Source organism: Oratosquilla oratoria, chromosome 8 (genome assembly GCF_046742065.1).
Source record: "Oratosquilla oratoria isolate Oo_2021 chromosome 8, ASM4674206v1, whole genome shotgun sequence".
Classification (NCBI taxonomy): domain Eukaryota; kingdom Metazoa; phylum Arthropoda; class Malacostraca; order Stomatopoda; family Squillidae; genus Oratosquilla; species Oratosquilla oratoria.
The window spans coordinates 64,195,674-64,325,673 of NC_134784.1; the positions used below are offsets into that span (position 1 = coordinate 64,195,674).

Sequence of the window (130,000 nt, forward strand, 5' to 3'; positions counted from 1 at the left end):
CATGAGGAGCAAGTGGATTCGCGACGCATATCGGTGTCTTGATTATATTTATTGTAGTCGCCCCTGTGTTTTTACATTCTCTCTGATCTGCTCTTAATTCCATTCTCTGTGGTTTTCAAAATTCACGGGTGAAAGAGAGAACGATCGATATAAGCCATGACTATATTTTATGATGCGAGTATTATTACGACACGTCGTATGGCTGGCATTGGCTGCTGCCCGCGAGATTTAAGTCCCGTAGTGAAGTGGTTAAAGATTCTTTCAACTTCCAGGACAAAGCCCGCGTTGGCTTTTAGCCGGTTTCATGATGACGACGATGTTTCTGTCTATGTGGATTAGCAACACAGCAACGACTACCATGATGACACCCATAGTCGCTGCCGTTCTCCTTGAACTTAACAAGGTTTGAAGAATCTTTGATTTCCATTGTAGAAAGAAAGCATGCAGAAAGAGTTGTGTGTGGAAGATGAAAAAGAACTTTTACTTTCGGAAAATTCCAAAGTCACAGAAACATGAAACTTATGTTGTCTAATTATTCCTAACCTAACCTAACCAGACCATTTCATAGAAAGAAAAAATAGGTCTTTCAAATACCACAAAGAAAGAAATGAAAAATGGGTTTGCGTGATACTGTAATAGAACCTTGTTTTCCGTTGAGGAAATGTGTTCTTCAACTCTGAACTTTGTGGTGATATCTGGCAATAATAGAAGTAGGAGAGACTCCTTAGGATAAAAGAACAAAGTAATTTCATCACATTTGTAACTGATACTGCTATTTATTTAACCTTTTCCAGTAACTGATCATTTAAGAGTCGATTTGAATGCGATACTTGTGAGCATTACCGAGAAACCTATTTACTTAACTTTACAAGAATCTTGTAATTACCTGTCTACATTCCGTCCTCCTACACACAAAATGAGGTCTATGTAATATTTATCTGATAACAAATACCACAGTCGGAGCAGAAGGAAAGGCTAGAAACGGAGAGTCTATATATTTCGAATACTAACTGCAGTCCAAATCAGTAGTTACCAGTCAAAATATATAGACTCCCAATCTCCAATCTTTTATCATGCTCTGTGGTGTTAGTTGTGATTTATCTTATTAGTTTTTTGTAAAGTGCGTGCCATTTATCTGAAAGAACAAAATACACCTTTATTCTCATAACTCCTCCCGTGGAAAGCGTACGTTGGTGGATGTCTTTTTATGTTCAGGATAACAAAAGGCAAGGTCTAAAAATACAGGTCAGACCGTTTACATTCTTCTGCGCAGCTTCTGACGTCATTTGGCTGAGTCCATTTTCTCTTTGTGATACACTGAAGAAAACTGTGAAACGCCAAGGAAGACAGGAACTATAATATTTTATATAATATATATATTATATATCATATATATTATATATTCATATATATAGACAGGAACTATAATATTTTATATATATTTATATAATATTTGTCAGAATTTAACTAATTGCGTGGAGCTGTGCGAGCGAAGGCGACGTCATTTTCGAACGACGGACCAGCTTCAACTGACAGCTATAGGACCCGCTAACCCCACTTTGAACAGCCAGGTGACGTTCACGGGCCCGCTGCGCCAACTCCCTCGAAATTCGGTCGGAAGTGGTTAGACCTTATATTCTTAGATCTTGACAAAAGGAATACTGTCCCGTTTGTATTTCACTATTGAGGTTCTCGCAATACAGTTAGTTAGTTAGAGGACAGGATAGATAAGATGGGGGAGAGGGAGGGAGGGAGGGGGGATTGGGGGTTAAGTGGTAGGAAAGAATGAAATGGAAGGAAGTAAGAGTTATGATAGATGTGGGGCAGACACACTTGCTCGGTTTATTAGTGTGTTCAGGCGTGTTTTTATTTGTTTAATTTGTTTCTATTTATTTATTTATTTATTTACTTATTCATTTATTTATTTATTTATTTATTTATTTATTTGTTTGTTTGTTTATTCATTTATTTATTTATTTATTTATTTATTTACTTATTTATCTATTTATTTAGTTATTTATTTATTTATTTATTTATTCATTTATTTATTCATTTTATTTGTTTATCTATTTATCTATTTATTTATTTATTTATCTATTTGTTTATTTTTCAAGGTGGTAGCAGGGAAGTGTAAGCGTCGGGCACTGAGGAGAAGGGGACGAAGAAAACGTGATTATTACGTGCATCGAAGGGGAATGGAGACGAAACACGCTTTGTACGAGACGCCACCCTGAAGTGTCCATACGTTCGCTCATTATTCACTGACATCCCAGACAAATATTTATCATGAATAATGAATACAAAAATTATGGCATTACATGACAAATGGAAGTGGAAAATACAGATACAAGTTATGGTCAGTAATGTACCGTCCCACGCGTATGACCATTTGGGTATACAAACACCAACTAAATTGCGTAAAAGCCTACATAACGCCTAGGTGCCGCTGTGCCAGATAAACAGCACCCGCGTCCCACAGTAGACGAATTTCTTGTAGAATTAGTATAAAGTACTTTGCTAGCAACACTACTTCCATGTTTAGGGAAAATATTACGCCGATAATGGTAAATAAAAAATTCATGGACGATATTAGAAAGGAGGAAGAATGAAGTTAAAAGTTATGAGCATCCTTTTCTAATGAAGTTTAGTTTTTAATTATGAGAGAGTAATGTGTAATTTTAGTTCGTGGAGAAGACAGTAAAGTCTTTAAAAATATTGAATGATATGAAACTGATGCTTTCATTATTCCATACGGGATTGCAGATTATAAATCGCCCAGATACTATTTATTATATGACCACCTATACTAAAAATATAGTATTTACAGTTATCAATGTTGCACAAGTACAAGAAATACAAGATGTCTGAGGTCTACAAGATGAGGTTGGGGTAGAATACTGTTTTAGTATGTTCTAGTATTGGAATGCCGATATGGGATTTTCTGAGCAATACATCTGTTACTGACTATGAGTATTTACCTTGTACTAGTTAAAGTGCAATCTTTTCTTAATAGGCTTGAGTATTCCGTCGTCGCATATTGGAATGCACCGTTTCGAGGGACAGGTACTGACTACATGTCCTTATTGACAGGGTTATAATACAAGAGACACCACCGATCTGGAAATCGCAAGAAATAGACATCCAGAGGTCGACCAGAATGTAAAGGACCAAGTCCTCACACCTCTGCAGAAAAACAAGACGGATTCGGTTGACAGGTAAGTCATAGTGTTGATTGAGTCTCTCTGATCGAAAGTCATATATTCTAATTCTGTTAGCATTATGCATAGATGTACTATACAACGAAAATTGATGAGTCATTGTCTGTATGTATGTAAGTACATGCGTTAGCGGGCGTGAATCTTCTAGAACAATCAAATTGCCATTCTGTTTACATTAATTACCATTTTATTCTTGTAGGCAAAAGTTGAATGAATGGGAGATAGATTAGTATATTATTAAGATTTGAATCATTATATTATATTTTTAGTATATGCTGATTTCTATGTGTAAGGAATAAATGTAGAAAATCTAATTCAACTGGCAACTATTATGAGACGCTAACGATCGTGAATAAGCGTGGCGGCAGTCACGGGCGAGCAGGCAGCAAATTCAGATCACGTCTGAGAGAGTGAGCCAGTGAGAACTTATGTTGTAAATTCCCTGTGAAATTACACTTTGAAAATACCTTCAGCGTTTTCCTTTCCACCTTATTGGACAATCAATAATAGTCCTCGACCTCAGTAAAAATCATCGGACCCTACCTTAGTTCTCTCCTGAAAGAAAAGTTGGAAATTCGTCGGTGATTCGGTGGTTGGACGTCGCGAACTCTTCTTATCAGAAAGCAACAACGGTGCCCTTCACAGAGGATTCTATAGCGTGGAGTATAACGAACCATGCCCTTGATCCAACTCGCTAGGGGGCAGGGTTCGAACTACCGTCACCTCGACCTCCGCCGCAAGTAGCGACGCTCTAACCAGCGAGCATCTTTCATTGGGATCTTTCACATATGCTCCTGTCCTGAATAGATCCGAAGAAGCAAAGAAAGTTAGATTTACATCATTCTTCAGCCTTTAGGTAAAGCTCAGGGGCAAGTTATCTTTGAAAATCTGGGCAAGGTGGGCAACGTTAGAAAATATGTGATGTCGTTGAAGATGTATGTCGTCAGTGACGCCTAATTTTTTTTTTTTTTTTTTTTTTTTTTTTAAGAGGGAGTCGAGTAAAGCACCAATTGCCACTCCATTTGCAAAGTAAAGAAAGTTAGATTTACATTATTCTTCAGCCTTTAGGTTCAGGGGCGAGTTATCTTTGAAAATCTGGGCAAGGTGGGTAACGTTAGAAAATATGTGATGTCGTTGAAGATGTATGTCGTCGGAGTGACGCCTACAGTTCTTCTCATGGAAGAGGGAGTTGAGTAAAGCACCAATTGTCACTCCCTTTGCCCGGACAGCATCGTCCCATATGCATTACGTACTTGAAGAAGTTCTCTGAAGATATTTCACGGGAGTAATGGAGCGTAGAAGATCAGTTGGCAAATCAAGTTTCTTATTTTGATCTAAAGATAAACAAATTTAAAGTTCATTATATTATGATAATGCCCTTGTGCCCAGTAGAGGAACAGTGAGAACTCAGGTTAAAGCAGTTGTCTGGGAGTGAATGGTGTGCCTTCTGCGTTTAAGCACGGAGCACATGATTTCGCCTGTATTTACTATTTCTGGCGTAACATGAGCTTCATTTTACCCTTTCCAAAAGAGGGCTGGATGATTTCCTTTGACACGTTCTCCTACAGAGACCTGGATATCTCTCAGGACGTGGAGGCCACTGAATCTGCCACTGTGGATGAATACCTCAACGATGACTGTCGCCGCTTGAGGGACATGTGTTTCCTTGGCACTGCTTACGCCGCTAACTTGGGAGGTACAGGGACGCTAACGGGTACAGGTCCCAACATTGTGTTGAAGGGTATTCTTCAGAGGTAAGGCACTTGGTTTATACGTAGAGGAATGTGTGTGTGTTTGTGTACGTGTGTGTGTATTCACCTTGGTCTTTTGGATCACGTGCTGGACTCGTGATCGACAGCTATTTCCCTCCCGGAAGAGAGCTCAGAGCTCGTATTTCCGATCTATGGGTAATGCTATGACCTTACACTCACACACACACACCCAACTCCCCGCCCACGAGAGTTGGAGTAACGACTCGAAGCGCATCGATACTGAAATAATTTCAGCCCTGGGCAGGATTCGAACCAGGTACCGCCGATACCTCCGTACTGATAGTCTGAGTCTCTGCCAACCGCGCCACCGAGTCTGTGTGTGTGTGTGTGTGTGTGTGTGTGTGTGTGTGTGTGTGTGTGTGTGTGTGTGTGTGTGTGTGTGTGTGTGTGTGTGTGTGTAAAACACACACTATAAACATAAATAATTACATTATCCATCTGCATCTGTATAACAGATAATTATGAACCAAATTCCCGCCAATGGAAGGGGGCACGGATGTGAGTGTGGGTGTGGGGAGGGAGGGAGGGTGGTGCTAGTTCCCTTGCGTCCCTTTGGAGGAGGTCGTGACCGTGTACAATTGTGTCTATATCTGTTGAGCATGCGCGCTCAGCAGGGCAGAGATGTGCCTGCACTACCTCAGGCAACGCTTCTCCATTCTCTTGTGTCCAGCGGACAACGAGGGCAGCCCTGGCCTTCCTGTTTACCTTCATCAATAGCTGACTCAGAAAAGAAACGATATAGATTTAATATATCTAGACTTTGCAAAAGATTCTGATACCGTCCCCCATGAAAGACTACTTGCTAAATTAGCTTCACACGGAATAAGTGGTAGCCTATTAAGTTGGACTAGTGATTGATTAAACGATCGAAAATAGAGAGTTGTTTTAAATGGCAAACCTTCTAGATGGAAAAAAATTATGAGTGGAGTTCCTCAGGGTTCCGTTCTTGGGCCACTTCTATTCATACATGCATATACCAAAAACTTTTTTTTGTTTTTCCTTAAAAGTGAGGCAGCCAAAAAACAAAGACATAAAATCCACTCCCACCCACTCCATCCTCCAAGGCATTTACTCGCTTCTCTCAATCAACATTCTACCTCCACCTTCACTCCTCCCTTTCCCACCACATTCCCACCCAAGTACCTCCATTCTTTCTCCCTTAATACTTCCAGTCTGCTACCACTTTCTCCCTTAGAACATTTCATCACCTTACTTTTACCCATATTTATCTTCACCTTCCATCTTTTGCACACCTTCCCAAATTCTACCAGTAACTTTCTCAATCCCTCCTCTGATCCCCCCACAAACGCAGTGTCGTCCACAAATAACAGCTGGTCTATATCCCACTTTTCTCCATTTTCTAAAACCATCTCCAATCCCAGGCCCACTACCCTTGCATTTACCTCTCACACCACCCCATCCATATATAAATTAAACAGCCAGGGTGACATAACACATCCCTGACGAAGTCCCACCTTTACCTCTAATCACTCACTCTCTCCATTTCTAAATACCTAACACACGCTCTACTACTCTCGTAAAAACTCTTGACAGCTCCTAAAAGCTTTCCTCCTATCCCATATATCTGCAATATCTCCCACAGTGCCTTCCTGTCTACCCTGTCATAAGCCTTTTCCAAATCCACAAAAGCCCAAAATACATCCTTACCTTTTCCTATAGCTTTCTCACATATCTGTCTTACCACAAAAATCTGATTTATGCAACCCCTACCAGTCCTAAGCCCACACTGTTCCTCACCAATTACTCCCTCTGTTCTTCTCCTAATCCGCTCAATCAAGACCCTCCCATAAGCCTTCCTAGCTACACTTAACAAGCTGATCCCTCTGAAACTACTACACTCACACTTGTCCCCTTTTCCCTTGTAAAGTGGAACTATACAGCCACGCCCCCAGTCCTTCGGCACTCTACCCTCTCTTAAACAAACATTAAATAACCTCACCAGCCAGTTCACCATCACTGTACCTCCTTTTTCCAGACATTCTGCATGACATCCATCCAACCCAGGTGCTTTACCTGCTCTCATCATCTTAAAAACTGCCTTCACTTTATCTTTCCTTATTTCTCCTCCATTTTCCTCACTCATCTTCGCGCTTCTCACTGTAACTACCTTTCCCTCCCTATCCTCCTTCACATTCAGCAACTCCCTAAAATACGCTGCCCACCTTCCTCTTACTGCCATCTCTTCCATTATCGTTTCTCCATCTGCACCAAACGCAAAACATCATTTGGTGCTATTTTATATGAAAAAAACGCACTAGTTTCCTAGTTCTCAAAAATTATTTGTCTGGCAATTCTTGGATGCTGTCGAAAAACCAACGTAGTTTACTAGTTCAATTGTACTTCTGGAGACTGTGAGCTCTTTTCTCGTAGCTATGTTGATTTTACGACATGCAGCCTTAGCAGACGTTTAACATTCCACCTCCAACAGGGAGCCATTAAAAATAATTTTGAACGGTATCACAAATTTGTGTTGGATAGAGCAATCGTTGTTCATAACACTGAAGTGCTAGCCCAGTGTAACGACATTAAGGAACTAAAAATGTTAGAGGCTGTGTATATAAGAGAATTGGCTCCTGTTATCAATATACAGGCCAATTTGGTTTCTGCTATTTCCCTGTTTAATACTTCCACGCGACATGTAGTACATAACCTCCCTAGGCATGCTAGGCATGCTAGTTTACCTCACCTCACCTTTCCCTCCCCCTTCCCCTCCCCTCCTCAAGCCCTGAGAAGGTCAACTAGTCTGAAGATGTAATATACAAAAGTACTTACTGTCTACAAATTTCCCTTCTCCTGTGGTTATTTTGTGTATATATATATATACATACATACATATATATACATACATATATATACATACATACATATATATACATATATATACATACATATATATATATACATACATATATACATATATACATATATATATATATATATATATATATTATATATTCTTTTCTTTTCTTTTCTTTTCTTTTAAGCTACACAGAACCGACTGGACTCAATTATTCCACGTGGATGGCCTTCAACATACCCGGGATGCTCCTCTGTGTCACGTTAGCTTGGATGTGGCTCCAGTTTCTGTATATAGGCTTTGGGTGAGCAATCAGGTTCCATCCAATTTATAGTTACAAGAGTGAATAAACGAAGAGAATGAATCTCTTCATGATTTGAAGAGCTTTTAGGCAATGTCAAAGCTACAGGAGTGTATTGGTATGGTGTAATATTGTCCAAAAAGAGCTGGTAGTAATATGTTTTGATGTTTCAGCTGGTAGTAATATGTTTTGATGTTTCAGCTGGTAGTAATACGTTTTGATGTTTCGTGTACCCTACTACGCAGGAAAACTGGTAAAGTCAGGGAGACTTCCGCTAAGAGGAAAGAAGCTATCAAGGGCCTTCTTCGCAGAAAGTACGAAGACCTCGGCTCGCTCTCCTTCCATGAATGTGTTGTCATGTTTCTCTTCATCACTCTCGTTCTTCTGTGGCTCTCTCGATCACCCAGCCTCTTACCAGGATGGGGCAAACTACTGGAAGGCGTTTACGGCCATAGTGTGTAAGTTTGTTATAAACACTCACGCGTCCGTATGTGTAGACTCGAATTACCCGATGCTTTAAAACATTCATATCAGTTTCAATACAATATTATCAAAATGAACCACTGTATATTCCTTATTATCTTTTTTATTTTGATATTAATGGCGTTATCATATTAACTATATGTTGCACTGTCCTATTCTAATGGTTCTAGTGAGGTCGACGACGCGTCATCTGTGATGCTGATCGTCTTTCTTTTGTTTGCTATCCCATCCAAACCAAACTTCTGGTGCTTCAGACCTGGTAAATATCGCAACAATAGGATTTGGATATTTTCATTACACATGACATCATAACTGATATAATCATGAGGAAAGAGTAAGTGAAAATATTTGTGATTTTTATATATATATATATATATATATATATATATATATATTTTAGACGAGAACGTGCTGAAGCCTTCGCCAGGTTGTCTCACATGGCAAATGGTTCACGAAAAAGTTCCCTGGAAGTTACTATTTCTATTTGGAGGTGGCTTTGCTATGGCTGAAGGTGCTAGAAAATCTGGTAAGTAGATATATATAGTCACAGAAATACATTACAATTACCAAAATTATCTATCAATGACAGGCCTTACAAAGAAATATCTCAAGCTTTTCTGTCTGATGCATTTTTTTTCTTTTTTTTTACTTCAGAGTAGCTATAGAAACGGATATCAATCTTTTGTGTTTAAATGTTCATCTCAAAATAAAACATTATGCTTTTTATCTTAGTGGAATTAATTTATCTAGATCACCATAGAGCATTAAGATATGATTTATATGAACATAGGAAGAGCTGGAGCAAAACAAAAAAAATATGGTTCTTGACCTAAAAATTTAATATTCGCAATACAGATTTAAACTGGATGTTCTTGTCCTTGTTGCTATCTTCTTATTAACAAATAGATTCAGGGTGTAATTGTTTCATGGATGGCTTTAATCAGAGAAAACCAAAGGTCCTCTCCACCTTATAAAGAGGTAGCCTATTCATACAGAGTTCATTTAACACCCCTTCCATTTTAGCACCTCGTGGATGAAAGGTCATCCCTTAACCCCGTCTCACCACTCGGGGCAAAGGAAATGCACAAATATCAAGCGCATTTTAAAAATCATTAATTTGTACAAAAGTTAATCACCGACTCTTTTTTTTTTTTCTAGCTGCCGCTAGATGAGTTTATTCAGTCAAGAGAAATCGCTAAAGACTAGAAAGGATTAAGTAAAGACTTCTTATTCTATGCTCCTGTCTCGACACGAGTTTCTTACAGTATCGTTCTTTGTATCACAGGGTCAAATATAAAACGTTCCTGTCCTGTGTTTTGACAGGTCTTTCCACTTGGTTAGGGCATCAGCTAGTTTACCTGGACGCCTTGCCCAAAGAAGTTATCGTGTTGGTGGTCTGTATCGCTATCGCTATGGTCACCGAGGTGACTTCCAACACCGCCACTTCTGCTGTCGTTCTCCCCATCCTGAAAGAACTCGTACGTAGAATTGAAGTTCTACAGTAAGACCCTGCCTCGTCCCTATAAACTATTACTCAGTGAGACCTCTCATTAACGGATGTTGATTATCTGTGTTTGCGATGTTTTCGCTGTGTTTCCGCTGTGTTTTTGGTGCTGTTGTTTAGTCCGTTAATGAGAGGTCTCACTGTATAGCAATAACTGTATAGGTTGTCAGGAATTCACAATTCCAAAGTTCAAAGTAAACATATTACCATTCCCAACTTCTCCATGGGAAATTGAGTTATTCTTTGGAAATAAAGTTGCACTTAATGAGTTAGACGCTGCGAATGGCATAGTATAAATTATGTCGATTAATACATTGTTCCGGACCGTGGTATCCCAGTGAATACCGTATCGAACTCATGAGTAGGTGGTCGTGAGTTCGATACCCGGGACCCGCTGCATGTTTCTGGCGTTGGTTCCCGACAGTCCTGGCCAGGCGGAAATGCGACTTGAAACATCGACCTGATAAGAAATATATAAATAATAAACGAATAAACAAATAAATAAACAAATAAATAAATTGATTAATTAATTAATCAATAAATGAAATAAAAAATAAAAAATAAAAAACAGCGGCTTGCCGCAACTGACAGGATCTTGCCCTACCAGGGGTTTCTCACTTCCCACCTCGTTACCTTGTCCTTTTATTCATGCACAGGCAATCGGTATCGACGTCAGCCCTCTTTACCTGATGTTGCCCGCCACCGTATGCTGTTCCTACGCCTTCATGTTGCCCATCGCGACGGCGCCGAACGCCATCGTCTACGCGGCGTCCAATATGAGAAACACGGAAATGGTAAGCGTTAGTCGGGAACTCGTGTATGTCCTCAGCCAATGAATGGAATAAGCTTCCTGGAAAGGTAATGAACTGTAATACACTTCGAAGTTTCAAAATTCACTTTGATAAACGTCTAAGTAATTGGCTGTATTACTGTGTGATTATTTCGTGTTGCCTTTTTAATGTTTTACTTCGTTCGGAAGATGTCACGAGGATATATGGAACAACCTTGTGGTAGTCAGAATGTTATGGAAGATGACATCCGTTATGGTAAGGGTTAATCGAGATAGGTTTCAGTTAAACCGGGTCATCACCCGTTTGTGAATAAAGGGAGTGTGGGTGCCACGTGATTTATGAAGTGCCACAGAACTATCTCTAAGGGTTGACGGGAGTGGTCTAGAAGGTAATAACACAGACTCATTGAAATACTTTATAGATTTTGTTTTGGCAAAGGGTTGGTGTTTTTATTCCTTTGCTAGAAGGATCCTAGGCTGAAGGGATTACATCTCCCTTGTAATGGTAACGGTTGCTGTAGAATTTACTTAGTATTTCTCATAATACTCTTAATGATAATACTGTTCACTCAGCTTTTATTGTACATCAATTACCAGGAAGTTAGGGGAGGATGTAATAGTAACACGGCATGGTTTATCAGTGTGCATTTTTTTCTCTCTTTTTTTAAATATCGATCAGAAAATTGTATGTCAAAATCAATTATAGCAACCCTTTCACATCTTGCATGGCTGCATATAGACTTCCTTTGTTTATTCTTACAATGTTCATCGCACTAACCATTGATCTAATTCCTATTCCCGTGATTACGTTTTCAGATGCGTGCTGGTATAGTGATGAACCTCATATGCGTCCTTGTCATCACCGTGATGATCAACACTCTAGGTGTGGCCATGTTTGACGTCAAGAACCTGCCGGCCTGGGCCAACTCGACCGACATCGTTTCGACCTGAAAGTTCTGTTATCTTGGGTCGTCTCAAATGTGTTCTGTTTCCCATTGATTACGCTTTGAGCTCCTAAAAGAACATCCGAAAGAAAAAAAAAACCCTGTTGTTGTTGTTGTTGTTGTCGTCGTCGTCGTCGCTGTCGTCGTCATTGGCGTTGTTTGTCGTTGTTGTTAGATGTTCATGGTGTCAATGAATCATAACGCCGGAGTCACGAAGTAAACCGATATCTCTAGCGTGCTTCCACTAGATGCTCTCCCATCCCCATCGGTAATTCACTACAGCAGTTGTCATGCGCTAGCCGGGTTCGAGTCCTTGGCAGTACAGCATTTCAATTTCTACATATCAGCCTCCATCGGGTCTCCCGATGTTGACGGCTTAGAATTAAAGTGCATTGGGGTTGTTAAAAGATATATATATATATATATATATATATATATATGTATATATACTATGTTCGTGCATGTGTAATCTATTGATTTGTGTGCGACTGTACTATGTGTGGTAGCCTGGCAGAGTGGGTATGTACTGTCTACTACATTTGGCTAGCCTATGATAATGTTATGAATGTGTGACGTTCTATTTCATTATCCCCTGTTTGTTCATAATAGTGTGGTGGGCAAGGTTGTCAGATTGGTGTTGCGTATTGTGTTGTAGTAATGTTCTGTATGTGGGTAGATGGTCTTTCATTTAGTGCAGTGGTTCTTAACCCCTGGGTCGCGACCCAAATTTGGGTCGCCAAGCCATTTTATTGGGTCGCTAAGGGTTTGCAGGAAATGATTATTTTCCCACTACAAATATATTATAATTACATACTGTAATAATTAAAATACATGATGCCTAGTTTTAGGATTCTAAGCAGACCATGATTAAATAAAAACTCCAAAGCAGAAAATTTATTTGAAGTGTTTTGAAATTTCAATGTAAAACCGACAATATCTATGTAGGCTTGGGTCGCGATGCTTGATTTGTGCAAAATTTTGGGTCGCTGCCAAAAAAGGTTAAGAACCACTGATTTAGTATAATGGATGTAGTGGATCTTGCTTTGTAGATGCTCTGTGAAGCGCGTGTCGAGATGTTCGAGTAATACGTTTGAATCATATCAAGAAAATAGGTCCAAGAAACCGTCCCTTTGTACAGAACAGTCAAGGCACTCCATGAATATACACTTTGATAAGGAGATTTGGATCCCTTGAAACACCGATAGATAATGTGGCAGGTGTCTTTCATGTGGCGGTGAGGAGCATACACCGGAATATACGTAGTAGCTACGGCCGAAGTCGTCAACTTTTGCCTTATGCGATTGGACTATTGAGGGAGATAACAGTTACTGCCGAGAATCACAGAGAACTGCGTAACTCGAAACCACGACTTGGAATACGCAAGACCGGCACACTTCCGATTGCCTCTGTCCTTCAGACAAGATCGTCAGTAACCATGTAGTAAGCGCTGAAACTATCAGTTGTTTTAAAAAACGATTAGACAACTTTATGGATGCGGACGACAGGTGGTGGTGGATTTGGAGCTGCCTAGTGTAGGCCTTATGGTCTCTTGCAGTCTCCTTGTCAGGGAGAAAAGTTACCCCTTTAAAATTTTGGAAATACTTAGAAATTGATTCATCATCCAGCTCTAATATTTTTAATTTACTATTGTAATGATTAGAATTAATTATAAAGAAATCCACAAAAGGAACTGGATTCGTTAACAAACATGTTAAAAAAATGTTACTACGTAAACATTAAGTCCTAATCTCGCTATCGGACACGGAGGGTAAAGAAAGGGCTCATTGTTTTGAACTAGTCTATCTACGTGGCATATTGGAGAAGCCACGAAAACTTCAAGACAGCCGACCCAGGCTGCTAAATCATAATCCGAAATCATCCCTTTTAAAAGGTAACGGTTAACGTCAGAACCATTAATTAACATTTAAAGAAATTTAATTGGGAAGCCCTTGTCCAATAGAAGAGTGAGGGGAATGAGACGATAGAGGGGAATGCAAGTCGAATGCTAGCAATAACTCCCTTGGAGTGTTGCTACGTGTTTGAATAACCCTTTACGTTCTCATAACTAGGTTATATAAGTTTTTTTTTAATAATATGCATCAAAACCAATTCTCATTTATAGTCCATTTTGAGGCCTTAAGGTGTCATGACATAACTACTATATAGGGGGTTAGCCCTAGCCTACCTAGCCTAACCTAAAATAATTTGTAAACTTTAAGTAGGGTAATTTAAAGATTTCTGAAGAGGCGTTTCCTATGTTATATTTCAGGAAGAGGCATATTAACCTCATGTTACCTCACTACAATCTTGTAAGGATTTATTCTGCCTCCTGAATCTTTCAGATACCCTACTCCGTTTTCTTATTGATATAGTATTGTTTCTGAATAAGGTTGTAAAATTACAGGGAACCAGTCCTGGAATAAAATGTACTATTGAAAGGGAACACAAGTTTGCAACCCCCCCCCCTTCCCTGGTGTGGGAAGTTAAGGAAGTTCTGGAAGAATAAATACAGAGAAAAGATCGAGTTTCCTTTCAACCAAGAATGGAAAAGTGGACTAGGACCCACTTACCCAATCCCCATGTCCTACCAGACGACTAATCTGTGGTCCAGTACCAACCGTCATCCTTCGGTTTGTGTGTCATTGACACAAGGAGCAGCGGAAAAATGATCGCTTACCCGGAGGGAGCGTTGCAATCTCTATCAACTGAATCAGTGTTGATCGGAACCTATGGTATTTTGATGTATTGATATGTCTGTCGCGTTTAGCCGCGACATCCTTTATTCTTATGTTCTTATGTTCTTAAATGAATGATAATGAATTCCATCCGATCCTACTCACTCTTTGTCTTCGACTGCATCATGCACAACCAACAACTGCGCCTCCAGCACTGCACAAATATAGTTACATCTAATACTAACTTGAGATCCAGCCCTCATAAACAATAACCACCATAGACCAAATGGAACAGTGACCTTCATGTGGAGAAATTCGTATGATGACGCACAACGCACCGAACATAGTAGAAAACTACAAAGTTTGGCCCTGAATCTCTCAGTGCATGCGCCACTAGCAGGCTATTTAAGCCGAGGTGCAAAGAAAGAGGACACCACTTCTTGATGATTCCCATCACCCTGCGACAATTCTCCTTTTTTTTTTTTTTTTGGGGGGGGGGTATTATTACGGATCTGTTTCCGTGGGTTGCATGGTTATACATATGTCGGACCCCACACCACCTACTGCCTTGTGGGTTTTGTCTTTTTAGACAAAAAGCTAGTAAGTAGAATCGATCAAACCGCAGAAGGGAAAAGGGGGACCTCACTGTGTAATACCCAGGAATAGGTCATGGAGTTAGCCGAGAGGATATAAATACCGGCGTTAATAGAAGTGATGCACATGCAGTTACTGTCACGCCCGGTCAAGATCGTCATCCACCAGGATAGGTAACACTTGACCGTCAGCAAGCGACAGTCCGCACAACTACTAAGTATTTCAGCGGCTTTGACCCATCGTTTTTCGCTCATATTTCCGAAATAATCATTCACATCAGCATGGTATATTAGCAGAGCCTAATTCACACCCTGCGCTAATTTTTGACGCTATAGTGCATTCACAAGTGTATTTAATTACGGTGTTTACTCTTGATATTATGTGTGTCGTAGCCGACACCCGTGAAGTAAATCGAACAAGTGAAGTTGGGATACACGAGGTAGTTTGTGATGACGTCACGACTTCACCTGTTCGATTTACTTCACGGGTGTCGGCTACGACACACTTAATATCAAGAGTAAACGCCGTAATTAAATACACTTGTGAATGCACTATAACGTCAAAAATTAGCGCAGGGTGTGAATTAGGCTGTGCTAATATATCATACTGATGTGAATGGTTATTTCGGAAATATGAGCGAAAAACGATGGGTCAAAGCCGCTGAAATACTTAGTAAACCTTTGAGAATAGCCACGTGGAATCTGAATCCCCTGTACCAGGTGTGAAAATATGATTACCTGAAGAAAGAAATGAAACGACTGAGTTAGTAGACGCCATGGGAGCCGGTGAGTTGGGCAGGGGTGGGTGAAGGTGAGGATGAAGAAGTGAAATTTATGTACACTGGAGGAGAAAATCATGAGAGAGGAGGGAGTGCGATGATAATAAAAGAAATGTCTAAAAGTATAACATGTTGTTATGCAATGGTAGGATTTTATTAGTAAAGATAATTGGTAATCCATTGAAGAGATAGAGAACTTTTATGAGGAAATAGACCAAATAATGAGGCAGACTAAACCACATGAAATGACAATAGTAATGGGGGACTTAAATGTGAAAGTGGGAGCTGGAAGAGAGGGAACTATTGTTGGACGTTTCGGACTAGGCAGAAGGAACGAGAGGGAAGATAGTTTGGTGAAATGGTACATTACACACGATTTAATCACAATGAACACCTGGTTTCAACATCATCCCCGAAACCTGCGAACGTGAAATAGCCCTGGTAGAAGACATAAGAACCAAATAGACTTCATAGCATCAAATAAAAGGTTTAGAAATGCTGTGACACAATATAAGATGCACCCTGGAGTAGGTCTAGGAATGGGGTGTGACCACGTACTACTTGCTGTAATGATTATAATTTATTTTATATTATTTGTTTTTTGTTTTGTTATCGCTTGTCTGTTTGATTTTCATTTATTATTAGTTATATGTCAATTTATCATTATTTACTATTTACCTGTTTGTTTATTATTTAACTATACCCATGTATTTATTTGTGTGTTTTATCTATCATAAAATAAAGAGCAAAGATATTAAACATTCCTGGCTCAGAAATCACACTAAAGTGGCACAATCTGGATTGCTAAACGAACAGTGAAATGAGGAATATAAAGAGGAGGAAAAGTGGCATGAGTATATTTTCTTTAAATTTTAGGGTTCGCTTTTTTCCAGCAAATATTCATAATCTTCGGCACATAAACGCTGAATGTTATAGGATATTGCGTTATCAAACATTTCTTTTAACAGTTTTGCATGTGTTCCCTCTTCATTTCGTCTGGCTGTCCATTTTCTGACCCATATACTTTTCTTTCTTTTTTGTTTTCAAATCCCTCATTATGACTAACGTTGCAACTGCAGCAACTAGGTGATTGGAGCATGACATCTCACCACACACAAGTTTCAAGTGTGCACTAACAGTAACCTCACTGCATTTAATCTACCACTACTTTATCGAAGGTCTAGGGAGACTAAATTTGAGTGTATTGTAAACACAATTTAGATTAGCCTCGATAGACAAGGCCAGATCTAGCCAAATTTGAGTCTCCAGTGTACAGACACCTTAATTGGTAGTAATGACGAGATGCCTGGGTGAGATAGGACAGCTGTGGCGCCTCCTCTGGTATGACGAAGCGGTATAAGTATATATTGTAGATTTCAGGAAGAGGCGTCCACGTGCTTTACACTGCTTCTTGGGAACAGATGCAGTCGTTTGGTACTGCTGGAGAAAGATGAATATATTTACGAGATCCTCGGCAATTCCATTGCATGGTGATGTTCATTGTTTTGGGGTTAATACAAGGTCAATTTGAGTTATGTGTGCAGTGTGTGTGTGTGTATTCACTTGGTCTTTGGTTCACGTGTTGGACTCGTGATCGACAGCTATTTCCCTCCTGGAAGAGAGCTCAGAGCTCGTAGGTCCGATCTATGGGCAATGCTATAACCTTGCACACACACACACACACCCAACTCCCCGCCCACGAGAGTCAGAGTAACGACCCGAAGCGCAGCGGTACCGAAATAATTTCGGCCCTGGGCAGGATTCGAACCATGAGCTGCGGGCCACTATTGTGGCAGCTCAGTGCTCTACCAACTAGGCTACCGTGTGTGTGTGTGTGTGTGTGTGTGTGTGTGTGTGTGTGTGTGTGTGTGTGTGTGTGTGTGTGTGTGTGTGTGTGTGTGTGTGTGTGCGTGTGCGTGTGTGTGTGGTTCTTTATTCTGGTATGTGTGTAAACGAACACAATTATTTTATGTTCACGATATTCACTGTTCGAGATTTCCACGATTTTATGTGTGAAAGAATTCTTCTGTTCTGTCCAGTGATACTCTTAGAAAAGATGAAGATTAATTTCAGGAGCTGCGCTTAGATATCGCCCACAGTTTCGAGAGATTGATAACTTTCTCGGGCCCAATGCGCCTTTCATCTACATTACTTTTGCATGAAATCTCTGACGCCGTGATTAAAGACTCCGTCGCAATTGATCGATCACGACGTTCGGAAGATGAATCTCACGCACACGCACAGACACACACACACACACACACACACACTTTCAACGAACGGACGGCTTGAAGAACGTTCTGAAGAAAAGTGCAGATTGTGGATCCCAACGCAAAGAGAAGTGCCTTTTTGTATTTACAGGGTGGGGGGAAATTGCTCGTGGGGTAGTGGGAAAGTAAGGAAAGAGAAGGGGAGGGATTGCTGGGAAAATGGAAGGTAATGAGGAAGTAGAGGACTTGGTCCAAACAGACCGCCGTAAAGTAAACAAACGACCACAAGACGAGCTGGAGGACGACGGAATGTCTAATAAGAATGTAAAGATTAGAAGTATAGATAGGAACAATACAGTAGAAAGTGATGAGAATATTTTCAAGGGATTTAAAGAGAGTGGGGGGGACACAACCCCCCCCCCCCCCGACTGACAAGACTAGAGAAGAAGGTTGATAAGGTGATCGAGGACTTGGAGAGTAGGTTAGGTCATATGAACACCATTTTACAAAGGGTTAAAAGATTGGAAGAACTGGAAAAGGCGAATAAAAACTTAACTGATGAAATAGAAGACCTAAAAAGACAGTTAAGAGAGGTAAAGGTGGAGAATGAGGAATTGAAGAAGAATAGTAAAGAAAACAGAGAAACGATAGCTAAAGAAAGTAAAAATTGGAAGAAAACCCAAGAAGGAAATAAGGTTTCATTCACTGACATAGTCAAACAGCAATTGAAAGAACATACTGAAGACTCAGTTATTAAAGTGATGAGACAAAAGGAGAATATAGTAAGGGATTTAGCAGACAAGAAGAAATGTATAATTATATTAGGAATGGAAGAGAAACACAACACAGATAGAACCACAAGAATCAAAGAGGAAAATGAAAAAGTAAGCCAATTACTAGAATCAGTTCAGGAAGATGAACCAGAAATTATGAAACAAATCGAAGAGAAATTTAGACTCGGAAAGTATAGCACAGACAAGACCAGACCAATTAAGATTAAATTCAAGTCACAAACAACGGCAGAGAATATCTTATCCAAAACAGGGAAACTAGCAACAAGTGAACAATACAAAAAGATATGGATAAAAAGAGAAATGAATAAAGAGGAAAGAGAGGAAGAAAAGCAGAAAAGACTGGAAGCTAAGGCAAAAAACGAGAACAGAACGGAGTCAGAGAAAGAGAGATTCTATTGGAGAGTAGTGAACATGAAACTAAGGAAGTTCGACATACAAAAGAAAAACATAAGGGAAACAGAGAACACAATGGAAGTGGCAGAAAACTAAGAGTGTCTTACACAAATATAGATGGATTAATAACAGGATTGAATGAGCTGAATGATTATTTGAAAGAAAAAGAACCAGACATAATGGGAATTGTAGAAACAAAATTAAAAGGCCCACTACCACCCAACAGTGTAGGACATGATGCATACAATTATTGGATTAGAAACAGAGAGAAAAAGCAAGGGGGTGGAGTTATGTTCCTGACTAAGAAGGATATAAACGTGAAAGGTGTCATATATGGAAAGAATACAGTAGAGATGATTATGATAGAAGTGGAAGACAGAGATAAGAAGAGCAGAAAATTTGTGATCAATTATGTGCCTCCGAAAACATCCACATGGGAGGAGAGTGAATATAAAAGTATGTTAGAGGACACAAAGATAGCATTAACTAAAATAATGGAAGACGGAGGAAGAATAGTTATGATGGGCGACTTTAATTGCAAAGAAATCTGCTGGGAAGAAATGACAGCAAAGAGTGGTGATGACTCATGGGGAAATGCTCTACTTGAGATGATTACTGACCATTCAATGACACAATGGATACAAGAGAACACTAGGTATAGAAATGAAGAAGAACCATCGAGGCTAGACTTAATAATTACATCTGAACCTAGAATAGTGGACAAGATTGAATATAAAACACCAATAGGTAAAAGTGACCACATATTGATTGAACTGGAACTTAATGAAGAAAAATATATGAAAAGAAATTAACAATATAGAAAAGGAAGAATGATGTATGAAAAAACAAACTTTGATAAAATAAGGGAATTCTTCCAACAAGAAAACTGGGAAGAAATATACAAAGAAGAAACATCAGTGGAAGAGAAATGGAATATTTTGACAAAAATTTACAAAGAAGGAGTGGAAAAGTATGTCCCAAGACAAAAACAAGAAAAAGAATATGTAAAATGCTGGTACAACAAAAGTTGTAGGGAGTTAAAAGACAAAAGAGACAAAGCCTGGACCAGATGGAAAAAAGACAGAAGACCTGAAAAATGGAAAATATATACTGGTTATAGAAATGAATATGTACAAAAGTGCAGAGAGGAAAAAAGAAAATATGAAAAAGATGTTATAGAAAAGTGTAAAGATCAACCAAAACTATTCTACAGATTTGTAAACAATAAACTGAAAAACAAACAAGACTTGGAGAAATTGAGACAAGGAGGAGTTGAATACACTGAGGAAATGGAAATGGCAGAAATTATGAACAAACATTTTAAATCAGTGTTTACAAGGGAAAATATACAACCTGAAGAGATTGAGTGGAAAGAAAAAGTCCCCCCTATGGAAGAAATAGAAGTAACAAAGAATGAAATATTGACACACTTGGGTAATTTTGATGTCAGAAAATCGCATGGGCCAGATGAAATAGCAAACTGGATTCTGAAAGAATGCAGGAATGAACTGGCAGACAAAATACATAGCATAATAAGCAGTTCCTTAAAAGAAGGAAAAGTTCCAGAAGATTGGAAAAAAGCAAATATAGTACCTATATATAAAGGAGGAAATAAAGAAGAACCTACCAACTATAGACCAGTCTCTCTAACAAGTGCAATAGCAAAAATATGTGAAAGAATTATCAAAAGTAGATGGGTAAAATACTTGGAAAAAAACAACGTACTAAATCCAAGGCAATTTGGATTCAGACAAGGACGATCATGCGTCACCAATTTAATATGTTTCTATTCAAGGCTAATAGATATAATACAAGAAAGAGATGGATGGGCTGATTGTGCATTTCTAGACCTAAAAAAAGCTTTTGACAAAGTACCACATAAGAAGTTGCTTAAGAAATTAGAATATGAAGGAGGAATACAAGGCAAATTGCTAAATTGGATGGAAGACTTTTTGCAAGAAAGAAAAATGAGAGTAGTGATAAGAGATCAGCACTCAAAATGGAATGAAGTAATAAGCGGTGTCCCGCAGGGAACAGTTCTGGCCCCAATAATGTTTGCTATATATATTAATGATATGGATGAAGGAATTGAAAGCTATATGAGCTTCTTTGCAGATGATGCAAAATTACTGAAAAGAGTGAAAACTGAAGAAGATTGTGAATCACTACAGAGAGATCTAAATAAAGTACAAGAATGGAGTAGGAAGTGGGAGATGGAGTTCAATACAAAAAAGTGTAGTATAATGGAATTTGGAAAAAGCAAAAACAGAATAACAGGATCATATAATTTGGGAGAAGAAGGAATAAAAAGAGTAGAAAATGAGAAGGACCTGGGAGTCATTGTTATGAATAATATGTCACCTGAGAAACATATAAATAAGATTTTTGGAGAAACTTATAATTTAATAAGAACAATCAAAGTGGCATTTACATACCTGGATGAAGAAATGGTGAGGAAAATCCTAATCACCCTGATAAGACCAAGATTGGAATATGCAGCAACGATATGGTCACCAAGTACAAAAAAATGTATAAAAAAAATTGAAAGAATACAAAGAGCAATTACAAAACTGGCACCAACACTCTCAAAACTATCATATGAAGAGAGACTACAAAAACTTAAACTACAGACACTAGAGCAAAGAAGAGAGAGAGGAGATTTGATAGCTATTTACAGAATCATGAAAGGCATAGAAATTACTGATAGAGAGAATCTGATAAAATGGGAGGACAGAAATACAAGAGGACACGGAAAGAAAATAAAAAAAGACAGCTATAGAAGAGATTTGAAAAAGAACAGCTTTCCTCACAGAGTAATAGACAGTTGGAACAAGTTAGATGAGAAAGTGGTGTGTGCAAAAACAATACATGAATTTAAAAATAGTTTAGATAAAATGAGAAATGAAGACGGGACCCTACGAGCATAGCTCCCCTTCCCGTAAAATACAACTAGGTAAATACAACTAGGTAAATACACAAAGAAGAAGAAGAAGAAGAAGAAGAAGAAGAGGAAGAAGAAGAGGAGGAAGAAGAAGAAGAAGAAGAAGAAGAAGAAGAAGAAGAAGAAAATATACAAAACGAGCATATAAAAACACATAACCGAGATCGATTATCGCTCAGAGCTTGAAAACTTCATGAACAATATCAACCATTATTCTGCCTTTTGAACAAGGGTATAGAGAGTGAGTTTAAAATCACAACATTGCTCATGGATAGTTGTCAGCGGCGGCACCAGGAATTTTTAGTTGGGGAGGCTAAGGGGGGGCTGAGCAAATCTTTGGGGGGGCTAATAGTAATATGATAATACACATATATTATCCTCATTTCAGAAGGGGAGGGGGTTAATGGTAGGGCTAGCACTGATGGCTGACAAATCTTTAGCCCTGGCAATTAAAAATTCGACTTAATAAAATTATTTCAATGAGTGTTTTAAATTTTCAATTTGCTCATTTCAGTTGGGGGGGGCTAATGGGGGGGCTGGCCACTTTTTTTGGCGGGGGCTAAAGCCCCCCCTGGCGCCGCCACTGATAGGTGGATAGACGTGCTCGGAATTCTAATCCCAACTAATAAGAAATGTCGATCACAAGCCAAGAAAGTGACCCAAGACCATGAAACTCACAGCGAAAAAGATTCAGATTCTGTTGATGACAAGGGTATGGTGATAATTCACGACTGATAAGTAATTTCAGAAATATTTTTCCCTGGAAATTCTATCGAAAAATTACTGCCGTTCACAATAAATAAATATAATAAATAAATAAATAAGTAAAAGAGGAAGCTATACCCACAGGTAAATTATTTCTAGTGAAACAAGACATGCAGATAATGTCGGACGACATAGTAGGATACGGCAGGTCATTGAGTTAACATAAGAACACAAGAATGGAAGAGACTGCACATGACCATAAGACCTACACTAGGCAGTTCCATGTCCCTTACCACTTTTCATCCCTATTCATAAAGTTATCTAATCTCTTAAAGTAACCAATTATTTCGTTACATTGTTAGTAAGTCTAATCTATGCATTACCCACAGTATCAGTGAACCAGTTCTTGCCTAGTTCCTTCTTACACCTAAAACTGTCCAGTCTAAATATAGTACAGTGAGTCCTCCTTATACAGTAGTTCTTTATCCGGTAAATTCACACACATACATACATATACCAAGGCTTTTCCCTCCTTACAAGGGAGGTAGCCTTTTTCCTTTTGGCTACCTCCCTTGTAAGGGGGAAAAAGTCTTGGTATATGTATGTATGTATGTGAATCTAACGGATAAAGAATTACTGTATAAGGAGGACTCGAAGTGTTGCAAATCCTTTCCCATTGTCTTCGCATGATAACCTTGCCTGCATCACCCTTGTTAAAGTCATTGATCCATTTGAATACCTCTATCAGATCACCACGCATTCTTCGTCTTTCCAGAGAGTGTAAGTTAAGGTGCCTATGTCTTCGTATAGTAAATTTCTAAGCCCTTGTATCATTTTAGTCATTCTCTTTTGTAATGATTCTAGAGTTAGCATTCCATAGTAATAATGATGCTTATTCTATTGCAAACGCTGTAAGTGTGTCCTATTCTTCATATCAAAAATGCAAAATAAAATCAAAGTGGGGAGTTAGGGAAGATATTCTTGTACCACTAGAAGAAATTACGCGATATTTACATCTAACGCTTACGAGAAGACGTGCTGTCATTGGCTGAAGACTAGTGATAAGTTATGTTCTCATAGGCTGCAACTAATATCAGCTTATGTATTTATCTAATTGGAACCTTATATATACAGGAAAGGGGTCGTTGAATCCCGTCTACTACTCTAAGTTTTCATACCTACCCTGTAAACTCCGCGACTTACAAAATCAAGCATTTTGGTATAGTTTGCAACGGGCTTAAAGCCTATCATTTGAGGTTGTAAACTAGTTACAATCTCCACGACCATGTACGTTACAATAAGTATCCGCTGCCTGTTATAGCGAACTTCGCTGACGTCATGATGAAATTCTAAAGCGGAAATATTCTTATGTTTAATCATGATGATTAAGTTTCATGGATTAATCTGTATAACTGTCAAGTGCATTTTAAAGTGCAAGAATATTTTGTGAGGAACTATCGCATTTCCTGTCGGCAACGTTTAAAAACTGCTCTTGGCGTCAGAATTCTCACAGCTCGCGATCTGAGATCAGAAGGGTAAACATTCCACACCTATGGGTAACCCAGGTGTGGTAGAAATTGAATCATGGCGACACTCACACTAAACAACCCGGGAGTCTCGGCAGGGTTGGTAAGTGTGTCGGTCTGCAGGGTAAATCAGATATAACTTTATTACCCAAACAAACGTTTTACCGTGCTATTCAACAGATCAAATTGTTCGACTAAGGCTTCACCTGTGTTTCATAAAGCGTTACTTTGCCAGCTCAATTTCGACTGCTTCTTTTACGAGGACCGCTCACTTGATTCAGGCAAGGGAAGCCTCAACAAACATGCACGAAGGGATATCAACACGAGTAGCCTGCATCAATAGACTCGTCTTTGGTGTCAGTTTGTATCGTAATGGGTGAGTAACGATATATGTACTACATACATAATTATACCAAAGGCTTTTTCCCCCTTACACGGGGAGGGTAGCCAAAAAGAAAGAGGCATAGAAACCGCTCCCACCCATTCCATCCCCTACATATTCCACTCCCCTCCACCCTCCTCCCTCCCTCTCATCTTGGCACCTCCTAGATGACTGGTCATCCCTGCATCCTGTCCACTGCCCTGGGTCAGAAGCAGTGTCGCAAGACACAGCACATCCACAGCAAGGCCGCTTCATTAAATCGGCGACCCCCCCTCTCCGTCCCCCCATGCATAAAAGGAGAAGATGGGGAGAAATCCCTTCGGGCTGCGTCAAAATTTTGCTCACATATACTACCTCACCCCCCATCCCCCTGCTCATTCCACCTCATGCATCACAGCATCATCCATACACAACCCTTCTCCATTCACCCTTATCTTCTGTCCTCTCCTGTCCTTCCTCAACAGATATTCCTCTCTTTTGTAATGCCCCTTTTACCCATCCATCCATCTCATCCGAGGACGCCCCCTCATATTCACTCCTTCCATCTCTGCCTTCCACACTTCTTTTACTAATCTTTTTTCACTCATTATTTCCATGTGTCCAAACCATCCTAATACTCTTTCATCAACCCTATCTCCCAACTCCCTTTCCACCCCTGTTCTCCTCCTCACCTCCTCATTTTTCACTCTATCTAGCCTAGTAACCCCTATCGTACTTCTCAGACATTTCATCTCAAACACATTCAAACTCATTCTCTCTTCCTCTCTTTTGTTCCATGTTTCTGCCCTGTATAGTGCTGTCGGCACAATCACTCCTTCATATAACCTCCTCTTAGCATCCATTCCCAGATGTTTATTTCTCATTACACTTTTTAATCCACCAAGGCATTTACTCGCTTCTCTCAATCTACATTCCACCTCCACCCCCACTCCTCCCTCTCCTGCCACATTCGCATACCAAGTATCTAAAACTATCCACTTCCTCCCGTCTCTCTCCTTTAATGCTCACTTCCAGTCTGCTGTCACTCTCTCCCCTTGTACATCTCATCACCTTACTTTTGCCCACATTTATCTTCAGCTTCCTTCTTTCACACACCTTCTCGAACTCTGTCACTAACTTCCTCAATCCCTCCTCTGATCCTGCTACAGTGTCGTCAGCAAACAACAACTGGCTTATTTCCCACCTTTTTCCTTTTTTTAACCATCTCCAACCCCTGACCCACTACCCTTGCATTCACCTCTCGCACCACCCCATCCATGTATAGATTGAACAGCCAGGGCGACATAACACATCCTTGACCAAGTCCCACCTTTACCTCAAACCATTCACTCTCTCCATTTCTAATCCTAACACAAGCTCTACTACTCTCCTAAAAACTCTTGACTGTTCTTAACAGCTTTCCTCCTATCCCATAGATATGCAGTACCTCCCACAGTGCCTTCCTGTCTACCCTGTCGTAAGCCTTTTCCAAATCCATAAAAGCCCAAAAAATCCTTACATTTTCCTATAGTTTTCTTACATATCTGTCTTACCATAAAAATCTGATCTACACAGCCCCTACCTGTCCTAAAACCACACTGTTCCTAACCAATTACTCCCTCTGCTCCTCTCCTAATACTCTCAATCAAGACCCTCCCATAAGACTTCCCAACTACACTCAATAAGCTGATCCCTCTGAAACCACTACACTCATACTTGTCCCCTTTTCCCTTGTAAAGCGGAATTATACGGGCACTCCTCCAGTCCTCCGGCACTCTACCCTCTCTTAAACAAACATTAGATAATCTCACCAGCCAGTCCACCATAAATGTACCTCCTTTCTTCAGACATTCTGCATGGCATCCATCCATCCACCTGGGATATGATCTCCCAACCTCTGGTTGAGAGAAGATCATATCCCAGGTGTTTACTCCCTCCCATGTAAAGATTGTAACCTTTCATACATAGGCCAGACGGGTAGAGACTTAAGGACAAGATTGAATGAACACAAGAGGTCGATTAAGTATGGCCAAGAAAATTCAGCCGTGTTTCAACACGTAAATAGATTTAATCACCGGATGGACTGGGAGAAATCTGACCTTTTTATAAATCAGGCTGTGGGTTCAGAAGGAAAATGGTGGAATCCACATTAATTGAATATCTGCTCACGATGAATATTTCCAAGGGTCAATGGACACCAGACATTATATCAGGACTATTCATCACCAAACAGATTGTCAACAAGCTTCTTCCCCGTCCCCCTGACCTGACCTGACCTCATGTCATCCTCAGGTCACCTAGAGTTGGGGTAGTGACGTTTCTAATCCAATGATTATATGCACCATGTCCTACACTGTCGGGTGGTAGTGGACCTTTCAATTTTGTCTCTACAATTCCCATTATGTCCGGAACTTTTTCCTTCAGGTAATTCAGTTCATTCAAGCCTGTTATTAAGCCATCTATAATTGTGTATTACCCTTTTAATTTTCTGCTACTTCCATCGTGTTTTCTGTTTTCCTTCCGGTCATTTTTTCACCTATGAATCATTTCCTCACTTTTATATCCACTACTCTCCATTAGAATTTCTCTTTCTCTGACTCTGTTCTGTTCTCGTTTTTTTTTTTTTTTTTTTACTTCTAGTCTTTCTGTTTTCTCATCCTCTCTTTCCTCTTTGTTCATCTCTCTTTTTATCCATATCTGTTTATATAGATAACTTTTTTGCTGGTTTTCCTGTTTTTGCTAAGATATTCTCTGCTGTCGTTTGTGACCTGAATCTAACCTCAATTGGTCTGGTCTTATATATATTGTATTTCCCTATTCTATATATTTCTTCAATTTCTTTCCCTGTTTCTTGTTCATCCTCTTGAACAACTTCTAATATCTTGTTTACTTTTTCCTTCTCTTGTACTCTTGTAGTTCTATCTGGATCATGTTTCTTCCATCCCTAATATAGTTATATATTTCTTTTTATCCGCTAAGTCTCTTACTATATTCTCCTTCTCCCTCATCACTTTAATAAATGTGTCCTTAGTTTGTTCTTTCATCTGTTGGTTTACTATATCTCTAAATTTAATTTTGTTGTTCTCTTGGACTTTTCTCTAACCCTGTACCTCTTTTGCTATGGACTCTTTATTATCAAAGGATTACAAAGGCGGAGCATGCCGACAGGAGACCTTTTGATCCATATCTAGGTCGGATGCGAAAAAAAAAATCATATTAATAATAAGATAATAAATAAAAACTATGATAATGTAAATAACAAATAAAATACATAAATAAATGCATAGGTATAGTTAAATAATAAACAAACAGGTAAATAGTAAATAATAAGAAATTGGCATATAACTAATAATAACTAAAAATCAGACAGACAAATGATAACAAAACAAAAACAAATAATATAAGATAAATTATAATCATTACAGCATCTTACTTAGGTATCTATCTAAATGATTCTTAAAGCTTTGCACTGAACTACATTGCACTACCTGTGCAGGAAGTTTATTCCATTCATTAACGGTAGGAGAAATGTGTGACTCTGGATGGTGACTATGTAGAGAAGTCTTAAGGACCAGAAATAAGAATGAAATTTCTGACTCGTTTACTTCATGATCATAATGAAAACTTTACTATGCCTCCTCGTACGTAAGTGTGGTATACAGTACATGAGAAAGTAAGAGTGAACATGAGGGGACGTCCTAGGATGAGGTGGATGGATGGGGTGAAGGGGGCTTTGGGGAAGAGGGGAATGTCTGTTGAGGAAGGAAGGGAGAGGACGGAAGACAGAGGTGAGTGGAGAATGGTTGTATATGGAAGATGTTGTGACTGCATGAGGAGGAATGGGCGGGGGGGTGGGGGGTGGGGTAGTATGTGTGAGTAATTTTTGACGCAGCCCGAAGGGATTTCTCCCCGTCCTCTCCTTATATGCAAAGGGGGACGGAGAGGGGGGGTCGCCGATTAAATGAAGCGGCCTTGCTGTGGATGTACTGTGTCTTGCGACACTGCTTCTGACCCAGGGCGGTGGGCAGGGTGCAGGGATGACCCGTCATCCAGGAGGTGCTCAGATGAGAGGAAGGGTGGGAGGGGTGTGGAGTGTATTTAGGGATGAAATGGGTGGGAGTGTTTTTATGCCTTTCCCTTTTTGGCTACCTCCCTTGGAAGGGGGAAAAAGCCTTGGTATATGTATGTATGTATTAACTACACGGTTGGCAAAGTTGTTTCTACCTACTTCCAAATTGAATCTATTTCCGGACAGTTTGAGACCATTGTTTCTTGTCTGATTCTCATTCAATGTAAAAATTTGGTCACTTTTGATGTTGTCAATTCCCTTTAGAATTTTAAAGACCTGTATCAAGTCACCTCTGAGTCTACGCTTTTTTAGGGAAAACAGATTCATATGTTTTAGTCGATTTTCGTATGATTTATTTTTGATATTTGGAATCAGTTTTGTGGCTCACCGTTGTACTCTTTCCAATCTGTCAATGTCTTTAATGAGATTCGGTGACCATACGGAAACAGCATATTCCAAATGTGGACGAACTAACGATTTATATAGCTTGTTAATGAGTGATGGACTTTTGAAATCTTTAATTCCCCATTCTCATCCTTTACTTCTTTTAATCACTTGGATTACCGTTTCCTTCGCATTCTCCTTAACTTGTTGTTCCACTATTTCCTTGAGAGATAATTTTTTACTTTCCTGTTCCATCTTCCACTGTTTCTTTATTTCTTGAAAGTTATTTTCCTTAATCTTTTCTTCCACTTTCTCATTCACTGCCTGTATTTGATCCTTCATCTCTTTCTTTAATGCCTCATTCCTATTCATATCTTCATTTTTCAGTCTTATATTTTCTCCCTTTATCCTATTCAGTTCCATTTTTGTCCCCTATTATTTTCTTTATTGGCTTTTCTTAATATAGCTACTTTCGTATATATACTTTTGCATTCACTTTTCAGTTCAATTATTTCATCTAACAATTCATTTATTTCTCTATTTCTTATAATATTTTTAAACCTGGGTTCTCTATCGGTGTCTAGCCCTCTATATATATTACTATTTTCTCTATTAAACCCCCAGAAGACACCTCTATCCAACCTTTGGTATGTTTTTTGGTCTCATTCAGACTTTTTTTTTCACCAAATGGGGACTCTATTGTATCTACGTCAAGACGTCGCTTTGCAGTTTCCTTATCACTGAATTCTTCGTTTGCTTCATCCATTGTTGTCACTGATCGTGTAGATATAATAATTGAACTAAAATACAAAGACTACATTTCGGTCACATTAACTCCGACACTCCCTTCCCGTATGTGAACAACCAGGCAGCTGTTGGTTGGTTCCGAAATCGTTCTAAAATCGTTCGTCGTCAACTCGCTAAATAGCGGTTCGGAGCGTATTTTGGGACGTCCTTCTTGAATAGTGTGTGTGCGCGCACGCGTTTATTATATGTGTGTGGGGAGTGTATGAGTTTACATGTGTGTGTGAGTGTTCCCACTCGTAAATAGTCCCTGATAGCACATAGGCTCCCCATCACCAAGTCTCCTCCCGGGCATCCCCGTGGGCACACACGGTACCTACACCCCCACTCCCACTGCCTTGTGGCAAGTCCATGAAGACATTTAGACTAAATTACCCCCCCCACCCCCGATATAAAGCCATGGTTGGAGACACGTGTGAGCAGGATCTGACAGACTAGAAGTCTGGCAGTTTCCTGCAACCTCAACTACTAGAGGGTCGTCTGGAGCCTCGTCCTGCCTCTGGAAGATGGTGGAGGAGACCAAGGTGGTGGAGGAAGGGACTGCGCACCCTTTCTCCACCTAAAATCCATTCACCTGAGGAGGGCTTTTTGTCACTTCATCATTTTCACCATCATCATCAACTTTAGGCACTCAACCCCTATGGTGATGGGATTGAGTGACGGACACAGGCCAAGGATGCAACTGGAAGTCTCCAGCCCAAATCCTGTATGCAGGTGGTATAGTAGTGATGGTCATTGGAAAGAAGGAATAGCAACAGTTCTCTCCTTCGGCAGCTTCCTACATAATTGAGCAGCTCTCTTCAGTGCTCCCCACTGCTCACCCTGAGCGTGGATAGGTCTAGAAAAGGTGACCTAAACATTGTCTGATCCAGCTTCCTCGGATGAATCACCGCGACCCTCTAAGCACCTCTTATGCAGTTAACCCACCACCAAACAAACTAATAGACCACATATCTCTTTCATAATTGCAACTTAAAATGTTTGGCCTCTTCCAGATTCCAAAGAATCTACAATTTGGCCACACTGAAGCACAACATTTATTGCTCACAAACAGAAGAAATAGAATATTGACATAGGAGCACTCAGTGAGATGCACTTCTCTGGTAATGACTTTCCGACAGAGACCAGTGAAGGATACACTTTTTTCTGCATGGGTCATCCTGAAGATGTTCGATGGCTACATGGCATTGGGTTCCAGTTCGCAATACATTATTCCAAAAGATCCCCAAACAACCAACTGGCTTAAGGAAGTTGCAGGAACATACCAAAGGGTCTACAGGACAGGGGAATCTAAAAGGCTACTTTATTTTCAATTCCACAGATATACACAGATTTATTTTCTTTTGTCTTTGTGTCATATTCGTACAATGAAAACAGGCTAATAATAAACACGAATTCCTGTGAAAAAAATTCTTACAAATTCCTACATACAAATGTAAAGTGACTATATCCTATCTAATCCCATATCAAGGTATCCTCTGAATATATAAATCGATGTAAGGGGCTCACAAACCTTGAAAAGTTGAGAAACACTGGTCTAAAGAACAATAAAAGTGCAGGTCCAGGTTTGCCTTCCAGAATCCTAAAAATAATAATAATAGTAATAAATGAAAAATAGAAATAAATAAATAAATAAAAATGGCAGATATCTTCTCCATCAACGATTCCAACAAATGGTCCCAGCAGTGTGGTCAATTGAAATCGTCCCCCCAAAAATGGAAAAATTCTGTAATAGTTACCATCTATGGGAAGAGAGAGATGATAAGTCATTTCGTGGAAACAGCTGAAGCATATCTTTGTTGGCCACCGCAGAGAAGATTCTTACTCAAATCATGCTTATAAGAATGGCTAAGCACATTGCATAAATTATCCTACTCAAGATGCAATATGGCTTCAGAAAAGACAGAAGTACCACAGACATGATTTTCTCCATACGCCAAATTCAAGAGAAATCCCATGAACAGAACCGTGATCTATACCTGGCCTTTATTGACCTAACAAAGGCATTTGGCACAGTAAACAGGGAACTCCTCTGGAGTGTCCTCCATAAGTTTGGTACCCCTCCAAAAATCCTCAAAATCCTCAAAAGCTTCCATGAGGGAATGAATGCCTGTGTACCGGCGGGAGGGCAAAAATCAGAGACCTTCACTGTTGAAGTTGGAATTGAATAGGGCTGTGCCCTGGTACTTATGATATTCAACCTGTTTCTTGCAGCTGTGACAACCATTACCCACAAGGAGCTCAATGCTGACGAAGGATGGCAGATACCGGTACAATCCGCCTAAATGGGTACCTCTTTAACTTTTATCGCCTACAGGCCTGCACTAAATTTACCATCGTGCATCTCATGGAGCCACAGTATGCTGACAACTGTGACCTGCTGGATCACTCTACAGAAGCCTTACAACACACTATCTCAGTGGTCTCTGCAGTTTACCAATCCATAGGTCTGAATGTAAGAAAAATAAATAAATAAATAGAATAAAAAAATAAATAAATAGAGAGATTTTTGCACATCATAAAACAGACTCAGTTTTGCCCATTTTTCAAACCAATGGTGTAAAGCTTAAGCAGATCAAACAGTTCACCTACCAAAACAGCAGAACACTAAAACAATGTAAATGATGAAATTCAGTCAAGAATCCACCTCTCATCTGCATCTTTTGGCTGTCTGTTTTCTTAAGTATTTGATAATGGAAATTTATGAACCAATACCAAAATACACCCAGGTCTCTTAATCTAACACTCGCCAACTGCCACTTGCGCGGACTTTTGGGCCCAGGACATAAACCCACTTTTTTACAGGAATTGGTGTTTACTTCTACCACCTGACAGATGTTAAGTTTTTACACACACATACCAAGGGCTTTTTCCCCCTTGTAAAGGAGGTAGCCAAGTCAAAAGGCATGTACCCACTCCCATCCACCACCCTTTCCTCCCTCTCATTTTAGCTCCTTGTGGATGAAGGGTCATCCCTGTCTCCTGCCCACTGCCCTGGGTCAGAAACAATGCAGCAATACACAGTACATCCACAGCAAGACCATTTCATTTAATCAACAACTTTCCATGTTTTTTCATGCTAGGCTATAATTGAAATTATTTAGGGGCAACTCTTTTGTGAGCCTATAAAAAATTTATGCACTACAAGATAACTTACTTATAGTATCTCCTGAGCTGTTCTCAGTGTGTGCTGATGGATTTATGGATGCTACTTCAGACAATTGCTAACTTTGTGTTCTCTCTGAACAGGTGGTAGGGAAAGGTTGAAAGCAAGTTTTGACTTTATTTCTATCTAGTTTTCATAGTTTGTCTGAATCTGCTCAAGGATACCCAACTAATCCTTTTTCACCTGAGAGGGAGGGTGGAGGGGTGTGGAGTGTATTCAGGGATGGAATGGGTGGGCATGATTTTATGCCTTTTCCTTTTTGGCTGCCTCCCTTGTAAGGGGGAAAAAGCCTTGGTATATGTATGTCATATCAAATGAATAATTATTATGTGTAACTATGCAATAATTTTACCTAGTTGTATTTACCTGGTTGTATTATACGGGAAGGGAGCTATGCTCGTGGTGACCCGTCTTTGTATCTTTCAACATAGTTTTTTTTTTTTAAATCTTGAAAAGTGCACACACACACACACACACTGCACTATTGTGTGGCTTAGATATGCTTATACACTTTAAATTCAACAGACTAAACCTTCTAAAACTAATATATTCACTCATGTCTCCCTTGCCTTTGTACTGCAAGACTACACATGCACTCATCCAATATACCAGAACACTCCCTCTTAGACAATGAATAACCTCACCACCCACTCTATTACTACTCCATCCTCTGTCACACATTTTCTATTATGCCCATCCAATTTACGTCTTTTTTCCAAATCTCATTTCTTTCAGTGCTACTTGTACCTATTCTTTTGTAACAGCATTTTCATTCTCCTCAACCAGCACGATGATTCTATGATCCCTGTCCTTTTCTAAATTCAACTTACTGAAACACTCTGCTCATCTTTCTCACATTTTTTCCTTCCATTAACAACTGCTCAGCTGTTTCCATTATCCTCCTCTCTTTACCTAACTCTTCACTTTGAACTCTTTTTCTCTTCCTTCCAAAATATCTTTCTATTCCTTTCAAAAGTGTCAAACACTTATCCCAGGTAATTTTATTCAACTGAAGGAAACACCCTCTGCAGCAAAAGACTTGAACATATCTTGATCTTGACTCAACCCTTCATTGCACTTTATTCAGTTTGAGGAAACATTCTGCATCAATAAGGGTAAGGTAGTTTGTTCAAAGTGGCATTAGTAAAAAAATAACAGTAAATTATATGCTTTATTGTCTCTGTTTAAACATTAACTCCAGAATCTCTCGCCTGACCCCTGCAAAAATAAATGGAGGCATTACAAATTTAGAATAACATTCATTTTTCAAGTTATGAAAATTAATTTGCATGAAAAATTTAATGGCTTTCTTCACTTACCATCATCATTAGTGCAGATACTTTTGACATCAAATACTCCATCCTCCTCAATTAATTTCTTGAATTGGTATGTTCCTCCTCCCACACCAAAATAATAGCTTTTGGCAGCCAAGAATCTGTCACTTATTAAAGAAACTCATAACTTTTACAACCTTCATAGTCTTCTTGAATATCACAACTGATGATATCATTAATCAACCCACTGCCCTAGGTCTCTCTTGCCCAATCCATGGCTCCCTAGACTGATGATAAAAGAATACAATCCCATTGAATATAGACATGAGAATTCATCCCATCATGAAATTATGAAAAATATTCATTGGGCCCAAAACAAGGGATGACAAAATGCAATGACAGCTAAGGTTGGTGATAGGTAAGGATCAATTAAATGTTACCAGAAATGGGCCTTGGAACCTTTGAATATGCTTTACCAAGAAGAAACCTTGAACTGCACTGTATGAGGATGGGGATGTTTTTATATCATCAGTTGCCATGAGGGAGAAGGGTATGTCTTGCTTATTGTTAATTCTCCTTACATGAAAAAAAGGTGGAAAAAAGTGAAAATTGATTGAGCCAGAGATAGCTCAGTTCAGATATAAGTCCCACTTCCAATACATGTCCCACAGAACCACCATATTAAGTGACATGACAATTAAAAGAGAGAGAGAGAGAGAGAGAGAGAGAGAGAGAGAGAGAGAGAGAGAGAGAGAGAGAGAGAGAGAGAGAGAGAGAGAGAGAGAGAGAGAGAGAGAGAGAGAGAGAGAATTTAAGAAGTTGAAAGATTATTATAAAAGTTAAAGGATAAAAGAGTTAAGTTGGAAGACTGCAAAAAATATAACAGTGAGAAGGCCAGGGAGAAAAAAGAAAATGTCAGATTAAACAAGGAAGGACTGAAAGGGTGGTTGAAGACACACAAAGGGGAACATCCCCAATCTAAAGAAATATGGATCAAAATGAGAGAAAAAAAGGAAGAGATGGAGAAAGAAGTGATGTGGGTAATTAAAATTAGATACTCATAAATGTTGATAAAAAGTGGTAGACAAATATAAAAGCCTTGTTGTGGCAAGATGGAAAGAGGAATATTGAAAAAAAAAAAAAATGAGAAACGATGAAAGAAAGAAATCAAAGAAAATTGTACAAGTAATGATGGGCAATGGGAAAGGCATATGTGAAGAAATAGAAGTACTGTAATCTAATGTTTGACTTACGAAAATGTAAAGATGGGTTCTTGATATGTGATCATATAGTGGGGGGGGGGAATCAGAAATTTATACAACCACTGGATTTTGTCTACTACAGTAAAATTCCTTTTATCCGACCTTGGTGGGACCTACCCTAGATCGAATGTTTGGAAAAGTCAGATGTTTGGATGCACACTAACAGATTAAAAAAAAATCACTGGTTTTGGGACATTTTCACTTATTTACAGTCCAACAAAACATAATAAACAGCACAGAGTGGAGGAGAAACAACCACCAATGGCGAAACGTAAGCAAACACTGAAATGCCCACAAAAATAACAGCCGACCTGAACGCCATGGAGAAATACAGACAATGAGCCACAAATTCCAGGAATAAGAAATGGGTCCTCACTGCTCTGACAAAGACCTTAAGGAAGCATAAGACACTGCTCTACAATGAATATGGTTTTGGTGCAATAAGATATGATAAGATATGATGATGCTACATTTGACCCCAAATACTTAATACTATTCACCTCCTCTAGTCTCTCTCCTTTAAGACTTACCTTGAATATCTTATCACCTTACTTTTATCCACATTTACTTTCAACTTCCTTCTATCACATACCTTCCTGAAATCTGCCACTAACTGCCAAAGACACTTCTCTGACCCCACCACAATTTTAGTATCATCAGTAAACAACAACTGGCTCACCTTCTACTTCCTTCCACTTCCTGCCCATCACCCTCTCATTCACCTTCCATGCCACCTCATCCATATCTACAGTAAACAACAATAGTGACATAACATAACACTGTTACAGCCCCCTTTTCACCTCAAATCACTCACTCTCACCTTTCCCAATCCTAACAAAAGTTCTACTTCTCATATACAAGCATTTGACTGCCCCTGAGATGATAAGGCACAATAATTTGGCACACATACATACATATACCAAAGACTTTCCCCTTACAAAATAGTTTTCATAATATAAAGGATACACTTTGGCATCGCTCTTCAGGGTTTTCTTGAAGATCTTTAAAAGCTTCCCATATGAATCAGGATTATAGATGGTTTCTGATGTCAATATAAGATCAAACTTAAATTTTTCTGGAAAATATTTCTCCCCTTTCATCTTCTTCCAAGCGGGTTCTTCCTCCTCCTGAGTAGCAATGCTGGATTCAAGTACTTCACAAAGGGATCCCCAGTCTCCTGAGAAGAAACGGACCCTCTCCTCTGCTTGCTTGACCCCACTCAGGTTCAAAATAGCATTAGGAATTGTCATGTAATTGATTACTTCTTCATTCTGTGTACAAAAAAAAACAAAAAACACATAAAAAATATGAAAAAAAAGTTATAAAACAAGTACACAAATATATGAAAAAATAAACAACATGAGGCAAGAAAACTGGGAAAAGCAAACAAATACAATATATAGAAAACAATGTACAAATATAAGGAAATACAAAAACCAACACAAACTAAAATATTCACTGATCCTCAACTCAGGAGGCAAATAGAGCAATTTAAGGAAAAATGCTTTTCTTAGAACAGCAATCTAACATCAGAACATCAGTAACAGGCACTTCTCCAAATCCAGTTCCAAACCCACAACTGAAAAAAAAAGTCCACACAGAAATCCCAGACAAGATTTCAAATTTTCACCTAAAACACTTCAGCCCAAATGCAATAAAATCTTGACTGATATTTTCAATCATGCATGGTTGTACAACAAAATTACAATAATCTGGAAATTCTATCTACATATCAATATGCTTCTTCCAGGTGCAGATACAAGGGGGGGCCCCCCCACCAACGCCCCAAGTATGTTACACTCATCTCGAGTTTGATTCTCCATGGATAAACACTTTTTAGTGCGAATTTATTATTTGTATTATATTTGTGAATTATATATGATTTTACATACAATTACAAACAAAACAGACTTAGGTTTCTGGACCAATCTCCAAGCCAACAGCATTATTCTTGGAGTTGAAATATCAGCGTGTTTCAAGTATCGGTTATCAGTTTGGGGCCCCCCCAAATAACATTCCTGGATCCGCACCTGGCTTCTTCCTGTTATATGGGAGGTAGCCATCCAAGGCATACATCCACCCCTACCTATCCCATTCCCATCCATCATCCATTTCCCTTATGTCTTAGCTCCTTGCCCAGGTCAGACACAGTGCAGCAAAAAACAGCACACCCACATCAGGGCAAGCCACATGATGACTCTACCTCCTTGTCCTCTCATGTCAAAATAGAGAAGACAAGAAGAAATCCCTTTGGGCCACATCAATTTATACTCCATTCACAACCATTCTCAACTCACACCTATCCTTTACCCTCTCCATTCCCTGCTCAACAGGCATTACCCTTTTACACAAAGCCCCCTCCACCCCATCCATCCATCCGTTTCATTCTTGGGCTTCCCCTCAAGTTCACTTCATCCACCTGTTTTCCCCATTCATTATGCTAATCTTTCTTCACTCATTCTTCACTCATTCTTTCCAACCCCTGCTCTCTTCCTTACCACCTTATTTCTCACTTTAACCATCCTTGTAACCCCCACCATACTTCTCGGACACTTCATCTCAAACATATTTAAATTTCTCCTTTCTGCTCCCTTAAATTCCAAGTCTCTGCCCAATAGTGTCATGGCCACAATCACCCCTTCATACAATCTTCTATTTGCATCCATACCCAAATATCTGTTTCTCATGACACTGTTCATTCCCCTAAGACATTCACTATCTTTTCTCACTCTTAAGTTTTCCTTCACCCCCACTCCATTCCCTGTTACATATGACCTTAAATCTTTAAAACTATCTACCTCCTCTGACCTCTCTCCTTGAAAACTTACCCCCAGCTTACCACCACCCTCACCTCTTGTACATCCTATCACCTTGCTTTTACCCACATTTACTTTCAACTTCCTCCTATCACATACCTTCCCACACTCCATCACTAACTGCTGCAGACATCCATGTGACCCAGCAACAAGAGCCATGTCATCAGCAAACAACTTCCCTCTGCTCTCTCTAACCATCTCCAGTCCCTTGCCCCATCACCCCCGCCTCTACCTCCCATACCACCCCATCTATATGTTGAACTGCAATGCAAATGCAACACAACCTTACCACAGCCTTACCTTCACCTCAAAGGACTCAATCTTACCATTCCCAATCTTAACACAAGCTTTACTACCCTCATAAAATCTCCTGGCTGCCTTTAAACCCTAGAATACAATGATACCTATGTAGGCGTCATGAGGCACAAGTATTTACTTAGTTGTATTTACCTAGTTGTATTATACGGTGAGGAAGTATGTATGAGAAAAAAAATTGACGCAGCCTGGAGAGATTTCTCCCCCATCTTCTCCTTTTCTGCATGGGGGGGACGGAGAGGGGGGGTCGCCAAATTTATGAAGTGGCCTTGCTGTGGATGTGCTGTGTCTTGTGACACTGCTTATGACCCAGGGCAGTGGACAGGATGCAGGGATGACCCGTCATCCATGAGGTGCCAAGATAAGAGAGAGGAAGGAGGGTGGAGGGGAGTGGAATATTTAGGAAATGGAATGGGTGGGAGTGGTTTCTATGCCTCTTTATTTTTGGCTACCCCCTGTGTAGGGGGAAAAAGCCTTTGGTATATGTATGTATGTATTATATGGGAAGGGAGCTATGCTCGTGGTGACCCATCTTTGCATCTTTCAGCATCAAGTTTATTCTTAAAATGTGAATAGTATTTGCACACGCTGTTTTTCCATCTAAGTTATTCCATATATCCAGCATTCTGTGTATTTACCTGGTTGTACTTTACGGGAAGGGGAGCTATGCTCGTGGTGTCCCATCTTTATATTTCATTTTATCTAAACTATCTTAAAATTCATGTATTGTTTTTGCACACACTACTTTCTCATCTAACTTGTTCCATATGTCTATTACTCTGTGAGGAAAGCTATTCTTTTTCAGATCTCTTCTATAGCTGTCTTTCTTGATTTTCTTTCCGTGTCCTCTTATATTTCTTTCATCCCATTTTATTAGATCCTCTCTATCAATAATTTCTATGCCTTTCATGATTCTGTAAATAGTTATCAAATCTCCTCTCTCTCTTCTTTGCTCTAGTGTCTGTGGCTCAAGTTTTGCTAGTCTCTCTTCATATGATAGTTTTGAGAGTGTTGGTGCCAATTTTGTAATTGCTCTTTGTATTCTTTCAAATTTTGTTATACATTTTTTTTGTATTTGGTGACCACATCGTTGCTGCATATTCCAATCTTGGTCTTATCAAAGTGATTAATATTTTCTTCACCATTTCTTCATCCAGGTATGTAAATGCCACTTTGATTGTTCTTATTAAATTATAAATTTCTCCAAAAATCTTGTTTATATGTTTCTCAGGTGACATATTATTCATAATAATGACTCCCAGGTCCTTTTCATTTTCTACTTTTTTTATTCTTCTTCTCCCAATTTATATGATCCTGTTATTCTGTTTTTGCTTTTTCAAAATTCCATTATACTACACTTTTTGGTATTGAACTCCATCTCCCACTTCCTACTCCATTCCCATACTTTATTGAGATCACTCTGTAGTGACTCACAATCTTCTTCCGTGTTCAAGTGTGGGCATGCCAGAATGCTGGCATTGCCATCCTGAGTATATTTATTTTGTAGTTGTAGCTCACTGACCCCCATATTCTGTGAACAGGGTTGGTCAAATTTTCTGTGGTTACAAACACTCAGGGTGAAGGAGAACAAGAACAACAGCTATTACTTTGTATTCTATAACAGTCATGTTGTGATGCATCATTGTATATCAGGCAACCTAATGTGTGCATGAGCATTCAATTCATATTGAAGAGCTTAACAGATTACCCCCTATTACATATATCTGTAAAACCTACCATAAAGCTTTCCTGTTGACCCTGTCATAAGCCTTTTCTAAATCCATAAAGACCAAAAAACATCCTTACCTTTTGCCAAAAACTTCTTGCAAATCAGTTTTACCATCAAAATTTGATCCCAGCATCCTCTACCTTTCCTAAACCCACACTGCTCCTCACCAATTATTCCCTCTGTTCCTCTCCTAATCTTCTCAATTAACACCCTCCCATATGACTTTCCAACCACACTCAACAAACTGATGTCACTAAAACTATTGCAATCACATTTGTCCCTTTTTCCTTTGCAGAGCAGAACTACACATCCACTCCTCCAACAGACTCCTCTCTTAAGTACACTCTGAGCAACCTATCTAATCCACTTTAACTGTTCCTTCTTTTGTCACTCTCCACATGACACCCATCCAATCCAGGTGCCTTTCTGGCTCCCATCATTTTCAATGTTCATTGTATCTCATATTTACCTACAGTATATCCCTGTAATTTTCTTCTCCCATCACAGTCATTTCCCTTACTCCTGCCACTACCACAATCAATCAATCAATCCCTAACCTCCTCCATATTCAACAACTCTCTAAAATAATGTGTCATCTTCTCCTTACCACCTTCACCTCCATTAACATCTGCCCACATACTTGACATATGAACAAAGATTGAAGAAATTACAGTTGTCAACATTGGTGCAGAGAAGGGAAAGAGGTGATTTGTTGACCCTTTTCAGAATTATGAAAGGGATGGAAGGTCTTGATAGAGATGACCTATTAAAATGGGACAAGAGGGAAACAAGAGGACATGAAAAGAAACTAAAGGAAGACAGTTACAGAAGAGACCTGAAAAAGAATAGTTTCCCACACAGAGTGATCGATCTCTGGAACAAATTGAACAGTGAAACAGTGAATGCCAGAACTATACATGATTTCAAGAAAAAAATGGACGTGGAGAGATACGAAAATGGGTCAAAACGAGCATAGCTCCCGTCCCGTAAAATACAACTAGGTAAATACAACTAGGTAAATACTATTTACCTTTTCCTCTCTACCTGACTCACCTCCCCTCATTTTCTTCACTTCCCATACATTTCTCAGTTTCTCTGGGTATTCCTTTTCCTTTTCATTCAATCTGTTAACTCTCAGCACCTCTCTACCTCCCACCCTTTTCCTCCTCATCCACTTTTTCCCCCTTTCTCAATAGCCCTCCTAACAAAAAATTATCTGACACTCCCACACTCTCTCCTGTGACAACATGAATGTCTAGAACTTTTGCTATCCTTCCATTTGATACCACTTAATAGTCCACGAAAGTCCTATCAACCACCCTTTCCAATGTGTAGGTATGCTTGTCTCTCTTATCAAATAATAAATTTGCTATCATCACTGCCCTTTTCAAACACATCTCCAATATCATTTCTCAGCTAAGACTCTTACAAGGCACCCAAAACTTCATTGGTTTACCCACTACTCTAGCAGTGAGATCCCCCAACACCACTACATTCATATTACTCTCAAAACTCTTTAAGCATTTGTTTAAATCTATAAAAAAAAATCCCTTTCCTATTCACTTTCCTCACTACCAAGTCCATATGCACTCACAAAAACCCAAATCTTCCATTCCAATTTCACATTCACCACATTAACCTTGAAAACACTTCCTTCTGGCTCTCACCCCCTCATCATTCCCTACACTTCCCACCACACTCCCAAATCAAAATCACTCCTCCCTTTCAAACATCACATACATATGTACACACATACATATGTACACGGCTTGGTGGCGGATTGGTAAAGCACTGGCCTCACAAGCCAGAGAACTGGGGTTCAATTCCCCGGTCGGGCGGAGATAAGTTGGGTTTGTCTCCTTTCACGTGTAACCCCTGTTCACCTAGCAGTGAGTAGGTACGGGACGTTAGTCAAGGAATTGTGACCTTCCTGTCCCGGTGTGTGGTGTGTGAGTGGTCTCAGCCCTACCCAGAGATAGGCAAATAATGAGCTCTGAGCTCACTGCGGTAGGGTGGTGTCTGGCTGTCTCGACAGAGACTGCAGCAGATCCGAAGTGAATACATATACCAAGGGCTTTTTCAACTTTACAGAGGAGGTAGCCAAAGTCAAAAGGCATAATTCCACTCCCACCCATTTCATCTCCACCCACTCCACTACCATTCATCACCCCTCCCCCCCTCACGCTTTTCTTGATACCTTCTGGATGATATAAGAAGAGATAAAGGGATTTAAGAAGAAAACAACACCAGAAAGAATAGATACAGTATATATTTTATGAATATATACCATAAAAAAGGTCATCTATCTACATATCAAGGGCTTTTTCCCCCTTATATGGGGGGTGGCCAAGTCAAAAGGCAGTCATGCACCCACTCCCATAAAAAAATATCATAAGAGACAAATATTCACAAGAAGAAATGACTAACTAACTTCTTAGCTGGCAGACAGTGAAGAGTGATCCTTCTACTACTTACATAGTCCTGCAGAAAGACATGTGCTCCTTGAATTGATGCATATAAGCCAACCAGTCCAGCACCACACCCTAGCTCCAACACCCTTTGAAAGAAACTTATATTATGAAGTATCAGAATACCTTGTTTTATAAGAATTTCCATTTACATTCATTTATCACTTAAATAATGTACTATAACAATCTCATTGGCTACTTCCCTTGCAAGGGGGAAGCAGCCTTTGGTATATAGATAGATAGACTATGACAATAATACATACATACATATACCAAGGCTTTTTCCCCCTTACAAGGGGGGTAGCCAAAAAGAAAAAGGCATAAAATCATTCCCACCCATTCCATCCCTGAATACACTCCACACCCCTCCACCCTCCCTCTTATTTTAGCACCTCCTGAATGACGGGTCATCCCTGCACCTTGTCCACTGCCCTGGGTCAGAAGCAGTGTCGCAAGACACAGCACATCCACAGCAAGGCCGCTTCATTAAATCGGCGACCCCCCCTCTCCGTCCCCCCATTGCATAAGTTTCAGTGACTAGAAACTCATAGATACGGCTGGTAACAGTCTTCAAATCCTCCAGCAAATCTCTCTAGAAAGAAGCTTTACAGTGTTGTCTCACTTATATTAGTGCAAGAGTTCCTATGTCACAGGAGGGGAGCAGTCATCAGTTACCAGCTCTTCTTATAAGAAAAGGTAGAAGAAATATAACTGAAGTTGATAAAGAGAAATCTTTGGCCCAGTCCAGAGACAGTATCAGCTCACTTGGGCTGCTCCTTCAAATGAAGGTGTGTGTGTCAACAAGTTCTGAAAACAGAGTCAATATGATGCTCCCAGATACGGTATCCGCTCGTGTTTTGCAAGTAAAATTAGATATTTTGAAGAGGAAAGAGCAGGGAGAAGGTATGTCTGCCGTAAGTCAAAACTTGGGTTTGGTGTACTGTACAGTAATTTCAATTTGCAATAAGGTTTTCAGGAGCGCATATGTACCGTATAACGAGGACTCATTGCAGCATGACTGTGTTCAGGGCACCATCCAATTCTGAAACAATACCATCACAGAATAGGCCTGACCAGAAGAGTAATATGCCTCAGATCTAATCACCACACAAAAAAGACACCAAACACCTCATCCAACATTTCCGTATTTTAATCTTACCTAGGCAACACCATATCTCTTGTGACTTGTGGAGCAATCTGGTTGGGTATTGTCAGTTACCTAGGAGCCATGGGTCTCGTGCTAGAGGGATTTGGTGGAGCAAGTTGAGTGACTAATCAGAAAACAATTTGTAAAATGTGTCATTGTGTCCTAAGGGATATTCACAACTCAGTATTGTGCTGTCCCGTAATGTTAATAAAATCATTTGACATTAGCCAAAAGGAAATCCATAAAATACATTAGTGTTGAAGGAGTTAATTCAGAAGCATGTTCACTGCCTGCATGGTGTTAGTATCGGGCCCGTGCAGAGGGGGGATGCTGGGGGTGCCCAAGCACCTGCCCCTTTGCCCTGTGTCCCAAAAGTGCCCTTCACAAACATATATAAAGATTAATGAAAAATTATTTCTCACAGGCTTTTTCCATTTTCTTACCATTCAGAAATTATAATGTGGAAAATGGTGTTGCACCCTACTGCAGGATAGTTGCCAAATACAAATACTACAAAAGAGTGAAGTGCCCAATTTCCAGCCCAAAGCACCTGCCCCTTGCAATGTCTGTGCATGTTACTGGTTAGTACTGTGGCATTATGAAATAAAAGAATTCAGTGAAGACTAGAAACTACAGGTAAGACCTACCTATCTATATACCAAAAGGCTTCTTTCCTTTTATATGAGAAGTAGCCAGCCAAGGCATGCACCCATTCCCCATCCACCCCATACTTCAAATTCACAAAATGTAGTCTTATACCAAGACTTACCTTATTCCATCAAAATTAATTTTTTTCTTATCTAGATGCAGCATAAGATCCCAGGTACATTCCCATATTTTTAGACCACCTGTTGGATAACGAATAATCCCATTACACCATTCCAGTAATTCATATTTTTACACACTTCTATACCAACTACTACCTCTTCATAACTCTTATATAAATCAGGTAAAACAATTAAGATGTTTTGAGTAAGGACAATTGAGTAGAAATTGATCACTTGAGTTTAAAAGCAACTGGAATCAATCAACTATATAGGTAATAAAAACACAAAGTGAAAGTGATCGTGTTCAGCCTTGAGAGTCCACTGCAGGACCATAAGCCTATCCTAAGGATGATACAACCTCTGTCCCTCACCATGCTAGTTTAATCTGGCTTGGTAAGGTTGTATGGACAATGTGAGGTGCATATGAAATGTTGAGCATTAGAATGTCCGGTTGTGAATGGAATCTGAAACATGTTATCAGCTCAATTTTACTGATTAGGTAACAGCACCTAAATGCAGCACTAGCATATTGCACCAATGATTTTAACCATTACAGATATCAGCGCAACATAAAAATCCCTCTCAAATGAGGTAAGAACCACACTGGCACACCTGTGTTCAGGACTCCATCCACCATTAAAACAGTACCAACACATGATAAGACTGGCCATAACATCAAACTGCTCTAGATGCAACCACTGAACAGAAGATACATGGTACCTCATTCTACAATGCCCCACATTAAAAATCCCCAGACAGCAATACAAAATTCCTTCCCTAAGTGACTTATGGGTATGCTCAAAGAATGTTGCCAGCTACCTGGGAGCTGTGGGTCTCCTACAAGAAAGACCAGGGGCAATGGACTGGCTGACTGACTGACTGACTGGTACAAGTAGGACAACTGTCTCACCTGATTATAAGCTATCAACCCATTCTTACTGTTGTTGTCATTGTTCCTAAGGCTGTTTGGCCACAGCTGGAATGGAGTTTTCCCACAAATCCTTTACAGAATGTATATTGTGTTGTTGGTGTGCGTGATTGTGTACAATGCAGTCTCCCATAATATGTTGTATAGTATGGGGTGAAGTGTTACATCCTAGGCAGTTGTCTCCAATGTGGTCATCCAGTCTCTTCTGATAGCTTAGAAGGAGAGGATGGTGTCTGCATCACAGTCTGGCCAGGTGGACACTGTCCTTTCAGGGGTGAGAGGACTCAGAGGGATGGATATCAGGGGGTCTGGCATGCAGCAATGTATTGTCTTTCAGTTTGTTGATAGAGCAGTGAGTGATATGATTACTTACTGTTGATGTTGTAATAGTCATTGTGAACACAACCAACACCTACCAGGTCAAAGTAATTACATTAATACTATACTAATCAAACTGGATAATGAAATAGTATGTGCAAAAACCATTCATGAGTTTAAAAGCAAACTAGACACTGCGAGATACAAAGGCGGGACACCATGAGCATAGCTCCCCTTCCCGCAAAATACAACTAGGTAAATACAACTAGATAAATCTAAGCAAATAAAGGCAGCACATTACATCTAACATACCTTCATATACAGCTGGAACAAGGTCTGTGTTCTCATACAGGGTAGGGGAAATGTTTTGTGATGCACCAGCCTTTTTTATTTCATTTTCTACATCTTCCAGTGTGAGATACTTCAACTAAAAATAGGATTTATATTAGAATAATTCATGCTCTTCTTTTACATATATGAAATCAACGTAGAAAATGTCATCAATGGCAAAATATTACTTCCAAAATATTAAACTCTCCTCTATCAAACAGGATACAAAGTTTAAGTTGACATTTCTCTACAACTATTGTAGATATATACAATACAATGAAAAACATGAATATAAACATACATTTACCAAAAGGACCTTCCCCTAATATTGGGGGGGAGTAGCCAAATCAAACCATAAATCCATCTTTCATTCATCCTACATTTATCCAACAAACACGTTTGCTGTCCTTCCAATTTTAGCTCCTTGTGGATGAATGGTCATCCTTATCCCAATACACCAGCAGGGTCCAACTGGTTCATTGCATAGCATCCCCCTCCCTCATCCACTCAAAAATTTAGAACAGATAAGAAGATATCCTTTTTGTCTGCATCAATTCCTCATCAATTCACCACCACCCTCCACTCACACCTACCTTTTATCCTCTCCCTTCCCTGCTCAACAGTCTTCTTCCACCCAATGCCCTTTTCACCCCATCCATCCACCTCATTCTCAGTCTTCCCCTCAAGTTCCTCTGCCTTACACACTCTGCTAGTCCTTCACTCATTCTTTCCACATAATTATGGTATATCAATTTTTTTTTTATAACAAAGTATAAATAATTTTGTGATAGAATCATAGGTGCTTAACAAAAGTCTGAAAGATGAAAATACCTTCTTCCATTTCTCTACAATGACTGGTTTGGCTCGATCTACAATATCCTGATGCCAATCTCTTGGATAATGACATTTGGCAGGAAACCAACATTTTGATGATTCCTCACTTACAATTAACTTCTTCTCATTGGAGGATACATCTGGAATTTAAATTCCAGCCAGTTCTATACAATGATTCTACTATGAGATAATTGTGTATTCGTAATTTCAACATGATAAAACACTAAAACAATTATACTTTCTGCAGCAAAGCAATGGATTTCCACATAAAACAATATGTTCAGTGCACATTACTACTTCTTAAAACATATATCTGCAACTATCCAAAATTTACCTTTATCTGCTTCTGAAGTTACAGCAAAGTTGAATTTGAACATTTTTTCTTTTACTTTTGAGCTAGATCTGTGAATTAAAATTTATTCTTAATAAACAATGATGATGATCATGACAATGGCAATGAAATATTAAATAGCAATAATGATAATAACAATAACATCATAAATAATAATAACAATTATAATAATGACAATAATAATAATACTCATGATAGTAATGATAACAATGATAATAATAATAATCTACTTACAGACCAAGGGCCTCTCCCCCCTTTATATGGCAGGTAGCCAGCCAAGGCAGACACCCAATCCCACCCATTTTACTCCCATCCAGCACCCATTGCTTCCCTTTCATCTTAGTTCCTCTTGGATGAAGGACTACCCCTGTCTCCTGTCATTTGCCAAGGTCAGCAGCAATGCAGCAAGACAGAGAACATCCACATTAGGAATAGTTCACTTACACGGCAGCCCTCCCTCCTCATCCCCTGATGCAGAAAATAGAGAAGACAGGGACAGACCCTTTCAGGCTGTATCAAAATATCATCCATACAGAACCATCCTCAATTAACAAATATCCCCTGCCTTTTCCCTTCCATGCTCAACAGACATTCCCCTCTTGCTCAAAGCCCTTTTCACTCCTATCCATCCATTTCATTTTTGGTAATCCCCTCAAATTCACTCCATCCACCACTACTTCCCACACTCTTTTTGCTCATTCTTTACAAAAGGCTGAAACCATCCCAATAACGTTTCATCAACCCAATCTGCCTGCTCAATTTCTACTCCTGCTATCCTCCTCACCTCATTTTTCACTCTATCCAACCTTGTAACCCCCACCATACTTCTCAGGCACTTTATCTCAAACCTTTCTGCCTCTCTTAAATTCCAAGTTCCTGTCCTCTACAGTGTCATATGCACAATCATTCCTTCATATAACCTTCTCTTTGCACCCATTCCCAGATGCCTAGTTCTCGTGACACTTTTCAATCCCCCCAAGACATTTACTTGCTTCCTGCAATGAAGCGAGCTGCTACTCATTAAAGGCCTGCCTCCCCGTGAAAGAATAACACCAGTACTCAATGAATTGCATTGGCTGCTTGCATTAGCTACCAATCAAACCATGTGAATCTACAAAATTTGTGTCCCGACTCATCAAGCAGTGTGATTTGGTAAACCTAAGTATATAAAGAATTTACTGCTAGACTTACATCTTGATACCACTATGGCTCTGAGACACACTGTTCAGCAGCACAGGTTGTTTGAGTCCTGACTTAACTTGGAAATAGGTTTTAGAGCATTTGAAAAGATTACTCCATGATTATATATATAGATCTAACTGGAAATGTCAAGAAATGTGATACCTTGATAACCTTTAAGAAAGCATTGAAGACCCACTTATTCATGAAAGCATAAGACATTATTTATATGTGTATTAAGGATAATTATCAGTGTTGACACTATATCTATGACACCCCAGAGGACCACAGCGTAGCCAGTGGAGCGGAGCCTGGAACTTCATCAACAGTAAACAGGAAAAAAACATTCAAATTTATAAATTTCCAGGACCTTGTATTAAACCACTTCAGTACAATGAAGCCTATGTAGGCATGATCAGGCGTGAGTGGATACCCGAGCATGCTGACATTGGCGTCTTGATTATATATTTTTTGTAGTTGTACATGAGTTACCCCCAGATTCTGGGCACTGGTTTGACCACGTTTTATGTGCTTATTATTAGAGTAAAAGAGAAAAGTAATACTGCAGTGATTTTATATTTTAAAATGTGAGTAGTGTGTTGCATCGTACATATGGCAGCCGATGCCGCGCACGAATACTGTATTTGACTCGTACTGAAGTGGTTAAATTTCTAATAAGTCCTGGATACCTGAAGGTGTTACTCTTCACACCTCTTATATTAGATTAGAATAGGTTAGGTTAGATTACAATAGATTGAACTAGGTTCAGTATGAAATGGATCTGTAATCGATTAGCTACTAAAATGGAATCGATACCCTCACTAACCATTCTGCTCTAACGAAACGTGCGAACATGTGCCCTAAAGTGAACGTAGTAATATATGAAATGCACGCTTCCATTATGTTATTTCACCAATATTTTCTTGATTTACATATGGTCTTTACCATAGTTCTCACGGATACTAATTTCAGTTAATGTGAAATATTATGACCATCAATATAATGAAAATGGACAAATACCGGACTTTTATAAACTAATCTTTCGTTAGCACAGAGTTTGGGACTTACTGCCGCAAGTCAGGAAACAACTGCTCGATTGTCAATCTGTCAGTGTTGAGATTTTGTGCAGATACGAAAATTATCATTTTAAATAAAGTAATAATGGGTAAACTGTGTACATACAAAATTAATTTGTGACAATCACAATGAAAAAATGCATACAACTTTTGAGGAGTAAAATCACATAAAAAATAAAATTAGGCAACTTCTCAACTTCTCACTGATGTAATTTGTTTACATGTGATCGGACCATCGGGCTCAAAGATTAGGGTGGGAGTAGTTAAGTCGATATTCGAGTGATGTGATCATTATGGAAGTTGCCGTGTAAATTAAAGCATTGATCAGATACTATATTGTGTAATAGGTTCAACGCATGCGACCTTTTTATCCTCGTGAGTTTAGCAGATTCTTGTAGACTTGGAGACCCAGGTTACAGGTGTGTGAATTGTAGCTGACATGGCATTCCAGTGGAATCACAACAAAACTAATATTGTACATTTCATTTTTACTAGCAGTCATGTACATATGTAGCCTTTTTCAATATTGAAATAATTCTTGCTATGCCAAGTTCCTCTTTGGAAAGAGTATGAATGTTTTGTATTGTGATGGGTTTATTACAGTGAAGCAGGTGTTACCATGTAACTGTTAGAATTCTTTAATATGAAATTGATTGTCAAACCATGCATGATGTAAATTGAGGGTAAATGTTTGCACATAGTCATAAAATAGGAGTGGTAAAGGTGGTGATTCTGTGGGTTATTTCATATAAAGATAAATGTGTTATGAGGGGCGTGTCCAGTAGTAGTTATATTCCGACTCCAGAATTTACCATATGATTTGCAGGAAAATAATTTCAGAAATCAAAATATCTCAAACCCTGACATTGGAACTATGTAGTATTTTTTTCTTTTTTTAAGAATAGCATTAGAGTTAGTATAACATGAAAACTATAACATGATTAGATTTAACTTTTCCAAATGAAAGTTCTATTCCATTCATTTGCATTATTAGAGTAGGCACCTATCTTTGCTTTAGCCTTTATAACTCATTTCATATTGGTGATTTTTTACATTGTTACATGTAAGGTATGCAGCCACTATAGGTTGCTGTAATGCAAATTAATTTCATGTTTAGGAATGCTATGAATCCCTAAGTCTTTGAAGTTTTTGAAATTGGTATTCCATCTGTTATTGAAACAGCCGAGATAGATCTCCATTGAGACCAGCCAGCTTTCCTCTCTCCATGGTCCAGTGTAGTAAGCCGTTTGAGTTAGAGATTGGTAATCTTGGTGTGGGTGGTTAGTCTCTTGGCCAACTGTGCATCCAAGTGGTATCGAAGGTTTTCAATGATACACCACTCAGGTTCCTAAGTTTTGACAAGTAATAGAAGAGTCATTATATTATAGGTGAAACCGTGGTGTATCAAGGTCCTAATTCTTTGAGATATTCTAGGGGTGGTCGTGACATTATATATATATATTTATTCTCCTTCCAAATCATTGATTATAATGCATACCAGAGTTCCTTTTATCTTTTGTAAGAGGGTTAGCTGAGTCAAAGCATAGACCCACCACACACCTGTCACATACCCATGACACACCAATCCACTATTCATTTATTGCATTTCCCATCTTAATATCTCATGAATGAAAGATCATCCCTGCCTCCCGTCATGCTGTTAGGGTTAAAGGTAGTGTAACAAGACATAGCAATTCCACAATACACCCCAAAAGCAGGAATTGGTTTACTTCTACCACTTCATTTTATAGTGATCCTCACTACTTGTTCACTCAAAATGATTTACAAAGTAAGGAAGAAGAACATTCCTTTAGGCTACACTATTTGTCCTGCCATTTGCAATAATTCTGTAATCAGTCCTCTCTTGTATTTTTTCTTCCTTGCATGAGACATTTCTTTTGCATCCAGTACACCATTCTGTTTATCCACTTCATTATAAGTCTTTCTCTCAAGTTCATCTTTTCTGTTACTGCTTTTCAAATTCATTTTTGCTAGTCTATTCTTGCTCATTCCTTCTGTATACCCAAACCATCTTGGTACTCTTTGATCTTCCCATTTAGCTTTCATTTTCCTTTTGCTCTGCTTCACCTCTAAATTTCTCATTATCCATTCTCATAACATATGCCATACTTCTCAAATGCCCGATCAAATTCAAATTCTCTTTTCCATATTTAGAGAAGGTCGTATGATGTGGTTGACAGAGAGGGTCCGGGTATGTGTTGGAAATGTATGGACAATAAAAAAAAAAGATCCACAAGTAGTGGAGGGGCATGCTGACAGGAGACTTTTGGCTTGTGTGAAGGTAGGGAATGGAGAGAGTGAGTGGTTTGAGGTGAAATTAGGTCAGTACCAGGGTTCTGAAATGTCATGGTTGTTCATTGATATGGATGGGATGGTAAGGGAGGTGAACACAAATGTGCTAGGCAGAGGTTTGGAGTTAGCAAGAGTATAGGAATAGGAAACGAGTCGGGTAGTGAGAATGGAAGAAAGTTGGAAGTGAACCAGTTATTTGTGGATGACACTCCTCTTGTAGCTGAGTCAGAGGATAAACTGAAATACAGTGAGACCTCTCATTAATGGACGTTAATTAGCTGTGTTTGCGGTGTTTTTGCTGTGTTTTCGGTGTTTTTGGTACTGTTGTTTAGTGCATGCAATCACTATGCCACCCAAAAACCACTCCAAATCAACGGATTATTCACATCAACAGACACCGTTACCCCCCTTTTAGTCCGTTAATGAGAGGTAGTACTGTAGTGTTACTTTTTGGGAGGATATTTGAGAGGAGAAATGTAAAATTAAACAAGGGCCAAAGTAAGGTGGTGAGATATAGTAGGGTGAGGGTGGTTGTGTGTTGGAGATTAGCTTAAGGGTGAGAGGCTGGAGAGAGTGGAGGGCTGTTTGTTGGGGCAGATGTATCAGGGAATGGAGTGGAATTGAGGTAAATTTTAGGGTAAGGGAAGCAAGTAAATGTCTGGGAGCCAATGAAAAGTATCGTGAGAAATAGGTATCTCTGAAAGAGTGCAAAAAAAATATATATATATATATTGTATGAGTCAGTGCCCAACTGTGCATGGGACTGTGTGGAGCAGACTTGAAATTTGAAGGAGATGTATGGGAAGAACCTAAATGTATTTGAGATGAATTGTTTAAAGAAGAGTGGGGCTTACAAAGCTATCAGATGCAGAAGGGGTGAGGGTGGTAGTGGGTTGGAGATAAGCTTAAGGGTGAAAGGCTAGAGAAAGTGGAGAGTTTTTTGATGGGGCAGATGTATCAGGGAATGGAGTGAAGGTGAGGTGAATTGTAGGAGAGGAGAACCAAGTTTTAGATATCTAATGGGGAATGAAATATGTGAGAAATAGGGATCTAGGGATGAATGCAAAGTGAAGATTGTTTGAGGGTGTGCCCATGGCACTGTGTGGAATAGAGACTTGAAATATGAAGGAAGTGTAAGGGAAGATCCTAAATGTATTTGAGATCAAGTATTTAAAGAAGAATGGGGCTTACAAACCTGGATAAAGTGATAAATGTAGAAATGAGGCAGAGAGCAGAAGTGGGAAATTAGCTGGCAGATAGGGTTGATCAAAGAATGCTGAAGTAGTTTTGAAATATTTACAAAAATTGATGTAGAAAAGAATAGCAAAAAAAAAAAAAGAAAGAGTGGGAATAGAAGTGGGTTGAAAAACTTAGAGGGGAAGGGGACAATGAATGCAAGGAAGGGAGAGTGCAAATGATAATTGTGAATGAAGAGTGGTTGTAAATGGATGATGAAATGGTATGGCTTAATGGGATTTCTTCTTGTCTGCTATGCATGTTTCACAAGTGGATTAGGAGGGAGGGTTGCCATGTAAGAAAAGAATGGTGGTAAGCTGGCTTCAGATGTCGGGCCCTGCTGTGGAGATGTTATGTTTTCCTGCATTTCATCTGACTAGATAGTATGGTGAAGGGCAGGGAGATCATCCACAAGAAGCTAAAATGGAAAGGACAACAAATGCATTTTTGCATGGATGTAGGATGGATATATGCCTTGACTTGGTCACCCCTTACAATACTCAACAATGAGAATCAGACAAGAAACAATGGTCTCAAACCGTCCGCAAATAGATTCAATTTGGAAGTGGGTAGAAACAACTTTGCCAGCCGTGTAGGTAATGAATGGAATAAACTTCCTCCAGAGGCAGTGCAATGTAGTTCAGTCCGAAGCTTTAAAAATCATTTAGATAAACACCAAAGCAAGATGCTGTAATGATTATCATTTATTATATATTATTTGTTTTTGTATTGTTATCATTTGTCTATTTGATTCTCATTATTAGTTATGTCAATTTATTAGTATTTACTATTTACCTGCTTGTTTATTATTTAACTATACCTATGCCTTTATTTATGTATTTTATTTGTTATTTACATTATTATATTATAGTTTTTATTTATTTATTTATTATGATTTATTTTTTCACATCCAACCTAGATATGGACCAAAAGGTCTCCTGTTGGCATGCCCTGCTTTTGTAATCCTTTGTAATCTTTTGTAAAAGTTTGGGCTAGGGGACCCAGGATGGAATAAACTTGTCCAAACAGGAATGATATTGTTGGGGTGTTTGGATTTAGCCATAAGATTGGGTGGACTACATGGTATGGCCTTCTGCCTCATTCTGTTTCTCACTGTCAGTAACCAACTGATGCTCAATGCTTGATTGGCTGTGGTAGGACAGGTTATCCAAATGCTTGTTCCAGACTCTGCCATTATCTCCCTTGTGTTTTTCATGCACTTGTGTTTGTAGGCTTACTACAGGTAAGGTGAAGCAGTTCTCATCTGTAACTATTGCCTAGATTATTGCTCTAAAGGAGGTAGGGAAGCAAAAAAAAAAAAAAAAAAAAAACTGCTGATCAAGTTAAAGTTGGTGGCCGTGTTGTCAGACACTACCCTGCAAGGTAGCTGGTGAAAGGGTATTACACCACACCAACCCAGAAAAAGAGGTCTAGTAGCAGCAGGCCTCAAAGACCCAAGGAAGTTCCCTCATATTTTACCCTATAAGATTAAGGAAAGCAATAGTTGCATGTTTAGTGAAGTGTCTGTATGTACTGTTATTCCATGTATTTACCAAGTTGTATTCTATGGGAAGGGGAGCTATGCTTGTGGTGACCTGTCTTTGTATCTCACATCTAATTTTTTTTTAAATTCATGTATGGTGTTTGCAAGCACTTGGTTTGTCCAATTTGTTCCAGACATCCATCACTATGTGGATTTTTTTTTTTTTTTTTTTTTTTTTTTCTTCCTTCTTTCTTTCTTCAGATATCTGTCCTTTTTGAGTTTCTTTTCATGTCCCCTTGTTTTTCTCCTATCCGAATTTAATAAGTCTTCTCTTCAGTATGAGTCAAATTCTTGTACGCAGGATCGGATACCTGATCCATGATGATGCATCACAATACTCACATCATAAAATATAAAGCCCCTGCTGACTGACTCATTCTCTTTCACTCGGATAATAATAAACACAGAAAATGCGATCAGGATTTGGGGGTCGCTCAGCTACAACTACAAAATAAATGTAATCAAGACACCAGTGCCGGCATACTCATTTGTGCCTCATGACACCTATGTAAGCGTTAATGTATGAAAGAGGTTAACCTCTTCAGTACGGGCCTTAAATCTCGCGGGCAGCATTAGCTGCCAGCCATGCGTGTCATAATAATACTCGCATCATAAAATATAGTCACTGCTTATATCGATCGTTCTCTCTTTCACCCGTGAATTTCAATAACCGTAGAAATTGTGATTAAAGACAGTTTAGAGAGTATGTCATTACGCAGGGGCAACTACAATAAATATAATCAAGACGCCGATATGGCAGCCTCGCGTATCCACTTGCTCCTCATGCCGCCTACGTATGCGGCACCGTATGGAAGGGGTTAAACGCAGCTTATGGGGAAAGGGCATCAACACTGGTGAAGTTTGAGATCAAATCCAGGATTCTTGGAATAAAATATCCACAGAAAAACTACTTTCCTTTCCTTGCCACAACATCCAAAGGAGGTGTTGTCTATTGTTTGCCTGGCCCAAGCTTTTGTTGATTAGTTTATAAGAGGGAAAAGAAGTTTTGGTCTATGTATTAAACTATGACAGTTTCTCTTGTTTATTTTATTTGTTTATCTTTATTTCTGTTTCTTTTTCAAGGTCAAATACCCAGAAGCTGTTAGCCATGACAGCACTCACAGCAAGTGTTCTGAAGAACTTTGCTGATGTTGCACTTTCCTTGCCTCCACCCTCTCTCGAGGCTGCTGTCAAACAAAATGCTACAATTATAAATTCAAAAGGTAAGCTAATTCACCAATTTGTTAAAGATATAAATGCAGCAACAGAGAATGAATTAGTTGATAACAACTCATCTTTTACACATAAATCTTGTAAATGTAGAATCTATGCTAATATTTAAGAATTTTATGGTGGGAATTGGCATTGTCATTTATTTTGGTAAAACGTTAAGAATTGCATGATACTTTATATTTTCTCTTGAAATGTTAATGTCTTGCTATATTGCTTCTGACCCAGTTTTGTGGGTGAGATGCAGGGATGACCCATTATCCAGGAGGAGCCAAGAAAAGAGGGAGGGGTCGGTGATGAATAGGAGTGAAGTATGTGGGGATGAAATGGTTGGGAGTGGATTGCCTTTGACTTTGGCTACTTCTCTTGTAATGGAGAAAATGCCGTTGGTATATGTATATGAAATATTAAAGTATAACTGCATAACCAAGTAAAAAGTTATATGTGTATACATAGTTGTAAGGTTTCAGGGGCTGATATTTCTCTGTGAACTATGAAAAACCTTACTGTTCTCTCTCTCTCTCTCTCTCTCTCTCTCTCTCTCTCTCTCTCTCTCTCTCTCTCTCTCTCTCCATATGAAAAGACAATTCTCCTTTTTTTATTTTTTATTAGGCCTTCATGTTGTCATTATTAAACCTTTGTTTATATTTACTCAAGTAGATTTGGGTGTCATTTGCTGTTATTTTGTATTTACTGCACTGTTATTATTATCAGGTCATCTGCATATGAGAGAACACGGGTGTTTAGTTCTGGTTCTTGAGTTGGGAGATCATGAAGATATTGAACAGTAAAGGTGAAAGTATTGTATCGTGAGTTACTCCATTGTATAGCCTTTTTGTTATTGAGATTTGATTGTTTTGAGTGGCTCTGATTTGTTTTCCTGCAGTGAAGTTGGTTAACCATTCTTGTTATGTCCCAGTGATCTTTGTGGAGTATGTCTAGGGATGTTGTCAACAGCTTTGTTTATATTCATAGCTACTGTAACTGTAATTTTTGTTGGGACTTTCTTCTTCTTCTTCTTCTTCTTCTTCTTCTTCTTCTTCTTCTTCTTCTTCTTCTTCTTCTTCTTCTTCTTCTTCTTCTTCTTCTTCTTCTTCTTCTTCTTCTTCTTCTTCTTCTTCTTCTTCTTCTTCTTCTTCTTCTTCTTCTTCTTCTTCTTCTTCTTCTTCTTCTTCTTCTTCTTCTTCTTCTTCTTCTTCTTCTTCTTCTTCTTCTTCTTCTTCTTCTTCTTCTTCTTCTTCTTCTTCTTCTTCTTCTTCTTCTTCTTCTTCTTCTTCTTCTTCTTCTTCTTCTTCTTCTTCCTCCTCCTCCTCCTCCTCCTCCTCCTCCTCCAGCTTGTGTGATATTTGTGAGCACTATGCTGCTGGAATGACATTCTTTGGATCCATGTTGGTTTCGGGAGATAGGTATTTCTGATTTGATTCTTGTTGCTTTCAGCCTTCCCATTAATTTGGATATTATGGATAGTAATGAGATTCATCTGTACAATGAAGGGTTTTCAGAGGGATTGTTTGGTTTCAAGATAGGGATCATGTGAGTTCTTTTTCATGTTTGTTATTTTGTTGTGTAACCAGGAATAATTGAAAATATCAGTTAAGTCTTTTATGGCTGTTTGGCTAAGGTATTTGAGTTGGATGTTTGAGATCCTTTTTGAGCCTTCACCTTGGGAGTTGTTAGATTTTTATACTTTTAACATATATGAATGATGTAGGCTCTGGTCCGTAGGGGTGCCCCAAAACAGTCCCTAAAATATTGGCTGCATGTTACCATGCAATTAGCGTCCAAGTATGTGAATGTTTTTTCAAGCCTGGTTATAAAATGAATATATGTGCAATAGACAAGGTACATGATAAGAATGGAAGAAGAAAGAATAAAAAGATAGGAAATCATAGCTCATGTTGAATTTAAGCCACTAGGGAGACCCTAGAAGAAGACTAAAGGTGTCTAGATGAAGGAAGTTGGACAAGAAAGAATGAGACCAGGTAATGGTGTAAAGTTTATGGTCAGAAAACAAAAGACCATGAAATAACTTGTTAGGAGCAGTTACGGGTCAGTAAGTGGCTTGAAGACCAATGAATTAAGTAGTTTATTTATATGTAAGTAGGTATTTTTTTCTGTGGATGAGGAGGGAGAGTCGTCATGTAAATACAATAGGGGGGGGGGTAAACCAGCTTTTATTGTTGGACCCCACTTGGGATGTGTTGTGTCTTGCTGCATTGCTTCTGACCCAGGCAGTGGACAGGGGGCAGAAATGATCCTCCATCCACAAGGAGCCAAGAGATATTTAAAAGTGGAAGCAAGTGGATGTTGGGTGTGGGTAGGTGCATTTCTTTGCTGGCTACCTCCATTATAAGGAGAAGAAGCCTTTTGGTATATAGATGTATTTTCATTCATTCTTTTTTGTTTTTCTTTCTTTTTTTATATGTCAGGCTATGATGGAAGAACAGCTTTACAAAAAGCAGTTTTAAGTGGCAACTTAGCATCAGTGAAACTTTTGATTCATCTTGGTGCAGATCCTAATGCTGTATCTGATGCAGGTTAGTAGAAGGACCTGGCTTTCTTTGTTTGACAAGTGTTGTTTCAGTAAAGACTGTTTCGATAGTGCATGTTTTATTTATTGAATAGATTTTGTTAATCCAATGCCCCAGTTCTCTCTTGTAGAAGACCCACAGCCTCCAGGACACTGGCCATGGTAACTGGTTCTGCCCATGCCTCACTTAATAAAGAGACTTTACAGAGCTGTCTGGAATAAGCAAGTACAGGGCAATGTAATCTAATGTGCTTTGCATGTCCACAAGCTCCACCTTCAAGTAACAGCACCAAACCAGTGGAAGGAAGGACCCCCACAAAGACACTAACCCATTGCCAAGAATGGCACCCCCCCACCCCCACCTCCGTTTGGAGGTATGGGGTCAGTACCTGGTGTTGTGAACAGTCCCAATTTTGTTACTTTTTGTAATTGGCTTTATGGATTGAGAGAACTTGGGGGGGGAAGACCAAAAATGAGATAGATGGCACACACATCCCCGCCTCCATTTGGAGGTATGGGATCAGTACCTGCTGTTGTGAACAGTCCCAGTTTTGTTACTTTTTGTAATTGGCTTTATGGATTGAGAGAACTTGGGGGGGGGGAGACCAAAAATGTGATAGATGGATTGGGTGAAGGGAACCTTGAGTAGATGGGGAATGTCTGGTGAACAAGGAAAAGAGAAAGCAAGAGATATATCTTTGGAGAATGTGAATGGGCCATAGATTAACACAGCCTGAAGGGATTTCTCATTGTCTTCTCTATTATTGTATGGGGGGAGGAAGAGGAAGGGTTGCCATGTAAATGAGGCAGTGGGTCCCTGCTGTGGATATACTGTGTCTTGGTCCATTGCTTCTGATCCAGGCAGTGGGCTGAAGACAGGGATGGCAATCTTTTATCCACAAATAGCTAAGATAAAAGGAAACTAATGAAAATGGGATGGGTAGGGGCTGATGCATACCTTGGCTGACTACCTCCGTTATCAGGGGTAAGAGGCCTTTTTGTATATCAATAGATTGATAGTCTACCCCCACACCACTGTCTAGTGATGCAGCCCCAAGAGGATGATACCTGATCAACTATATTTCTTACACCTTTTCACATGTGAAGAGCTGACAACCAGCAACTGCTCCTTATATCCTGATACTTTACACTGGTAACATAGAAACTGGATGCTGAAAGATACAAAAGCGTGTCACTACACGCATAGCTCTCTTCCCGTAAAATACAACTAGGTAGGTAAATAATGCAAATAACAGTCCAAAGTATCTTCTCAGAGAGATCCATGGGAGGGCCCAAGGACTGTTACCAGCTGCTGTGAGGCTGTGGATTTTCCACAGTGAAACGCGAGGGTGACAATAAAGCTACCCACTTTTAAAACTTATCAGCCCCTTTACTTCTATCAGGAGGTGCAACTCTGAGGGGTTGGCATTTGTTATCCAGACTGGCCCCAAGATCTTTCTCTCTCCTTTCCCAACCACTTGGAGCTGGTGACATAGAAACAGTCCCATGTTGATACAACACAGACAACTGCCCAAAGTTTCTTTACAGAGAAATTTGTGGAAGGTCCCAAAGACAATTGCTGCATTGCGGGGCTGCAGGTTTTTCTTTTGGTGAAACTTGAGTTAACAATTGATTGATCAATTGAGACTTTGAACATATGGGAGACAGAGATGAAAAGATTGAGTGTTTTTGAAATAGAGTATTTGAAAAGTATGATAGGTGTTACAAGAATGGGTAGAGCAAGAAATATTAGTCTTCAGATAGGGTAGACCAGAGAGAGTTGAATTATTTGGACATGTGGAAATAGTGAATAAAAAAAGATTAGCAAGAAGTAAAGAAAGCAGAAATGGATGGACTGCTAGGCTAAAGCAGGCCTCACATGATCAATATTATTGCACAATATTATTGACGTGTGTAGGGATGGTATTAAAGAATGGCACGTATTGAAGACGTCAAATGTACAGGCCAAGCATTTGTGCCTCTTCAGTACCAGCTGCTCAGTATCAGTGATATTGTACAAGACAGAATATTGCATAATAATTTTGATCATGTAGGGCCCACTTTAGAAGAGGAATAAGAATAAGTTGCATACTTGCTAAACCAAGCACCCCTTAACAGACTGCCAAATACTATGCCCAGCTAAACTCCCTATAAATCAACCCAACAGGGGAATCACTCCCAAGAAAAATAGGAGTTACACTATAAATACCTGTACAGACTACCACCATGCACTAAAACCTTACCAACATAGAATCAACTAGACAACCGACAACAGTTGCCCAAGATCCAACCACTATATGGAAGACTGTCCATCGCTCATCTTTGACAGCAGCACCAAAGCTGTCGACTGTGTGACTTAGAGGCTCAACCAGTTGCCATGGCTGGTTTTCAAGGAACCATGGGTTCCTGATTGATAGACAACTGTCTGCCTTTTCAATATAACCCTAAATATCATCATCAGTTTAAAAGATCAATGTGTCCCATTAATTGTATATGTGATATATTTTCATTCATGTCTTCAGTGGTATTTTTACATTACTTGTTCCATCAAACTTTCAGGGGAGACAGCAGTGCACCTTGGCTGTGGAAGAGGTTTGTTGAGTGTTGTTGTAGCACTTCTGAGGAATCGTGGAGATCCTTTCTTGCTTGACTCCTCAGGGAGAGCTGCTATACACCATGCTGTTCAGTCAGGTTCCTTGTAAGTTTTATGTGTAAGGTGTTGTTATGTGAAAATTATGGGTTGGGAAGTCCGATACCACTATTCTGTTGTATATATACATTTGGCAAAATTTCCCTATGGTACTTTGTTTTACAGTATAAGTGAACAGAGCATGTATTCAAATGCAGGTGTAAGATGAGATGATTGTATTAATTTTCAGCAACCTTTTCACATAATGTTATCTAAACACCAAACATTATTGTCTTACAAATCATAATTTATGACATTGTAGACCACACAGAAATTTTGCCAGTTGTACTTGTAGATGTTGTCATTATGTTTACAAGAACTTGTGTCACTATTCTTTTGTATGTTTACCTAGTGCAAGTAATTTCATGTTTCTTTTTTACCTTAATCTAGTATACAGAAAAGGAGCATTGCTTATGGGCTTCTGTTTTTTATTCTTCAACTCAAGGTGTTTATATGTTAGACATATTCATTTCATCTTTGTATAATAATTACTGTTAACCAGCATTCTTTTGGACATTTGGGGTGCCCCCCTCTCTCCTTCTGTCACAATTTCTGTCTTTCTGTCTGTCTATTTCTGTCTCTGTCTGCAGAACCCTCACATGACTAAGTGCCACCCAGGGGCAAAGTTCTCAGTGACATAATGGGAATAGTAGAAATTGAATTAAAAAGTAATCTCCCACCAAATAATGTGGGACAAGTTCTATACAACTGTTGGATGAAGAAAAGAAAGGGAAAACAGGGAAGGTGAGTATTATTTTTGACGAGGAAGGAATTAAATGTGACAGAGATAACAGAAGGAAAAAACAATGTAGAATCAATTATGATTAACGTTGAAAGCAACCACATGAAAAGTAGAAAATTTGTAGTGTATGTACCCCCCAAAACACAGTCCTGGACAGAAAATGATCATTCCAAACTGTTGGAAGATACTAAGTATGAACTGACTGATATACTGAAGGAAAGAGGAAATATAGTAATTATGGGTGATGTTAATTCAAAGAAATATGTTGGGAAATGACAGTAAAGGATGAAGACATCTGGGGCAACAGGCTGCTCAACATGACCATTGAATTCACAATGACTCAGTGGATAAAGGAAAATACCAGATATAGAAACAGTGAGGAACCATCAAGACTAGATTTAACCTTTTCACTCCGGGGCACATCGCACGTCTGGCAGCGTGCGATGTTGTGTCATAATAATCGCATTATTAAAAAATAAAGTCAGTGCTCAATCGTTTGTTCTCTTTCACCCATGAATTTTGATAACCATAGAAAATATGATGAAGCCAGTTTAGAGAGAATGGAGGTTACGTAGGTACGACTACAATAAATATAATCAAGATGCCAACGTCGACATCATCGCGTACCCACTTGCTCCTCATGCCGCCTATGTAGGGGTCACTGTATGGAAGTGGTTAATACTTACATCAGAACTTGAAATTGTGGACAGAATAGATTACAAAACACCAATAGGAAAGAGTGACCATGTACAAACAGAATTTGAACTAAAAGAACAAGTAAACCTAAGAAGAAATGAGAAACATAAAATAGGAAGACCAATGTACAACAAAACAAATTATGAGAAACTTAAGAATTCTTTTGTTATGCAAAGTGGGAAAAAATCCTAAAGGAAGAAACAAGGATGGAAGAGAGATGGAATATACTAAAAGAAATTTATAATGAGGGAGCACCTATAGTATCAGCTGCATGCTACTTAGCAGCTTTTAACCCCACAATAACATGCAGCCAATACCCCAGACGGGATGTTATCATTAGTAGACATAAAAGCAGATTAAAAACATCTACATTTCACAGTATGATTTTCATATTTTATCACCCTAGAATTGTATTCTAGTCAGCAATGTGGCCTGTGTTGAATCTCTGTTTAACATTGGTATTATTCATATTATAAGTTTTCATATCATATTTATGTTCCAGGATTCTTTTGTCAACACTATGAAAACTTTCACCAGTGTAAACCCTGTTGCAACCTGAGCATGGCACACAGTGAACACCTGCTTGATGCTGCTTTTGGCCTTTTTACTACATTGCTGTTGCAGCTGTTGCTACAGATGAATTACATTAGCATTACTGTGGTCACATCACTACCCATACCTAAAACATTACCACTGCAAAATCAGCTTGACACCAAAGGCCGAAAGCTGAAGATGCAACCACCACACAGAAGATACAGAAATCTATCCCATGGTTGTGGCCAATTTTCTTGGGCACAGGTTGTGGGAAAAAAAGAACCAGGGCAACATAACATTTGTTTATTGATGATTTAATGTTAAATGTATTGTTTTTCTGTTAATATAATGTATGTCCTTGCTAAATCTATTAAAATTGTGCATGTCTGCTTTTTTCTCCACAAAACTTGTTCTCCTTCTTGAAAGCAGACACCTGGTCTTCATATTCTCTTCTTTTCTGAAATACAATGTTCCACTCTTACCTGATTCTGTCTCCACTTTTTAACCACTTTCTCAACACTCACCCATACTTCCTTCCAGGTATGCTTAGTAGTTCCCCAGTGGTATGTACTTATATTCATGTCTCCTTATTTGTATTTTAACACTATAAGGTACCTGCAATTGGTGGTCCAGTATGACAGATGTAAGAGAATCCTCTCCCTACTGCCTCACTTCAAAACACATGAACACACTCACCTAATTCTAGAGATGCAACCCTCAGGGGTTGACACTCTCTCCCTGCACAAGGTCTACTATCTTTCTGTACCAGCTTCAACTCTTTATTTTCTCCGCCTTTATACATAGGAGGTTACAACTAGTGACTACTCCTCATTTACTGCTAACATAATTATTCTGTTGGAAATAATGAGTACTTCTATCCTTATGGACAACATTACATCAAAAAGGAAAAATCATAAAGGTGGCATACTAGAAACCAGTAACATAGAAACATCCAGCACAAATACAACACAAATAACAGTTCACAATTTTTCCCCAGAGATCTTTTGGGAAGACCCAAAGTTTGTTACCAGCCACTGCAGGTCTTTGGGTTTTCAGTCACTGAAACTTGAGACAACCACTACTATTGCTGATACCATTTGTACAGGCTTATTCAGTTTTTGAGTATGAAGGTTTTTTACATTACAGAGTATTGGTGCAGTACCTTGCTGAGGTCTGGACAGTCAATTTAGACCACAAAGATGGACGTGACATTACTCCCTTACATGTGGCAGCTATCAGTGGACACCTCAGCATAGTCAAGTTCCTTCTGCAGAGAAAGTAAGTATCATCCATATACCACCTGTCTCCATTCACCCCTATCTTCTGTCCTCTCCTGTCCTCCCACAACAGACATTCCACTCTTTCCCAATGCCTCTTTTACCCCATCCATCTCGTCCTAGGTCGCCCTTAGTCGTCCTCAGCATCTATGATCGGCTAAGTTCATTTTCGTTATATGTTGGCCATTGGCTTAAGGACCTATGAGTCCCACAATATGCCCCCTTGGGACACCTGGCCCTGACCATTTGAGGATCAGTGGGGTCATGCCATATATTAATTTCCAGATAAGAAAAGCCTTACCCCAACAAGATTTAATTATATTATTGGGTTTTGCTCCTCTTGAGTAGGGGCCCACACACACGACACTAGTGTGCAGTGCTATCATCGTCAAATATCATTGCTAGTACAATGTGGTGACATTTCATCATCAACCCAATCACTACACTCTCCTTGACTACCTTACCCTCTTCCCTAATAAAAAATTAATAAATAAATGAAAAAGTGAAGACAAAATAATAGTCGAGAAAATAAAAAGTTTCCATGCATCATTTCTTACAACTGGAGTTGTATCTAAAAGATACTATAGACTCCTACTGAAATAAGTGATTGTGAAGGGTATAAAGGGCTCTTAATCACTTGTTCCTTACTAAATCTTATCACTATATCCCATAGGGTGGATTTATGTCCATGTGATGTGGATGGCAACTCAGTCTTACATGCTGGAGCCAGAGGAGGCCAGTCAGGTATTTGCTGGGCAATTGTGGCAGCTGGAGGGGATCATCTACTGACACATATGAACAAGGAGGGTATGAAGCCTTCACAACTAGCTCACAAAGGAGTCAATGTGTAAGTAGTGTATACATGTTTTCATATGTCACTGCTAATTACCATGTTGGATTTTACTGATAGTGGCCATGACATGTTTGGCCTTAGATTTTAATTTTAACCTGTATGAGATGGCCATCCTTTTGACTGTTGTCAGTTGCTTTTATTTTACTTAAAAATCCTGAAGAGGATTGTGGTAGCCAAGTAAATTAGAGCGCCAGAATCTAGAGGTAAGAATCTACATGGATGGTATTTCAAGTAGTTTAGCATATTGCAAACATATGGGATAGAGGAAAGTGTTAAGGGCTATCAAAATGTGTGGTGGTGATGGATGAAAACATGAGAGTGCTAGGCAGGGGTTTAGAGCAGGTGACTGAGATTGGAGGGATGTGGGAGATAAGCCATTTGTTGTTTGTTGATGATACTATGCTTGTAGCTAACTCTGAGACCAAACTGAATTGGTTGGTGGCAGAGTGTGGAAGGAGGGGTGAGAAGTTAAAAGTAAATATGGACGAAAGTAAGATTATAAGATGTACAAGAAACGATAAAGTTGCTGGGTTTGAGGGAAGTTTGAATGGTGAAAGGCTGGAGGAAGTGGACAGCTATAAGTATGAACTCACATGTAACAGAGAATGGAAGAGTAAAGGTGGAGGTGACTTACAGAATGATAGAGACAAATAAATGTCTGTCACTATATAATAAAATGGGAAAAGCCAGCTTTGGCTCTCAGGCTTTGCTGTGGAAGTATTGTGTTACTCTGAATCCATCCCTAAGCAGTATGGGAAGGAACAGGGATGACCTTTCTTCCGTGAGGTGCTAAGATGGGATGGGTGATGGGTTCATGGTGGATGTCTGCTTTTATCAAGCTACCCCCTTTATAAAGGGAACAAGGCCTTCTGGTATGTATGTACTGTAATTACTATAACTTTATATATTTTTATGTATATTAGTTATTTCTTAAATGTTGTTGTTTTTTATAGTTAAAGTTTTTACCCATAGCCCCCCAGACTGTCGGAAGTGGTTGGATCATTGGACAAAACAGTTCGAGCAGAAAGGTCGTGTAGAAACTGCCTTTTGGCCATGGGTCTTCCAGCTTGTCAAACCTGCTGTAGCTCTTCATTTGGTCATTGTACGTATTTACTAGTCTTTTAGGTAACAATTAAAGAACTTCTTTTGAGTATGAATTTTTTTTTTATGAAAAATTGAGTTGTTGAAGAGGAGGATTGTTAGGAAATGATCAACTGCTTTCTCACTGTGTAATAGAAGTGTCACAGTAAGAATAGAAAGTTGCCTAGTCCCATCCTCCCTCCCATTTTAGTCGCCTTTTATGAATCGAGTGGGAAAACTCAGTGGCAGTATTCTTTCCTCCCTACCACAGGGGACTGACAGATAGGGTTGATGAAAGAGTATTAGGATGGTTTGGACACATGGAAAAAATTAGTGAAGAATTATCTATGTACCAAGAGCTTTTTTCCCCCTTATAAGGGGGACAGAGAGGGGGGTCGCCAATTTAATGAACCGGCCTTGCTGTGGATGTGCTGTGTCTTGCTACACTGCTTCTGACCCAGGGCAGTGGACAAGATGCAGGGATGACCTGTCATCCAGGAGGTGCTAAGATAAGAGGGAGGGTGGAGAGGTGTGGAGTGTATTCAGGGATGGAATGGGTGGGAATTATTTTATGCCTTTTCCTTTTTGGCTACCTCCCTTGTAAGGGGGAAAAAGCCTTGGTATATGTATGTACAAGGGAAATGGCTAAGTCAGAGGCATGTAGTACCTATTCCCACCTATTTCACTCCCCTCCACCACCCTTTTCACCTCTCCCATCTCAGATCCTTATGGATGACAGATCATTCCTGCATCATCAACTGCCCTGGGTCATATGCAGTGCAGCAAAATGCTGTACATCTATAGCAAGTCCATTTCATTTAATCTGGCTTCTACACCTCTAACTAATCTTTCATCACTCCATGTGTCCAAACCATCCCAATAATCTTTCATCAGCCCTATCTGTCATTTTTCCACTCCCACTCTCCTCCTCACCTTATTTCTCACTCTATCAAACCTAGTAATCCCAAAAACACTGCTCAGACATTTCATCTCAAACACATTTAAACTTTTCCTCTCAGCTTCTCTTAAATTCCAAGTCTCTGCCCCATACAATGCTATTGGCACAATCACCCCTTCATACAGTCTCCTCTTTGCATCCATTCCCAAATGCCTATTTCTCATAACACTTTTTAATCCCCCAAGGCATTTACTTGCTTCTCTCAATCTACAATTTACCTCCACCTCCACTCCCTATCCTGCCACATGTGACCCCAAATACTATCCACTTCCTCCAGCCTCTCTCCTTTTAGACTTTTAAACTCACTGCCATCCTCTACCTCTGTACATTTCAGCACCTTGTTTTTACCTACATTTACCTTCAACTTTCTCCTATCACATACCTTTCCAAACTCTGTCATTAACTCCCTTAATCCCTCCTCTGACCCTGCCACAAGCACAGTGTCATCAGCAAACAACAACTGGCTCACCTCCCCCTTGTCTCAATTTTTTTTTAACAATCTCCAGTCACCGTGCCCATTACCCTTGTCTTTACCTACTGCACCACCCCATTCATGTACACATTGAACAGCCATGGCAACATAACACACCCCTGATACAGTCCCACCTTTACCTCAGACCACTCACTCTCTCCATTTCCCATTCTAACACAGGCTCTACTACTCTCAAAGCTCCTGACTGCCCTTAACAGCTTTTCTTTAGTCTCATATATCTGCAAAACCTCCCACAGTGCCTTTCTGTCTACCCTGTCATAAGCCTTTTTCAAATCCATAAAGGCCCAAAAAAAGATACCTTTTTCCCAAAGCTTTCTGTTCCTTTACCCATTGAGTCATTGTGTATTCATTGGTCGTATCCTGTAGTATATTTCCCCAAAGGTCATCCCCACCTTTCACTGTCATTTCTTCTCAACATATTTCTTTTGAGTTAAAATCACCCATAATTACTGTTTCCTCCTTTCAATAATTCAGTGAATGCTTTGTGTCTTCCAGCATTTTGGAATGATCACTCTTTGTCCAAGACTGTGTTTTTGGGGGTACATATATTACTACAGATTTTCTATTTTTCATGTCACTGTTTTCAACTTTTATCATAATCAGTTCCACATTATTTTTCCCTCTTTTATCTTGGTCACATTTAAGTCTTTCATAGTCAAACACATGACTCCTCCACTTTCTTTTTTAAATCATTTTCTCAGCCCCAGGTATAGTACTCGCTCTCTCTCTCTCTCTCTCAAAAAAAAAAAAAAAATTCTTTTCAGTCTCTGTTCTTCTCTTGTTTTTTCCATTTGGTTCACTTCTAAGTATCTTTTCTCTCTTTTTCCTCATTGCTCATTTCTTTTTCATCCAGACATTTTTGTAATTTTCACTATTTGCCAGCTTTGCTGCTATCATTTGAGACCTTAGTTTGATATTTATGGCCTATATGTTTGCTGGCTGAGCGGGTTAGGGTGTCGTTACTTGAGGCAAAGGTCGAGAGGATGGCGGTTCAAACCCTGCCATCGGCGAAGCTGAACCAAGGGCATGGTTCATTAAATTCCACACTACGAGGTCTTCTGTAAGGGGTACCATCCTAGCCTTCCAATAGGAGGGAATTTGTAATGTTAAACCATAAACCAAAAATATTGAAGGAGTGATTGTGCTGACAGCACTTTATAGGGCAGAATCATGGAACATAAAAGAGAAAGAGTTTAAATGTGTTTTGAGATGAAATGCCTGAGAAGTGTGGAAGGGGTTACAAGGTTGGATAGAGTGAGAAACAAGGGGGTGAGGAGGAGAGTGGGTGTGGAAAGGGAATTGGGAGACAGGGTTGATGAAAGAGTATTGGGATGGTTTGGACACATGGAAAGGATGAGTGAAGAAAGATTAGTAAAAGAGGTGTGGAAAACAGGTGGAGGACGTGAACATGAGGGAGCAACTAAGGATGTGATGGATGGATGGTGTAAAAGGGGCATTAGGAAAGAGGGAAATGTCTGTTGAGGAAGGGAGAAGACAAGATAGGGGCGAGTGGAGAATGGTTGTGTATGGATGATGCTGTGATGCATGGAAGGGAGTGGGTGGAGGATGGGAGTGTGATGGAGTATGTGTGAATGATATTTTGATGCAGCCCGAAGGGATTTCTCTCCATCTTCTCTTTTTCTGCATGAGGGGACAGAGAGGGGTGGTCACCGATTAAATGAAGTGGCCTTTCTGTGTATGTGCTGTGTCTTGCTACATTGCTTCTGACCCAGGGCAGTGGGCAAGATGCAGAGATGACCCATCATCCAGGAGGAACCAATGAAAAGGAGAGGGAAGGAGGGGTGGTGAATGAAAGTGGAGTATGTGTGGATGAAAAAGGTGGGAGTGAATTTATGCCTTTGAGTTTGGCTACCTCCCTTGTAAGGGGGATAAAGCCATTGATATATTTACGTGTTTTTAGGTGACAACTCATCACTAACCAAGACTCCCATCTTCTTTTCCTCCTTTGCTTTAATGATTTTTTTCATTTACCATTGTCTAACTGATACTTTCTTCATGCTTTTGCAAATTTCCAAAATTCTACATCTGCTCTCAGTCTCTTTGTCCCCAGGTAATGAGGCTGGGACGTTAAACTGCTCTCTTCTTTAAACTGGTATTGATTGGATAAAAATGCACGAAGGGACATTTAGGAATTAACAAGTTATATATAATTTTTTATACATACATATAACAAAGGCTTTTTCCCCCTTACACGGAGGTGGGATAGCCAAAAAGAAAAAGGCATAGGAACTTTTGTAGCACCATGATATATAAACCATTCTTCAAAGAATGTAGATCACTTACAAGCATATTAAGGATGGTTTTGAGATTAGGGAACCAATGGAGGCCTCTCAACGAAGAATTTTCTTTTCAGATCTTGTCAGTTGCCTTAGTACCACGGCAGGAATGGCTTGTGGGCCTACCAGGGTTCCTGGTTGTCCTCACAATCATGGCAAGGCAGCACCATCGCATGCGCCATCCCTCAGGGTAAGTCTCTCTCTCTCTCTCTCCCTCTCCCTCTCCCTCTCTTACACTCTTTCTTTTCTCTCCCCTCTCCCTCCCCCATTCTCTATCCTGTCTCTCCTCTCTTCTTTCTTTCCTCTTTCCTCTCTCTCTCTCCTCTGTCATCTCTGTCTCTCTTTCTCTTTTGTTATCTCTCTCTTCTCTCTCTTTTCTATCTTCCCTTACTCCCCCCTCTCCCATCTCTCTTCTCTCTTTCTCCTCCCTTTTTCCCATTTTCTCTCTCTCTCTCTGTCTGTCTCTCTTCCTCTCTCTCTTTCATACTCTCAATCTCTCCTCATTATCTGCAAGAGAGACCAGGGGCAACAGATTGGATGATCTGTATGAGGACTAAAGGACTGCTCTTGCTATCCACACTGAGGCTATTGCCATCAAAATTTGAGACTTTTTTTATATATCATTGTTGTTATTATTATTATCATTTTTATTGTTATTATTACTGATATTATTATTTGTGTAAATTGTATTCAAGTTAAATGCTAAAAATACAAATATTCTAAATATACTTTAATTTGACATGGGCAGTCAGGAAAACCTCACCTATTTACAGTTCAACAAGAAAGTTAAAAAAAAAAAAAAAAAAAGGCTACTCAGACCTATATTACTAATGTTGAAGTGAAGGGATACAGTTTGTTCTTAATTGGTTTTGGAAAACGTGTCCTCCAAGTGGTGGCCTCTATTCATGATCCATTTTTGTAGTCAATTCTGAAGTTTTCCATTACCTAACAAGTCAATCCTAGCAGCATTTCTACAGCCTTCAATTTATCAGTTGTTGTTGGTCAATGTATTTAGACCTCAGCCTTCAATTTACTAGTTGTTGTTGGTCAATGTATGTAGACCTCAGCCTTCACATAACCACCACCAACATGATAACTGGTGGTGAGAGCACACAAGCATGTAGGCCATCCAGCATCTTTGCACAAAGAGTTGTCTTGGAAATATTAATGTTACCATTGAAACCAGTCATTTAGTTTTCCAAGTTCTTTTGTGTTTTGGCTTCAGAAAATTATAAGATGTTAGCTCCCAGAAAATATTACTTGCTTGATTTCACCCAGGCCACTCTCGTGGACACATAAAACGTGGGGAGGTTTTACTGATATACCCTGCTCTGCATCTTATGACCATTATATATACATACAAATACCAACTGCTTTTTCCCCCTTACAAGAGAGGTAGCCAAAAAAACAAATTCATAAAATCCACTCCGACCCATTCCATCCCCACATACTCCACTCCCATTCACCACCCCTCTGTCTCCCTTATCTTGGCTCCTCCTGGATGATGGGTCATCTCTACATCTTGCCCAGTGCCTTGGGTCAGAGGCAATTTAGCAAGACACAGCACATCCACAGCAAGGCCATTTCATTTAATCGGCAGCCCCCCTCCATCCCCTCATGCAGAAAAAGAGAAGATGGAGAGAAATCCCTTCAGGCTGTGTCAAAAATATCATTCAAATGTAACCCCCCCCCCCATCCACCGACTCCCTTTCATGCATTTCAGTATCATCCATACCAGGGAAAAAATATATATATATACAGACGCTCCTCAACTTACGTTTTAGTTACGTTCCGAACGTAAGTTGAAAATGAACGTAAGTTGTTACTGTACTATACATCCGTAAATTCTATTACCGTATCTTATAAAACACCCCTAAATCATTAATTATACACATAACATTGTAAAATAATAACATTAATTTAAAATAAATTAAATTCAAGCAACATAAATTGAGATGGTGGAGGAGGAGGGGGAGGAGGAGGACGATGCAAGGCATGTTCAGTTTGTTGTTTGTGCAATTTAAACAATGAATGCAGCGTCATGCGCAAGTATCGGTTTAACTACAGAGAGCGCGCTAAACTAAAAAATTCACTCAATTTTTTTTTTTTTTTTTTTTTTTTTTTTTTAAAACGTAAAATCGAAAAAACGTAAAACGAATGAACGTAAGTAGAGAAGCATCTGTATATATATATATATATATATATTTTTAACAAATCATCCTTTAATTTTGGGGGAGGGGGATGGGTGAAACTGATCGGCAGACACAGCGCCTCTGTTTCCACTGGCAGTGGTTGGGGGTGGAAATGCACGACAAGCCTTGCAATACACCGTTAGGGTACCATCACTGCCCCGATCCACTTCAAGCCAATCTAGGTTCCACAAGAGTACAGTAGATTCATGCTTTACTGGTTTTCATTTTCCCTGGCCCTTGCCTGTAGAGTTTGAATTAGGCTTTGCTGGTCCAGAAATGGTTCCTGCCGTCAAAACACTCTCCCTCCATTCTGAAAAGACTGAATCTGAGGGCAAACCATCTTCACTCATCTTCATTCGCTTCACTAGAAATCGCTCCATGATGTACGATCATCAAAAGTTTGGCATGGACGTGACGTACAAACGTAGATCTAGCTACCGTAAACCTAAGCTAGCTAACAAATCATTTTTTATTTTTTGTATTTTTTATTCTCTCTCTAAAGACCCATATTTATGAACTAAATATATAATTATCAAATGTTCATATTCATACTTAGATTTATTTACTTTCAATTACTAACCAAACATTTGATTCTATTTTGTTTTCTCATAAATACGCAAACGAGGTTATAAATGGGATTTCCCAGTTTCCCTCCTAGGCCTCGAGCGAGTTTGCATATGTACAGTGTACATATGCATGGGGTGATGGGGTATTGGGTATGGTGCATTGTACATGTCAGCGCGTTGATTGGGCAGCTAGCCTGTATGTAACCAATGAACTTCCCTGCATACAGTTACCATGCAATTCGCAACTAGCGACATTATGTAGCACGATAGTCGTGTAGAGTCTAGTCAACATGTACTATTGTATACGCGCGCGTGCAGCTGATACGAAGCTAGGCTAGGTAAGCCATTGAAGTCTAGCAGCTATACCGCATACGTACGTACATCAACAAATTAAAGTTGATTGATGCATTGCATTTATGATATCGATTGATAATGCAATGATTGATCACGGGTAAGTTGTGTTTGCCCTGATCCTTTCATCAATGGTGATGGGATTTAGGGATTGCCAAATGATGGATAATGCATGAAAAATGTTTAATCTTGCCGCAGGAGCAATTTTTTTGTTTGGGGGATCGCTCCCGCTATTGGATTTGCGAGAGCGACATTGGAACTTTCCCGAGCGAAATTGCTGGTTGCTCCCGTGTATTTTTTTCACTGATCCATACACAACCATTCTGTCTTCTCCCTTCCTTCCTCAAGAGACATTGCCCTCTTTCCCAATGCCCCTATCACCCCATCCATCCATCTCATCCTAGGACGTCCCCTCATGTTCACTTCTTCCACCTCTACCTTCCAGACTCTTTTACTAATCTTTCTTCACTCATTCTTTCCATGTGTCCAAATCATCCCAATATTTTTTCATCAACCCTATCTCCCAACTCCCTTTCCACCCCTGTTCTCCCCCTCACCTCCTCATTTCTCACTCCATCCAGCCTAGTAACCCCTACCATCCTTCTCAGGCATTTCATCACAAACACATTCAAACTCCTCCTCTCTTCCTCTCTGATGTTCTATGTTCTTGCCCCATACAGTGCTGTCAGCACAATCAGTCCTTCATACAATCTCCTTTTATCATTCACCCCCAAATGTCTATTTCTCATTACACTTTTTAATCCCCCAAGGCATTTACTTGCTTCTTTCAATCTACATTTGACCATTATATTGTAATAAAAGTTAAAAGCTGATAAAATTTGCAGTTTGGCCAATCCAATCTATCTGGGCGCCTATGGTGGGGGCATGTTCTCCACAATGCTCTGCTACGTGCTGTGGCTGCAGGCACACTTCTACATCCATCCCTTCATCACTTTTGCCATGTGGACAGTCATGTTCCTCCATGTTATGCTGTTCTGCAAGCTTGTTTATGGTGGGTATTTGAAGGAAGTGTTTCTTTCTCTCTCAGTCATCTCTCTCATTTCACTCTCTGCTTCTCTCTCTCTCTTTTCCTTCTCTTCCCCCCTCATATCTCTCCCACTCCCACTATCACCCCCTTTGTTCCTCTCTCCTTTCCCCCTTTCCTCCTCTCTCCTTTCCCCCCTTCCCCCTTTCAGTTTTTAACTTTCTCTGTCTTTCTCTCACTCTAATGTCAGAAATTTATCAAGCTGTAAGGTAGCCCATTAATTGTGGAGGGGTCAAACATATCTCTACTCCCATCTTTACTGAAGAGAGAGTATTTGTAATATTTTGGGCTATTGCCAGACAATTTCATTCAATTTTGTGGTACCCTTTAGGGAGAAAATGGGCTAATGGGGCACTTACAGCTTCAGTCCTATATCTTGCAGTAAGACATAGCTGGTAACTCCTTCACCAAAAAGGTACCATAGATGTTGATAATAAATATGGTAATAACCAGAGTGAAACAGGAAAGTGTCGTCTGGTGTGAAAGAAGTATCTAGTATGTAAGGAGTTGAAGTTGATGATATTTTTTCTTTCTCTCAGGTGATCCAGGTGTAGTAAAACCTCAGGAACCAGTGAAAGAGGTCCTCTGCCGAGTCGGAGATGGAACGATTCGAGGCTACTGTATAGAATGCCAGTTGACAGCACCACCTCTGTCACACCACTGCCGTTTGTGCTGTTCATGCCACCACTACACAGACCACCATTGCCTTTTTCTTAATACTTGCATTGCCGCCAACAACCACTGGAACTTTGTCATATTCATTATGACCAATGTTGTCCTCATGATTGGATTTCTTTGGGGTGCATGGATTGTTGTCAAGCAGACAGTGACAACTGGCTCCCTGGATGTGTCAGAAATGGGTTGGCACCTGCTAGAAAAAGACGTCTGGACTATGAGTCTTATTATATGTAACATAGGCTCATTGTTGTGGGCCTTTTCCTTGCTTAGGTAAGCTTAACTGAAGGAAAGGATTTATTTGTTAGAATAGAATGGCAAGATATACACGGGTTATGATTCACCCGGAAAAGAGCATTCAAGCAACAAATTGATTGATTAAGCAGAACAACCCTCAAATCCAAGGATTTAATTACCGCTTGCCTCTATATAGGAGAGAAAAATTGTAGACTCAAAAGATTTTAACCGTAATTTTGGAGGTACATCTCTTTGCATCCATCCCCAGATATCTATTCCTCATGACGCTTTTCAGTCTCCTAAGACAATTACTTGTTTCCATCACTATACAGTTTACATCCACCATGGCTCCTCCATTCCCTGCTACATGTGGCCCTGAATACTTAAAGCTGTTCACTTCCTCTAGCCTCTTTTAAGAGTTACCTCCATCTCGCTGTTACATTTGCACCCTAGTATCTAAAGCTATCCACATCCTCCAGTCTCTCTCCTTTAATACTCACTTCCAGTTTGCTGGCATTGTCTCCCCTTGTACATCTCATCACCTTACTTTTACCCACATTTATCTTCAGCTTCCTTCTTTCATACATCTACCTAAACTCTCTCACTAACTTCCTTAATCCTCAGATCCTGCTACAAATGCAATGTGATCAGCAAACAACAACTGGTTTATCTCCAATTTTTCTCCATTTTCTTTAACCATCTCTAATTCCTGGCTCATTACCCTTGCATTTACCTCTTGCACCACCCCATCCCTGTATAAATTGAACAGCCAAGGTGACATTACACATCCCTGGTGAAGTCCCACCTTTACCTCAAACTACTCGCTCTCTCCATTTCTGACTCTAACACAGGCTTTACTACTCTCATAAAAACTCTTGACTGCTCTTAATAACTTTCCTCCTATCCCATATACCTGCAATACCTCCCACAGTGCCTTCCTATCTACCCTGTCAAGTCTTATCCAAATCCATAAAGGCCCAAAAAACATCCTTACCTTTTCCTAAAGCTTTCTCACGTATCTTTACACAAAATTCTGATCCACACAACCCTTACCTGCCCTAAACTCACACTGTTCTTCACCAATTACTCCCTCTATTCCTCTCCTAATCCTCTCAATCAAAACCCTCCCATAAGCGTTCCCAATTACACTCGACAAACTGATCCCTCTGAAACCACTACACTCACACTTGTCTGGTTATTCTTTTCAAAGTTCTCCATCATGCATGTACTCCACCTTACATCTACTCTCCTCTTTACCTCCTTCATCTTGCATTTTGCTTCCACCCTCTTTATTTTGTGCCTCATTTATGCTTCCTCATTCCTTCTTTGTAACCAATCTCAGTATGTTCACTTATTAGAATGATTGTATATGGATGATGCTGTGATGCATGGAAGAGAGTGGGTGGTGGATGGGGAATTAGGAAATGGTTATGTGTGGATGATGTTTTGATGCAGCTCAAAGGAATTTCCCCCTGCCTTCTCTTTTTCTGCATGAGGGAATGGTGAGAGGGGGATCCCCAATTAAAATGAAGTGGCCTTGCTGTGGATGTGCTGTGCCTTGTTGCACTGCTTCTGACCCCCCCAGGGCAATGGACAGGAGACAGGGATGACCCTCGTTCAGGAAGAGCCAAGAAAAGAGGGAGGGAAGGGTGGTGAATGGGAGTGGAGTATATGGGTATGAAATCGCTGGGAGTGGAATCATGCTTCTTAACTCTAGCTACCTCCCATGTAAGGGGGAAAAAAGCCTTGTTATGTGTATGTATATGTATCTCCCTCAAACAAAGAAGCATTGGTGAAGTGTTGGGAACTAAACATAGTAAAATACACCATTGTATTCTCTTGCATTTACCATAAAAGATAACTAAAAGGGTCAGAATGTGGAGAGTTGGGACCTTGTCTATGTATTTTTTTCCATTTTAGAATTAGGGTAAAAATGTATGTTGACTCATCCAACCCCTCATAAGGAGGATGGATGTTATACGTATATTTTCTACTTCAATGCATATTATCTTCTATATTTGAATGCTTTTCATGAATAGTAGTTAAGCATTGTATCTTGCATTTCCAGTATGAATCCAGACTAACATCTTTTCTTCTTCCCAAGGTACCAGTTCAGTGTCATAGGGATGCAGCAGACAACGCTTTGCCGCCTGAAGCTTGGTGCTCCTAAGGCAGACTTGACCTTTTGTAAACGACTGCGGAACGTCTGGTCCTTCCTAACACGGAGACATGTGCCTTTTATCCAGCAAAACTACTACTTCGGACAGGTGTAGATTGGTGCAGATATCATAGTCATGTAATGGAAATGAGAGAAGCAGAAAAGAGTTGATCAATTGTGATGTTATAAAGGACTGGGAACTGATGTTTTCCAATCATGTAGGAAGTGGATTGGCATAACCCCAGCAGTAAGTTGCTCTTCGCACAGGTTTTAGTTGAACATATATGATCAACTGAGGGATACAGCTGGAAAGGGTATCAGATAGCTTTCATCCATATCAATCATTTACAGTGCACATAGTTAAATTGTTGATATCCAGTAATAGGCATAATCTGTGTAGGCTGTCAACAAATGTAGTCAGATCAATACTATCCTTAAAAGTTATGCTAAGATCACTGACCAAACAAGTAGACAGTGAACTTAGAAAGATAACACAACTAGTTCAATGGTTAAATTCTGCTTAGTGAAACTGAAATGATTCATACAGGTAGCTTTACACTTGCTGATATTAGGAATAGTGATTTCTAACTCAAAATTATCTCGCTGGTGACCAGTGTAATTGAGAAAGGCTGCATAACCTGACAAGAGAGGAGAGACAGCTATATAGAGAATTATCACTTTAAATCACATAAGAAATGTAATCAAATGGAAATATTTTCTGTACTTAAAGTCTGAAGGTCACAGTACTTTGAGAAAACCCTGAACACTTTATAGAATCTGGCTGACTGCTGAATAAGTCGAGATGAAGAATTAACTCTAGAGTTAGTTCACTGTATTCATAGTCCATTACCATATGAATGGCGGGTGTGATGTAATTAACTGAGCATCTTTGATGAATGATGGGTGTGATGTAATTAACTGAGCATCTTAGATGCTCACTCAAATTCTCCCCAGTCTCCCCTCCATAAGGACCACTGCCACCAGGAAGCTCACCTTGCCTCTGTGTCATAGAGCCACTGCTGCTGAACCACTCCAATAATCTTCTGCTCTGACACACCTCCTTCAGGAACTTCTGTTACAGGGGTCTCAGCACTGCCACAAAGCACTTCACACCAAGACCTTTTCCTTTAGGATGGATGCTATTCTAAATGTTGTTGACCTAAAACTGTTGTTGTGTCAAGCTTGCATCTCTGCTGCCAGCACAACTGTACAAGCTATTAACCTCACTGAGAAAGTGCTGAAGAAAAATTGATACACAAATGTATGAGAGCATAGTAGATAGATGAATGACATTGACATACAAGGAAACTAGCAGTGTACAAAGAGATGGTTGTCGATATGAAATTATAATAATCATGAAATTCTACTTATATATTTAGTTATATGAATTTAGTTTAGTGTTAGCAGTAGTAATGATGATTATGATTTGTTTCTTATGCACAGATTATTTTCTTACTACAAGTGTAAGGTAATTTTGAAATATAGTAACATGAATCTTCACTGGTACCAATAGAATACAATTATCTGAATTTGAGACCAGAGGGAATTAAAACTTCATTCTTTTACTTTGTTATGTTTGTAATTCTTGATGAATTTGTCATAATTATACTTACAAGACTGATGAGCCCATTTTCTATGTGAATGTTGTGAGAACATGACAGCATATTAAGGAAATATTAGTACAAAGCCCTCTTAAAGAACTACAGAGGTATTCAAGTGTCTTGAACGAGTTTGCATAGGACAGAAATGAAGAGAAATTAAATTGATTTTTTGTCACATTTGTACTTGATAAGGATCTAAACAGTGCTTTTCATGTATGAAGAAACAAATTGTGTTCAAACAAACATTGGTGTGAGAAAGTTAATTGTATTCCATGTACATAATGTTGAACCATAGCAATACTTAATTTTTTTTTTTTTTTTTTTTTTTTTTTCATGGCAAAGTATGGAATTGATAGCAAGTCGTTTAAAATGTGACAACGCCTTTGATTGTAGCATCACCTGATTAGCAACTCTTGTCACTTTGATTTTAAAGAAGTTTTATTCAACTGACCATATGGAAGGAAGGTGACTGCCCAACTTTACCCAAACTGTAGTCTCCACCTCAAAAGTATAGAGTTGTGTGATTGAACTTAAGAATTTCAGATGTAAAATAAATGGTAATGGTCTGTTATGTCTCGGCATCAAATCATTCCAGTGTATGATAGGATTAAGAAAAGCAATACTTGGTGCAAATTTTAGTGTTGGAATTTGTATGGTAATCGTTACTCAACCCTTTCGGCATGATATTTTGCCTTAGCTGAATAACCCCCCTCTGGCATGAACCAGAGCAAAACTTGTGAAAATAGCCATAGTCCCTTCAGCATAAGGTCTTGACTAAGCTGAATAGAATATGTGCTGTTAGTCATGGCAAAGTCTTTAAAGAATGTCATAGTAAAGGGGAATGATGGAACTCAAGATGTTTTGTGCCCCAGTACAAGGGGAAAAAACTTATGTGTATGTATATGCCAGTGGTCTTTACCCCTTGAAGGTGTGTGGTTAAGTAAAAAAAAATGCCTCAACTATTCACAGGAGAAAAAAAATTAAGTGGTATGTGTAAACCAGATTCAACTCTCAAGCTCTGTGCTGGAAGTGCTGTGTCTTGCTGCATTGTTTTTGACCCAAAGAGCAGGCAGGGGACAGGAATGACCCTTCATCCATAAGGAGCTAAGATAGAAGGGACAACAAATGGGAACTGAATAGGTATGGGATGGGTGTAAGGCTTGGCTAGTCCACCCCCTTATAAGGGAGAGAAGGACATGTGATATATGTATGTATGACATCCATCTGTCTGTTTGTATACCAAATGGCGTCCCCCCCCCCCTTATAAGGGAGATAGCCATCAAAGTGGTGTAGTAACCCTTCACCTATCCAACGCTCATTTGTTTCTACTTTTGTCTTGGCTCCTTGTGGATAAAGGACCAACCCTGCTGCCTGTGCCCATTGCCTGGCTCAGAAGTGATATAGCAAGACACCGGACCTCCACAGCAGGGCCCAACTTGCGAAACTGGTTTACTGCCCACCAGCTCATTTACTAGGCAACCCTCCCTCCTTGTCCACTCACAAGTAACTAGAGAAGATAAGTAGAAAGTCCTTCAGGTTGCGTCAGTTTTTCGTACATTCACAACCATTCTCCACTCACGCATATCCCTTCCCCGCTGAACAGACATTCCCCCTTGCACCTAAGGTTCTCTTCACCCCATCCATCTCATTCTCAGTCCTATCTTTGAGTTTATACCATCCACCTCTGCCCTCCACACTGTTTTTGCTAGTCTTTCTGTTCTCATTCTTTCCATATGCCCAAACCATCCTAGTATTCTTTGATCAATGTATCTGCCAACTTCCTTTCCAATTTCTACCCTTTACCACATCACCTTTCTTACTCTGTCCATCCTCATAACCCCCACTGTATTTCTCAAACACATTTAGAATTCTTCTTTCTGCCCCCCTTATATGTCTGTGCCCCATACAATCAACCTTCTCTTTGCATCCATCCCCAGATGTCTCTCTCGTGTGACACTTTTCATTCACTTGACCCATTCAACTCATGTCAACCGCTTGTGGTGTAGATACGAAAAACCGGATATGGTAGGCCTCGCGCCGGCCCGTACATCCGAATATCATCTGATGCGGCTTGACCGCACGAGGACTGACGTCATATTTTTCTGGTGTTTGATCAAACATTTTGGTGTTTTATGATTTTTTGTTTTATTTGACCAAATGACAAGACATCTTGTCATCGGAGTTTAAAGGGTTAAGACATTTACTCGGTATCCTCTCACTACAGTTTACCTCTTCCCCTACTCCGATTCCTGCTACATGTACCCCAAAATACTTAAGACTATCCACTTTCTCAAATCTCTCTCCTTTAATACTTAGCTCCAACTTGGTGCCACACTCACTTCTTGCACATCTTGCATATATGACATACATAGGAATATGGAGGGGTTATTGTTTTACCCCCGCCACCGGAGTATGCAAAAATAAGATGGTGCCCTAGGATGGGTACAGGGGAGACTTAAGAACAGAAGAACTGAGGAATAGTGAAAAGTATAAAGTGGTGCAGCATTCCTCTCTGAGTAGAGATTTGTCCCTGAACATAGAAGAATGTTGTATTGACAGCACATAACTATGCTGTCAGTACCCCAGTTCAGAGTAGAAGAGGGAAAGGGCCATTGGTATATACACATACAAGGTGGTATCAAAGTGTTCAAGACTAGTTCCATGGAATGCCAACAGATGGTAGGACAGAGATGCATGTTCTGTGTGGCTGAATAGTAACTGACATCAAACAGTTGTCCAATTGGTGTCATTCTGTGAACTTTATAAGCAGTGCCATTGGAGTTTTTGTGACCATGTCTATAGGCATATTTACAAATCTTATCATGGACTGCAAACTAAAACAGAGCAAACATCAAACTGTGTGTCAAACTCAGTAAATCTGCAACAGAGACCTTTTACATGAGTCAGCTCCTCTTGGGAATCATGCCACATACCTCATCTCTACATCAACAACACTCTAATACCACACACAAACACACCGAAAATTCTTGGTGTAACATATGATACATCCATGTCTTTCAAACAACACATCACAAACATAAAAAACAAATGCACACCTAGACTTAATGCACTTAAGTCAATCGCTGGAACAACATTTGGACAAAACAAAGAAACTAATACAACAATATACAAACAATTCATACGCTCAGTTATGAATTATGCGAGTCCTGCGTGGGCTCCTAATCTCAGTGAGACACACCACAACACCCTTCAAATCATACAAAACAAAGCCCTAAAACAATTACAGGCTGCACAAATACAACACCTACAGACCATTTACACCATGAAACAAAAGTCCTCAAAGTCAAGGACCACCTCGACATGAGAGGCACACAAACACTTGCCACAGCCACCACAAACACATCACACCCACTACACTACATAGCAGAACACCCACACACACCAAGAAACATTAAAACAACACCCAAAGACCTGTATCACACACGGATGCTCTCTTCTCTTCCTCCACAACCACCAAATACCAGCCTCCGGAAACATATTCATAATCATATCACTCACCGCTCCATTAACACACTGAAAGACAACACACTGCTGCATGCCAGACCCCCTGATATCCACCCTTCTGAATCCTCTCTCCCACGAAAGGACAGAGTCCACCTGGCCAGACTGCTGTGCGGCCACCACCCAGCACTTCTAAGCTACCAGAAGAGGCTGGATGACTGCAATGTGAACAGCTGCCCAGGATGTAACACTTCACCCCATACCATACAACACATAGTGGAGGACTGCATTATACACAATCATGCACGCAAACAACACAACATACACTCTATAAGGGATTTGTGGGAAAACCCAGTTTCAGCTGTGACATTCCTTGGGGAGACAGGACTGCTCAGACAGACAGTCTAGGGAACGACAACAACAACATGATTCAGCTTGTGTCTGGCATATATGCTTCAAGAGATCCAGAACATCTTTAGAAGCTAAGATGATTCTCTGAGATTAACCTCCAAAAATGTAGAAATAGTTTGGCAATTAATGTATTAGGTCATCTGAGATCCATTAATGACATTGTTATCATCATCAGTGTATCTAAGAATGGTGAAAGCAATCTTCATATCTAATGTGAACATGAATTGCATGGTGCAAAATTTGTGCCCAAGTTTTTGATCTCTGAGCATAAGAAGCATTGGGTCAAAGTATGCCAAGAGTTCCTTCGGCATGCCCTGGATGACTCAACCTTCATGTCTCATCACTAGAGACAAGACTTGGGTTTTCAGGTACAACATGGAAGTTAGACAGTGAAGAGCCCAACATTTCCACAACTGAAGGTGACCCAGGTCCCCAACACAGCTAAGATCATGCTTATCATTCTCTTTGACATTCGTGGGTCTATACACCCATGAATTTGCCCTGCAAACCAGATTTTTCAGTGGCCAATTCTAATGCAATATTTGAGGGAGAACCTTCAATGGAAATGGCCTGAAATATGGTGTGGGACCAATTGGATACTCTGTGACAGCAGTGCACTATCTCACCAAGCTCTGGTAATGACAAGTTTCTCAGCTGTAACGTTATGATCACCCTTCTACACCCACCCTCTTCATCAGATGCAGCCCCTGGCTGAGCGGGTTAGGGCGTCGTTACTTTTGGTGAAGGTCGAGGTGAGGGCGGTTCTAATCCTGCCACCAGCAAAGTTGAACCAAGGGCATGGTTCATTAAATTCCATGCTACAAAGCCCTCTGTGAGGGGCACCATTCTAGCCTCCTGATGGGGGGGGTGGCGAGTGTGTGACGTTAAACCATATCATCGTCGTCCAAAAAATGAAGCAGCAACTAAAGGGTCACCATTTTGACACTGAAGGATTTTCAGCATGAATTGCAGATGCATAACATACTTCAGGAACAAGACTTCCAGAACATGTTTCAGGAATAGCAACAGTACTGGGAGCACTGCATCCCTGCTCAATGGGACTATTCTAAAAGGGATGGTGCCCAGACATAAAATACTTGTATATAAGGCCTAGTCTCAAAACATTTTGATACCACCTCATATACTTGGGAATATCTTGGGTCCCCAACGATGAAGAATAAAGAATTGTTTGATGTTGTAAGATTGTACATGGTATCCTGCCATCTCGTCATTAACATGTGACAGAGTGAACTGAGAAGGAAACGTTTATTATGTATTTTGTCCTATATATGGTGCATATGTAAATTAAGATTTTGAATGATAATTATAAGTGTATGAGAATGTAAATGAAAAACTAAAAACTGCATGAAAATGTATAAGTAGGATTCAGCTGGAGTTATTGAATATTTCCTTTGTTAGATGATTTGGTTTTGTTTGACAAAGATTTCATCCTATCAAGAAAAGATTAAAATAGTATTTATAGCTATAAATTATCCCACCCATTCCTTATCACTTGCTTGCAAATGCCAAAGCAATATTCTTTTCCCAGCCAATATGTCCATCTCAAACATCAATGTTACACATGTATAAATTTGAAGAAGGGATTCTTCCTTGTCTTCTCTAATATTTGTGAGTGGTCAAGGAGGGTGGCAGGCGCGGATACAAGGTGGGAGGGGGGGCTAGGCCCCCCCCAATGCCCCGAGTATGGTACACTCATCTCAAGTTTGATTCTCCTTGGGTAAACACTTTTTAGTGCAAATTTATTATTTGAATTATATTTGTGAATTATATATGATTTTACATACAATTACGAGCAAAACAGACTTAGGTTTCTGGACCAATCTCCAAGCCAACAGCATTATTCTTGGGGTTAAAATATCGGCGTGTTTCAAGTATCGGTTATCGCTTATCGGTTCAGGCCCCCCCTAAATAACATTCCTGGATCCGCGCCTGGAGGGAGGGTCACCATATAGATGAGGCAGAGGGAGTAAACCAGCTTTGCCTGTTGGACCCTGCTATGGCAATGATAATGTGTCGTGCTGTACTGCCTCTGATCAAGACAGCGTGCGGGCAATAGGGATGGGCCTTCATCCACAAGGAGCTAAGATCAAAGGAAAAACAAATGGGTGAAGGGTGGGTGCATGCCTTGGTCGGCTACCTTCCTTACAAGAGGTTAAAAGCCTTTTGGTATATAGATAGATGAAGTTTGTATCTTGCTACATTGCCTTTGACTCAAGCAGTGTGTTGGGGAACAGAAATACCCCTTCATCCATGAGGTGCTAAGATGGTAGGAACAGTGAATAGATGTGGAATGGGTACTGGGTGAGTGTATGCTTTGACTTAGCAACTCCCCTTGTAGAGTAGAAAAGACCTATTGAAATATGTATGTATGTATGAAGTTTGACAAATCCAACCAAAACTCAAGTCTTGGTGGAGTATTATTTTTTGCAAGATAAATTGTTTCATTTACTTTACTATTACACAAGCCACACCTTTCCAGAGGGAAGCGAATCCTCTTGATATTCAACAAACATCATGACTATGTGCTGCAGGAAAGGGGAGGAACTGTTTGTAACAAATTGCATTGGTTTTTGTGTTTTGTACAGCTCTAGTTACAGTGTATTCTATTATGGCCTGTACAGGGTATTAACAACATAACTTTTTCTATAGTCAGTATTTTTAAGACCCCTTACTGGCACTGCCATAGACACATACACAGCCTTCTCGTATGACTGAAGAGTAATCTCTATTCAAAAAGGAATGTTGGTCTCTTTTAATTTCTGCTATCACTACTGAGCTGAGCGGGTTATGGCGTCGTTACTTGCGGTAAAGATCGAGGGGATGGCGGTTCGAATCCTGCCACCAGCGAAGTTAAACCAAGGGCATGGTTTATTAAATTCCACGCTACAAAGCCCTCTGTGAGGGGCACTGTCCTAGCCTTCCGATAGGGGGAAGTTTGTGACGTTAAACCATATCATCATCCCTACTTTTGTGAGCTCCCTTAAATCTCTCCTTTGCCACTCCCATGACTCTACTTAATTTTTTCTTGGCACCTTGTGTCCCCACCACCATGTTCCTCCATGTGTCATGAAAGGTAACCAAATAAGATAGAACAAAGATCAAGGACCCTTTGTTTCATATTTATCTCCTGCATAATCAGGGCCACACTCTTGAAATGGGGATTAAGGCCTATGTATGTATATGTATGGTTTTTATGAGTAAGAACAAAGGAAAATTATTGGTTGAAGATGGTAAGGTACATAGAATATGTTTAGGCATAACTTAATTGATGTGGAAGCATTATGATGTCGCCATATACAGATGCTGAGTAATGTCTTTGGTTTATAACTTAGAAAGTTGAAAAGGAAATGTTTTTGAAATTTTGCCACACTAGAGTTTTAAAGGTTACTAAATGCTTGTATGTAAAAGTACACATACATACAAATAACAACTGCTTTTTCCCCCTTACAAGGGAGGTAGCCAAAAAAAACAAAGGCATAAAATCCACTCCCACCCATTCCATCTCCACATACTCCATTCCCTTTCACCCCCATCCCTTCCTCTTATCTTGGCTCCTACTGAATGACAGGTCATCCCTGCATCTTACCCACTACCCTAGGTCAGAAGCATTGTAGCAAGACACAGCACATCCACAGTAAGGCTGCTTCATTTAATCATCAGCAACCCTCCCTCTCCATCACCTCATGCACAAAAAGGGAAGACGGGGAGAAATCCCTTCAGGCTGCATCAAAATATTCCCACTTACTCCCTCACTCCTCCATCCCCCAACCACTCCCTTCCATGCATCACAGCATCATCCATACACAACCATTCTCCACTCGCACCTATCTTGTTTTCTCCCTTCCTCCACAGACATTCCCCTTTTTCCCAGTGCCCTTTCTATCCCATCCATCCATCTCATCCTTGGTTGCCTCCTCATGTTCATTCCTTCCACCTCTGCCTTCCACACCTCTTTTACTAATCTTTCTTCTCTCATTCTTTCCATGTGTCCAAACCATCCTAATGCTCTTTCATCAACCCTATCTCCCAACTCCCTCTCCACCCCTGCTCTTCTCCTCACCTCCTCATTTCTCACTCTATCCAACCTTGTAACCCCTACCATACTTCTCATGCATTTCATCTCGAACACATTCAAACTCCTCTCTTCCTCTCTTATGTTCCATGTTTCTGCCCCGTACAGTGCTGTTGGCACAATCACTCCTTCACACAATCTCCTCTTAGCATCCATTCCCAAATGTCTATTCCTCATTACACTTTTTAATCCCCCAAGGCATTTACTTGCTTCTCTCAATCTACATTTTACCTCCACCTCCACTCCTCCCCCCCACCACATTCACATCCAAGTATCTAAAACTATCCACTTCCTCCAGTCTCTCATAACACTCATTTCTAATTTGCTGCCATCCTCTCCCCTTGTACCTCTCGGCACCTTTTACCCACATTTATCTTCAACTTCCTTCTTTTGCACACCTTCCCAAACTCTGTCACTAACTTCCATAATCCCCAATCTGATCCTGCCACAAGTGCAGTGTCGTCAGCAAACAACAACTGGTTTATCTCCCATTTTTCTCCATTTTCTTTAACCATCTCCAATCCCTGACCCATTACCCTTGCATTTACCTCTCACACCACCCCATCCACGTATAAATTGAACAGCCAAGGTGACATAACTCATCCCTGGTGAAGTCCCACCTTTACCTCAAACCACTCACTCTGTGTTTCTGAGTCTTACACAGGCTGTACAACTTTCGTAAAAACTCTTTACATATATCTACAATACCTCCCACAGTGCCTTCCTATCTACCCTGTCATAAGCCTTTTCCAAATATATAAAGGCCCAAAAAACATCCCTACCTTTTTCTAAAGCTTTCTCACATATCTGCCTTAACACTAAAACCTGATCCACGTAACCCCAACCTGTCCTAAACCCACACTGTACCTCACCAATTACCCTCTGTTCCTCTCCTGATCCTCTCAATCAAAACCCTCCCAATTACAAATTGATCCCTCTGAAACTACTACACTCACACTTGTCCCCTTTTCCTATCCTCTTGCACTCTACCCTCTTTTAAACAAATATTAACCCCACTAACCAGTCCACCATCACTGTACCTCCCTTTTTTAGACACTGCATGACACCCATCCAACCCAGGGGTCTTACCTGCTTTCATCATTTTAATAACTGCTTTCACTTCATCTATCCTTTTTTTTCTCCACCATTTTCCTCATTCATCACTGTCATTTTCTTAGTGCATCCCACTGCAACTAACTTTCCCTTCCTATCCTCCTTCACATTTAGCAACTCCCTAAAATACTCTGCCCATCTTCCTCATACTGCCATCTCTTCCATTATTATCTCTCATTCTGCATCTTGTACCTTTTCTTCTCTACTTGATTCGCCTCCTTTTCCTCTTTTAATTTCATCAACTCTCTAGACACATTTCCACCATCAACTAGTATGATTTTTTCCTGGAACTCCACACTTCCCAGCCACTCCATCTATTGGTTCATTTCCTACCCTAGCATTAAGATCCCCCAATAACTACATTGACATTTCTCCCTAAAACCTTAATGCACTTGTTTAAGTCCATCCAAAATGCCTCCCTTTCCTCCACACTCTTCTCACCACCAGCCCCATATGCACTTACAAAAACCCACATCTCCTTACCCAGTAAAAGTTTTGAAATTTTCAGTGAGATTACTTATAGGATACATATATGTATATCACAGGAGCAAATTAGTGTCATTTTGTAAAATACATGGAAAATACCACCGTCAGGGTGAAAAATAAAAGTAAAGAAACTAAAATTGCTGACTGCAGTCCTCTTCAGTAAAAGATTGCAGTCTAGTCAAAATATGCAAATTTTCCATTTCCTTACTTTCATGTTTTATTCCAACAGTGGTGTTTTCAGTGCAATATGTATACATGTGTTTTTTGTATACATATATAAATATCCTTCAGGAACTAAGATAAAAAGGAAGCAAATAGGAGAGGAATGGGTGGGGGTGGGTGTATGTCTTTGCAGGCTTCCCTTATAAGGGGAAAGGGGCCCTTGGTATACAGATAGATGTATTGCCTCAAGTTTCACATGGAGAACCTACAGCCCCACATTGGCAGACAGCACTCCACAACCTTCAAAGAGATCTCTCTATGAATAAATTTTGGACTTTTGTTTGTGTTGTATTAGTGTGGAACTGTTTCTGTCATCGAATAAAGGTGACAGGAAGGCAGGAGTATTTGCCAGTTGTTAGCTCTACGTGTGTATAAAAGTGTAAGTATAGTTGCAGATGATAGAGAGAAATCCTGGTTCCAGTTGGAGTGGCAGCCCCTTAGGGCTGAATCTCCTGATAGAAGTGAGGGTGTTGATGGGTTTTGAAAATGGACAGCTTCATTGTCCATCTTCCAGTGCTACCACATGTAGATACCCATCATTTGCCTCAAATACTGTGTGTGTGTGTGCATGTATATATATATATAATGTATATATATATAATGTATGTATATATATATACTGTATATGTATAATATATATATATAATCTTTATTTTCCCTCCCTCTCCCTTCTCCTCTCCAGCTCCCTACCCCCCCTCTCTCTCTCTCTCTCTCTCTTATCCCATCCCCCTCCCTCTCTTTTCTTCTCCCCCTCCCTTTCTTCTCCCTTCCCCCTCTCTCCCCCACTTCTCTGTATCCTGGAAATTTTTGTTGGCTCTTCATTTGATGTAGGAGTGGTGTAAACATAATGGAATTTCAACAGCCCTTAGAGCATTGTAACAATTTTCATCATCATAAAACATGCTTCCATCACCACTGAAGCAAGGACCCAGTCTGTCCTCCAAACTTGTTAGGACTTCCCCTGTCAACAGCCTCCCTTACTTTGAAGAGTTATAGCTTTCCCAAACAGCAACTCTCTATAATACAGTTGATGAAATATAAGATGGATTCCATCTTGGAATTATTATTATTCATAGTATGTACTGTTTTATATTCAATGTAAAATGAAATGGCTGATTCTAGATTCATGTTTGATACAAAATTGATTTTGAATGTGAACACATGGCAGTCATTTGAGTAATGGATGTTGAGTTTGGAAAATGCAAGAAGAAAAATCAGATGTTAAATTTGATTTCTGGATGTGCATCATTGAACTATAGAATTTTTCCAGAAGTCATTTTAACATTTCTTCTTCAAGACTGTTTAGGATATACATATTGTCAAAGTATAATCAGTGTCGAGCATAAGGATATACTTTACAGTAAACCCTCAATATAACGGATCTCAGTATACCGGATATTGGAAATAATGGACAAAAGATCTGACCACACAAACCCTTGCTATAATGGATTTTCATCTGTTATAGTGAAGTATCCTCAGTTATAACAGATCTTCAGATATAACGACAAACTCCTGTCCCCATATTGTCCATTATATCGAGGGTTTACTGTATTAGGTTATTCATGATATATTTTTCCCTTCTTTAACAAAAGTGTCAGTAATAGCAATTGCAAACAATCTTTGCAAAATATTAAAATGCACATGATTATATTTCTAATATGGTGTTGATAAAAATTTATTTTATTACAACGTCATTTTGGATCAACAATGGGTACCTACATGTGATGGTTCTGCAAGACAAATGTCAAAGGGTTTCATCTCCCTGCCTTTAGTATCACCATCTTCAGGCTGGCACTTAGTCTTCAGACTCATCCCAAGATCTCTCTCTAACTAAAATTCCTCCACATTTCCACATAAGTAGAGCTGACAACTGGCAACTTCTCCCATCCTATAAGCACAAATATAGCACAGACAACAGTCCAATGTTTGTTTGTTTTTTTCCCAGAGAGGTCTATATGAAGGCCTGAAGACCATTGCCAGCCATTGTGGAGGTGCAGGTTTCCAATTAGCAAAATTTGACCCAACAGTTATTTTGTCAAGTTATAGGGTGGAAATGTTTCGGTTGTGGTTCTCGGAAGTATAAAAGGACATACTGTATGTGAAATGTTGTGAACAAGATAATTGGCATACTTGACAAGGAAAGTGGTCAACTGCAAACCATATCTAATTATTGCACAAAGTAATATAAGTCCCTGCATTGCCTGCTGTGCTTCATAAACATTTTGTAATGTGTCTGATGTGTTTGTAGGGTTATGGCATCATCACTCAGAGTGTCCAGTACAAGACATGTCACAGAATAGTGCTATTGAACAGAACTTTTCTGCACAATAGAATTAGTCAATTTTAGATATCTTGTAATGTGGACTTGCTCAGAATTTGAGTATGAGAATAATGGCATAGAATCCAAATTGTATAAAGCTTTTCCTAATTAAGCGTAGTGCCACAATAGCCTTTTACCAAACTGTCAGTTACCATGCATAGTGAAGTGATTTTCTTCACCAAAGAGAATTGTTGCATGAACAATTCCCAATGTTGTGGTTCATGTTGAGATACCCTTGAAAATTAACTTGCTTGAAAAAGGCCCTTCTCTTCTTCCTCTCCTCCTCCTACTCCTCCACCTCCTCTTTCTTCTTCAACCAAGAACCACAGTCTAGTCAGTTTTATAGTGTTTGTGCATTGTACTTTTCTATGGAATTGTTTATTGTATCAGGAGCTTGAAGTAAAATTGAAGTGAAGTTTTATGAGACTGTTATTCAAGTATTGTAATCCAATCTTATATACAACCACTTTCAAAAGGGGTCACTCCTTTTGGCTGAAATTATGCATATGTGTGATCAAGATGCTACCGCATAACATAATTCTAGTCATGAAAAACCCTTTTATTGCAAAGCAAGGGTTGATTCTCTAGTAATCTTGACCTAAGAGAAACCAAGAGTAATGCATCTAAGTTTATGCTTGTACTTAGACTTACGAGTATATAGCCTGTGGCTCCCAGTTCAAACTCAGGATCTGGTCAAGTTGTTCATAGAATCAATTCTTTACCTCTTCAGGAGAATTGAGGTTTGGTGCATAGCAACTGACTGATGTAGCATAAAGGCTCTAAATAAAAGGAATTTGAGGAGTCATAATGAGTTCAAAGACTCCTTTTGAGGATTTTGGTTGGTTACTTAGGAGGATATGATCACAAAACCTACCCTGTGAATTCTTTTGTCTGTTTCTGGTAGTCCTTTCCAAAAGAAGGTACATCCTTCCCTTACATCTATGAGGGGATTTTCTTTAATTAGATGGGTCTCACTGAGAGTAGCAATGTCGATGTATTTTCTTAGCTCTGAGGCCACCAGTGCAGTACATCTGGGGAGGGGATCCTGTCTGTTTTGGTGGGGTTGTTTACATCAAGTAAGGTTCTTACATTCCATGCTGCAAGATTCATTGATGGGATTTGATTTACTGATACTTTATGACTGCATGTTTGTGATACCCTGGTGGGAGCAGCTAACCTCAGAGATTGAAGAAGTCAGACAATTTTTGGGTCACCTTTGCTAGGTCTCTCCTTTGGGGAGGTGGGCATTGTGGACCCTAAAAAGGGCTGCCCAGTCATACATGGTGCCTATAGCTAGTACTACCTACTTTAGGATACTGCTCCCCAGTGACCATCATCCCAATACTGCTCAAACGATTGCAGAAGAAATACTATCAAAAGTGGCAAAACTAGCAGTGAAAAATACAAAAATGTGTGGATAAAAAAGGAAATGAATGAAGAGGAAATAGAGAAAGATAGGGCACTGAGAAGTGAAGCCAAGGAAAAAAACGAGAAAAGAATGGAGACTGAAAAAAAATGAGTAATGAGTTGTTGTTTTTTTGGAGAGTGCTGGATCTGAGACTGAGAAAATGGTACATCAGAAAAATGGAAATATGAACCAAAAAAGAGAAGAAAAGAAAAAATTAAAAGTGGCATATACAAACATTGACGGTATGATTTCTGGAATAAATTAATTGAATGACTATTTGTCAATAGAGAAACCTGACATAATGGGAATTGTGGAGACAAAACTAAAAGGTCCTATAGGTCAAAAAATAGAATGAACAAACAAACGAGGAGGAGTCATGCTATTGACTAGAAAGGACCTAAATGTAATAAAGGCAACAGAAGGAAAGGATAATGTGGAACTGATTACAATTAAAGTTGAAAATAGCAGTATGAAAAATAGAAAGTTCATAGTTGTATATGTGCCCCCAAAAACTAAGACTTGGACTGACAACGAACACTCAAAATTACTAGAAGACAAAGAATAAATTATCCGAGACACTGAAATATGGAGAAAACATAGTAATTATGAGTGACTTTAATGCAAAGGAAATAAATTGGGAAGAATCGACAATGGGAGGTGGAGAGGAACACTGGGGCAACATCCTACTGGATATGACCATCGATTACACAATGACTCAGTGGGTCAAAGAAAACACTAGATTTAGACAAAATGAAGAACCATTTACTTTTCATGTCACTGGGGCAGAAACATGGAACATAAGAGAGGAAGAGAGAAGGAGTTTGAATGTATTTACCTAGTTGTATTTTACGGGAAGGGGAGCTATGCTCGTGGGGTCCCGTCTTCATATCTCATTTTATCTAAACTATTTTTAAATTCATGTATTGTTTTTGCACACACCACTTTCTCATCTAACTTGTTCCAACTGTCTATTGCTCTGTGAGGAAAGCTGTTCTTTTTCAAATCTCTTCTATAGCTGTCTTTTTTTATTTTCTTTCCGTGTCCTCTTGTATTTCTGTCCTCCCATTTTATCAGATTCTCTCTATCAGTAATTTCTATGCCTTTCATGATTCTGTAAATAGCTATCAAATCTCCTCTCTCTCTTCTTTGCTCTAGTGTCTGTAGTTTAAGTTTTTGTAGTCTCTCTTCATATGATAGTTTTGAGAGTGTTGGTGCCAGTTTTGTAATTGCTCTTTGTATTCTTTCAAGTTTTTTTATACATTTTTTTGTACTTGGTGACCATATCGTTGCTGCATATTCCAATCTTGGTCTTATCAGGGTGATTAGGATTTTCCTCACCATTTCTTCATCCAGGTATGTAAATGCCACTTTGATTGTTCTTATTAAATTATAGGTTTCTCCAAAAATCTTATTTATATGTTTCTCAGGTGACATATTATTCATAACAATGACTCCCAGGTCCTTCTCATTTTCTACTCTTTTTATTCCTTCTTCTCCCAAATTATATGATCCTGTTATTCTGTTTTTGCTTTTTCCAAATTCCATTATACTACACTTTTTTGTATTGAACTCCATCTCCCACTTCCTACTCCATTCTTGTACTTTATTTAGATCTCTCTGTAGTGATTCACAATCTTCTTCAGTTTTCACTCTTTTCAGTAATTTTGCATCATGTGTTTGAGATGAGGTGTCTGAGAAGTATGATGGGGGTTACTAGGCTAGATAGAGTGAGAAATGAGGAGGTGAGGAGAAGAACGGGGGTGGAAAGGGAGTTGGGAGATAGGGTTGATGAAAGAGTATTAGGATGGTTTGGACACATGGAAAGAATGAGTGAAGAAAGACTAGTAAAAGAGGTATGGAAGGCAGATGTGGAGGGAGTAAACATGAGGGGACGTCCTAGGATGAGGTGGATGGATGGGGTGAAGGGGGCTTTGGGGAAGAGGGAAATGTCTGTTGAGGAAGGACGGGAGAGGACAGAAGACGGGTGAATAGAGAATGGTTGTATATGGATGATGATGTGATGCATGAGGTGGAATGGGCAGGGGGATGGAGGGTGAGGTAGTATATGTGAGCAAAATTTTGACGCAGCCCGAAGGGATTTCTCCCCATCTTCTCCTTTTATGCATGGGGGGACGGAGAGGGGGGGTCGCCGATTTAATGAAGCGGCCTTGCTGTGGATGTGCTGTGTCTTGTGACACTTCTTCTGACCCAGGGCAGTGGACAGGGTGCAGGGATGGCCCGTCATCCAGGAGGTGCTCAGATGAGAGGGAGGGTGGAGGGGTGTGGAGTGTATTCAGGGATGGAATGGGTGGAAATGATTTTATGCCTTTTCCTTTTTGGCTACCTCCCTTGTAAGGGGGAAAAAGCCTTGGTATATGTATGTTATTTTTGTCACCTTTAAGCCCTTTTTTTTTTTTTTTTGTAAAAAACATGACTCCACACTGTTTCTCTTTTCTATTTTCATCAAAAAATCATATAGACCCCCTTTCCACAACATTAGGTGGTAGAGAACCTTTTAATTTCGTCTCTACAATTCCCATTATATCTGGTTTCTCTTCTTCCAGATAGTCATGTGTGTGTGTGTGTGTATATTTATCTAGTTGTATTATATGAAAAGAGAGCTACGCTTGTAGTGACCAGTCTTTGTATCTGTCAGCATCTAGTTTATTCTTAAATTATTGTATAGTTTTTGCACACACTGTTGCCTTGTTCAATTTGTTCCAGATATCTACCACTCTGTGTGGGAAACTATTTGTTTTCAGATCTCTTCTATAATTATCCTTTTTGAGTTTCTTTTCATGTCCTCTTATTTTTCTCTTATCCCACTTTAATAAATAATCTCTGCCGAGACTTCCATCCCTTTCATAATTCTGTAAATGGTCAGTAGATCTCTTCTTTCTCTTTGTTCCAGGGTCGGTAGTTCCAGTTTGGACAATCTTTGTTTGTAAGTCAATTTAAAGTGTTATGATGCTATATTTGTCATTGCTCTTTGGATTCTTTCTAATTTCTTTATGTTCTTTTTAGTACTGGGTGTCCATAGTGTCACAGCTTACTCCAATCTTGGTTTTATATGCGTGACTAATATTTTCTTTACCATTTCCTCATCCAAGTACAGTACTACCTCTCATTAACGGACTAAAAGGGGGTTAACGATGTCCGTTGATGTGAATAATCACCACACAGCGAAAACACCTCAAACACAGCTAATCAACATCCGTTAATGAGAGGTAGTACTGTAGTTAAAGGCCACTCATTTATCATAGTAAATTGAAGGTTTCTCCGACTATTTTGTTGATATGCTTGCCTGATGACATGTCTTTGCTGATAATTACTCCTAGTTCCCTTTACGAGCCAACTTTTTTTTTTTTACTTTGTAACTATTTCCTATTGCCCTGATATTCTATTTTTACTTTTACCAAACTCCATTATACTACATTTCTCGATGCTGAAGTTCACTTCCTATTTTTTACTCCATCCCCAGACTTTATCAAGGTCTTTCTGTAGTGATTCACAGTCTTCATCTGTACCTACTTTCTTCAGTAGTTTTGCATTATTTGCAACATATATATATAACATTTCACACCTTCATCCATGTCATTTATTTACATGGCAATTCTCGGAGCCAATACAGAACCTTGTGGGACTCCACTTATCATTTCTTCCCAGGTCGAGTTTTTGTCCCTAAGTACCACCCTCATTTTTCTCCCGTTCAAGAAATCTTCCATCAACTCCAATGATTTTCCTTGTACACTACCTATTTCAATCTTAGTAGCTTTTTGTGTGGTACTTTATCAAATGCTTTTTGTAGATCTGGGAAAGCACAATCCACCCATCTGTCCCTTTTTCGCATAATTTCTATTAGCCTCCATGTCTAAATCAAAGTTGTTTTGGATTCAGTATATTATGTTCTTCCAGATGTTTAATCCATCCACTTTTGATAACATTTTCAATTATTTTAGCTATTGTGCTTGTAAGGGAGACCGGTCTATAGTTAGTTGGATTTTCCTTGTCCCCTCCTTTATATATTGGTACAATATTTGCATGTTTTCCCATCTTATGGTATCTCTCCTTCTTTGAATGAGTAATCAATTACCTTATATATTTTGTCCGTTAGTTCATCTATACATTCTTTTAATATCCAATTTACAATTCCATCCGGACCGTGTGATTTTCTGACGTCAAGGTTTTTTATTTGGTCCGTTTCAGCCTTCTCCAGCACTGTCTTCAGGATCTACGTCATGATCCTCGGGGCTGAGCACAGCCCAAACCTTTAGAACCGGGAGAGGAAAAAAAAAAAAAAAATCGAGATGGATGTCAGGATTCATCTCCCCATTGCCCATCATTATTACCTACCAGCACTTCCCTCTTTCAATGTCTGTAGATCGAGCTTAGTAGCCCTGTCAAATTAAATTATATTTCTTTCACTTTTTCATATACTGAGGGACAATACAGTAAAGCCTCGATATAACGGACGGTATGGGGACAGGGGCCTGTCGTTATATCCGAAGATCCGCTATACCCGATGGAAATACCGGACAGATCCGTTACATCCCGAAGTTTGTCCGGTGTTAGAAATGAAAAGTATTATAAATTACATTAAACCCTTAATATAACGGACGATATGGGGACAAGGGTCTGCCGTTATAACCGAAGATCCGTTATAACCGAGGGTTTGTCAGGTATATTCAATATCCGGTGTATCGAGACCCGTTATATCGAGGGTTTACTGTAATACAAAATACTCAAGATAATCAGGAAAGTACAAAACGCTTAGCCTATCGCTGTTGTCATGACAGTCCTTTGTCTACCCATGAAAACTATTATTGCAAATTTAGATATATCCCTCATTACAATATGCACATTTCACCGATTTTTAAAATGTCTAGCGTATTCATGTAATTGCAAAATACATTCAAAATGTCCACACCTTTATTTCCAAACAAATTTGATCCAATTACACTGGTCAACAAAGAGCTTGTCCGAAGGAAAACAATAGCTGTACATTATGGTTTTGCATGCAGAATCCAAAAATAATATTTTTCCCGTCACCCACAGTTTTTGTGTTCTACGGTATGTTCCGTTACGTGTATTGCGCGGAATAAAATTCAATCAAGCGGTTGGCAACACTGAATTTGGCAACACTACGTGAGGTTGTTATAGGTTTGGCAGTATTGTGCTTGAAGTGTTGGTGCGAGGTTGTATAGTGCGCATTTGTGTGGCAATAAGTTTGTGATATTGTACAGTAGCGTACCCGCCCTCATGTGTGTTGTGTAACCTGTGTCAGGCTTCTCACTGCATGGGCGAAAGGCTCACGCCATATGCCTTTTGCCATCCCTATGGTTTGGAGAGAACTAAAAGATCATACTTCATATTGCGATTTCTGCATTACAAATATAAAAGGTATAACATCAACATCTAAGCACATTGTAAAATATCCTAATCTATCACCTGCTATGAGACCAGTACCTCACAGTCAAGACTTTCCTGTACCTGACCCTCCAAAACAAATGGAACCAAGTGAAGATGGGTCAAGTGAGGAGGTTATGGAAAAATATATAGAAGACATGCACTTTCAGCCAATCTGTTCTTTAAGTGAACCACATTTATTGAATCAGGGAGATCTAAATGATCTTGTGCGGGATCTAAACTTGTCAAAAAAGCAATCTGAACTTCTTGCTTCAAAGTTAAAGGGTTGGAATCTTCTCCAGAAAGAATCCAAAGTTAGTTTTTATCGTAAGCGACATTGTGATTTTGAACAGTTTTTCTCACTTGAGAATGGTGTGGTGTTTTGTCATGATGTATATTCTGTTATGGAGGAACTTAACCGTAGATATGACAGGAGTGAATGGTGCTTCTTTATTGACTGCAACAGTGAGCCTGAAGGTGTTTTGCTTCTCAATGGAAGTTTCCTTCTGTTCCTCTGGCCCATGCAGCTAACATAAAGGAAACATATGAAAGTATGAAGCTTCTATTGTAAATATATATATATATATATATATATATATATATATATATATATATATATATATATATATTATATATAAAGGACATAAATGGAATATCTGTGGTGACCTAAAGGTTGTGGCAGCTTTACTTGGAATGCAGCTGGATTACACAAAGCTTTGTTGCTTTCTCTGTGAGTGGGACAGTCGGGATAAGGAAAATTATTATGGAGAGAATGTGTGGCTAAAACGATCTCTGACCCCAAGAGAGAAGAATATTGTCAATCCTCCTCTTGCTGGTTCAGAGAAAATTTATCTGCCTCCTCTGCATATTAAGCTTGGGTTTCTGAAAGCTTTTGTTAAAGGTGTGGACAGAACTGGCAAGGGGTTCACATATCTGAAGAATAAGTCTCCTAGAGTAAGTGACGCAAAAATCAAAGAAAGTATTTCTGTTGGACCACATATCAGGGAGCTAATAAGAGACCAGAATTTTGATGAGCTAAATGATCTTGAAAAAGCTGTATGGCATGCCATTTAAGAAAGTTTGCGTAGAGTTTTTGAGGAATCTCAAAGCAAATAACTATTCTGAAAAGCGTAAAAGAGCTACTGACATCCTACAAGGCCTTGGAATGCAATATGAGCCTAAAAATCCACTTCCTAGACTCTCGCTTTAACTTTTTCCCTGCAAAACTTGGCGCCGTTATTGACGAGCACTGTGAAAGGTTTACGGGATTCTAAAGATGGAAACCCCGCTGTCAAAAGAAGTCGAGCTCTTCAGTGTTTACTGATTACTGTTGGACACCAAAAAGGGATCTCCCAGAAGCAAAATACACTCAAAAATCATATATTTCCACATTTTAAAGGTAAGTCTCATTGAAATATCAGCCTCATTTATTGGTTATAATTGTTTAAAATTCAATATGCTATCACAAAAAAATATGCCTCATAGATAAATTCTGAAAATGTTTTTAAAATTAGCATACTTTTTTTTTTTTTTTTTTTTTTTTTTTTCTCCTCCAAGTTCACCACCTTTTGCTTGTTGGACAGGTACTTTAATCAAATTTGTTGACCAGTGTTATTGAGATTTGTTTTATCATCGTTGCTTATTTCTTTAGTATTTTACTCTTACCTTGCTTCTTCTGAACCATCTGAACGCTACATCCTTCAAGTGAGTACCTCTTTTTTTTTCTTTTTTTCTTTTTTTTTACCAAGGTGTGATTTAACGTAATTATCTACCACAAATTGCTGAAAAGGCATGCGTCCTTTAGTCACATAATTGAAAATTTCCTTTCCATGTAAAGGTTTGCGTAATATATACATGGTGATAATCTTTTACCATATTTCGGTACATTATTCTTAGCCGAACTCGGTGCGTTTACCTAATGGTGTGTATACTCTTATCTCCGTGCGGTATTAGCAGTGGATATTGGAATATATCGTAAAAGAAGTTTGCGCGACTTAGAATGAAGGTATCGTATTTCGCATCTACTTTGGGAGAACGTAGGATTGCAGGGGCAAATGGGTCCAAATCTACTATAGCCCTATATAGGCTTCCGCTGCAACGCACGCCTTAGTGTTCCTTGGTATTCACCGCTTCAGCCGATTCTAATGTTATTGCGACCTCAGTATAGCTTCCTGTTCTTTCATATATTTCTCCATTAGTTCCTTAGAGTTCTCAAATTCCGCTAAAAGAGGTCCAATTGTCTTATTATTTGCCAAAAAGGAACATTTGTAAAACTTTACGATATTTCTGTTATCCTCTATTTCCCTTAACTCCCTCTCACGTCTAGCTTGCGTTTTCTTTGACCATTCTACGGTTTTGCGTTTATGGTTTATATTTTTTGTAACTTGTCAGGTGCGCAATTTTATTTGTTGTTCCTGATCATAATAGAAATACAAATCTAGGGAACTGCTCTTGTTTTTGCCAGTAATTACGTTGGCCAACACGAAAATTTCTCTTCGCTTGCCTGCAATCCTCTATTTCCATGATGTCACCGATACCGTTTTCTGATTTTAGTTTATGTGTACAAACCTGTATTTTAGTATGGACTGTTGCGCTGAGTAGAGTAAGCAAAAGGAAAATATTAAAGTGTTTTTAAATAATTCAAATTGTACAAAGAATGTTGTAAATATAAGAGCATTGTCTTAATAAAGATTTTATTGACCATTTTATAACAACGTATCATTTAAGATTTTATTTGACCCAACGGGTCACGGGGTGTCTAGTGTGTGTGTGTGTGTGTATATATATATATATATTATATTTATATATATATATTTCTATATATATATAGATATATATATATATATATATTTTTATATATATATAAATAATATATATATATATATATATATATATATATATATATATATTAGTGTATCCAGGAAGAATATTTCCCTGTTGACAGACGAGATTAAATAATGTTGCTGTTTCTGCATTGTTTATCTTTTTGTTGAGAACTTCAATTTCTCTTGCAAATTTACGGTGTTGGACTGTTAGTTTGCTGCGTAGCTGTCCGTATGAGGTTGCAACGTTTCGGTCTTCTCTGGAGACCATCTTCAGGCTAATTGTTTGGGTGCATATGTGTGTGACGTTTATATACCATTTTATTTCTGATTGCTTGGATGGTGTCGTGTGAAGCGGTCTCTGATTGGCTGTTTCATAGCCATCAGGAATCACTAGGCGAGGTCAGGTCAGGTGCGCTTATGGGATGGGAGAATCTGGAGGTCTATGCTGTGTATGTTCATGGTTGGTTTTAATTCTGCTATGTAAATTGCTTCAATAAATGCTAATCTGCGGGAGTCTCTTTCTCTGTCTATTATTACTGTTCCTTCTAAGTTTTGACGGGTGAGGGAAGTATTATAATGGTGTTATAGTGATTCTTTATGGATCCATGTATTAGGTGGCAAGTTAATCGTCTTGTAAGTTTTGTCCTCGTCATTGCGATGTATGTTTGAGACCCACAGTTCTCAACGGTACAGTTATGTTGGTAAATGACGTGGTTTTCTTGTAAAGACGGTGTCGATTTGGGAGGGCGGTTTCTCAGTAAAAGTTGTGACGTCTTTCGGGTCTTGTAGTATATGGTCAGTGATATTTCATCCTCTGGGTCAGAGGGCTTGACGTCTTTTGTAATTATGTCTTTAATGACTTTTTCATCTGTCTTATATTCTGACGACATGTAATTTCTGTAATATATATTGATGTTTTCTTGTCTTTGTGTGGCGGGTTTGTTGGAGTACCAGTTGTTGATAGCTCTTTGTGTTGCTTCGTTGATTAACTTGTTACTGTACTCATTGTTGATTAATAAGGACTTAGGTAAGTCTTTCCAGTTCAGTGTGCGTATCTTTCCATGTAGAGCAGTGTGATATGGCGCGTCGTATGTATGCGTTGATAGTGGAGGTTAAGTATCGTTGAGGGCATTCACTTTTACCATTAAGAGAGAGGTTTTTGTTGCTAGGTTTTACGTATACTGATGTGGTGTACTTGTTGTTATGACTGGTTACTAAGACATCGAGGAAGTGCAAACGGCAATTGTTCGATTCTTCAAACGTAAAATTAAAGCCGGAAGCTTCAATAAGTTGTTCTCTGAGAGTCTTTGGAGTTCTTGAATATATTTGACTCTAACGAAAATGTCATATATATAGCGGCAATAAATGAAGGGTCGGTTGATGGCGAGTGTGAGCTTTTCTATGGTTCCCATGAAACAAAATGCGAAAAGGACTCCTAAGGGGCTGCCCATGGCGACTCCATCTATTTGTTTGTACATATTTCCGCGTGGACGTGTGAAGGGGGCTTCTTTGGTACATATTTCTAAAAGAGTGCGTAAGGAAGCTTCTGGAATGTTCAGTGTCGGTGTGTTGTCGCATCGATAGACTCTGTCTAGGATGAATTGTATTGTTCTGTCGACGTCGATGTTTGTGAATAGACTTTCTACGTCCAACGATGGTATAATGTGATTTTCTGCGGGAGGGGCATTTGTTAGGATTTCTAGGAATTCTTGGGCTGATGTCAGGGCGTATTTCTCACCCTATACGTAAATCTATAAAAAAAAATCAGGAGGCGAAAAAAAGTCAGGAGGCATCGGCTACGTCAGGAAAATTTCAAAACTGAACAACTTTATCTTTTATGTATGATAAGAGAAATGCCTGATACTGTAAATAATTGTTGTCATTCTTATCTGTAATACCTCAGCATCCGTCAAGACCAACACCGAAAATGAACCACATAATCTAGATGAAGCCTCACTCAAGATATAGTCAGCATACTTCCCCAGTCAACTTATTTCTCACGCATACTCTCTCACCACCTATCTCCTACCCACTCCCCATCATGCATCACAACATCATCCATACACAACAATTCTCCATTCACCCCTATCTTCTGTCCTCTCCTGTCCTTCCTCAACAGACATTCCCCTCTTTTCCAATGCCCCTTTTACCCTATCCATCCATCTCATCCTAGGTCAACCCCTCATGTTCACTCCTTCCACCTTTGCCTTCCACTTTCTTCACTCATTCTTTCCATGTGTCCAAACCATCCCAATACTCTTTCATCAACCCTATTTCCCAACTCCCTTTCCACCCCAGTTCTCCTCCTCACCTCATTTCTCACTCTACCCAGCCTAGTAACCCCTATCATACTTCTCAGGCACCTCATCTCAAACACATTCAAAATCCTCTCTTCCTCTCTTATGCTCCATGTTTCTGACCCATACAGTGTTGTCGGCACAATCACTCCTTCATGCAACCTCCTCTTGGCATTTATTCCCAAATGTCTAACTCTCATTACATTTTTTAAGCCCCCCAAGGCTTCTCTCAATGTACATTCTACCTCCACCTCCACTCCTCCCTTTCCCACCACATTCGCACCCAAGTATCTAAAACTATCCACTTCTCCCAGTCTCTCTCCCTTAATGAAGCGGCCTTGCTGTGGATGTGTTGTGTCTTGCAGCACTGCTTCTGATCCAGGGCAGTAGACAGGATGCAGGGATGACCCGTCATCCTGGAGGTGCCAAGATAAGAGGGAGGGAAGAGGGTGGAGGGGAGTGGAGTATGTTAGAGATGGAATGGGTTGGAGTGTTTTTTATTTATTTATCTATTCATTATTTTTTGTACCTCCCTTGTAAGGTGGAAAAGTATTTGGTATATGTGTGTGTGTGTGTGTGTGTGTGTGTGTGTGTGTGTGTGTGTGTGTGTGTGTGTGTGTGTGTGTGTGTGTGTGTGTGTGTGTGTGTGTGTGTGTGTGTGTGTACACTTCCACAGGATTTTACTTTATTCATAATTAGAACATATTCTCTTGGTTTTAGACCGCTATTTACGATAACGCCTACATGTCAGCACTGAGATCAGTATTTCTCTGTTTAGTTTATAGTTGATATTATTTGGACATCTACCTCCTGAAATAGCCCCACACTAATACAACTCCGACAATAGTCCCACTTTCTTCCGCAAAATATATTTGAGAGGATTTTCAGTCTGGAAAGTTTAAGGCAACAATTATCATTATCTACGCAATCTTAGTTTCTACCTCTTATTTTATTTTCTTCGTCTAATCATTATATCTATTCACTTATTTGTCAGTTAGCATATTTACTTTTTACTTCCTCTCTATCCAACTACTAATGAATGATGAATAAGTTTATTTATTCATATTTGCCTATTTATATAGTCACTTATCTATATCTACATCCATCCATTTATTTATTAACTTTGTCAAATAGGTTATATTTCTTGGTCGCACTGATATGATTGCGAAATATACACAAAAAGTTATAAATTCATTTCTGTCTTCTTGAGTGATGGAGTATGGCCCAAGTCATATTAGTAGATGTTGGTGATTTGGATAGAAGAGCTTAATCATTGCCAACGAGATTTCTGGTTCTAGTAGTGTTTGAGGTAAGGACGTACTCTTCCTCGCCTATGGCTATAAATATCTCGTAAGTCAAATTTACGCAATCGATAAGCACCATGCACGTTAATTCGTGTTTCAGCAGTCACTTTAATCTTTAAATATTTTGGTTATTATCAGGTTATTTTCTCTATGAAATGAATTGATGTAGTGGCAGCAAAAATAAATATGTAAGATGGAAGTCCCAAAAGGAATGAAAAATAATATGAACTTATATAACGTTGCAGCCAGTTGTATATTTCTCAACAAAGTAGGCTTATGTGAAGAGTTATGATAATTATTTTCAACACATATATATACATTATAACAGTTCTTTTTAGCTTTACAATTTTATCAAATCTGCTAAGTCATTAATTTTCATGATTTTTTATATGATAACACTAACTTCAACGTCACTTCCGCCTCCACATCCTCGCTTTGTGATATGACGTCACAAAAGCTGAATCATACTTACTGCAATGTTTTGGCTCAAGTTGGAGTGCGTCGTATGATATGCAGTGGACAACATGTAATCTATACACTTGGATTAAAAAGTGATGAGCTGAACTATAGGATGTGCTATGCAAATTCAAACTTCGTGTATATGTCTGTCTATCTATCTATATATATATATACATATATATATATATATAATGTATGTATGTGTGTATATATATATGCATATATATATATATGTATATATATATATATATATATATATATATATATTTGTGTGTGTGTGTGTGTGTGTGTGTGTGTGTGTGTGTGTGTGTGTGTGTGTGTGTGTGTGTGTGTGTGTGTGTGTGTGTGTGTGTGTGTGTGTGTGTGCGTGTGTGTGTGTATGTGTGTGTTTATATATATAATATAAAATTCCTATTGATGAAGGCAGGAAAGAGACGGGAGTCTATTTAATTTTAATCTTGTTTCGCAAGTAGGCTTTCTCAAAGGAATAATGAATAATGCAGGGTTCATTGCAATACTCTTTCCTTAAAAAAAAACAGCAAATAGTAACACGCACCATATTTGCTTACTGAAAATTATAGGGTAATTCAAAACTTTTAATCATGATTGTACGTTACGGGCAAACACAAGTTTGACTGTGACATTGGTGGCTGTCAATAACAAAGGATTTACCAAGGAGATGCATCCCGACAGGAGACCTTTTGGTCCATATCTAGGTCGGATGCGAAAAAATAATAATAATAATAATAAATTAATAAATAAAAACTATTATAATATAAATAGCAAATACCTTCAGTACCTTCTCAAAGCTGAATCAAATCGCTTATCGTCTGCGTGAGCAAAGACTCTAAAGAGGACCACTGGGCTTTTGGTGGTATAAAGGGAAGGGGAGGGGTGTTCCTTCAAGTGAATGAAATAACATGGAGGCAACTGGGAATTTTACAAGAAGGATCACCGTAACTTCTGGAACATCAAAGGTCGAGAAATATATACATACTGTACTCGTATATGTATACATACATACATACATATATATATATACATATATATATATATATACATATATATATACATATATATATATGTATAATATATATATATATATACAGTATATATATATCATGATTTCAATAATATGTGAAAGGGTGTATTGTTAGGTGCTGATGGATGCCAACGATTGTAATAGACCTATGTAACAGAACAATAAAACTGTTGACACAAACACCAAAAAGTTTTTTTTTTTCGCCTCTCTCAGAGGCTTCTTCAGGATGAAGAGAACTATCTTGAAGGACGGCTGTCGACAAAGATCTGGTGACTTGTACTGCTTATAAAGTAAGGTTATTGGGAGATGTAGGATAGGTCATCAGGAGTTTTTGGGCGAGGTCACTGGGAAAAGTAGAAGAGGTCAACAAGAGTTCTTGGGTGAGGTCATCGGGAGAATTAGGAGAGGTCAATGGGAGTTATTTGATTCATTTTAACTTTCAGCAACCACACACTGATATACTTTAACTCAAAAAGTTAACGAAATTATACGTGACAACCGCCATAGTTTCAACTGCCCCTCCCCCCCCCAAAAAAAAAAACGCGCACACACACACGCGACTCGTGGCGTAGTGGTAGAGTTCCCGGCCGCCGCTACAGTGGTCCTGGGTTGAATCCCACCCAGTGCTGAAATCATTTCAGTATCGCTCTCTCTCTGTGTGTGTGTGTGTGTGTGTGTGTGTGTGTGTGTGTGTGTGTGTGTGTGTGTGTGTGTGTGTGTGTGTGTGTGTGTGTGTGTGTGTGTGTGTGTGTGTGTGTGTGTGCGTGTGTGTGTGTGTGTGTGTGTGTGTGTGTGTGTGTGTGTGTGTGTGTGTGTGTGTGTGTGTGCGTGCGTGTAAGGTCACAGCATTACCCATAGATCAATTATATATCTGAGCTCTAATCTCTCATCCGGGAGGTTAATAACTGTCGATCACGAGTTCAACACGTGATCCAAGACCATGGTGAATCTCTCTCTCACATACACACATACATACACACACACACACACACACACACACACACACACACACACACACACACACACACACACACACACACACACACACACACACACACACACACACACACACACACACACACACACACACACACACACGGTGGCATGGTTGGTAGAGTCCCTGACTGTCACCACGGCGGTCCGGGTTCGAATCTTGCCCAGGGCTGAAATAATTTCAGTATCGCTGCGCTTCGAGTCATTACTCCAACTCTCGTGGGCGGGGAGTTGGGTGTGTGTGTGTGTGTGTGTGTGTGTGTGTGTGTGTGTGTGTGTGTGTGTGTGTGTGTGTGTGTGTGTGTGTGTGTGTGTGTGTGTGTGTGTGTGTGTGTGTGTGTGTGTGTGTGTGCGTGTAAGGTCACAGCATTACCCATAGATCGGTCATACGAGCTCTGAGCTCTCTTCCAGGAGGGAAATAGCTGTCGATCACGAGTCCAACACGTGGTTCAAAGACCAAGGTGGATTACACACACACACACACACACACACACACACACACACACACACACACACACACACACACACACACACACACACACACACATTGGTAAAGCACTGGCCTCACAAGCCAGAGAACCGGGGTTCGATTCCCCGGTCGGGCGGAGATAAGTTGGGTTTGTCTCCTTTCACGTGTAGCCCCTGTTCACCTAGCAGTGAGTAGATACGGGACGTTAGTCAAGGAGTTGTGACCTTGCTGTCCCGGTGTGTGGTGTGTGAGTGGTCTCAGACCTACCCAGAGATCGGCTAATAAGGAGCTCAGAGCTCACTGCCGTAGGGTGGTGTCTGGCTGTCTCGACAGAGACTGCAGCAGATCCGAGGTGAATACACACACACACACACACGCACGTCGATCGTCAGCCTGTCAACACGTCAACAACTGGCGCTCTTGGTGAATATATTAAAACAGGACCTCTCATCAGTACCACAGTAACAGGATACCTAGTAGTGAATAGGATAGCCGTCAGATGTTGTAAGAATCATTCAAAATATGATACAAACATGCAATCTGGCAAACTTACAGTCAGTGGTGGGCGCGATAACGAAAAAAAAACGTATCACGATAACCAATAAATCGATAACGATAACCTGATCGGTGATAACCGATAATCGATAACTGGCTATAAATCTATCGCCTGATAAGGTGGTAACCGATAAATCGATCAATCCAAAATTCCGATACAAGCGATAATGATATTGATATGTTAAATAAAAAGCGATCAATCCAAATCTTAATTTTCATCTTTATCTTAGAAAAACTAGAAAAGTCTTATAAAAAGAAATTAAAGGTCTTAGAAAAATCTAATTCTAATTCAATGTTCATTCTGTTTCTTCAGTGATGAAAAGTATTGTTTTAAGTAAAGTAACTAAATTTCCACAGCCGCAGTCTAGACTATGGTCTACAGCATGTTCCCCTTCGTAGACATGAGCTTGTGTTCCCCTTCGTAGTCATGAGCATGTTGAAGTTCTCATCAGACAGGGAGGTCCCCTTAGCCCTTACGATGTCCTTGCCAAGGGAGAACAAGCGCTCCACCGCGGCGCTGCTCCTCGGCATCGCCGTGTTGTGCCTCAAGAAGAGGTCAACGAGGATCTTCTCACTGTTGAAGGCTGGGTCTGCCAGACCGTCTGCCCTTTGGCCTGCAATCACACATTCACAATTTGAGCAGCCTTGGACTTGGTTGACCTGTGATGACCCCCAGTGTCATCCTCCTCATCACAAACGCTGGAGCAGTAGGCCTCTGTCTCTATGTCCTTACTGCTGCTGCTGCTGCTGCTGCTGCTGCTGCTGCTGCTGCTGCTGCTGCTGCTGCTGCTGCTGCTCCTGCTGCTGCTGCTGCTGCTGCTGCTGCTGCCGGTGGCCTTCATGTCAGCACGCCACAAGATCTCCTCCGCCTTCCTCTCCATCAGGGACTTGACCTTGACCTCTAATCTCTTGACCATTCTTTCCTCAAAAGCCCTCATCCACTTGTGAGGCGAAACTTGGGGTGGAAGGTAGGCGGCCAACCTCCTCTCCATGGCAGCGAGGATGCTGTTACCGGAGGTTGCAGCTGGTCATCAATTTGACCAGCTTCTTCTTGGTCACAATAAGGGTGAGGATCAAGCAGCCCTGGTAGCATTGCCTATCCCACTGGATGTGGTCCAGTGCGTTGGCGACAGGTGTCATGACCTGATAATTGAAATAGACAAATATTATTTATCATTTAATTAACCAAAAGGACCAAAAGGCAGCATATCAACACAAAAGAAAATTTTTGTTTCACCTGTGAAAAGGAGGACACTCGGGAATGATTCAGACATGCATCAACAATGCAGATTGGTGTATCACTAAAGGAGATTGGACTGACTTTGAATGGCAGCAAACGGCAAGCTAAGCCTAGTGGCCCTGATGTAGTTGCCCAAGAGCTAAAATGTTACCTAAATTGCTACACAGGTCTGCGGAACAAATCTCGCTCTTATAAATCAGAATAAAAGAGGCTGGAGAACAGTGATAGTAACAGTGGATATCCATTCGCTTTCTCTAAACTACTTGCTTACATGTAACCAGGAATAGTGCCGGTGCTGATCAAATGACTGTATTCCGACTGGCTGATCTAACAAAAATGTATTGTAAACGGCTTGTTCAGCTAGGTATAGCAGAATCAAATGTAAATGCTACTAGGTTGAAGGAGACCTTGTTCCATGTTCCAGAGGTAGAGGCATATAAGAGCGGAAGAGACGTTATAATAGCTTTGATCCAGCACGTCCGACGAGCTACACTTCAGGCGAGGCACATGTGTTGGCACGGTGTGTTTATGTTCATAACTTGTATTGTAAGGTTATATTCTATTTATAGTGTGATATAATGTTGTATAAATTTCTGTAGTATTTATTATTTTTAACAAATGCCGCAAGGCTTGGAGTGGGTAGTTTTTAGCGGGAACGTTGGCGTCAGTCGACGAATCACGTTCACGCCTTCTGCACGCTTGTCCATTGTGTCGTGCCATATATTATATTTTTTCCAATTCTATGTATTTGAACTGTGCCTCCTGAGTTTCTTTAGCCACCCAGAACACACATATAAAGCCAGCACTGCCATCCCCTATCACCAGGAGGTGGAAAAATAATGACGATGGCACATTGACTACTCATTGGACTGAACTAAGAGCCATAACAGAGCAATGCCAAGAACTTAAAAAATGCTAGTGCAAATCTGAGTGTGCAGGACGTTACTCATGCAAGAAGTCAGCCTTTCCTTGTGGCTGTCCATGCATTTGATTGATGGTGAAACCTGTATAACCTGAATATAAGGCTATTTGTGTAAAAAAAAAATGCGTAATGAATAACACTTAATATAATGACACTTATTTCCTGTTCATCGCAATTATTATTTCTTGATGTTGGATTTTGGCCGCCATTTTCGACTTTCACGTTGGCAATCATGCCTATCTTAAAGAGCATGTGTTAACCTATAGGTGTGGCAGATTGCACATTTGTATCACCTGTTGAAGGATTTTTTTTTTATCTTATTCACTATAGGAGAGGGGGGTCGCCGATTTAATGAAGCGGCCTTGCTGTGGATGTGCTGCGTCTTGCGACACTACTTCTGACCCAGGGCAGTGGACAAGGTGCAGGGATGACCCGTCATCCAGGAGGTGCTAAGATTAGAGGGAGGGTGGAGGGGTGTGGACTGTATTCAAAGATGGAATGGGTGGGAAAGACTTTATGCCTTTTCCTTTTTGGATACCTCCCTTGTAAGGGGAAAAAACCTTGGTATATGTATGTACTATAGGTTGCGTTGAATGGTAAGTGGGTGCGTTCGTGGGTGCTTGTAAGGGAAACCGGTCTAATTTGTTGGGTCTTCGTTGTTTCCTCCTTTATATATTGGTACGATATCGGCCTTTTTCCAGTCCTTTGGTATTTTCCTTCTTTGAGTGAGCAACTTATTATGTTATATATTTTGTCTATTAGTTCTTCTTTACATTCTTTTAGTATCCAGTTTGCGATTTCATTCAGGCCGTGCGATTTCCTGATATCAAGGTTCATTATTTGGTCCATTATTTCTTTTCGCGTTACTATTATTTCCCTTCAATACCTTGTGCCCTATTGGTCGGACCAGACTTTGTTTCTTCTCATATGTTCAGGACTCGAACCTAGAACTATAGTTCTAAGCTCACCCCCTTGCCCACTGACCCATGAGCCGCTGCTCCATGGCTCAGTGGGGAAGGGGATGAGATCAGAACTATGTTCTAGGTTCGAGTCCTGAACATATTATTTCCTTAATGGGGGGTGGGGGGGAGATTTCACTTCTCTCCCTTCATCCCGATGTTGTACATTTTCTCAAGTGAAAACCGACTTGAAGTGTTTGTTCATAACTTCAGACATTTCTGTATCTTCTGTGTATTCCATATTCCCTTGGCGTAGTTTCACTATTTCCTGATTGCTTTTTAGTTTAGCATTTACATATGTATGGAGTAGTTTCGGCTGATCCTTATATTTTCTATTGTGTCTTATTCATAGTTTCTTTTTTTCTTCCTTCCTGTGAATTCTTATATATTCATTCCTTTGAATAATATATATTTGCCACTTTCTAGGATTTTTTATCTTCTCCCCATATTTTCCTGGCAGCTTTATCTCTTCTATCCCTCGCTCCGCTGCATCTTCTGTCATACACCTTTTCCTGTTTTTGCTTTCGGGACAATCCACGCCTTCTTTATATATTTTCATCAGAATCATCCATTTTTCTTCCACTTCTGTTTCTTCATTGTCGAATTTATCCCAACTCGCTTTAGAAAATTCCTAAGTTTCTCTAAGTCCGTTTTACTTTACATCAGTCTCCATTTTCTGTATTTCTCATTTCTCTCTATATATATTTCCTCCTTTAGTTCTCACTCAATCTTCCCAATTGGTGTCTTGCGTGTGTGTGTGTGTGTGTGTGTGTGTGTGTGCGTGTGCGTGTGCGTGTGTGTGTGAGTGGATGCGTGTGTGGGTGTGAGTAATTCGCCAAAGTGTTGGATCACGTAGGTGAGCGCGTGTGTTTGTGGGTGACTCAGCACGGTCGTGTATTGCGTGTGTACGCTTTTGGGGGTTGTGTGGCTAGGTTGTAGGGGGATGAGGGCGTAGGTGTGGGTGTCTGTGTGCGCGCGCAACGGTGGGTGCACACTATCGCCAGCACTTGTAACTGGTATTTTACTATATATGGATGGTCTACGAGACTATAAAAATAACCGTGCAAATGGGTCTGCCCCACATCTATCATAACTCTAACTTCCTCCCATTTCATTCTTTTCTTACACTAAACCCCCCAAATCCCCCCCTCCCTCCTTCTCCCCCACCTTATATATCCTTCCCTCTAACTAACTACCATGGGTGGGATGGGGCGGAAGGTATTCGTAATTACTATGGACGGAGGTTTGGAGCTGGCGAGGGACGAGTTTTACTCTATGACACTGCGCTTGTAGCTAAATCGAATCAAAGACTGCATCAGTTAGTGGAGTTTGGGAGGGTATATGAGAGAGAGCTGGGATGTAAGGTGATGTGGTGCACAAGAAAGGAGAATAGCAGTGAGTTTGAACCAAGTTTAGAAGGAGGTGAACCGAAAGAAAGGGAGAGTTTCATTCAAGGTCATATGTAAAAAGTTATGGATGAGTAGGAGTTGACAAAAATCATGCAGTAAGGGAAGAAAGTAGCTGTCTGGGAGGAACGAAAAGTGTAATGATAGCAGTAGCGGCGCCAGCCCCCCCATTAGCCCCCCAACTGAAATGAGCAAATTGAAAACTTATAACACTCATTGAAATAATTTCATTAAGTGGAATTTTTAATTGCCAGGACTAAAGATTTGTCAGCCATCAGTGCTAGCCCAACCATTAACCCCCTCCCCCCTTCTAAAATTAGGATAATATATGTGTATTATCATATTACTATTAGCCCCCAAAAATTTGCTCAGCCCCTCCTTGGCCTCCCCAACTAAAAATTCCTGGCGCCGCCGCTGAATGATAGGTATATGGGGGTGCACCCAAGAGAAAGACTTTACGAAGGAGTGATTGTGCCCACGGTACTGTATACAAAATGAATTTTTAATTCTAAGAAGGCTGAAAGGAAAAGCTTAAATATGTTTGAGATGAAATATATAAGAAGTAAAGAGGTCTGACAAATAGGATTGATTAAAAATATTGGGATGAATAGGGCACACGGGAATAATGAGTGAAGAATAGATAGAAAATATAAAAAGACAGAGAAAGACAGAGATAGAAAGAGACAGGGAAAGTGGATCACGGAAATAAATGGAGTATACGTGAGAAGACCATAAATGGATGGGGTGAAAGGAACATTGAATGCAAGAAGAATGTCAGTCGAGCAGGAAAGGGAGAGGCCAAGAGAGTAGAGAGTGGTTGTGAATGGATGAAAATCTGACAAGGTCCAAAGGGATTTCTTCTTGTCTAGTCTATAAGTCCTTGAGTGGATGAAGGGGGAGGGTTCCAATCATCATCACCAGCAGCAGCATTTTATTGCAAATGTGTCCCTATTCACTTTTCTGTTATAATTGTTACCAGAGAGGTATTGACAATCAGGAGAGGCCTACCTTGCTGCATTATTTCTTTGACGAAGCAATAAATCTCGTTAATCCATGTGAACAAGTTGCATAAACACGGCAAAGGAAACATGGACTGGAAGTGAAGCGTTTATTCCTGACGATTCGTCTATTGACTTTGAGAAAGTCAATGGACGAAACGTCAGGAATAAACGCTTCACTTCCAGTTCATGTTTCCTTTGCCGTGTTTATGCAAATCTCGTTAAGCTAGACTGAAATCATCCTCTGATCTCTCCTTTCAAGATGGAAGAGGTAAAGGCAGTCATCTCCGAATTAAAGATCAAGCTGCAAATATTCAAACGCACTTGCACACCGGACAGCCTTATACAACAACTCGCCTCTGGATATTTTTTCTCTTCAGTCAAAAGGTGCCATACAGCCCTCATCCTCATCACCAAAAATTCACCTTTGCTCCATCATCCTACCGACTATTTATCTATATTCACAAAAATATTTATCTATTTATTTGTTTGTTTATTTTCATTTATTCATTTATATATTACTATCTATTTATGTTTACTAGAGTATTTTCGATAAAGTGTTCGAGCATGTCCTCTGCTAACTTAAAGAATAACAAAATTCTTATTTATCTATTTATCTGTTTGTTTATTTACATTTATTCATTTATATATTCATTTTCATTTATGTTTACTAGAGTATTTTCGATAAAGCGTTCGAGCATGTCCTCTGCTGACTTAATAACAAAATCCTTACTGTCAACTTGGTTCCAATCGCACAAGAGGGATCAAAACCTACGAACGGTCGTCCTGGTGAAACTAGTTATAACAAGGTGTGAAGAAGGCATTCAACTCTGTAAGAATCATACTACTACTTCGACTTTGTTCCATGATTCACGTGGTTGCTGTGCAACTACCTGGATGACAGAACAATGCGAACAAAGTGACAGGGTTGCCTCTCCCGACCTTTTGTACGTAAGGCTGGCGTGCAAGAAGGTGCTGTCCTTACCCCAAGTCTATACAACCTATATACAAATGACCTTCCACTGTCGGCCTACCCGTACAACCAGGCCCTTACTCTCTCGTATGTGGACGAAAGCAACCACGAAAGGTGGACCCAAGACACTGAAGGCAGTTACATTTTATAGTGGAAACCGTACTAAACGGGCTACACTCATGGGAACAGAAATAGCGCATTAAGACAAATGTGACGAAATGCAAAAATGTTTACTTCCACTGCGCATAAAGAAAAAGCATAGAAAAACAACCAACAAAAAACAACACGAATATTACAGTGAAGGATCACGCCCGTTTGTTAGGAAGCATACGTAATTAACAGCCTGACCCGAACTCTACATTTGCAATCATGGAAAAAGGCTGCGCTGGGCAAACTAAAGCCAGCGACGGCGCCAGGAATTTTTAGTTGGGGAGGCTAAGGGGGGGCTGAGCAAATTTTTTTTGGGGGGCTAATAGTAATATGATAATACACATATATTATCCTCATTTCAGAAGGGGAGGGGGTTAATGGTTGGGCTAGCACTGATGGCTGACAAATCTTTAGCCCTGGCAATTAAAAATTCCACTTAATAAAATTATTTCAATGAGTGTTTTAAATTTTCAATTTGCTCATTTCAGTTGGGGTGGGCTAATAGGGGGGCTGGCCACTTTTTTGGGGGGGCTAAAGCCCCCCAAGCACCCCCCCCCTGGCGCCGCCACTGACTGAAAAGTTTCAAAGCCAACACTAGTAGCCATAAAACGTCGACTCACTGGTGTTACGTCATACTGGATCAAATCGGATATGTCCCACAAACAACAACTTGTATCAGGAAGTTGAGAATATTTGATTACGAACACAAAATGGAGCAACTGCAGAACCTCTAAATCGCTTCATCACACTAGAAGCATCCAATCAAAAGACACTGCACTCTTGACATCTTGAGGGATTTCGGGCTAAGCAAGGGTCCTGATACAACTCATTGAAACCTAACCGAACAGGCGCTCTATTCCCCACCCTGGTACACAAGTAAATGAGTTTCAATTCGAATCCTGTAATCAATCGTGATTTATCTGGGTTGATTATACAATAATATGCCGCGCCTTTTCTCTAAGTACAAAATATTCCTGTTACTTTTCAGAGGTGTGTATTGTGGGAAGTAGAAAGGCTTTCGACAATTATACTAGACAATGAATGAATATATTGGCTGGCTTAGATATATCAAGTCTGAATTATTTGTGTTCACTTTATAAATCATATATTTGTTCCATAATATTTATATGCTCTATTCGTATCCTCTTATTAACCATTGTTGATCTTCATTCCTTTCTGTCTCTGCATATGTATGTATGTATGTATATATGTATACATACATATATATATATATATATATGTATATGTATATATATATATATATGTGTGTGTGTATATATATATATTGAAGTATGGAAGACAAATGAGTGGAGGGGCGGTGAGCTAAACACAGAACAGTTTGAGTTTTATTCACTGACGTCTCGTCCTTACGAGGACATTCTCAAAGTACATACAATCTCAGAAAATGGACAGCTTATATAATTCATCCTTGCCGTGTTCCTCTCCCTCCATACCCTCATTCATTCTCAATACTTCTCATGTGACTTCGACCATGCCGCTTCTCCGTTCTCAATCGTCCTCTTGACCTCCTTGATGATTAAAGTGCTTGCTGCTCCTGCTAATTTTATAAACCCATCCCTATGGTTGATACAGGGATGGGAAGTAATGTAGGCTGCCTCCACTATTACATTACTTCCCACCCCTGAATCAACCATACACACACACACACACACACATACACACACACACACACACACACACACACACACACACACACACACACACACACACACACACACACACACACACACACACACACACACACACACACACACATACACACACACACTTTCAACGAACGGACGGCTTGAAGAACGTTCTGAAGAAAAGTGCCGATTGTGGATCCCAACGCAAAGAGAAGTACCTTTTTGTATTTGCAGGGTGGGGGGAAATTGCTCGTGGGGCAGTAGGTAAGTAGGAAAAGAGGAGAAGGGGAGGGATTGCTGGGGAAATGGAAGGAAATGAGGATGTGGAGGACTTGGCCCAGGCAGACGGGCGTAAGGTCAACATGAAACGACCACCGGACCAGCTCAGTGATGACGAAATGGCAAATAAAAATGTAAAGATTAGAAGTATAGAGAGGAGCAATACAGTAGAAAGTGACGAGAATATGTTCCAGGGATTTAAAGAGGGTGGGGGGGACACAACCCCCCCCCCCGACTGATAAGACTAGAGGAGAGAGTTGATAAGGTGATCGAGGACTTGGAACGTAAGTTAGGTAATGTAGACTCCATTTTCCAGAGAAATGAAAGGTTGGAACAACTAGAGAAGGCTAACAGAAACTTAACTGAAGAAGTAGAGGACCTAAAAAGACAGTTAGGAAATGTAAAGGAGGAGAATGAGAAATTGAAGAAGAATAGTAATGAAAACAGTGAGAAAATAGCTACAGAAGCTAAAAATTGGAGAATAACTCAAGAAGGGAATAAGGTTTCATTCACTGACATAGTCAAACAGCAATTGAAAGAACATAATGAAGACTCAGTTATTAAAGTGATGAGACAGAAGGAGAATATAGTAAGAGAATTAGCTGACAAAAAGAAATGTATAATTATATTAGGAATGGAAGAGAAACATAACCCAGATAGAACTGCAAGAATCAAGGAGGAAAATGAAAGGGTAAGCAGTTTATTAAAATTAGTCCAGGAAGATGAACCAGAAATTATAAAGGAAATTGAGGAAAAATTCAGACTCGGAAAATATAGTACAGATAAGACCAGACCAATTAAGATTAAATTCAGGTCACAAACAACGGCAGAGAAAATTCTATCCAAGACAGGGAAACTAGCAACAAATGATCAATATAAAAAGGTATGGATAAAAAGAGAAATGAATAAGGAGGAAAGAGAGGCAGAAAAGAAGAAAAGAATTGAAGCTAAGGCAAAAAACGAGAACAGAACGGAGTCAGAGAAAGAGAGATTCTATTGGAGAGTAGTGAACATGAAAATAAAGCAGTTCGACATACTAAAGAAAAACATAAGGGAAACAGAGAACACAATGGAAGTGGCAGAAAACTAAGAGTGTCTTACACAAATATAGATGGATTGATAACAGGATTGAATGAACTGAATGATTATTTGAAAGAAAAAGAACCGGACATAATGGGAATTGTAGAAACAAAATTAAAAGGCCCACTACCACCCAACAGTGTAGGACATGATACATACAATTATTGGATTAGAAACAGAGAGAAAAAACAAGGGGGTGGAGTTATGTTCCTGACTAAGAAGGATATAAACGTGAAAGGTGTCATATATGGAAAGAATACAGTAGAGATGATTATGATAGAAGTGGAAGACCGAGATAAGAAGAGCAGAAAATTTGTGATCAATTATGTGCCTCCGAAAACAGCCTCATGGGAGGAGAGTGAACATAAAAGTATGTTAGGGGACACAAAGATAGCATTAACTAAAATAATGGAAGACGGAGGAAGAATAGTTATGATGGGCGACTTTAATTGCAAAGAAATCTGCTGGGAAGAAATGACAGTAAAGAGTGGTGATGACTCATGGGGAAATGCTCTACTTGAGATGATTACTGACCATTCAATGACACAATGGATACAAGAGAACACTAGGTATAGAAATGAAGAAGAACCATCGAGGCTAGACTTGATAATTACATCTGAACCTAGAATAGTGGACAAGATTGAATATAAAACACCAATAGGTAAAAGTGACCACATATTGATTGAACTGGAACTTAATGAAGAAAAATATATCAAAAGAAATGAACAATATAGAAAAGGAAGAATGATGTATGAAAAAACAAACTTTGATAAAATAAGAGAATTCTTCCAACAAGAAAACTGGGAAGAAATATACAAAGAAGAAACATCAGTGGAAGAGAAATGGAATATTTTGACAAAAATTTACAAAAAAGGAGTGGAAAAGTATGTCCCAAGACAAAAACAAGAAAAAGAATATGTAAAATGCTGGTACAACAAAAGTTGTAGGGAGTTAAAAGACAAAAGAGACAAAGCCTGGACCAGATGGAAAAATGACAGAAGACCTGAAAAATGGAAAATATATACTGGTTATAGAAATGAATATGTACAAAAGTGCAGAGAGGAAAAAAGAAAATATGAAAAAGATGTTATAGAAAAGTGTAAAGATCAACCAAAACTATTCTACAGATTTGTAAACAATAAACTGAAAAACAAACAAGACTTGGAGAAATTAAGACAAGGAGGAGTTGAATACACTGAGGAAATGGAAATGGCAGAAATTATGAACAAACATTTTAAATCAGTGTTTACAAGGGAAAATATACAACCTGAAGAGATTGAGTGGAAGAAATAGAAGTAACAAAGAATGAAATATTGACACACTTGGGTAATTTTGATGTCAGAAAATCGCATGGGCCAGATGAAATAGCAAACTGGATTCTGAAAGAATGCAGGAATGAACTGGCAGACAAAATACATAGCATAATAAGCAGTTCCTTAAAAGAAGGAAAAGTTCCAGAAGATTGGAAAAAAGCAAATATAGTACCTACATATAAAGGAGGAAATAAAGAAGAACCTACCAACTATAGACCAGTCTCTCTAACAAGTACAATAGCAAAAATATGTGAAAGAATTATCAAAAGTAGATGGGTAAAATACTTGGAAAAAAACAACGTACTAAATCCAAGGCAATTTGGATTCAGACAAGGACGATCATGCGTCACCAATTTAATATGTTTCTATTCAAGGCTAATAGATATAATACAAGAAAGAGATGGATGGGCTGATTGTGCATTTCTAGACCTAAAAAAAGCTTTTGACAAAGTACCACATAAGAAGTTGCTTAAGAAATTAGAATATGAAGGAGGAATACAAGGTAAATTGCTAAATTGGATGGAAGACTTTTTGCAAGAAAGAAAAATGAGAGTAGTGATAAGAGATCAGCACTCAAAATGGAATGAAGTAATAAGCGGTGTCCCGCAGGGAACAGTTCTGGCCCCAATAATGTTTGCTATATATATTAATGATATGGATGAAGGAATTGAAAGCTATATGAGCTTCTTTGCAGATGATGCAAAATTACTGAAAAGAGTGAAAAATGAAGAAGATTGTGAATCACTACAGACAGATCTAAATAAAGTACAAGAATGGAGTAGGAAGTGGGAGATGGAGTTCAATACAAAAAAGTGTAGTATAATGGAATTTGGAAAAAGCAAAAACAGAATAACAGGATCATATAATTTGGGAGAAGAAGGAATAAAAAGAGTAGAAAATGAGAAGGACCTGGGAGTCATTGTTATGAATAATATGTCACCTGAGAAACATATAAATAAGATTTTTGGAGAAACTTATAATTTAATAAGAACAATCAAAGTGGCATTTACATACCTGGATGAAGAAATGGTGAGGAAAATCCTAATCACCCTGATAAGACCAAGATTGGAATATGCAGCAACGATATGGTCACCAAGTACAAAAAAATGTATAAAAAAACTTGAAAGGATACAAAGAGCAATTACAAAACTGGCACCAACACTCTCAAAACTATCATATGAAGAGAGACTACAAAAACTTAAACTACAGACACTAGAGCAAAGAAGAGAGAGAGGAGATTTGATAGCTATTTACAGAATCATGAAAGGCATAGAAATTACTGATAGAGAGAATCTGATAAAATGGGATGACAGAAATACAAGAGGACACGGAAAGAAAATAAAAAAAGACAACTATAGAAGAGATTTGAAAAAGAACAGCTTTCCTCACAGAGCAATAGACAGTTGGAACAAGTTAGATGAGGAAGTGGTGTGTGCAAAAACAATACATGAATTTAAAAATAGTTTAGATAAAATGAGATATGAAGACGGGACCCCACGAGCATAGCTCCCCTTCCCGTAAAATACAACTAGGTAAATACAACTAGGTAAATACATATGTATATATATATATATATATATATATATATATATATAGATATATACATACATATGTATATATATATATATATACATACATATGTATATATACATTTATATATACATATGTATATATATACTATATATATATACATACATACATACATATATATATACATATATATATATATATATATATATATATATATATGTATGTATGTATGTATATTGCAGAAAAGGTTAGACAATTGAGTGGAAAAGGTGGCAGAGAAACGCAGGTTGGAGTAGAAACACTAGATTACTGACGTTTCGACTACAAGTCTTCTTCAGGGTGGACTATGGAATATGAACTGCCTAGGAGAGACCACCCGCTCTTACGGGATCGGTAGTTGTAGGAGAGGATGAGATGTCTGCATGAAAGTGAAACGATAGAAGCGTCGCTGGGTCATCGTCGCCCAACGGACGCGACGATTTTTTTTTTTTTTTTTTTTTTTTTTTTACTCAAATGGAGATATGGCAACCCTCGTATATGTGCATATGTATGTAGAGTCTGGCAACCTCCGAGGCTTCTTTGGAGGTTGCATGTATGTACCAGAGAACACTGGAACATTAAAGAAAAGCGACCGCTTAGACTTTGCCTCCTCAAGCCCAGAAACAAATGTAGATCTTAACAACAAATCTACATATATATATACTATCATTTTCTATGAGGAAAAGCTAGTAAAACCTTTAATGCAAAAGGCCTGTTTGTTCTTCCTTTCCACGAGAATTTCGTTGAACTACCTCATATTCATAAGACTTTCAACATTCAAGTAGCATTTAAGAACTTCAAAACAGATAGAAATCTTTTAATTAGAAATTCTCCTGATAAGGAAGAAGGATGTATTTATTCAATTCCATGTAAGATTTGTGACAATTGCTATATAGATTAGACTGTAAAAGAATTAAAAGTATGGTTAAAACAACATAAGTATAGGGCCAGGAGTGGTCAAATGTCTAATGCATTATTTGTTCATTTAAGGAATTTCATTGCATTAATTGGGAGGATGACAAAGGAACTTTTAGAAATAAGTCATATTTGACTAGAAATATAATAGTATCCAGTCTGATTAAAGAGACATTTGTCAACAATTTAAGTTTAAGTCCCATCCAGTTCCCATCCCTGGCTTCTTACTTTGTATGTATATTCATGTTTGCATTGTCACTGTATGTACCTAGATAGACGAAAGCGCTCAGTCATCATTTTATTATTTTCCTTGGTGGTTTTTCCACATATTTAGAATCACGAGTTAATGTGATTTCTCATGCGTATATATTTGTATATACATACATTCATACATACATACATACATACATATATACATACATACATGTATACATACATACATACATACATACATACATACATACATACATACACATAAACATACATACATACATACATACATAATTGTTTTGTTCTGCTGGAGGATAAGGTGGCTGAAAATCAGGAGTTCTTGTTGATGGCGGACTCCTTGGTGCAAGGCTATGACGACATCCTGCAGAGGAAAACTAAACGACGTTGCAAGCTTGTATGTCAACCGGGCTGTGGGATCACCGATTGTACCCAGACCACCAGGAAGCAAAGGCGGACGAACACGGCTACAATTGTTCATACGGGAAGTAACTATGTGGGTAGTGTGGGATCAGAGGAACTTTTTCGGAATTATAAGATCCTTCTTCAGGAGATGAAGGAGGGTGGGAGCCGTCACGTAGTCTGTGGAATCATTCCGAGGATCTACGCTGGCTCGTGTTGGAACAGTAGAGCCATAGGGATCAATGAGAGGATATCACAATTGTGCACGCAACTAGGATACCATTTTATAGTTCCTTGGTATCTCTTTTCCTGGCGTTATGACATTTATGCTTCTGATGGGATCAACCTTACTCGCAGAGGCAAAGATGTTCTTACAAACCTCATTGTAGGAATTTGTAATGAACTAGTTCCTTTTTTGGGGTAGGAACTCAAAGGTGAAGGGGAAATAGAGTCTATTGGAAAAAACAGCATTAATGTAGAGCAATATATCAGTGTAGGACAAAATATCACTTTAGGATATAATGTCGGTAGAGGACGAAATATTACATTAGGATGTAATATCAAAGGACAAAATATCAAGCTGGGATATAATAATAGTGGAAGACAAAATGTCACGATGGTATACAATGATAATGGAGGACAAAATATCACGGTAGGATATAAAGTCAGTGGAGGACAGAATATCGTTTCAGGAAGGGATGCCGGACAGAATGTCACCGAACGACGGGTGGTCGGTGTGGAACGCGGCGACATAGGGGGGCAAGCTGTACATAAGAGATCGGATGACCGTGAGGAACCAGATGTCCGGGATGGGACAAATGTCCATGAGGCATTGAATGTCAATGAAAGACTAAATGTCAATATAGAGCAAGGTGTCAATAAAGAACAAAATTATAATGTAAATACAAAACGTGTTAAAAGGAAATGATCACGAGTTTCTTAATACCATGTATTTTAATGCTCGTAATATTAGGAATAAATTCCAAGAAGTCCTGGCGTAAGTCAAAAGCGAAAATCTCGATATGATAGGAATAACCGAGACATGGTTAAATGGTAAAGAGTTTCAAGCTGAGTTTAATATTGCGGGATTTGAACACTATCACCAGGATAGAAACCACAAGAAAGGTGGGGGTGTTCTGTTGTACGTTAAAAGCAATGTCCATGCCTGTGTTTTAGAGAAAGTAAAACAGGATGCATATGATAGTTTGTGGGTAGAATTAATCTTAACAATTTGACAAAAACGAATGTAGGTGTAATATATAGGCCAAAACATTATCATTAGCACACGACAAACTGTTGTTTCAAGAACTGTCTAGTTTCTGCAACCGGGACTTATTGATAATGGGTGATTTCAATTTTACTGACATTGATTGGATGACCCATGAACATGGCCATATAGGTAGTCGCTTGATAGATTTTCTCGGTGACAATTACTTAGTTCAGCATGTAAAAGAGCCCACAAGACGTGGAAACTTACTCGATCTATTTATCACTAGCTGTGAAAGTATGATAACCGATGTAGAAGTTGGTGAAATTATTGCAAATAGCGATCACACCTTAGACTAATTTTACTTTGAAAGGAGGTTTATGAGTTTACTATACGTGGCCATCAGATCTGGGTACCAGGTCGTTAATCTGTTAATTGTTAATTAACGTCGTTAGAAATTTCATTAATAGCTTAACTTTTAAGTTCAATTGAAAATAATTAACGAACTAATTAGCTTCCGTTAAACTGGCAAATTCCGTTAAGTGTCTGTCAACTTCATACATAAACTTTCCTTTATTTTTACATATTTAGTACAGATTTCTATGAGAATATGACAATATGATTGAATAAGTCATTTAACCCTTTCCAACAAAATGAATATATATAATTCTATAGTAAAAAAAAAAAATACGTGCTTCAATGGATGTAACGGTAAATGAATAAACTAAAAGAGTCGGAGCACATGACACGTTTTAAGAACATAAGATCATAAGAATGAAGGAGACTGCAAGAGACCATAAGGCCTACACTATGGTCTTTTTCCTGACATAAGCTCACCAACAGTATATACAATAGGTTTAACGTACGGTAGCTATCCTAATAGTGGGGTGTGGGAGTTTTGCCCGACTACATGTTTGTTTTGTTGCGGTTTGCGTTTGTGCACCTATATGCTTCCTTTCCTCGTCCGAAAACTTTTGAGCAAGCAAAAAATAAATAAATAAATAAATAAATAAATCAATAAATAAATGAATAAATAAATAAATAGAATAAATAAATAAAATAGATAAATAAATAAATAAAAATAAAAATCCTTTGGCGCCTCTAGCCTGTAGTGATTTCGTTTTCTGCTTAAATGATTTCGTTTTCTGTCCGATTGTTACTGAGTTTGTACCCAGCTCATTCATATCTATCTCTCTATCTACCTATCTATTCATCTATTTATCTATCTATCTATCTATCTATATATATATATATAGATATATATATATATATATATATACATATATATATATTTCTGCCCGATAGAAACCTGTTTCTTATCTGATTTATGTTGTTACCCAAGTGACACATATTCATATTCAAAACAAAGAAACGTAATTAGTCTGATTCCACATGGTTAAGAGCCAGGTCACTACTAACAAACACAATACTTCGAAATAATATCTATTGTAGATCTTTAAACACGTAAAATTAAAACACAAATTTCATTTTCATTTATTCTTTTTTTTTTTCTAGTCCAATGATATCTCAGTTTCAGTCATGTTTGCATGTTACCAAGTTGTTGTTGTTTTTTCAAAGATGCCTTATTTACACAATTTAACATGTTTCAGGACTCAATAGGTATACTTCAAATAGAATAAATAAAAGTAAAAGTTAAAAACGGTCAGCTGTTATATCAGCTTACTAATAAAAAACCGTGTTTTTGCAAAAAATGCGTGCACGGACTTACCCTTCTTCTCTTTGCACAGATTCACAACACGTTAATATGACGTATCACAGGTACAAAAAACCAACAGCTACTAAGGGACAATATGTAGGCAGGCTATAGGAAATGATAAGAGTGGGGACTGGCATGCGACCGCGAATGGTCGAGAAACAATGGAAGCGCAGCCAGGTGGGCGGTGGTAGACACCTCTGTAGCACTTACTCGAAGTACTAAGCAGCAATGGCGCGCACTTCCCGCAGAGCTCATCGCGTGTGGAATGTTCTGAGGTTTTATGTTCTTGTTCAACACACAGGTGAGATGGTCTCTGTCTTTATATGTTCATTTATTTGTGTGTTTGTTTGTCTGTTTATTCGCATACTCATTATACTTACTCATTGTTCACATTTGCCCATTCGTTCGGGTTATTTGACCTATTTACTCATTTATCAATCCATTTTGATCACTTACTTCATTACCCTTCACTTATTACTTTATTCATTCATCTCTTTACATATGCATAAATTCTTTTTCTTATTCATTCGTTCAGTTATTCACTCATCTATTCAACTACTTATCTATCCCTTTTATTCTTTATATATTTGACAAAATACTTAATTCTAAATCTACATATTGCTTTGTATGTTTGCTTATGTATTCATTATTGCTTATCTACTTGTTTATTTATTTTTTATTTATTTTCTCATTTACTTTTGTATTCTTTTTGCACTGTGGCACCATTGGGGACTGAAGAGTTTCTTGTCGGAGAACTTCGTCAAGTGAATCACTCTGATCTATTGTCCCCCCTCGCCCAGCCGCCGCAGAGCTATCGGGGCGAAATCTCTTCCTGAATGTCATTTATCCTCATTCGTTTTCCTCTCACTTTCCACCCCACTCTCTCACTCTCCTTCACTCACTCACGCTCCACTCTCTCTCTCTCTCTCTCTCTCTCTCTCTCTCTCTCTCTCTCTCTCTCTCTCTCTCTCTCTCTCTCTCTCTCTCTCTCTCTCTCTCTCTCTCTCTCTCTCTCTCTCTCTCTCTCTCTCTCTCTCTCTCTCTCTCTCTCTCTCTCTCTCTCTCTATCACTGTCCACGAAAGACCTTACCAGAATGGAAAGAAGAGGTTTGTGATTATAATGAGACTTGAAGAATTCATCGTAGTGGTGATATGAAATACAGGAGTACAAAATATTATTTCAACAATTTAGATATTGCGAAAATACCCCTTCAAACCAAGATATCTTTTTAGACAATTTTGTTCTGTATGTCGTTAGGCGGTTTTATTTGGGATGTCACAAAAACAAAGTAGAATTTCCTTTCGTAGTATTGATTAAGAATAATACAAAATAGACAAGTTAAAATTCTTTACTGACAGAACTAATAAAACTTAAAACTATAAATTGTTTTTCTTAAAGCTGGTTTGACTATTACCCGCAAATAATCAACGACGTTTTCATATGAATGATAACTTTCTACAATGTTTTATCCGTTCAGAAGAGTCACGATATTCTTTTCTTTGTGGTTGAAATGAAGTACCAACCGAATATTGATCGACTTTGACATCATCATAGTTTTGTTCTTTCTTCAGGCAGTCGAAAAACTTCCAAATATTAGGATGGTGTCCATCAACCTGTGTCGCAAATGTCCTATGCCATAATTCATGCGAATTATAATTATTTGTTTTTGGTAAAGAATGTTAAAACGATTTCGTAAACATTCCACAACACGGGCTCAAACTTCGAAGATCTGTTGCGGTTTCGTCTGACAGGACGAGCTTTCCACATATCCTCGAAATAGCTCGCTACAGCTTGAGATTCAGGCAGAAAAGTTATCAGTATCGTATAGTAACTCAGATCCACTGACAACAGTATTGGCAATCACATATGCTAATGCCGGCAAATAATGAAGATTCAGAGTGCATCCTCTTTTCAGTCCATTAGCTTGTATGATACGAAATATACAATTAGAAAAATTAAAGAAATATCCTACTACGCCTAAGGATTCTTTTTTGCATGCAAATATTATTGTGAGTTCAAAATCAAGAATCATCGAGGAAGGAAACGAAAAACGAGTAATTATTTTAATCTTCTCTATTAGTGTACTATAGTTTTTTTTCCGAATTATTGTGCATAGACGAGAGGAATTTGCAATATTCCTTGAATCCAGGAAATATATTTAGCTAATAGAATAACAGTGGAACGGTTTTGAATGTTCCATCACCATACCAATGGACGCGTTCCGTGTGGTAGCAAAAATTAATATTCAAGTGCACATGAGCACTTACTAACATTGTCGTAATTATTTCCCTCAGCCACGTACTATGCAATCCAGGATAATTCAGTGATTTATTGTTTCAGCACTTTCATAGATATTTACCATGTTTTTTTCGATGAATCGCATATTGACAAATTGCGCGTGTCAGTGAATTATTGTCGGTAAATTGTCGGTCAATTTGCTTAGGCCAATTTCTTGGGCCTTTGTGGATTTGGAAAAGGTTTATGATAGGGTAGACAGGAAGGCGCTGTGGGGTATTCCAGATGTGGGCTTGGGTAAAGTTGTTAAGGCCAGTCAAGAGTGTTGTCAACACTGTTGTTCAATATGTACATGGATGGGGTGGTTCAAGAGGTAAACGTGAGAATGGTGGGCAGGAGACTGGAGATGGCTATAGTGGAGGGAAGCGGGAGGTAAGGCATTTGTTTTTTTGCGGAAGGCACTGCACTTGTGGCAGGGTCAGAGGAGGGGTTAAGGCAGTTAGGAAGGTAGGCGAGAGGCGAAAGTTGAAGGTTAAATGTGGGTAAAAGTAAGGTAATGAGATGTGAAAAGGGGAGAGGATGGCAGTTTTGTCAACAATTCATCTTGTACGAACAAGAATCCTACTCCACTAGGTCTTTCATTTCTCTTATCTTTATAGAACAGGTGGTGACTATCTTGTAACCGTATCGTTTTTTTCACTCAAAGGATTACAAAGGATTACAAAGGCGGAGCATGCCGACAGGAGACCTTTTGGTCCATATCTAGGTCGAATGCGAAAAATTCATAATAATGGTAAAATAGATAAATGAATAGATAAAACTATAATAGTGTAAATGATAAATAAAATACATAAATAAATGCATAGCCATAGTTAAATAATAAACAAACAGGTAAATAGTAAATAATAATAAATTGACATATAACAAATAATAAAAGAGAATCAAGCAAAAAATAAACAAACAGACAAATGATAACAAAACAGATAAACAAATAATATGAAATAAATGATAATCATTACAGCATCTTGCTTAGGCGTTTATCTAAATGATTCTTAAAGCTTCGAAATGGACTACATTGCACTGCCTCTGCAGGAAGTTTATTCCATTCATTAACTATACGTGCACACACACACACACACACACACACACACACACACACACACACATATATATATATATATATATATATATATATATATATATATATATAATATATGTATGTGTATACATATATAATATATGTATGTATATACATATACCAATTTTTTTTTTTTTTTTTTTTTTTTTTTTTTTTACAAGGGAGGTAGCCAAAAAAAAAAAAAAGACATAATATTTGTAAGGCTGGTGGAAAAGAAGGTGGAAAGTGTGGTAGAAGACGGGTGTTGAATTTTATGGGTCAGATGCTTATAAAACAATATAGCGAGCGAGCGAGTGAGTTGCCTAAGTTCTCTTTCCGTTTTGTGTAGGTGATAAAGTGACAGCAGAGCTCACCACACACCTGAGAAATCCTGTGTCGACGAAAACAGTACGGCAGGAGTTCCACAGAGCTAACATTCATGGTAGGGCTGCAACTGCGAAACCGCTTACAACGAATGCCAACGCTAAGCTGCGAAAGAAGTGGTGCCACGAACATAAAACCTGGACACTTGATGATTGGAAGAATGTATAGACACGGTAAAGTAAACATGGACTGGAGGTGAAGCTTTTATTCCTGACGTTTCGTCTATCGACTTTCTCAAACGTCAGGAATAAAAGCTTCACCTCCAGTCCATGTTTCCTTTACCGTGTCTATACAACTTGTTCACATGGGTTTTCATCTGTCTTCATACGATTGGAAGAATGTTGTTACGTTCCGATGAATCAACGTTCACGTTATTCCCTACGAACGGTAGGGTTTGTTATATATGAAGAACCCTAAAAGAGGCCTACGATCAGGACTGCCTGCTTTATACAGTCAAGCATGGGGGCGGTTCCGTTATGATTTGGTATTCAGCTGGTCCTCTCATTCACATCACAGACTGGATGACTGCGAAGGAATATCTCGACATCCTCAATGATGAGGTTCTTACTATGATGAGCGTCTTGCTGCCAGAGACAGCCATATTCCAAGACGATAACGTGCCCATACACACAGCCAAATAGGTTCAGTCTTGGTTCGTAGAGCATCAGAATATTATCAAACATCTTCCCTGGCCTGTACAATCGCCAGACCTCAACACAATTGAACCGTTATGGGGAGTGTTAGAGCAGAGAGTGAGGGACAAATTTCCACCTCCAACATCGTTGCAGCAATTGGCGAATGTTTTGGTACAAGAAGGCTTAATTGGTTCCAAGATAAGTTGAATAGAGCCCAGTTTAGGTTAGGTTAGGGGAGTGGCAATTTTCTTCGGCTGAATGAAATTGTCTAGTGGAAGCTGGAATAGATGAGAATAGTCTTCAGGCGTAATGGAAGGGTAAAGGATATGTGTCTCTTTATTATTTCGATTCCAAGGCGAGGGCATTTCAAACCCACCATGTAGCCATTTTTGCCTTTAAGCAACAAACATATCCCTACTGTATACACCAGGGTTACTG

General features: G+C 39.3%; 3 protein-coding genes across 17 annotated transcripts in view; 2 read left to right on the plus strand and 1 right to left on the minus strand.

The window, feature by feature from the left end:
• Positions 1 to 14,352, plus strand: part of LOC143027789 (Na(+)/citrate cotransporter-like) — a 22,381-nt gene extending 8,029 nt beyond the window's left edge. For 4 of the 8 annotated variants that reach the window (XM_076189346.1, XM_076189345.1, XM_076189348.1 and 1 more), the window contains 10 exons: positions 273 to 403; positions 3,091 to 3,215; positions 4,787 to 4,972; positions 7,996 to 8,112; positions 8,355 to 8,567; positions 8,763 to 8,851; positions 8,993 to 9,118; positions 9,916 to 10,070; positions 10,753 to 10,890; positions 11,703 to 14,334. In XM_076189346.1, coding sequence (XP_076045461.1) covers positions 273 to 403; positions 3,091 to 3,215; positions 4,787 to 4,972; positions 7,996 to 8,112; positions 8,355 to 8,567; positions 8,763 to 8,851; positions 8,993 to 9,118; positions 9,916 to 10,070; positions 10,753 to 10,890; positions 11,703 to 11,837 — 1,415 coding nt within the window. In that variant the 3' untranslated portion in view covers positions 11,838 to 14,334. Of the gene's footprint in view, positions 1 to 272; positions 404 to 3,090; positions 3,216 to 4,786; positions 4,973 to 7,995; positions 8,113 to 8,354; positions 8,568 to 8,762; positions 8,852 to 8,992; positions 9,119 to 9,915; positions 10,071 to 10,752; positions 10,891 to 11,702 lie in introns of all 8 variants that reach the window. The other 4 variants (XM_076189352.1, XM_076189350.1, XM_076189353.1 and 1 more) reach the window with 2 other exon arrangements.
• A 20,035-nt stretch (positions 14,353 to 34,387) lies between these two features.
• On the minus strand, positions 34,388 to 50,169 carry LOC143027792 (histidine protein methyltransferase 1 homolog). 6 transcript variants are annotated; one of them, XM_076189358.1, is made up of 9 exons: positions 50,018 to 50,169; positions 47,753 to 47,820; positions 47,416 to 47,558; positions 46,567 to 46,681; positions 45,011 to 45,089; positions 43,102 to 43,183; positions 36,733 to 37,037; positions 34,550 to 34,665; positions 34,388 to 34,448 (listed from the first exon to the last, which is right to left on the minus strand). In XM_076189358.1, exons 1-9 carry the CDS (start codon positions 50,092 to 50,094, stop codon positions 34,402 to 34,404), a joined length of 1,032 nt encoding a protein of 343 aa, XP_076045473.1. In that variant the 5' UTR covers positions 50,095 to 50,169; the 3' UTR covers positions 34,388 to 34,401. The 6 variants fall into 6 exon arrangements, with proteins under 6 accessions (XP_076045473.1, XP_076045474.1, XP_076045475.1 ...); XM_076189359.1 differs by having other exon boundaries at positions 49,970 to 50,029; XM_076189360.1 differs by having other exon boundaries at positions 49,975 to 50,027.
• An 83-nt stretch (positions 50,170 to 50,252) lies between these two features.
• LOC143027791 (uncharacterized) lies at positions 50,253 to 91,847 on the plus strand. Of its 3 annotated transcripts, none has more exons than XM_076189355.1 (11): positions 50,253 to 50,400; positions 56,201 to 56,340; positions 58,777 to 58,884; positions 61,437 to 61,575; positions 64,685 to 64,816; positions 65,489 to 65,662; positions 66,641 to 66,770; positions 70,574 to 70,686; positions 74,451 to 74,617; positions 75,190 to 75,598; positions 77,667 to 91,847. In XM_076189355.1, exons 2-11 carry the CDS (start codon positions 56,226 to 56,228, stop codon positions 77,833 to 77,835), a joined length of 1,656 nt encoding a protein of 551 aa, XP_076045470.1. In that variant the 5' UTR covers positions 50,253 to 50,400; positions 56,201 to 56,225; the 3' UTR covers positions 77,836 to 91,847. The 3 variants fall into 3 exon arrangements, with proteins under 3 accessions (XP_076045470.1, XP_076045469.1, XP_076045471.1); XM_076189354.1 differs by having other exon boundaries at positions 50,259 to 50,444; XM_076189356.1 differs by lacking the exon at positions 50,253 to 50,400 and adding an exon at positions 57,062 to 57,140 and having other exon boundaries at positions 56,207 to 56,340.
• Positions 91,848 to 130,000: the final 38,153 nt, after the last annotated feature.

Excerpts from the sequence above, each read along its gene's own strand:
- LOC143027791 (XM_076189355.1), top strand. The coding sequence starts at position 56,226 with ATGACAGCACTCACAGCAAGTGTTCTGAAGAACTTTGCTGATGTTGCA. Across the intron at positions 56,341-58,776 it reads TACAATTATAAATTCAAAAG|GCTATGATGGAAGAACAGCT; the intron begins GTAAGCTAATTC and ends TTTATATGTCAG. Across the intron at positions 58,885-61,436 it reads TAATGCTGTATCTGATGCAG|GGGAGACAGCAGTGCACCTT; the intron begins GTTAGTAGAAGG and ends TCAAACTTTCAG.
- LOC143027792 (XM_076189357.1), bottom strand. The coding sequence starts at position 48,108 with ATGAAAGGGAAGCAATGGGTGCTGGATGGGAGTAAAATGGGTGGGATT. Across the intron at positions 46,682-47,415 it reads TTGTAGAGAAATGGAAGAAG|TTGAAGTATCTCACACTGGA; the intron begins GTATTTTCATCT and ends TCCTATTTTTAG. Across the intron at positions 34,666-36,732 it reads CTGAAGAGCGATGCCAAAGT|ATTCTTGGCTGCCAAAAGCT; the intron begins GTATCCTTTATA and ends AATAAGTGACAG.